This window comes from Schistocerca piceifrons, chromosome 3, assembly GCF_021461385.2.
Source record: "Schistocerca piceifrons isolate TAMUIC-IGC-003096 chromosome 3, iqSchPice1.1, whole genome shotgun sequence".
Classification (NCBI taxonomy): domain Eukaryota; kingdom Metazoa; phylum Arthropoda; class Insecta; order Orthoptera; family Acrididae; genus Schistocerca; species Schistocerca piceifrons.
This window is the reverse complement of record NC_060140.1, coordinates 512,977,360-513,121,538: the sequence shown is the minus strand read 5'-3', so window position 1 is coordinate 513,121,538 and position 144,179 is coordinate 512,977,360. Positions and strand designations below refer to the sequence as shown.

Genomic DNA, 144,179 nt, shown 5'->3' with positions numbered 1-144,179 from the left:
TTTGATACATTTTGCTGTTGGCACTGTGTGTCGATGTTGTATATGGCCCATTTCCCTTGTAATTTAAGTTATTTTCATTTTTTTTCTCTTGTTTATGTTTTATTGTTGAAGTATTATTCTGCAGTATGGGTATACAGTAATACCCTTTGGTAAAATATCAGTTCATACCAGTCAAATTTACAAAAATTTAACAGAAAACTACAGCAATGAAAAATTAACGGAATTATAAAAAATTCCTGGGTTTTTCCTGGTTTTCTCCCGGATGAAAAAATTCCCAGGTTTTTCCCAGATCTCCTGGTAGTCCCGGGTCATATACACCCTGTATCTGGATTGAAGGTGAGGACACCTTATTCACATTCCTCCAGAACCTCAACAACTTCTCCCCCATTTGCTTCACCTTGTCCTACTCAACACAACGAGCCACCTCCCTAGATGTTGACCTATACCTCAGAGATGGCTACATCAGTACCTCTGTTCATATCAGACCTACTAACCACCAGCAATACCTCCACTTTGACAGCTGCCACCAATTCCATACCAAGAAGTCCCTTCTGTACAGCCTAGCCACCTGTGGACGTCGCATCTGCAGTGATGAGCAGTCCCTCTCAGAATATACCGAGGGCCTCACTGAAGCCTTCACTGACCATAATTATCCTCCCATCCTTGTAAAAAAACAGATCTCCCATGCCTTATCTTTCCAGTCTCCCATCACCTCCCAAAGCCCCACAGTCCGGTCACAGAGGAGCATTCCCCTCGTAACTCAGTACCATCCGGGACTGGAGCAACTGAATTACATTCTCCACCAGGGTTTTGATTGCCTCTCGTCGTGCCCTGAAATGAGAAATGTCCTGCCCACTATCCTTCCCACCCCACCTACCATGGTATTCAGCCATCCACCAAAACTACACAATGTACTCGTCCATCCTTATACAACCCCTGCTCCCAATTCCCTACCTCATGGCTCATACCCCTGTAATAAACTTAGATGCAAGACCTGTCCCATACATCCTCCTACCACCACCTACTCCAGTCCAGTCACTATCATCACCTATCCCATCAAAGGCAGGGCTACCTGTGAAACCAGTCATGTGATTTACGAGCTAAGCTGCAACCACTGTGCTGCATTCTATGAAGGCATGACAACCAACAAGCTGTCTGTCCGTACGAATGGCCGCCGACAAACTGTGGCCAAAAAGTCAGTGGATCACCCTGTTGCTGAACATGCGGCCAAACATGATATCCCTCATCTCAATGACTGCTTCACAGCCTATGCCATATGGATCCTTCCCACCATCACCAGCATTTCTGAATTGCGCAGGTGGGAACTTTCCCTGCAATAAATACTATGTTCCCGTAACCCTCCTGGCCTCAACCTTCATTAGTCACTGTCCTCACCCATCCAGACCCCTCCTTGTTCCCATTCCAGCACTACACATCCGTCATTTTGCTGCCACACCCAGTCTTTTAATTTCTTTTTATTTCTCTCCTTTCCACTACTTACCTCCTCCCCCCTCCACACCTTCTCTCCTGCCCTCCATCTAAACTGCAACACTTCACTGTCTGCCACTCCCACCATACTATCCCTCCCCCTCCCTGCCCCAGCCTCCTCCTTACCCCCACCCAGTCACCACTCCCATCATGCACTGGTGCTGCTGCTCACAGTGTGGTTTCAGTTCTCTGAGACTGCAGACGTGTGTGCATGTTGCGTTTGCGTGAGTGTGTGAGTGCGCGCGTGTGTATGTGTGTCTACTGCTGACAAAGGCCTTTACGGCCAAAAGCTACAATTGTGTGATTCTTTTTGTTGTGCCTATCGTAACTCAGCATCTCCACTATAAGGTGAGTTGCAACTTTCCCTCTCTGATATTATTACATCCCATCCTGGATTTTCCAATGTTTGATTTTTGCCTGATTGCTTTCCTTCAATCCTAACCCTGTGCTGTTTTCCTTTATTACTACTTTTTTGCATCACTATACTCAATGTACATCCTTCTTTCTTTTCTTTCCTGTGTTTCTCTTGTTGCCTTACAAACCACACTGCACACTCTACTTATGAGCCACACTGTATCATCCATCTCAGCCGTGCAACACATGGCCTCAAGACCACGGTGATCGTTGGTGCAGCATCTTATTATGTCTCACATTACTCCCGCCAATATAATTTAGCCTATACCTTCAAACTGATTACTCTCCTTGTGTCAGTTCCCATATTTTTGCGTGTTATCTCCCGCACTTTTCTGGTGCCACATTATTTTACATCTCTATCTATGAACCCCTCCCCATTCCCCACATTTTCACCATTCTATACCAGTTCGCACCCGCTGAATCCACTTCATCCAGTCATAACTACCGTGCCCCTTCTTTACGCTTATCTGCCTTCAAACCTGCTACCCACAGTAATATAAATATATTTATTAAGGGTATTTTTGCGTGATTTTTGCCTAATCTTTTGGACGTAAATCTACTTTCTTACGTAATTTTTCGCACTTTTTGCACCACCATGGACCCTTGCTCCCTCCATCTGCATCAATACAGAAAAGTTTACATATCCCTAGGCAGATCCCAGTCCCACATACTGTTCCAGCGTTGTTGCTTGGCTCATGAAATCCCCCCTAATGGCCTTACCATCAAATTACCCATCTCTGGTTGCCCCCCTCCTTCCACAATGACCCTCACCAACATAGTCCTGCAAAACCATATCAACCAAACCCAATCCTCATTGCAGTGCCTTCTCTCCATCTGCAAAATTCTCCTGCTGTGCAGTCCCAGATTCCTGGAACTCATAACACACACTGAAACTCTTGCCCTGCAGGAACTTGAGCCACATGCACAATGCCACCTCAAGAAGCTCTCCATCCTGCTCACTTCCTATTCCCGCCATGGAGTACCACTGTCCACCACTTCTACAACAACCTCCAAACCTCTCCCATGCCCCCTCATAGCTGAAAAACCCTGTCTTGCAGACCTACTACACTTACCCCACCCTAAAACTCCCTCCCACCACCACACAGAACCCAGAGCCTAAATAGACCCACAACACAGCTTTGAACCTTTCCTCCAGAAGCCTTAGAACCCACAGAAATATCAGTCCTAAAGGCCACCTCCACCCACCTCCTACCACCAACAACTTTTGCCGCACTCCCAAATTCAACCATGCAGGACTAGTTAACAACCTTCTCTCCTTCACCAGGTCTCTACAGTGGAAACACTTTTTTGCCACCAACCTGACTGAGCAGACTCAACCAGAGACCAATATTGAACCTTGTCTAACTCAGTTCGCTCCTCTATCCAACTGTGATCCACTCACACTGACTCCAAACCACCCCCTGTTAACTTTCCAGAATTTATTAACCTCAGACATTGTCTCACCATCATTCCCCTAATCCCTCAACATGCAAACTAACCTTGCATCCACAGAAATAACTGCAGCCCACCATCTAAAAACTGATCCCAACCTTATAATCCTACCTGCAGACAAAGGCTCCACCACCGTTGTTTTGAACCGCAAGGATTACGTGGCAGAAGGACTCCGTCAGCTGTCAGATACTTCCACCTACAAACCATGCCACAATGATTCCATTCCAGTAATCCAGCAGGCTCTCCAGTGACTACTCAAATCCTTAGGCCCATCCCAGAACCTCTCCCCAGAGTCCATCTCTCTACTCACCCCTACCACTCCCTGCACTCCCACCTTCTACATGCTTACCCATAAACCCAAGCACCCAGGACACCCTATTGTGGCTGATTACTGTGCCCCCACTCAGAGAATCTCTGCTCTTGTAGACCAACACCTTCAACCTATTACCCAGAACCTATCCTACTATATAAAAGATACCAACCATTTGCTCGATCGACTCTCCACAGTTCTGTCCCATTACCACATGGTGCCCTGCTTGTCACTATTGATGCCACCTCCCTGCACACTAACATTCCTAATGCCCATGGCCTTACTGCTATCGAACACTGCCTTTCTAGATGCCCTATGGATTCCATACCAACAACCTCCTCCCTAGTCTCCATGATCAACTATTTCCTCACCCACAATTACTTCTCCTTTGAAAGCATTACCTACAAACAAATATTTGGTACAGCTATGGGCACCCACATGGCGCCATCCTATGCTAACCTATTTATGGGCCATCTAGAGGCATCCTTCCTAAAAACCCAGAATCTTAAACCCCTCACCTGGTGCAGATTCATTGATGACATCTTTGCTATCTGGGTTGAAGGTGAGGACACCTTAATCACATTCCTCCAGAACCTCAACAACTTCTCCCCCATTTGCTTCACCTGGTGCTACTCAACCCAACAAGTCACCTTCCTAGATGTTGACCTACACCTCAGAGATAGCTACATCAGTACCTCTGTTCATATCAAACCTACTAACCACCAGCAATACCTCCACTTTGACAGCCGCCACCAATTCCATACCAAGAAGTCCCTTCCATACAGCCTAGCCACTCGTGGTCGTCGCATCTGTAGTGACAAGCGGACCCTCTCAAAATATACCGAGGGTCTCACTGAAGCCTTCACTGACCGTACTTATCCTCCCATCCTTGTACAAAAACAGATCTCCCATGCCTTATCTTTCCAGTCTCCCATCACCTCCCAAAGGCCCACAGTCCGGCCACAGAGGAGCATTCCCCTCGTAACTCAGTACCACCCGTGCCCTGAAATGAGAAATGCCCTGCCCACTATCCTTTCCAACCCTCCTACCATGGTATTCCACCATCCACCAAACCTACACAATATACTTGGCATCCTTACAAAACCCCTGCTCCCAACCCCTTACCTCATGGCTCATACCCGAGTAATAGATCTAGATGCAAGACCTGTCCATACATCCTCCTACCACCACCTACTCCAGTCTGGTCACTAACATCACCTATCCCAACAAAGGCAGGGCAACTTGTGAAACCAGTCATGTGATTTACAAGCTAAGCTGCAACCACTGTGCTGCATTCTATGTAGGCATAACAACCAACAAGCTGTCTGTCCGTATGAATGGCCACCGACAAACTGTGGTCAAAAAGCCAGTGGACCACCATGTTGCTGAACATGGTGCCAAACATGATATTCCTCATCTCAATGACTGCTTCACAGCCTGTCCCATATGGATCCTTCCCACCAACACCAGCTTTTCTGAATTGCGCAGGTGGGAGCTTTCCCTGCAATATATCATACATTCCCGTAACCCTCCTGGCCTCAACCTTCGTTAGTCACTGTCCTCACCCATCCAGCCCCCTCCCTGTTCCCATTCCAGCACCACACAGCCGTCATTTCACTGCCACACTCAGTCTTTTAATTTCTTTTTATTTCTCTCCTTTCCACTACTTACCCCCCCCCCCCCCCCCACTCCACATCTTCTCTCTTGCCCCCCCCCCCCCACTCCACACCTTCTCTCTTGCTCCCCCCCCCCCCATCTAAACTGCAACACTTCACTGTCCGCCACTCCCACCATACTATCCCTCCTTACCCCCACCCAATCGCCACTCCCATAGGTGCTGCTGCTCGCATTGTGGTTTCAGGTCTCTGAGACAGCAGACATGTGTGCATGTTGCGTTTGCGTGAGTGTGTGTGTGTGTGTGTGTGTGTGTGTGTGTGTGTGTGTGTGTGTGTGAGCATGGTGTGTATGTATGTCTACTGTTGAAAAAGCGTTTTATGGATGAAAGCTACAATTGTGTGAATCTTTTTGTTGTACCTATTGCGACTCAGCATCTCCACTATATGGTGAGTTGCAGCTTTCCTTCTCTGGTATTGTTGCATAAGATAATTATCATTTTCATAAGCAACATGAAAATGAAAGAAATTTATTTTCCAAATATAATGGATAAAATATAAAACGTTAAATGAAATTTCAGGTGATAGTCACCAAATATCATAATGATTCCAAAAACTCCCGTAATGAAAATAAGTTTTGCAACTAAAAAGAAACATTGTCAGAATATGAGTGGCATTGAATGGTTCATTTTACATAGATGTATGATCACCTACTATTGATCAGACATCATAATGATTCCAAAAACTCCCATAATGAAAATTAGTTTTGCAACTAAAAAGAAACATTGTCAGAATATGAGTGGCATTGAATGGTTCATTTTACATAGATGTATGATCACCCACTACTGATCAGACATCATATAAATACAGATTCATTGCCATACTTCCCCCCCCCCCTCTCCCAATCCTTCCCACACACACAAAATACCAAGCATAATGATGTATGGGATTGTGTGTTCCTATGGGATATAAGTGTATAATAACATTAATTATCCCATGTTTTTTAATTTCTGTCCAGACACCAATTCTCTGAATTTTAAACAAGTTTTTGGTTTGCATTGAAAACTCCTTTTAACATCATGCTAGCACAAGAAAATCAAGTTTTAGTACGACTGAAACAAACTGACGATTTTTGACCATATAATCCTTGCATATTTTTGTATTTACCTTGAAAGTAGTCTTACACTGTCAGAAAAAAAATTAGTACATCCTTTTAGAGGTTTCCAATTCACTCAGGGTTTATTGTTGCAACAGTGCATGTGGAGTACATAAAAGGATTACATTTAAAGATCAATAGCACAAGTGGTTCTGAGGTGCCAGGCATTGACTCATGCTGCAGCACTCCTACTAGTACATGTTTTGTAGCTTCTACGGGCAGCAGTGCAGGCACTGACTCTGGCATCCAGTCAATTGTACAGGTGGTGAATGCTGTCATTGGGTATTTTTAGTCATGCATGATCAACCTAATAAGCAGTTTGCAGCAGTTCATGTTGACACGTCTGAGCTCACAATCTATCTTATCTATGTTGTGGCAGCTGTATTATCTGCCACTACTGCCGTTACAATATGACAATCCTGACATGTGTCTATGCTGCTTGGACATCCAGGATCTCTTCTATGAGTGCGAAAAAGTTCATGTGACCACTGATACTATTCAACTAATGCAGCACGTCCTACATGGGTGGCAATTTTCTGAAAGGCTCATCCTGCCATTCAGAAGGCCATAATTTGACCCCTTCTGAACTTGCATAGTGGGCTGTATGAAGCATAAGTGGGTCTCCATGATGTGGTTGCCTGTTTGCTTCACACATTTCCACCACAATGAGTCTTCTGGCTGGAGCCTTCCCTCTTAAAAGGTAGATACAGATGGCATTGCTAGCTGCACCACTACCATATCTGTTGACAGATGATGTTGAAACCATTATCAGTACTGTAGAGAGTTGCAGAACACCCCTTGATAGATAAGAGGCGAACTACACAAAGGAAGCAGACACACACATACAAGAGTACTTATGGAGTACACAGGGAGGTTTTTCGGGCTAGATGGTAGTCTGATGTCCTTTCATGAATACTCACCAGTCAGCTTGCAGAGAGCAAAATCACAGCACGTACAAAGTAAAGGCACTTTGACAGTCAAAATTTTAACAGTGAACTACAAAATAGGTATGGAAAGCTGGCTGAAGCCAGAGATAAATTCTGCCGAAATTTTTACAAAGGCACAGACAGTGTTTAGAAAGGATAGATTGCATGCAACCGATGGTGGCGTGTTTGTCGCTGTTAGTAGTAGTTTATCCTGTAGTGAAGTAGAAGTGGATAGTTCCTGTGAATTATTATGGGTGGAGGTTACACTCAACAACAGAGCTAGGTTAATAATTGGCTCCTTTTACCGACCTCCCAACTCAGCAACATTAGTGGCAGAACAACTGAGAGAAAATCTGGAATACATTTCACATAAATTTTCTCAACATGTTACAGTCTTAGGTAGAGATCTCAATTTACCAGATATAGACTGAGAGACTCAGATGTTTAGGACGGGTGGTAGGGACAGAGCATCGAGTGACATTATACTGAGTGCACTATCCGAAAATTACCTCGAGCAATTAAACAGAGAACCGACTCGTGGAGATAACATCTTGGACCTACTGATAACAAACAGACCCGAACTTTTCGACTCTGTAAGTGCAGAACAGGGAATCAGTGATGATAAGGCCGTTGCAGCATCCCTGAATATGGAAGTTAATAAGAATATAAAAAAAGGGAGGAAGGTTTATCTGTTTAGCAAGAGTAATAGAAGGCAGATTTCAGACTACCTAACAGATCAAAACGAAAATTTCTGTTCTGACACTGACAATGTTGAGTGTTTATGGAAAAAGTTCAAGGCAATCGTAAAATGCGTTTTAGACAGGTACGTGCCAAGTAAAACTGTGAGGGACGGGAGAAACCCACCGTGGTTCAACAGCAAAGTTAGGAAACTACTGCGAAAGCAAAGAGAGCTTCACTCCAAGTTTAAATGCAGCCAAAACCTCTCAGACAAACAGAAGCTAAACATTGTCAAAGTTAGCGTAAGGAGGGCTATGCGTGAAGCATTCAGTGAATTCGAAAGTAAAATTCTATGTACCGACTTGACAGAAAATCTTAGGAAGTTCTGGTCTTACGTTAAATCAGTAAGCGGCTCGAAACAGCATATCCCAGACACTCTGGAATGATGATGGCATTGAAACAGAGGATGACACGCTTCAATTGAAATACTAAACACCTTTTTCCAGAGTTGTTTCACTGAGGAAGACTGCACTGCGGTTCCTTCTCTAAATCCTCGCAGAAACGAAAAAATGGCTGACATCGAAATAAGTGTCCAAGGAATAGAATAGCAACTGGAATCACTCAACAGAGGAAAGTCCACTGGACCTGAAGGGATACTCTACACAGAGTATGTGAAAGAACTTGCCCCCCTTCTAACAGCCGTGTGCCACACTTCTCTAGAGGAACGGAAGGTTCCAAATGATTGGAAAATAGCACAGGTAGTCCCAGTCTTCAAGAAGGGTCGTCGAGCAGATGCGCAAAACTATAGACCTATATCTCTGATGTCGATCTGTTGTAGAATTTTAGAACATGTTTTTTGGTCACGTATCATGTCGTTTCTGGAAACCCAGAATCTACTCTGTAGGAATCAACATGGATTCAGGAAACAGCAATCGCGTGAGACCAAATTCACTTTATTTGTTCATGAGACCCAGAAAATATTAGATACAGGCTCCCAGGCAGATGCTATTTTCCTTGACTTCTGGAAGGCGTTCGATACAGTTCCGCACTGTCGCCTGATAAACAAAGTAAGAGCCTATGGAATATCAGACCAGTTGTGTGGCTGGATTGAAGAGTTTTTAGCAAACAGGACACAGCATGTTGTTCTCAATGGAGAGATGTCTACAGACGTTAAAGTAACCTCGGGCGTGCCACAGGGAAATATTATGGGACCATTGCTTTTCACAATGTATATAACTGACCTAGTAGATAGTGCCGGAAGTTCCATGCGGCTTTTCGCGGATGATGCTGTAGTATACAGAGAAGTTGCAGCATTAGAAAATTGTAGCGAAATGCAGGAAGATCTGTAGCGGATAGGCACTTGGTGCAGGGAGTGGCAACTGATCCTTAACATAGACAAATGTAATGTATTGCGAATACATAGAAAGAAGGATCCTTTATTGTATGATTATATGACAGTGGGAAAAACACTGGTAGCAATTACTTTGGTAAAATATCTGGGAGTACGCATGCAGAACGATTTGAAGTGGAATGATCATATAAAATTAATTGTTGGTAAGGCGGGTACCAGGTTGAGATTCATTGGGAAAGTCCTTAGAAAATGTGGTCCATCAACAAAGGAGGTGGCTTACAAAACACTCGTTCGACCTATACTGGAGTATTGCTCATCAGTGTGGGATCCGTACCAGGTCGGGTTGACAGAGAGAAGATCCAAAGAAGAGCGGCGCGTTTCGTCACAGGGTTACTTGGTAAGTGTGATGGTGTTACGGAGATGTTTAGCAAACTCAGGTGGCAGACTCTGCAAGACAGTTGCTCTGCATCATGGTGTAGCTTGCTGCCCAGGTTTCGAGAGGGTGCATTTCTGGATGAGGTATCGAATGTATTGCTTCCCCCTACTTATACCTCCTGAGGAGATCATGAATGTAAAATTCTGGCAGTCACTCTTCCCGCGAACCATACGCAACTGGAACAGAAAGGGGAGGTAATGACAGTGGCACGTAAAGTGCCCTCCGCCACACACCATTGGGTGGCTTGTGGAGTATAAATGTAGGTGTAGATGTAAAATATATGTAAAAAAGTTTCTGAGTTTGCCACCCTCCAGTCAAGTTATGAAATTAAAATTATTCTCAAAACCAAGAGGTGGCTGAGACCCAAAGTAAAAAGCTCCAAAAATAATACTTAGCAAGGCATGTAATATTGATCAAAAAGACAGATTAAATGCCATAGAGGGAGTAGGTGGGGCTGTTCAAAGTAACTGACAAAAACACTGTATCTATCGAGATGGAAATTGAGTCTAATTGTGAAGGTATCTAGATGCGAGTAACAGACCTAGATGAAACGATGTTACTCTTTTGCCAACCACCTGATCTGCCTTAACAGTTACAGAACTGTTCAGAGAATGCCTTCACTGTGCAGCGTGGAAATACTGAGATCATGTGATATTAGTTGGAAGAAATTTTAACCTACAGTGTATAGACTGGGATATCTATGGATTCACTGCATGTGCTGTGGACAGACAGTCCTGTGACATGAGTTTTAACATGTTGTCCAAAAACTGTCTTGAGCAGCTAGTTCAACAGTCCACATGCAACACTTTGTAACTACAAGCCTGCCTGACCTTATTGTCAGTATCAGTACAGAGACAGGGTTTACTTATCATGATGTCATCAGAGAAACAATGTTTACTGAAGTTAATGAATCCCTCAGGAATGCCAGGGGAGTAGTTTTGCTACAAAGACCAGTAAGCAAGTGTTAGCATCCCACTTGGACAATGAATTGACATCATTTAATTCCAGAAATGATGGGCATAGAGGAATTAAGGGCAAAGTTTAAACCGACTGTAAATTGTGCTCTGGAGAGTGCGTTCTGAGCAAGTAGATTAAGGACAAAAAAGACCCACTGTTGTTTAATAACAAAATTTTGAAAATGCAGAGACTGTTGCACTCTCAGTTGAAATAAATAAATAAATAAAAATAAAAATAAAATGAAAATGTCTGTCGACAGGCAAAAGTTGATAGAAACTTGCAAGGCTGTAGAAAGACCAGTGTGTGAAGCACATAACAACTTTCATCATCATATCTTAGTGACAGATCTTGCTGAGAGCCCAGCAAAATTCCATTTCTATGTAAAATCACTAAGAGGACTGAAGGCTTCTATCCAGTCACTCACCAACCAGTCTGACATGCCAATAGAAGACAACAAATGGAAAGCTGAAGTTTTAAATTTCATATTTAAGAAATCATTCATGCACCAGCATTGTACGAACATACAATCAATTGACAGTCACACAAACTGCTGTATGGAAGGCATAGTAATTGGTATCTCTGGCAAAGAGGAGTAACTGAAAGAGCTGAAAACAAATAAGACACCATGTCTGGATGGAATCACAGTTAGCTTCTACAGAGTCCTCTATGGCATTGGCCCTTCGGTTACCTTGCATTCAGCATGAACCTCTCACACAGCACAAAATCCCAAGCAACTGGAAAAAGTGAATGTGACTCTTGTATATGCTGTTGATGTTGTTGTCTTCAGTCCAATGACTGATTTGATGCAACTCTTCCTGCTACTCTTTCTTATACCAGTCTTTTCATCTCTGAATATTTATTGTAACCCACATCTAGTTGTATTTATATCAACAACTACATGATTACTCTGCAGTTCACAATTAAGCACCTGGCAGAGGGTTCATCGAACTATCTTCAAGCTGTTTTTCCACCATACCATTCCCAAAAAGCACATGCGGAAAATGAACTCTTAAATCTTTCTGTGCAACCTCTAATTTATTTTATTTGATGATCATTCCTCCCTATGCAGGTGGGAGCCAAAAAAATATTTTCACTTGCTGAGGGCAAAGTTGGCGATTGAAATTTCATGAGAAGATCCTGAAAATCACCTTTGCTTTAATGGTTGCCACCCCATGTATCATAACCATGGCATTCTTTCCATTATTTTGCCATTATACAAAACAAGCTGCCCTTCTCTGAACTATTTTGATCTCCTCCATTGGACCTATCTGATGCAGATCCCACACCCCACAGCAAGACTCAAGAAGAGGGCAGACAAGCTTAGTGTAAGCAGTCTCTTTAGCAGACTTGTTGCATGTTGCTAAGTGTTCTTTAATAAATCACACTCTTTGGTTTGCTTCCCCCACAACATTATTTATTTGATTGTTCCAATTTAAGTTATTTGTAACAGAAATTCCTAAGTATTTAGTTGAATTTACAACATTTAGATTTGTGTGTTTTATTCTATAACCAAAATTTAGTGGTTTTCTTTTACTACTCATGTTGATGACTTCACACTTTTCAGTATTTAAGTCAGTTCTCACTTTTTGCACCATACAGATATTTTGACTAAATCATTTTGCAATTTGTTTTTTCATCTGATTACTTTATAAGATGGTCAATAATAGCATTATTTCCCAACAATTTAAGAGAGGGCTGCTTAGATTGTCTCCTAAATTGTTGATGTGGATTAGGAACAGCAAAGGGCCTATAACACTTCCTTGGGGAATACCAGATATTAATTTTATTTTACTTAATGGCCTTCTGTCAATTGCTATGAACTGTGGTCTTTCTGACTAGAATCCAGTTGCACAACTGAGATGATACTCTATAGGCAGACAATTTGAGGAGAAGTCACTTGTGAGGAACGGTGTCAAAAGCCTTATGGAAATCTAAAAATGTGAAATCAATTTGACATCCCCTGTTGATAGCATTCATTACTTCATGAGCTTACTGTACTTGTGACCCCCTCTGCAATTTTGATCTCTCACACTTCCCTCCAATACTAAATTGACGGTTCCTTGATGACTCAAAATGTGTCCTAGCAACTGAGCCATTCTTTTAGTCAAATTATTCCACAGATTTCTTTTCTCCCCAATTCTATTCAGCATCTCCTCATTAGATACATGATCTGCTCATCTAATCTTCATCATTCTTCTGTAGCACCAATTTCAAAAGCTTCTATTCTCTTCTTGTCTGAACTGCTTATTATCCATGGTTCACTTCTGTACAAGGCTTCACTCCAGAGAAATGCCTTCAGAAAAGACTTCCTAACACACAAAATTGTACTTAAAGTTAACAAATTTCTGTTCTTCAAAACTTTTCTTGCCATTGTCATTCCACATTTTAATCCTCTCTGCTTTAGCCATCATAAGTTATTTTGCTGCCCAAATAGTAAAACTCACTTAATACTTTTAGTGTCTCACTTAATGATGTAATACCCTCAGTATCCCCTCATTTAAGTTGACTACATTCCATTAGTCTTGTTTTGCTTTTGTTGGTGTTCATTTATATCCTCCATTCAACACACTGTCCATTCTATTTAACTGCTCTTCCAAGTTCTTTGCTGTCTCTGACAGAATTACAATGTCATCAGCAAACCACAAATTTTTTATTACTTCACACTGAACTTTAATTCCTTTACAATTTTTTTCCTTTCCTGCATGCTCAATGTACAGATTCAGTAACATCAGGGACAATCTACAATTCTGTCTCCTCACTTCTTAACCACTACTTCCCTTTCATGCCTTTTGGTTCTTATAATAGCCATCTGGTTTCTGTACAGAATGTAAATAGCATTTTGCTTCCTGTATTTTATCCCTGCTACCTTCAGAATTTCAAAGAGTGTATTCCAGTCAACAGTGTCAAAAGCTTTCTCTAAGTTTACAGATGCTGTAAACATAGGTTTTCCTTTCCTTAATCTGTCTTCTAAGGTGAGTCTTAGGGTTAGTATTGGTTTGCAGGTTTCAACATTTCTCCAGAACTCAAACTGATCTTTGTTGAGATTGGCTTCTATCAGTTTTTCCATTCTTCTGTAATTAATTGATGTTAGTGTTTTGCAACAATGTCTTATTAAAATAAGAGTTTGGTGATATTCTTACCTGTCAACTCATGGTTTCTTTGGAATAGGAATTATTAGGTTCTTCTTGAAGTCTGTGAATGTTTCACTTGTGTCATACACCTTGCATTCCAGGTGGCATGGTAAGGGTATCAGTAGCTCTGATGGAAAGTCGTCTACTCCAGGGGCCTTGTTTTGATGTAGGTCATTCAGTGCCGTGTCCGATTCTTCTACTCCTGTATACAAAGAGTAAAGGAATGGACTTGGAATGTTACAGACCAATATTGCCAACACTGATTTGTTCAAATATAATAAATTGCATTGAGACAGAAAAGTTTCTATTCACAAAACAGCACAGATTTACTGTAGAAAGCATCTGAAACACTATTAAATAATATCATGTTAGAACTTAGTTTGATTTAGCCCCTTTTAGTGATAACTGGAATAAAATACTTCATTCTACATGGAGTGAATGAAACGTACAAAACCTAAACAGCACCTGACTATGAAACAAATTGTCTGAATCAGGAAGTGGTAGCCTAATAGTGGTACATGATCAGCTTAACAGACCTAACTGTTGGTACAGTGTTTTTAATGTCCATCTGCACAAACTATACCTTACCTACCCATATGTATAGTACAGTTGTTCATAAATTGTGCTCCACCACATGAACCCTGATGACAAATTGCTCTAACAGAACAGCACTCCCGGGTAACCAGCAAATGAAGACCAAACAAATCTGGTAAAATCTAAATATATTGTTGAGGCCCAGTGTCCTCCAATTTGGAAGCTATACATTTGTTATACCAATTACACAAAGTTACAAGTGCATTTATCAGGATTCACAGAGCTTATGTGACCACAACTACTTCTCATCAACATGGATGCCCCAAACAGAACAATTACTCACAAATGAATTTACAGTTCTAAGCTGTCACTCCTATGTTGTGTGGTATATTATTGATGTTCTCTGTGGCACATGGAACTTAATACCACAATACCAGGATAGTTTTGGATTTGCTGGCAATCCCTTAGCAATGGCTTCTCACTGCTGCTGCCAACCTTTCCAGGCTGCAGTGACATCAGACAATCCACTCTAGGAATATTAATCCTTCTCATATTAGAATGGCCCAACACCTTTGCTCCAGTTGGTAAGCTCTCAATATGATGTTGTTGTTGTTGGTCTTCAGTCCTGAGACTGGTATGATGCAGCTCTCCATGCTACTCTATCCTGTGCAAGTTTCTTCATCACCCAGTACCTACTGCAACATACATCCTTATGAATCTGCTTAGTGTATTAATCTCTTGGTCTCCCTCTATGATTTTTACACTCCACACTGCCCTCCAATACTAAATTGGTGATCCCTTGATGCCTCAGAACATGTCCTACCAACCGATCCCTTCTTCTGGTCAAGTTGTGCCACAAACTCTTCTTCTCCCCATTTCTGTTCAGTACCTCCTCATTAGTTATGTGATCTACCCATCTAATCTTCAGCATTCTTCTGTAGCACCACATTTCAAAAGCCTCTATTCTCTTCTTGTCCAAACTATTTATTGTCCATGTTTCACTTCCATACATGGCTACACTCCGTACAAATACTTTCAGAAATGACTTCCTGACGCTTAAATCTATACGCGATGTTAACAAATTTCTCTTCTTCAGAAACGCTTTCCTTGCCATTGCCAGTCTACATTTTATATCCTCTCTACTTTGACCATCATCAGTTATTTTGCTCCCCAAATAGCAAAACTCCTTTACTACTTTAAGTGTCTAATTTCCTAATATAATTCCCTCAGCATCACCAGACTTAATTTGACTAAATTCCATTATCCTAGTTTTGCTTTTGTTGATGTTAATCTTATATCCTCCTTTCAAGACACTGTCCATTCTGTTCAACTGCTCTTCCAAGTCCTTTGCTGTCTCTGAAAGAATTACAATTTCATTGGTGAACCTTAAAGTTTTTATTTCTTCTTCATGGATTTTAATACCTACTCCACATTTTTCTTTTGTTTCCTTTACTGCTTGTTCAATATACAGATTGAATGACATCGGGGATAGGCTATAGCCCTGTCTCACTCCCTTCCCAACCCAATGGTTCCCTTTCATGTCCCTCAACTCTTATAACTGCCATCTGCTTTCTGTACAAATTGTAAATAGCCTTGCGCTCCCTGTATTTTACCCCTGCCACCTTTAGAATTTGAAAGAGAGTATTCCAGTCAACATTGTCAAAAGCTTTCTCTAAGTCTACAAATGCTAGAAATATAGGTTTGTCTTTCCTTAATCTATCTTCTAAGATAAGTCGTAGGGTCAGTATTGCCTCACGTATTCCAATATTTCTACGGAATCCAAACTGATCTTCCCCGAGGTCAGCTTCTACCAGTTTTTCCATTTGTCTGTAAAGAATTTGCATTAGTATTTTGCAGCTGTGACTTATTAAACTGTTAGTTTGGTAACTTTCACATCTGTCAACACCTGCTTTCTTTGGGATTGGAATTATTATATTCTTCTTGATCTCTGTGGGTATTTCGTCTGTCACATATATCTTGCTCACCAGATGGCACAGTTTTGTCATGACTGGCCCTCCCAAGGCAGTTAGTAGTTCTAATGCAATGTTGTCTACTCCTGGGGCCTTGTTTCGACTCAGGTCTTTCAGTGATCTGTCAAACTCTTCACGCAGTATCATATCTCCAATTTCATCTTCATCTACATCCTCTTACATTTCCATAATATTGTCCAAAAGTACATCGCCCTTGTATAGACCCTCTATATACTCCTCCCACCTCTCTGCTTTCCCTTCTTTGCTTAGAACTGGGTTTCCATCTGAGCTTTTGATATTCATACAAGTGTTTCTCTTTTCTCCAAAGCTCTCTTTAATTTTCCTGTAGGCAGTATCTGTCTTACCCCTAGTGAGATAAGCCTCTACATCTTTACATTTGTCCTCTGGCCATCCCTGCTTAGCCATTTTGCACTTCCTGTCGATCTCATTTTTGAGACGTTTATATTCCTTTTCGCCTGCTTCATTTACTGCATTTTTATATTCTCTCCTTTCATCAATTAAGTTCAATATTTCTTCTGTTACCCAATGATTTCTACTAGCCCTCGTCTTTTTACCTGCTTGATCCTCTGCTGCCTTCACTACTTCATCCCTCAGAGCTACCTATTCTTCTTCTACAGTACTTCTTTCCCTCATTGTTGTCAATTGTTCCTTTATGCTCTCCCTGAAACTCTGTACAACCTCTGGTTTAGTCAGTTTATCCAGGTCCCATCTCCTTAAATTCTCACCTTTTTGCAGTTTCTTCAGTTTTAATCTACAGTCCATAACCAATAGATTGTGGTCAGAGTCCACATCTGCCCCTGCAAATGTCTTACAATTTAAAACCTGGTTCCTAAATCCCTGTCTTACCATTATATAATCTATCTGATACCTTCTAGTATGTCCAGGATTCTTCCATGTATACAACCTTCTTTCATGATTCTTGAACCAAGTGTTAGCTATGACTAAGTTATGCTCTGTGCAAAACTCTACCAGGCGGCTTCCTCTTTCATTTCTTACCCCCAATCCATATTCACCTACTATGTTTCCTTCTCTCCCTTTTCCTACTCTTGAATTCCAGTCACCCATGACTATTAAATTTTCATCTCCCTTCACTATCTGAATAATTTCTTTTATCTCATCATACATTTCATCAATTTATTCATCATCTGCAGAGCTAGTTGGCATATAAACTTGTACTACTGTAGTAGGCGTGGGCTTCGTGATTATCTTTGCCACAATAACGTGTTCACTATGCTGTTTGTAGTAGCTTACCCGCACTCCTATTTTTTTATTCATTATTAAACCTACTCCTGCATTACCCCTATTTGATTTTGTATTTATAACCCTGTATTCACCTGACCAGAAGTCTTGTTCCTCCTGCCACCGAACTTCACTAATTCCCACTATATTTAACTTTAACCTATCCATTTCCCTTTTTAAATTTTCTAACCTACCTGCCCGATTAAGGGATCTGACATTCCACGCTCTGATCCATAGAATGCCAGTTTTCTTTCTCCTGTAATTTCCCCTCCATCGTAACTCTGAAAATATGTAATTTTATGATGAACTGCAAGGTGTACAACTTTGCTTCTGCCTTTTTTCCCCAAATTTGAGGCTTTAATGAAACAAATTGGTTACACATGTATCATTCAAAGTATTTTCCATTGCCGGCCATTACTCCACCTTTTGGGCAGTGTGCGTACCCTGCATTGAAAAAATTGTTCATCTTTTGGAGCGATACACGAATCGATCCAATTTGTGACTTCTTTGTGAGATTGGAAGTACTGGTCAGCCAGGCCATGTGCCATTGATCTAAACAAGTGATACTCAGAGGGAGGAATGTCTGGAGAATATGGCGGGTGGGGCAGAACTTCCCATTTTAATGTTTCCAAGTACGTTTTTACCCCTTTTGCAACGTGGGGCTGAGCATTGTCGTGCTGAAAAATCACTCTATTGAGCCTCTCACCCTATTGCGGCTGTTTGTCTCTTAATGCTCTGCTCAAATGCATTAATTGCATTTGATAAGGACCACCTGTGATTGTTTCACTTGGTTTTAACACCTCATAGTATATGACACCGAGCTGGTCCCAGCAAATGCAGAGCAAGATCTTGGAGCCATGAATATTCAGTTTGGTCGTCGACATGGAAGCATGGCCGGGAAATTCCCATGATTTTTTGTGTTATGGGTTATCGTAATGAACACATTTTTCATTGCCAGTCACAATGTGATGCAGAAATCCCTTGCCTCTGAACCAACTGTTCACAAACACACAAACGCCGTTCAACGTCTCTTGGTTTCAGCTCACACGGGACCCAAGTTCCTTCTTTCTGAATCATGGCCATAGCTTTGAGACATTTTGAAATGGCTTGCTGTGTCACTCCCATGAATCATGCCAATTCTTCTTGAGTTTGATGTGAGTCTACATTCAGCAATGTCTCCAATTCTGCATCTTCGAAAACATTCTCTCTTCCACCACAATGCCAGTCTACGATGTTAAAATCACGGTTTTTGAAGCATTGAAACCACTCATGATATGTTCTTTCACTAATAGCATCCTTACCATACGTACTTGAGAGCATTTGATGAGACTCAGCCACTGTTTTCTTCATACTGAAACAAAATAGTAACACTTCTCGTAAATGATGAGAATTAGGCTCATAAACTGACATTTTCAGTCAAGAACAACTTTATGATGTAGACACAAATTGACTAATGTTTGAATGAGCTTTTTTTTTTACCAAGGTCCAAGCTAACTGCCTGATATTTGTGATCTGTTTCTTTTGACAGCTACTTACCGTTGTTGCCACCAATTGGCAAACGGCGGAAGCAAAGTTGTACACCATATGTATTTCCTATTCATTCTGTGCTGCCTTATACTGTTCCAGCAGGTCATAACTGAGGAGGTGTCTGCTCATGCAAACTGCAAAAGTATTTTTATTTTTGGCCCTATTAATGTTCTTAATCCAACCTTACAGACTTCCTGACGCTGCACTCAGAACTTCCTTCTTGCTGACTTGCATTTTTTTGTGTGTGCCTATGCACTCCTGCATCACACGGGATTCTCACAGCCCCTGCCAGCTGTTGTCAATTCTGATTATTATGCTCAACCAAAATTAAAACATCTCATAATTTCAAGCTTTGAATTTGATGTTGGTTTCTCAACTCTCACTTTAATAAAATTTCACACCTATCTTTCCACCTGATTCCTTATCTTAATCTTTATTTTACTCCATTAGCTCAGTAACTCTGAAATGAGCCTGCACAGTGTGATGACATAACACTGTTATGTCTCAAATTGCATGTGTAAGACTTGGCTTGCTCTTTTCTCACATGACATCCTGTGTACCACGGATCAAAGTAACAGGCAGAATCCGTATTCCTAGATTTCTGGAAATCATTTGACATAGTGTCCCTCCACAGATTGTAAATAAAGATTCAAGCACACGGACTAGGTTTTCAGATATTTGAGTGACTTGAGGACTTCTTAAGTAATAGAACCCACTATGTTTTCCTCGACAGTGAGTGTTCATCAAAGAGAGAAATATATCAGGAGTGCCCAAGGTAAGTGTGACGGCATAGCCCTTGTTCTATGTATACATGAATGATCTGATGAACAGGATGAACAGAAATTTGTAGCTATTCACTGATATACATTGATTTACAGGAATGAATTGTTGCTGAGTGACTGTAGGGGTATAAGATGACTTAGACAGGATTTATGATTGGTGTTATGAATGACAGCTTGATCTAAAAGTAGAAATATATCAATTAATGCTGATGATTAGGAAAAATACAGCATTGGTTGTGTGCTGGTTGAGGCAGTAACATTGATGGAATGTCAAGGTGTGACACTGTAAAGTGATACGAAATGGAATGAGCATGTAAGGACAGTAATAGGGATGGTAAATGGTAGACTTCAGTTTAGTGGGAAAATATTAGGACATCACATATTAAACACTAGTGTGTACTGCTTGAGTGTTTGGGATCTTCACCAAACTGGATTAAAGGAATACATCTGACCAATTCAGAGTCATGCTACTACATTTATTACCAGCAGGTTCAATCAACACACAATTGTTATGAAGATACTTCATGAAATCAAGTGGGAATCCCTGGAATGAAGACAATATTCATTTTATGAAATGCTACTGAGAAAATTTAAAGAAGCAGCATTTGTAGCTAACTGCACAATAGTTTTATGGGAGGGGAAGGAAAGACCAATTGTTCAACTATCAATCTTTTCTTCTCATTCTATCTGGTAAGTTTCCCCTGTCATGGGATTGTGAGTGACTTTTTCGAACTCTACCCCTTTTCCTAAGCTCTCCAGTTACCTTCTCTCCACACCTCTTCCTTTCCATTCAGCCCTTCTGCTAGAAGCAGAAGCCACTGACTCCAAAATGTGTGTTACACTGCCACCACTTGGTGGGTAGATTTTTTATCATCCAATTATATTTTATTTTCAAAAATTCATTATTTCTGTTGTTATAAAAAAGTAATCAGAATAATAGGCAATTTACCTTAAACTTTAACTTAAATAGCATAATGTTTAGTTATTACTGACACATTTGAAAACAGTAAATAAATAAATGATAAAGAGGAGACAGCCATATCCTTAGGTTTAAGTTTGTATGTTATTCTGATTACGTTTTTTATAACAAATGGACATTTGGAATTTAATTGTAAAAACTTCACTGTAAGAATCATTCTTAGCTGTTTATTTAATGTTCAAACCTATTCCCCTGTAGCTGGTTGGTGGAGAATAAACTGAATAATGAATACAAATATTGTGAGTTGCCTAATTTACAAATAAAGGCACTGCTGTTCTGTCAGAGCAATCCACCTTCCTTCCTTCTGCTGCAGTTCCACAAGTATGACAAGTCTGATAGCTATGGCACTGCAGTCATCTCATTTGCACTTACTGAAGTTTGCAGGAGTGTAACACAGTCATGACTTAAGAAGAAGAAGAAGAAGAAGAAGATGCATTGTATATGATTCAGAATGTATATCGTTACAAAAGGAGTGCTGTCTGGAGTAAATTCCATACTTTTAGACAAAAAGCATACAAATTTTCTCCAGAGTAAACATGTTAGTTGTATCCTTGTTTATTCTATGACCACCATGAGAAATCACATGTGCAGCATCAAACAAAGATAGGGCACAGATCTTCACTGGTATGACTCTGCAGCCAAAAAGTACATTATTTCTGTATTCTTTTGCTCATGGATATGGACTAACTGTGAGTTGTGTAGCATATCATTCATTTCTGTAACTTTTTTGAAGACTGTTGTAAGTTTATTTCTAAAATTAATCACCATTTATGGAATGATTTGCACTGTATGCACAGACTCAATAACACTTCAGACATGTATGTATGTCAACATAATGCTTGAACATTCTTTGAATATATAGTAAATATTAAAATAAATTTGCAGCAGTCTCTAAGTAAGTTTTATATGTACATGGTGTCCCAGGAGGAATGAGCAGTATCCAGGGATATGACAGGAATAATAATTTGAAGTAAAAAAAGTCTAGTAAACATGGGTTCTGGAATGCATAACTTTAGAGCTATAAGGACTTCTTTTATTTAATAAAATTGCAGCCAAATAGTCAGATACAGTTACTTTACTTTGCCTAAAGGACTAGTCCAAAACAAATTATGTACTCAAACAGCTTCAAGAACCAATGTAATAACAAATGCAGTACAGCTCACTCCTGTTGGAACAAGCACACAGAAGTCCGAAAGCAAGATCAATAATTCAGGGAAACACTCCACTATTCCAAGTAGTTGCAAGAATAATGGAAAAACAAGATCAGTGCAGCCTATAGTGACAACCGACACACCGAAGAATGGAAAAATGAGCTTAAGACCGAAACGACCTTCAAGAATGAAACAGAATTTTTTCTACCCCAGAACAGGAAAAGTTGCAGTATAGAACTTTCAACAAATGTGCAGACAACCAACTTCTCCATGACCAGTTCAATAAAACAAACTGTAAGTGTAACTAAATCTAGGCTCCCCTCAAATTCTTTTCAAGACTGCAAACTCACACAAAATAACGAGTTTAAAACTCTTCAATAAACTTCCAGCATCTGCTCGGTCACTGACCAGTAATATTTTCAAACGTAAGGTTTATGACTGGTTACTCAAACACCCATTTTATAAGATAACAGAATATTTTGAAATAATCATTGACATTAGTATATAAGAATATTCCTAAAAAGAAAAGGAATTAAATTGTAAAAACTTTACTGTAAAGTTATTGTTAATTGTATATTTAATGTTCAGACCTATTCTACCGTAAGTGGTCAATGGTGAATAAACTGAATACTGAATATGAATCTAAATATTCAGTCTCTAAGAAATAAATACCTTGAACTAGAAGTTGCTTTAGATGATTTTAGCACTCAGTGCTTGTGTCTTTCAGGGCATTGGTGTAGGGAATATTGAATTAAACAACATCATTATACACCCTTTTAGACTAGCTAGCTCTTACTGCAGGGAAAATGCCAGAAGTGGTCGTGTCTGTATGTATACAAAAACAGGGATAAAATTCAAAAGGAGATGTGATATTGAAAAGTTAAGTGTAGAAAAGAATTTTGAAGTAGCTGCTATTGAGTTGTATGGTAAGCAAAGGAAAATGATAGTAATGATTGTGTACAGGTCACCATGTGGAGATACAGATAAATTTTTTTCAAAACTAGAAATTACGTTGAACATTGGGTACAATGAAAAAGCTACTGTGCTTCTTTGTGGGGAATGTAACACAAATCTTATTTGCAAGACTATGGTTAAACATAAATTTCTGAATATTTTACAGAGTTTTAACATGTTACCCCATGTAACAGGTCCTACCCAAATAACACACACATCACAGACCCTCATAGATAATATACTCTCAAACATAGATTCCAATGAAGTGGGCGACTGCCACGGTCGCAGGTTCGAATCCTGCCTCGGGCATGGATGTGTGTGATGTCCTTAGGTTGGATAGGTTTAAGTAGTTCTAAGTTCTAGGGGACTGATAACCACAGCAGTTGAGTCCCATAGTGCTCAGAGCCATTTGAACCATTTTGAACCAATGAAGTGGAGGTCAATAACACTGACCTTGGTTTATCTGATCACAATGCTCTTGTGCTTACCGTTCCCCCAATGCCTGTGAAAAAAACAACTTGCCACACTTATAAAAGAATTTTTTCTAAAGAAAACAGCACACATTTTGTTAAATGTCTAACAAATGAAAGCTGGACATCAGAATCAAGAGCAAATAATGCACAAATACCTTTTCTTCTATATTCATGTCACATTTTGAAATGTGTTTCCCTAAGCATGCAGCTTTACTGTATGATTAAATGATGATGGCGTCCTCTTGGGTAAAACATTCCGGAGGTAAAACAGTCCCCCATTCGGATCTCCGGGCGGGGACTACTCAAGAGGCTGTTGTTATTAGGAGAAAGAAAACTGGCGTTCTACGGATCGGAGAGTGGAATGTCAAATCCCTTAATCGGCAGGTAGGTTAGAAAATTTAAAAAGGGAAATGGATAGCTTGAAGTTAGACATAGTGGGAATTAGTGTTCAGTGGCAGGAGGAACAAGACTTCTGGTCAGATGACTACAGGGTTATAAACACAAAATCAAATAGGGGTAATGCAGGAGTAGGTTTAATAATGAATAGGAAAAGAGGAATGCGTGTAAGCTACTACAAACAGCATAGTGAACGCATTATTGTGGCCAAGATAGATACGGAGCCCACACCTACAACACTAGTACAAGTTTATATGCCAACTAGCTCTGCAGATGACGAAGAAATTTAAGAAATGTATGATGAAATAAAAGAAATTATTCAGATTGTGAAGGGAGACGAAAATTTAATAGTCATGGGTGACTGGAATTCGAGTGTAGGAAAAGGGAGAGAAGGAAACATAGTAGGTGAATATGGATTGGGGGTAAGAAATGAAAGAGGAAGCCGCCTGGTAGAATTTTGCACAGAGCAGAATATAATCATAGCTAACACTTGGTTTAAGAATCATGAAAGAAGGTTGTATACATGGAAGAACCCTGGAGATACAAAAAGGTATCAGATAGATTATATAATGCTAAGACAGAGATTTAGGAACCAGGTTTTAAATTGTAAGACATTTGCAGGGGCAGATGTGGACTCTGACCACAATCTATTGGTTATGACCTGTAGATTAAAACTGAAGAAACTGCAAAAAGGTGGGAATTTAAGGAGATGGGACATAAACTGAAAGAACCAGAGGTTGTACAGAGTTTCAGGGAGAGCATAAAGGAACAATTGACAGAAATGGGGGAAAGAAATACAGTAGAAGAAGAATGGGTAGCTTTGAGGGGTGAAGTAGCGAAGGCAGCAGAGGATCAAGTAGGTAAAAAGACGAGGGCTAGTAGAAATCCTTGGGTATCAGAAGAAATATTGAATTTCATTGATGAAAGGAGAAAATATAAAAATGCAGTAAATGAAGCAGGCAAAAAGGAATACAAACGTCTCAAAAATGAGATCGACAGGAAGTGCAAAATGGCTAAGCAGGGATGGCTAGAGGACAAATGTAAGGATGTAGAGGCCTATCTCACTAGGGGTAAGATAGATACTGCCTACAGGAAAATTAAAGAGACCTTTGGAGATAAGAGAATGACTTGTATGAATATCAAGAGCTTAGATGAAAACCCAGTTCTAAGCAAAGAAGGGAAAGCAGAAAGGTGGAAGGAGTATATAGAGGGTCTATACAAGGGCGATGTACTTGAGGACAATATTATGGAAATGGAAGAGGATGTGGATGAAGATGAAATTAGAGATATGCTACTACGTGAAGAGTTTGACAGAGCACTGAAAGACCTGAGTCGAAACAAGGCCCCCGGAGTAGACAACATTCCATTGGAACTACTGACGGCCTTGGGAGAGCCAGTCCTGACAAAACTCTAACATCTGGTGAGCAAGATGTATGAAACAGGCGAAATACCCTTAGACTTCAAGAAGAATATAATAATTCCAATCCCAAAGAAAGCAGGTGTTGACAGATGTGAAAATTACCGAACTATCAGTTTAATAAGTCACAGCTGCAAAGTACTAACACGAATTCTTTACAGACGAATGGAAAAACTAGTAGAAGCCAACCTCGGGGAAGATCAGTTTGGATTCCGTAGAAATACTGGAACACGTGAGAAAATACTGACCTTATGACTTATCTTAGAAGAAAGGTTAAGGAAAGGCAAACCTACATTTCTAGCATTTGCAGACTTAGAGAAAGCTTTTGACAATGTTGACTGGAATACTCTCTTTCAAATTCTAAAGGTGGCAGGGGTAAAATACGGGGAGCGAAAGGCTATTTACAATTTGTACAGAAACCAGATGGCAGTTATAAGAGTCGAGGGATATGAAAGGGAGGCAGTGGTTGGGAAGGGAGTAAGACAGGGTTGTAGCCTCTCCCCGATGTTGTTCAATCTGTATATTGAGCAAGTAGTAATGGAAACAAAAGAAAAATTTGGAGTAGGTATTAAAATTCATGGAGAAGAAATAAAAACTTTGAGGTTCGCCGATGACATTGTAATTCTGTCAGAGACAGCAAAGGACTTGGAAGAGCAGTTGAATGGAATGGACAGTGTCTTGAAAGGAGGATATAAGATGAACATCAACAAAAACAAAACAAGGATAATGGAATGTAGTCTAATTAAGGCGGGTGATGCTGAGGGAATTAGATTAGGAAATGAGACACTTAAAGTAGTAAAGGAGGTTTGCTATTTGGGGAGCAAAATAACTGATGATGGTCGAAGTAGAGAGGATATAAAATGTAGACTGGCAATGGCAAGGAAAGCATTTCTGAAGAAGAGAAATTTGTTAACATCGAGTATAGATTTAAGTGTCAGGAAGTCATTTCTGAAAGTATTTGTATGGAGTGTAACCATGTATGGAAGTGAAACATGGACGATAAATAGTTTGGACAAGAAGAGAATAGAAGGTTTCAAAATGTGGTGCTACAGAAGAATGCTGAAGATTAGATGGGTAGATCACATAACTAATGAGGAAGTATTGAATAGGATTGGGGAGAAGAGAAGTTTGTGGCACAACTTGACCAGAAGAAGGGATCGGTTGGTAGGACATGTTCTGAGGCATCAAGGGATCACCAATTTAGTATTGGAGGGCAGCGTGAAGGGTAAAAATCATAGAGGGAGACCAAGAGATGAATACACTAAGCAGATTCAGAAGGATGTAGGTTGCAGTAGGTACTGGGAGATGAAAAAGCTTGCACAGGATAGAGTAGCATGGAGAGCTGCATCAAACCAGTCTCAGGACTGAAGACCACAACAACAACAAGAAGTTAGTGAGGTCAAAGTCTTCAGAACAAAAAGCACACAAACCTTGGATAACTACAGGCATTAGCATTTCCAGTGATACCATGAAAAGACTGAACCAAGAAATTCAAACTTGTTCAGATCCACAGTTTGTAGAATATGTAAAAACATACAGAAAAATATACTGAAAGGCAATAGCAAAGGCAAAGTTGCTATATAATGACAATTTAATCAGTAACTCAGACAACAAACCACAAACTATACAGGACATTGTGAGGAATGAAACTACTACCTTGGGAGAAGAGGAAGAAATAATACTCAAAAGCAGTGAAAATTGCAATATAGAAAATAAGGAAATGACAAACTATATTAATAACTATTTTTTAAATGTACCACATTCATTAAACATAAACTTCACAAAACGAAAAATAATACATGCTCCAAGGGTTGCCTGCAGCGTGAATATTCCTTCAACAAATGAACAGGAAGTAATTAAAGTGATTAGAAGCTCAAAACCAAAAATGGCAGAAGGTGTTGATGAAGTACCAGTTTCAATCATAATAAGGACTGCAGCGCAGGTTGCAAAATCTTTAGCACATATTGCAAATTTATCCTTTAGTGAAGGTGTGTTTCCTCAGTGACTGAAGATCTCAAAAGTGAGGCCACTATTTAAAAATGGAGATAAACATAAAATAGAAAACTACTGTCCCCTATCACTTCTTCCTGCTTACTCCAAAATATTAGAGAAACTAATGAAATTGAAAGTCACTAGTCATCTAGACAATAATAAACTTTGGAATAGTAATCAACATGGCTTTCATGCAAAATGAAGCACAGAAACTGCACTCATAGACTACACCCAAGAAATAATTAAAAATTTGGAGAAAAACAAAAGTGTAGTAGGAATCAATTTAGATCTATCGAAAGCTTTCGATATGGTCTGCCATGAAATCCTCCTTGATAAGCTGGAAGCAGTAGCAAGTTTGCTGCCATTTATTATAGACAATTTCATTTTGTACATCCTATACTTTAATTCCTGTGTATGACAAATCCAATTGTAGACAATTTCATTTTGTATATTCTATATTGTTAATTTCTGTATATGACAAGTCCAATATTGTTTGTACGATGACATGGATGCTAAATAAAATAAAATAAATAAATAATAAATTTTATATTTACCTTTACATTTTACATTTTTGCATATTCATTTATCGATTTCACTATGTGATATCATTCACAGGCTTCGTTACACAGTTCACATACACATGTTGTGGTTGGGTCATGATAAGTTTTGTTTTTGCAAATTAGATGATGAAAGCCGTGAATAGAAAGTCTAGTTACAACATGTTGCAGCTCAAAGTTTGGTGCTGTCCATGAGTGGTTCGTCATTGCTTCGGTGCCATAGAACTCCGACCATACTTTTTCTCGTTTGTCCTCCATGATCTTTAGTTGCTTTCTGGAAGCCCTGGTGTGTGGCATCATATATCGAAGTTTGATGTCTTCAATTAGCAATGTCTCTCTCGCTAGCAAGTACACTTGTCTAGATCTAGTTGTCTTTGAGAGACCTAGTGCTCTTTTTAGATAAGTGGATTTCACCTTTTCTAGTGTTTCTAGATTTTTTACAGTCAGGTGGTACCATATAACCTCCATCCCATAGGCCAGGATTGGCAAGATTTTTGCATTGAATAATTTCATGGCTATTTCTAGACTGAGTACGCAGATGTTTTTGATGTCCTGTATTGCTATTATTGCTTGGGCTGCACTTTCTGTTGTATGTTTTGTGAAGCATTTGGCTGTTGGTTGCAATGTCACCCCTAGGTATTTAAAATCTGATGAGATTTTTATTTTTTGTCCTCTGATGTTGATTTCCACATTCTTGGGTGTTTTGCCTCCTTTTCTGAAAATCACCATTTCCGAGGACTTCTTCTTCTTTGATAGTGTGAAACAAATCTCTTCTGTTCGAAGCTCTTTGCTTTCCATTTTCTGAGAGGTGATAGTATGGTCCAAAACAAGGAAAAATTTCCAGAGAACATGGGCTCTTAAATGCCTACCTTAAGAACTATGATAATTTGTTCATTTTTTCTACTGTGAAACACATCTCTCATACTGAACAAGCGCTCACAGCTCTTAACATATGCATTTTAGAGGGCATGTTTACTTGGTTTTGTCCATAATAGCTCCTCCCAAAATATGGAAGACAATGAACTTGCAGTATAAGAGATTTAGTTTGCTGTATTGAAGATGAAGAAGTGCCCGTAGCTCATACTCATATTCATTTTAGAAACTACATTTACTAGAATTTTTTGCTTCAGATGATTATTCCTGTCATATTCCTGAATGTTGACCATTCCTCCTGTGACACACACACACACACACACACACACACACACACACACACACACGTCCACACATGCAAATATATAGTGAGTGTCCCTCCTAGTAGTGAGGTGCATTTTCTGTGGTGTTTCAGCAGATATTTGCAATTTCATTTTTGAAATGTGTAGGCGAGTCTGTCCAAACGAATACTGCTCACTGCCTCTTTGATGTGATGGTCAGTGTTGATAGAAAGTGTCACTTTGTTTCCTATAACAAACAAAATGATTTTAACACAACATTTTACATGTGCATGCAACAGAGCTTTCCCATGTTAATCAAGTGTAATGTTCAGTTTAGGTGTACATACTAACAAGGACAGTTAAACACAAAGAATAATTAGTACTCCACCAGTGACTGAGCAGCACTGCTTCATGGCGGTAGCACTCAGTGTGGGCCTGGGTAATGCTGTCACTGCTGGAGTACTGGTTATTATTCCTGTTTTACTGCCCCTGTTAATACACCCTGATAAAACAAATGTCACACTAGACTAATTTTAGACCGCTATATCAAATTGGCATGTAAAATTATGTTTTAAAAACCATTTTTTTGTAATGGAAAAAACCAAGGGTTTTCGTCAATGCTGGGGGTAGCATGAAAGACAGGATGAAAATTATTTGTCTGAGCTGACTCAAGCTACACATTCCAAAAACCAAATTGTAAGTATCTGCCAAAATATGATGAAATATGTGCCTAATGACTCTTAGGTGGGACACCCTGTACACATATGCAGGGTGTTTCAAAACATTTTTACTAACTTTGGTGAAGGGTTCCTTACACCAAAACAAGAAAAAAGTTTAGATAAACGTATGTCCAAAAATTCTTCATTTTTGAATTATTAATGAAAGTGAAAATTTAGGTGACTGGTGATCATCAACATATCAACTCACAATAAATGCTCAAAATGTGTTTCTTTTGCTTCCAAACACACATGCACTTATCGAACCATGGACTGTTACACATTTTCAAATACTCCATGATGGTTCTGAATGGTTTCGCAGGCACCCTTGACACATCAACGAAGCTTTCCTGCATCCAGGTGGTTAGTTGCATAGACCAATTATTTAAGGTGCACCCAAAGATAATAATCCAAAGGACTGAGGTCAGGTGAATTTGAAGGTCATGGAACTGGTATATACACGCCAGTGCATGTTGAATACTGAGAATGAAAAGTGTTGGGAGCTTCATTGTGCCGGCCGTGGTGGCCGAGCGGTTCTAGGCGCTTCAGTCCGGAACTACGCGACTGCTACGGTCGCAGGTTCGAATCCTGCCTTGGGCATGGATGTGTGTGATGTCCTTAGGTTAGTTAGGTTTAAGTAGTTCTAAGTTATAGGGGACTGATGACCTCAGATGTTAACTCCCATAGTGCTCAGAGCCATTTGAACTTACTTTTTTTTTTTTTTTTTTTTTTTTTTTTTTTTTTTTTTTTTTTTTTTTAACAATTCCAGCCCACATATTAACCTTAAACTGATCCTGATGTCTAGCCTGTACTGTAGCATGAGGATTGTGATTGGCTCAAATGTGGTGGTTGTGGAAATTTGCTACACCATCTCTTCCAAACATTGCTTCATCTTTAAACAGCCACAGTAAGTTATCTTTTTACATTCAGAATGAAGTTTACTTATTTGTTTTACTTTACAATTACATTACAGTTTCATCACCCAAATGATTTCTCAACAAGAGTAATGTTAAAAATTTGTTTGTCATATTTGACCAATATTATTATGATGAAGATTCTTATCAACACTTTCTGTTTTTTATGAAATTGCCACACTTTTTACATTTGTCTGATTCTAACATTTTCTTTTATTCACTTTGGAGTTAAATATTTACTCATATGAACTGTAATATTAATTAGTACAATCATCTTTCAAATACGTATAACTCTTCATAATCTTAAATCTTCATAAGAAAACTACACGAATTATGTGATGTTAACAATCCATGTTTTATGTATCCTTATCATTATCTGAATTAGTTAACTGTTTCATTTCTAGAATAATGAATGCAAGTGAAAGCAAAAGATAACAGAAAAATTGGCATAATTGAGCAGTACTGATGAACATTATGAAACAATATCCAAACTGAAAGATTAATTATGAAAAATGAGATTGAAAAATTGAGATGTATATTAGTTATGTGTATCTTATTGCTCAATAGGCAAGTCTCAGTTGGTCGCATTACAAGGTGTAGATGTAGATATGTAAAAATACCTAAGTTAGATTGTTCTTAGTGTGTATGTACTTATTTCTGCAGCAGCATGAATTATGTCTAAAACTATACTTCTGGAGAATAAAGAAAATTCTACAGAAATGTGATAGAGGTAAGGCAAAGATAAATGGGAAAGTGTGAAAGATGAGGGAAATTACTTAATGGAAAAAAAAATGGATGTAGAAAGTTTGAGTACTGCTTTGTCTTCTTAATTAGGTCTATTAATTAGTTCCTGTCAAAAGATAAGATAACCTTCCCATGCTGTATAAATGTATGGGCAAAGTTGCAAGTAACATTAATATAAAAATAAAAATTATTGAACAGTTCTGAACACTTTATTGCACCATTCTTAGCGATATATGTGTTATCATAACATTAGTTTCTAAGTGAAAAGGGAATTGATTATAATTTTCTGAAACACTTTTATTGCACATCAGTTTTACTGGCATTTCCAGTCTGTATTACACAGTGAATTACTTAAGATTATGCAATAGCTGAGTGAAAGATAAAAAAAGTGAGTATTTCCTCCATACAAAGTTCATATTAAATTATTGTCTATTAATCTTGATTATATTAATGAACAGCATAAGGAAATATATAACACTACCAGTGAAATGTGTGTTACATCAATAGCAATTTTGTAGACAAAAGTAAAATTTTGACATATTATTTCTAATTATGCCCCTTATGCTGCATTTGGTAAAACATTTTACAGTTAGGGTGAAGTGATTTGTTATATAACTGTGAACAGTCTAGGTTGAGGTTCATACAATGTATAGACCAAAAGTGGGAAATGATAAGGTCTTTTGTAGAACTGAAACAATAAAAGAAAAGTTATATAGTCACATAACTGTGTAACTGAAGAGTTTCATCAAGGAATTCAGACATTATTTGTCATTTATGCTGTATGCACTGTCACTAGGACACGGAATGATTCATATGCTTGAAGTCACTTAAATCTTGTTTCAAATAACGTTTGTTATTTTCTCACACCCGCTTTTCATGTCATGGATGCCTTAGGCTCCTGAAAACTGTCACACATTTGATTCAGTTTATTGAAATGTTGAAAGCTCCAGCGGTACCTCTGGCATATGGTGGTTGTATATTAGTGAAGAGAAAATAGCTGCCTGATGCACTGGAAGAAAGATTATAAAATATTTGTGATCAAAATTGCTTAACATCTACATAATATTTTGATACGTACTACAAGGATTACAGGGATTTACAAGACCATTCAGGTGGCTATAACAGACACATACAATAACTTATCACAAGTACAGATCTTCATTTATTAAGTTCAAAATATGCTAGTCACTCTGAAAGTTTTGAGAATTCTGCAGTCACTGGTTCAGATCTTAGAAAGTCACATGAGAGCACCATTGAACCTAATTTCATGTTGTAGTTTTAAATGTAATATAATTAGAATATGTGGTGAAGGATTTCCATTAACTTGAAGTATTTTTAGGTGATGAATTACTGTGATTTGATGGGTGTTGGGCCGACAGTCTACTGAGCAACTGCACATGGCTTTCTTGAGCTCTTCTATTTTCATAGGCATAATCTTTCTTTGCTTCAATTGGTGTGGCCATTAGAGAAATTTTGTTGAAAATGGATGGAGGTTCAGGTGCTGAACAACAGTCACTATCAAAGGAAATGTGATTAATGATAAGTGACTTTTGAAAATGGTATACATTTTCAGTTCACTTTTGGGATTTTAATGGTGGCTGTTCCAATATATTACATGAGAATATTCATGTGTGTTGTGGGTTATTCATCAAATGATATATATTTGCAAACAAAATGGCTTGTATATGGGAAAGATGCCAGAAATTTAAACTATAATTAAAATAATTTTTGCACTAATAAAGAGTAAAACAGCATTAAAATGTTATTTCTTTGAAGAGAAATATATGTATTGTGATATGGAACAAGCTCAAATTCATTGACTGAGTAAGGGCATTTCTTTTCAGTGGCTTTCTTTGAACCTAACTGGATGTGAAATTAACTTGTTCTCTCTTAATTTACCATAATGTTCATCCTCATACAGTTTAAGTTGGAAGGTGGGAAGTATAAAATTTTCTTTGTTTCTTTTATCTCATCTACAAACAAAGTGATTTTCTTCAAATAATTTCTTCCTGGTGTACAAAAAGATAATAACTTGTTAAATAAAGAAAAAAATTGTAGTTTTCTAGGTAATGGGCAACTGTATTCTTTCTCATACACAGTGCACATTTTCTACCTGTTTATCTCTGTATCTTTGGTATCCAAACAATGCTAGCCAAGTATTTCTAAGAAAATAATACTGTACCTAAAAACAATTTCAAAGTAAATTGTATATGCCACTAATTGTGTGACTTCAGTTTCAGCTGATAATATTTGCATTTCAAACACTAAGCTGCTTAATTTGTTTCCTCATTACTCATGTGTGTGTGTGTGTGTGTGTGTGTGTGTGTGTGTGTGTGTATGCCAGTTTAAATTTGTGTTTCGAATTAATCCTAAGAATTCAACTGAGTTAGTTCTTTCTATGACTTGGTTTGATAATCTTAAACAAGTTGCATTTTGATTGTCTGGTTCTGAATTGACCCATATAATTTTTATATATGCTCAGATACAATCCATTTAGCTGAAACTGAGTTTCTAAGCTACTGAGAATACTGATCAACAAAACAGAATTTTTTTCTTTATTTGGTATATCATTCACATTGAACAGAAACAGAGTGTATATGTTATGCAATTGTATGGGACACCATGAGCTACTGTTTTTCGGACAGAACAATAATTTGCTCTATTTAAACTAATTATTGTTGTTTGTTTGCTGTTCCATAATTAGGACATAAGCCACTGCTGGGCATTGCTCCTAGTGGCATGCTGGTCAAGGTTGTAAATAAGTGAGAAATGGTTTATGGAATAAAAAACTTTTGTGATGTTACAGAACATTCCTGAAACTTGGTTACTCCCATCTAAATACGATTACTGCAAGTATAGTGCTTTTATGTTGCCGAAAGCCAAACCATTTGTTTAGTATTACAGCAGATTTGTGAGAGTGACCACATAATAAAATTTGTCAACATAGAAGTTCCACTTTGTACAAGAGCTACAGTGCCTGTTTCTTCAGGGAAGCCATAGAAACTGGAAAGCCTCAGGCTAAATGGATCCTGGATTTCCATGCTGTGGCAAATGACTGTTGTAGGTAGCAAGGAAAGAGCCCTCATATATTGGCAGGACAGGTACGTATAATGTATGGTCATGAGCTTGATTCCAGTCTGCCACCAGCAATGGAGGGCAATGCTTAAACATTGCCAGCAACTTATGCAAGTGAAAATTCAGAAATATTGTTACAGAAAAGTCAGCCAAAGGACCTGAGACAGAAGCCAACAAGTAATCTCTCAGTTCTTGTACAATTTCATAAAGGCTAATATGTGTAATGAAATCAGTATTTCTACTGTATTTTAATTCTTTGTGGAACTTCCTTTTTGTTAGATTAAGAATTTTTGTACCCTTTAATGCTCTTTTATGCACTGTACATGTACATCTACATCATAGTCCACAAGCCATCTAATGGCATGTGGTGGAGGGTACTTTCGGTACCAATACCTGATCCCTCCAACGCTGTTCCACTCAGGTATAGTGCATGGGAAGAATGATTGTCGGTAAGCCTCTGTATTGGCTCTAATTTCTCAAAGTTTCTCCTCGTGGTCAATGCATGTGATATATATGGGGGGAAGTAATATGTTGTCTGACTCCTTCTAAAAAGTGCTGACCCAAAATTTCAGTAGTAAATCTCTCCATGATGCACAACATCTCTCTTGTAATGTCTGCGGGTAGATTTTGTTTAGCGTCTCTGTAACGCTCACTCACTAGCTAAATGATCCCATGATGAAACACACCACTCTTTGTTGGATCTTCTCTGTCTCCTCTATCAGTCCTACCTGATACGGACCCCAGACAGATGAACAATACTCAAGAATCAGGTGAACAAGTGCCTTATAAGCTACTTCTTTCGTGGATGAGTTACATTTCCTTAAGATTCTTCTGATGAATCTGTGTCTTGTGCCTGCTTTTCCCACTATCTGTATTATATGGTCATTCCACTTAAGATTGCTCTGGATAGTTATGCCTAGATATTTTACAGCAGACACTGTCTCCAGCTGTTTGTCATCAGTAGTGTAGCTGTACAGTAGTGGATTTCTTTTCCTGTGTAAGCGCAATATGTTACATTTATTTACATTCAGGGTCCACTGCCAGGGTCTGCATCATTCATCAATTCTTTGCAGGTCATTCTGCAAATTCTTGCTATCTTCTGGCATTGCTACTTTGGTATAAAAATCTGCAGCATCTGTGAATAGCCTTAAAGAGCATCCGATGTTTTCTACTAGATCAGGGCCGGCCAAATGCTGCACAGTGTGCAGACATGCGGAAGTGCTGCATTTGTGCGCACGTGTGCGACAGGGAGCGACAGCGACATCTGTTATTTGACATGTGTCCTAAATGAACGGTGGCAGCTCCACTTCCCTGTTTATGTGGTACAAGCAAGAGAAAAATTGGTCATTAAACCGATTGTTTCAATGTATACTTACATTTAGGGTTTCTTTTTTAAATGTGTGAAGGGCTACGCTCAGTTGAAGTCGATAAAACATAACATTCATCTAATTGTCAGTTATTATGCAGATTTCAGATGGAACTGATGAAAGATATAGCAATAATGGTATTGAAATAACAGGTGATCATCGAGAGATCTGCGGTTAGCATTCTGTTCAGAGGTGAGTGAGACAGAAATTATGTGGGTGTAACTGAGGGTACCGAGAAATAGTTATAAGAAACCTTGCATTAGTTTAATGTTATTTGAAATCATGACTAAGGTTTGTTGGAAGTGGCTAAGTGCTCTCTTTCTTAAATACTAGCTCAAAAACATTACGCGTATTTACGTGCCGTCAGTCAAGCTGTCTTAATAAAAACCCACGGTTGTTAACTGTATTACATGTCTTACTGGGTTAAACTGTTAACATAAAAGTAGATGTCTCAATGAGTAGACTGTGACAGTATTTTAAGTGTTTAATATGCGAAATACCTTGCCTTGTTTGGCTTGCAAGCTGTGGAAAGAGCACTAGAATGTGCCAGTACAGAGTATCTCAGCAAGTGGATAAAGTGACATCTGTGCGTAGAAACATGCACTACATGAACACTGACGGCTGCGGTGTGCACGCTATGACCTGGAAGTTGCACATGTGCACGAGCACCGCACGCATGCAGAATTTCTGGCCAGCCCTGTACTAGATCATTTATGTATATTGTGAACAGCAACATTCTTATCACACTTCCCTGTCATACCTTTACATCTGTTGATTTAGTTCTGTTAAGAGTGACATGTTGAGTTCTATTTTGAGGAACTTCCTTTTTGTTGGATTTAGAATTTTTGTGCCCTTTAGTGCTCAATTATGCACTGTAGATCTACAGCTACATCATATTCCACAAGCCACCTAATAGTGTGTGGCAGAGGGTACTTTTGGTACCACTATCTGTCCCTCCAACCCTGTTCCACTCGCAAATAGTGCTTGGAAAGAATGATTGTCAGTAAACCTCTGTATTGGTGCTAATTTCTCGAATTTTCTCCTCATGGTCAATATGCGAAATATGTGTGTCCTGGGTGGGGGGAGGGGGGGGGGGGGAGGGCGAAGTAATATGTTGTCTGACTCCTTCTAAAATGTGCTGTCCCAAAATTTCAGTAGTAAATCTCTCCGTGATGCACAACATCTCTCTTGTAACGTCTGCTGGTGGAGTTTGTTACACAGATGAACAATGCTCAAGAATTGGGGAAACAAGCACCTTATAAGCCACTTCTTTCTTGGATGAGTTACATTTCCTTAAAATTCTTGTGGAGAATCTGAGTCTTGTGTCTGCTTTTCCCACTATTTGTTTTATATGGTCATTCCACTTAAGGTCACTCTGGACAGTTACGCCTAGATATTTTATGGCGGATGCTGTCTCTATATGTTTATCATCAATAGTGTAGCTGTAGAGTAGTGGATTCTTTTCTGATGTATGTGCAATATGTTACATTTATTTGTGTTCAGGGTCAACTGCTAAACTCTGCACCATTCATCAATTCTCTGCAGGTCGTTCTGCAAAGTCTTACTATCTTCTGGTATTGCTACTTTGGTATAAAAAACTGCATCATCTGCAAATAGCCTTAAAGAACACCCAGCATTTTCTACTAGATCATTTATGTATATTGTGAACAGCAACAATTCTATCACACTTCCCTGTGGTACTCCGGATATTACCTTTACATCTGTCAATTTAGTTCCATTAAGAGTGACGTGTTGAGTTCTATCTGAAAGAAAGTCTTGAATCCAATCACGGATCTGTTCCAATACTCCATAAGCTCATATTTTTTTCATTAAATGGCAATGCGGGACTGAAATCAAGGAACATGGCATCAGCCTGAGCACCATTGTCCACTGTGGCGTGGATCTCATGGAAGAACAGAACAAGCTGAGTTTCGCAGGATCTCTGTTTGTAGAATCCATGTTGATTTTTATAGAGGAGCTGTTCATTTTCCAAGAACGTCATAATTCGTGAGCATAAAACTTGTTCCATAATTCTACAACAGACTGACGTTAAAAATATAGGACTATAATTCTGTGGATCTGTCTTATGGTCTTTCATAAAAACGGCAATGACCTGTGCTTTTTTCCAGTCGTTAGGTACCTTTAGTTGCTGAAGCAATATACGATAAAGTACTGCTAGAAGGGGAGCAAGTTCTTTTGCATAATCTTTATAAAATCTTATAGGTGTCTCATCTGGTCCTGAGTGATTGTAGCTGCTTTTCAATTTTGCAGTTTTTTATCTCAATATCTGCCATTTTGACATTGAAAGGACAGATAGTGTTACGATCTTTCACAGTGAAACAACTTCGAAAGACCTAATTCAGTATTTTGCCCTTTTCTCTGTCATCTTCCATTTCAGTGCCAGTGTGGTTGCTGAGAGAATGAATAGATTATTTTGACCCAATTACTGATTTTACATATAACCGGAATCTCTTAGGGTTTATACTCAGGTCAGTTGACAATGCCTTACTTTTGAAATCATTGAATGCTTCTCTCATTGCTCTCCTTACACTCATTTTCGCTTTGTTCAGCTTTTGTTTTTCAGCTAGGTTTTTATGTCTCTTGAGTCTCAGATGAAGTGCTCTTTGTTTATGTAGCACTTTTTTAACATGGCTATTAAACCATGGTGGATCTTTAACATCCCTCAAAACCTTACTCAGAACGTAGTTGTCTAGAGCATATTGAATGACGCATTTGAATTTTTGCCATTTGTTCTCCACATCTTCATTCTTATCACCAAATATTTGATGCTGACTACTGAGATATTCTGTAATTTGTATCCTGTCACCCTTGCTGAGCAAATATACCTTCCTACCTTTCTTAACATTCCTTGTAGGACTCGTCGTCATAGATGCTGTCACAGCCTTATGATCACTCATACCTTCCTTTATGTTAACTGATTCAATAAGTTCATGTCTGTTTGTTGCCAGGAGGTCTAAGACATTACCCTCATGAATTGGTTCTCTAACTATCTGGTAAAGGTAATTTTCGGACAAGACATCCAGAACAATGCCACACAATTCCCTGTCTCTGACACCAGTTTTGGTGGCATACTCAATACCTGTCTGAAGCACTCTACAACTACAGATCCTGATCCAGGTAGTCTATAAAAGCATCCAATCACCATTTTTGACCGTTCTTTGATATTCAGTTTCTCCCAGATTAATTCACATTCAGAAACTGTAATAATCTCGCTAGATTTTATCAAATTTTTTACTGCAATAAACACCCCACCACCACTGGTGACTGACCTACCCTTAAGATAAACATTCCAGTCTGAACTTAGGATTTTGTTGTCATTGATGTCTGGATTCAACCAGCTTTCTGTTCCCAATACTATCTGTGCATTATAACCTTCAATAAGCAATACTAATTCTGGGACCTTTCCTTGGGTGCTCATGCAGTTTACTAAAATTGTGTTAATCTTTTCTATTTCTGATTTGTGAGGACCAAGATTCTCTCAGTTTGTTGTAGCTGATTTAACAGGCAAATCATGTTTGTTCCCAAGGGAGAGGTTCTCTAACCTAAAAAAAGCCCCATGTGCGTGCCACACGTACTCCGCTACCCTAGTAACCACTTCTTGCATGTAGTGCATGCCTGACCTATCAAGGGGAACCCTACAGTTCTGCACCCAATAATGGAAGTCAAGAATTCACATCTGACACCACCACAGAGCCATCTGAGCCTCTGGTTTAGACCTTCCACTCTGCTACAAACCAGAGGACCATTATCAACCCTGGCTAGGATGCTACAAATAGACAGCTTAGCCTGCACCCTGTGCGCATTGCTAGTTGCCTTACCCAAATCAGCTAGCTGCTGAAAGGAGCTGAGGATGGCCTCAGAACCCAAGCGGCAAGCGTCATTCATGCTGACATGTGCCACTACATATAGCCGGTTGCATCCAGTGTGCTCGATAGCTGCTGGCAGGGCTTCCTCCACATCATGGATGAGACCTTCCAGCAAACATACCAAATGCACACTGGAATTCTTTCTCACCTTGCCTGCTATCTCCCTGAGGGGCTCCATCACCCGACTAACATTGGGGCTCCCAATGACTAGCATACCCACCCTCTGTACTTGTCTGGAGTGAGCAGGAAAATCGGCCACTGGCCCAACAGGAGAGGCATCCAGTGGTGACTCAGAGTTATCATTAACACTAGGAAGCACTTCGTACCTGTTGCCCAGTGACACGCAAACCCACCACTGTCTGCCATCCACTCTGGAGTGAGGATGGACTGGTCAGACGTTGTGTATCAGAAGCCGCAGTGATGTCTGGGCCACCAGGGGATTCCAGTGACACCAAAAGTGTCACAGGTCTCATCACTGGCACCTCAATGTCACTGCAACTTTAAGCATTAGCTAGAAGCTTGTCGATGGTAGCCAATGCAGCTTCCAGCTGTTTACGGACAGCAGCCAACTCTCCTTTTGTCCGCTCACAACAAGCACAGTCCCTAGCCACATTGTACTATGTATAAAATAGATATGAGGTCTCAAATGGCGCAACTGAGTTTGAAAATGTACCAAAGGAGGATAAAGTAACACTAAAAGTTAGCGTACTGATTTCTCACTGAACTCTGAGAGCGCAAGATATTAAACAGAAATAAATTTCTCTACACAGAAAATTTACACTAGGAAGCCACCCTACACAAGGATATTCACAATACTTATGCAAAAACAATTATTAATTTTCTAACCACTAGTGTACACAGCTCTGTTGAGTGTCCTCTTGGCTTGGCAGCTGCCACTACACTCTAATTTATCTGTCACTTTATTGTTCCAGATTGTATAAGGAAATGTTTCATTGAAGACATCTAGACAACAGTTCAGGAATTTGTCAAAATTTGCGTCACTTGATATACTGCCCATTCTATCTCATTTAGATTATTACTAAAAGTGAAGAAGTTTTCTTTGCCAAAATTCCTTTTCACGTGGTTTTCTATCCTGAAATATACCTACTTGTGGTGCTCAATGTCAGGGGTGGGGGAAGGGGGAGGGGCAGGGGCAGATAAAATTTCTGCCCCTTCCCCACTCCAAATTCACTTAGACATGTACATAATCTACCAGCAGAGCCAGTGATAAAAATTACGATGTGCATTAGAAGACTAGCAATTAGTATTTTAGGTGGTAGCATTTTGGTTGACACCAAGTTTTCCTTATGATTGCATCAAACTATCAACCCTTGAAGCTACTGTTTTCAGTCAATGATGTTTTCAAGTGCATGCTGTCCTGTTCCCTCCTCCCCCCCTCCCCCCCTCTCAGTCTCTCTCTTTGTCCCAGTTTTCAGTCTGTGCACTTAAATTCCATCAAAGGAACCTGATAATAGGAGACAAGCACTGCCAGAATACATACCAAGTCTGAAAAACATTTTTTGTAACACATGAACAGAGGATGAAACTAGATGAGATGATAGGGCTGATTCTTTCATTATGTTTACAGAATTTTGGGGAAAAAGTTCCAAACTGAATGCAAAAACCCAGCCAGATACTTTCCTTTTTCATTTTTAACAGTTATTCTCCAGATCTGAAAAGTAGTATTGCGTTAAAAAGAAGTTTTGCACTACTTTCATGACTTCCATATCTTTTTTTAGATAGCAGCTTGAAAAGTTTTAGACTTTTTTAATATGAGAACAACAGACCAGATCTCAATATAATCCAAATTTTCATGCAGCCAGAGTGAAAATATTAGGACTCCAGAAACTTCTTTTTTTGGATGGGGAGGGGGCGATTATGAGTTTTCTGATTGATTTGATGTGGCCCACCATGAATTGCTCTCCAGTGTCAACCTTTACAACTCAAAGTAGCACTTAAACCCAATGTGCTCAATTATTTCTTTGATGTATTCCAACCTCTGTCTTCCTCTATAATTTTTAACCTCCAAATTTACTTGAAATACCATGGAAATTATTTGTTGGTGTCTTAACATATGTCTTACCAGCCTGTCCTTCTTGTAAGTGTTTTCACATGTTTCTCTCTTCAGCAATTCTGTAGAGAACCTCCTCATTCTTATCTTATCAGTCCACCTAATTTTCAACAACCATCTTTTGCACCACTTCTTAAATGCTTTGGTTATCTCATTTTATGGATATTCACAGTCAATGATTAATTTCCATGTGATTCTGTGCACCAATTGGACACCCTTAGACATCTCTGCCTCAAATTAAGGCTGATGTTTGACACTAAGAGATTTCTTTTAACTAGATATGTCCTCTTCACCTGTGCTAATCTGCTTTTTATGTCCTTCTTGCTTCAGCTGACATTATATTTTGCTTCCAAGGTTGCAAAAATCTTTCACTTCATTTATTTTGTAGTGTCTAATTTTAACATTAAGTTTATATCTAATCTCATATCTGCTATTCCTAATTACTTTTGTCTTTCTTCATACTTAAAGATCCCAGAAATTTAGAATTGCTTAAATTTATGTTGTACCATGAATGTGTTCAGTGAGGGTGAAATTAATAAGAAGGCAAAAATATTTCTTGACACTGCAGCCCCTTATTTTAATGCTGCTTTCTCCCTTAGAAGACTAGTACCTCATCATGCAAATTAACCAGTACAAGGGGTGGACAACAAAGAGAATAATCACCTTCTGTGCTACAACAAGAAAATATATGCTGAAAGTATAGCAGGCAATGGTGCCAATTTTCATATATTTTTTAAAATACTAAAAAAAAGTACTTGGGCAAGTAATAAGTGAGGCTAAGAAAATCACAAATAATAATTATAAAAAAAACTGACAATTGAAGGAAGGCAATTCGGGATGTTGTTAGAGGTACCCTTGGAACTGGAGGTTTTAAGGAAGGTCCAGATCATATAATTCATAATGAAGCTGAAATATGAGGTGCCCATAGATAAGTGAAGCTTTTAACAAGCATTTTTCAGGTATTGCTTGTAATCTTCCATCCTAGGTTACTTCACACTGTATTTTCTCATTGAATTTCTCAAATTAGGCACGTCATTGTTTCTAATGCCAGTAACTCAAGAAGTCCTAAAAATTGTCAGAAAAAGTAGCAACTCATATTCATCTGTTATTGGTGAGATACCTGATTTTTCATTAAAAATATTGCACTAGAAATCATTATTCCACTTTGTGAAGTAGTAAACAGTTTTCTAATTACTGGCTTTTTTCCCAGATTTTTTAAAATTACTAAAGTTATCTTTCTGCTAAAAAAAAGGAGATACAAACAATGTCAACAAATATCAATCAATTTCCATTCTTTCTTCCATACTAAAGATTATAGAAAAGTTAATGTATTGCCTTGTAATTTCACTCCTTGATAAATGTTGCCTACTCACAAAATATCAGTCTGGTTTCCTTAAAAGCAGATCCATTAATTGAGTTTTATTTTCTTTTAATGATCAGGTTCTGAGTACATTTAATGATGAACATTCTGCCTCTGGTCTTCTCACAGACCTGACTGTGGTTGTGTGTGTCTGTGTGTGAGTTGCACTTGCCTGGTGAGACAGTCTTTTTGTTGCGCCTATCTGTGACTCAGTATCTCCACCCATTTCATAATATTGTTACATTCCATCCTGGATTGTCCATTGTTTAATTAGACTTGACTAAAGCCTTGACTTGGTCAGTCATATTCTGCTGCTTGAAAAACTACAGTTAATTCATAGTAGAGGTTCTTACAATATGTGGTTTCAATCATACCTCACCAGCAGGAGTATGTTGTTGAATTCTCAAACAAAGACTGTATTACAATTCGATCCAGTGAAACAGTGATCAGTCATGGTGTCCCTGAAGGTTCAGTTGTAGGGATCTTACTTTCCCTCCTATTTATCAATGACCAATCTGAATCTGCTTAATGCCTCACCTCTAAAGGTTCAGTTCTAGGGACCTTACCTCAACTATTATTTATCAAGGACCAGCGTCTGAATCTGCCTAACGCCTCACCTCTATTGTTTGCAGGTTTGTTTTTCCAAAATCCGTTCCTTGTGGTTATTAAGGATGTAATAACAGACTATCAACAAGATACTTTTCTGGATACACAAAAATGATCTATTATCTGACAAAAACAAAACTGCTCATATTCTTTTCAGTGCCTCCAAAAGTTGCCCTATCTACATTAAGCCCACACAAATTAATGATGGAACAATACTGCAAGCCAATGAGATTAAATTGCTTGAGGTGTTGACAAACAATAACTTACAGTTGAATATTTACAGAGAAAGTCTGCTGAAGAAACTGAGCAGTCTGTTCTGTGCTTTTTGGATTCTTAGTCAGTCCTGTGTTATCTCAACTCTAAAATCAGTTTCTTTTACTTTAGTACATGCAATGCTCTCTTATGGACTCTAATTTTGGTGGTCAGTGTTTGGTAAAATTTTTGTGATGCAAAAAAGGCTCTTAAAGATAATGAAGCAGATGTCTCTGCAGACCTATTTTCAGGGAATTGAAAATACTACCTGTTCCTGGCATTTATATTTTCGAAACTGTGTCTTTTGTTGATAAGAAATTTGCATTTGTTTGAGACCAATAAATCTATTCACAATCATAATACTTATTCCAGTGCAGACATCCACCTCAATACCCAAAAACTGATGAATAGTTTACTTAGTTAAGAAATACTGGCAATGTGCTTTACAATAAGTTGCCTCTATCAGCTATAGAGAAATAGTAATGCATTTAGAATAGAGCAGAAAATATATTACTCATTCATTCGTTTTTCTGTTGATGACTGCCTAAATATGTTCCAACTTTTAGCCTACAGTGTGACTGTACTATAGTATGCCTACATGTATAAGCTTAATGGAATACTGTACAATGTACCAGAAAGAAGCATCAAGTTTGGCATGTCTATATTTATGAAACTAATAAACACATACAATGAATTTTGTTTTTTGATGAATGGTAAACTCAAAAAGTTTTTTTCATACCTTTTCATCACTGGGGTGGCTTGTGTGCTTCAGTGATACAAATAGTTAACCACAGGTGCACCTGCAATGGAGGGCTATCTATGGAGAGGTCAGACAAAAGTGTGATTCCTGAAGAGGGGCAGCAGCCTTTTCAGTAGTTGCAGAGGCAACAGCCTGGATGATTGACTGATCTGGTCTTGTAACATCAACCAAAACGGCTTTGCTGTGCCGGTACTGTGAATGGTTAGAAGTAAGGGGAAACTACAGCTGTAATTTTTCCTGAGGACATGGAGCTCTGCTGTATGGTTAAATGTTGATGATGACCTCTTGGGTAAAACATTCCAGAGGTAAAATAGCACCCAGTTCAGATCTCCAGGTGGGGACTAATCAGGAGGATGTCATCATAAGGAGAAACAAGACTGGCCTTTTACAGACTGGAGCATGGAATGTTAGGTCCCCTAATTGGGCAGGTAGATTAGATAATTTAAAAAGGGAAATGGGTAAGTTGAATATAAATATAGTGGGTATTACTGAAATATGATGGCAGGAAGAGCAGGACTTCTGCACAGGTGAATACATGGTTATAAATACAGGTCAAATAGGGGTACTGCAGGAGTGAGTTTAATAATGAATAAGATAATAGGAACATGGGTAAGCTGCTATGAACAGCATAGTGACTGCATTATCATAGCTGAGGTACAGATGAAGCACACACCTACCACAGTAGTAAGAGTATGCATGACAACTAGCTCGGCAAATGATTAAGAGATAATAAATTATTCAGATAGTTAAAGGAGATGAAAATTTAATTGTGATGGGGTACCAAAGTTCAATGGTAGGAAAAGGAAGAGAAGGAAAAATAGTAAGTGAATATGGACTGGGGGAAAGGAATGAAAGAGGAAGATACCTGGCAGAATTTTATGCAGAACATAATTTAATAATTGTACCACTTGGTTCAAGAATCGTGAAAGAACGTTGTATACATGGAAGAGAACTGGAGACATCAGATGGTTTCAGAGTGATTATATAATGGTTAGACAGAGAGTTAGGAACCAGGTATTAAATTGTAAGACCTTTCAGGGGGCATATGTGGATTCTGACCAGAATTTATTGATTATGAACTGAAGAAATTGGGAAAAGGTAAAAAATTAAGGAGATAAGACGTGCATCATTTGAAAGAACCAGATGTTGTTGAGAATTTCAGAGCAAACACTGGGCAATGGTTGACTAGAAAAGGCGAAAGGAATACAGTGGAAGATGGATGGGTAGCTTTAAGAGATGAAATAGTGAAGGCAGCAGCAGATCAAATAGGAAATAAGACAAAGCCTCATAAAAATCCTTGGATAACACAAGGGATGTTGAATTTAATTAATAAAGGAGAAAATATAAAAATACAGCAGATGAAGGTGGTGAAAGGAATACAAACGTTTAAAAAATGAGATTGACGGGAAGTGCAAAATGGCTAATCAAGAATGGCTAGAGGACAAATGTAAGGATTTAGAAACATATTTCACCAGGGGAAAGATATATACAGGATACAGATAAATTAAAGGGGCCTTTGTGGAAATGAGAAGTAGCTGTATGCGTATCAAGAGTTCAGGCGGTAAACCATCCCTAGGCAAAGAAGGGAAAGCTGAAAGGTGGAAGGAATACATAGAGGGTCATTTCCAGGTTGAAAACATTGACAGGAAGATATGATACTGCAAGAAGAATTTGAAAAAATAAATAAATAAATAAAATAAATAAATCAGGAGTACACCATATTCTGTCAGAACTACTGACGGCTTTGGGAGAGCCAGCCATGATAAAACTCTTCCAAGGTAAGCAAAATACCCTCAGATTTGAAGAAGAATAAAGTAATTCCAATATCTAAGAAAGCAGCTGCTGACAGGTGAGAAAATTACAGAACTATCAGTTTAATACATCTACATCTACATATATGCTCCGCTAGCCACTGAGTGGCATGTGGTGGAGGGCCCTACTCACGCCAAAGTCATATTACCCCCCTTCTGTTCCCCTCACAGATCACATGAAGGAAAAACGACTGTCTGACTGACTCAGTACAAGCTCTAATTTCCATTATCTTTGAATAGTGATAAATGCATGATTTGAAAGTTGGTGGTAATAATATATGCTCTACATCCTCAGCGAAGATCGGATTTTGGAATTTAGTGAGCAGCCCCTTCTGTTTAGCATGTCATCTATCTGCAAATGTGTCCCACTCCAAACTTTCCATGAGATTTGTAAATCTCTCGCGATGGCTAAATGTACCAATAATGAATCTTGCTGCCCTTGTTTGGACATTCTCAATCTCTTGAGTCAGACCCAACTGGTACAGGTCCCATACAAACGAAAAATATTCTAAGACTGGATGAACTAAAGTATTGAGTAAGCAATTTCCTCTGTTGTAGGACTGCATCACTTCAGGATTCTACCAATAAACTGCAATCTAGAGTTCACCTTACCTGTTACTTGAATAATCTGATCATTCCATTTGAGATCATTTCGTATAGTCACACCCAGATACTTGACAGATGTTACCGCTTCCAAAGACTGGGCATTTATTTTGTACTTGGACATTAATGGGGATTTTTGCTTTGTTATACACAGTAGCTTACACTTACTAATACTGAGAGATAACTGTCAGCCATTGCACCACGCATTTATTTTCTGCAAATTCTCATTGATTTGTTCACAACTTTCGTGTGATACTACTTTCCTGTAGGCTACAGCATCATCAGCAAACAGTCTAATGCCACTGTCAATACCATCAACCAGATCATATATGTAAATTATAAAAAGCAGCAGACCAATTATGCCACACAGGGGCACACCTGACGTTACACTTGTTTTGTTGAAGTCTCCCCACTCAGGATGACATACTGCTCTCTGTCTGTTAGAAAACTCTCTATCCACCCACATATGTCATTGGATAGACTGTAAGCACACACTTTTTGGGGCAAGCGACAGTGCAGAACTGAGTCAAATGCCTTTCAAAAGTCAAGGAATATGGCCTCAATCTGGGAGCTCATATCTAAAGCCTGTTGTATATAATGCAAAAAGAGGGCCAGCTGTGTCTCACATGACTGCTGTTTCCTAAAACGGTGCTGGTTTCTGCAGATGAGCTTCTCAGAGTCTAGAAAGCTCATTATGTCTGAACACAAAATATGTTCCATGATTCTAGAACAAATTGATGTCAGTGAAATTGGCCAGTAATTATGTGCATCCAATTTTCTAGCCTTTTTATAGATTTCTATGACCTGGGCCTTCTTCCAGTCCCATGGAACTTTCCACTGTTCCAATGATCTCTGATAGATGATGGATGAGAATGGTGCTATACTTCTAGCATAGTCAACATTAAATCTTACGGGGATAGCATCTGAGCCAGATGCTTTCCTGGCGTCTAAGGATCTTAACTGTTTTACAATCCCAGATACACTAAATACTATGTCAGTCATCCTTGTGATTGTTTGATAATTGAAAGGGGTAATGGTGCTGCAGTCCTGTACTGTAAATGAGTTTTTGAAAGCTAGGTTTAGAATTTTGTCTTCTGTTTATCATCATCTGTTACATTACCCATACTGTCAGCAAGAGAAGGTACTGAATTATTTGTAGTGTTCACAGATTTTATGTGCAACCAAAATTTTTTGGGGTTATTTTTAGAATCTGCAGATAAAGTATTGCTTTCAAATCCGTTAAAAGAATCTCTCTTTGACTTTTTGACAGCTGCTTTCATTTTGCATAATTTATGTTTGCCAGTGGGGCAGTGACTACATTTAAAACGAATCTGAAAAGCTCTCTGCTTTCTCAGAAACTTCCTAATATGTTTGTTGAACCAAGGTGGATCCCTTCCCTCCCCTATATTTTTGCTAGACACTTATTTCTCTAGCACGTGGTGGACAATATCTTCAAATTCTGACCAAAGATGCTCGATATCTTTGTATCCTATGATAAATGCTTGGAGCTGACTATGAAGATATTCATTAATGACACTTTTATTTGCTTTCCCAAACAAGAAAACTTTTTTTTTTTTTTTTTTTTTGTTTTTTTTTTTTTTTTTTTTTTTTTGCAACTTCTACTGACACAGAAGCCACAACAACATTTTTGGTCGGTAATACCTTCTTCTAGATTAACTTCCTCAAAACGATCAGGTCTGTTCGTCACCAAGATATCTAATATGTTCCCATCTCGAGTTGGTTTTCTAACCAATTGCTCAAGGTTGTATATTGAGAGTGCTCCTAGAATAACTTCACATGAGTCTTTGCTTCTACCCCCTGTGATAATTTTCCCAGTCAATGGACACCAGATTAAAGTCTCCATCTATAACAAATGAATAATTTGGATATTTATTTCCTATGTACTCAAGACTTTTCCTGAAACATTCTGCAATATTTGTTGCAGATGCTGGTGGTATATAAAAACATCCTAATACAATGGCCACTCCTTGTCTGATTGACAGCTTTATCAGACAATTTCACAGTCCATCCCAGTATCAATCTCAACTGCATTTAAACAGCTTTTAACTGCAAGGAACACACCACCTCAATTAGCATCAGTCTTATCCTTCCTAAATATTGTGCAATCCAACTTCAAAATTTCTCTGCTATTTATGTCTGGTTTCAATCACCTTTCAGTACCTAATACAATATTGGCATTACTACTGTTAATTTCGAAAAGTAACTCAGGGATCTTGCTACAGATGCTTTGACAATGTACTAACATGAGATTTAGCATATTTAAATCCTTTGGAATGACCTGTTTAGGCAAACTATCAGTTTTTATAGTTGGCACATCCACATCAGTGTCATTAACTGGTAATTTTTCAGGCCAATGGTTTATTTCCCCAGGGGAGTAGCCTAATCTAAAAAAAATACTATGTGCACACTACAAGTACTGTGCTACTAATGTAGCTGCTTCCTGTGTGTAGTGCACCCCCGATCTATTGAGGGGTGTCCTACAACCTCCCATCCCATAGCGTAGGTCAAGAAATCTGCAAATAAGTCATGGTTGCAAAATTTTACCATAAATCTTCTTTACAGAAGAATGGAAAACTGGTGGAACCCACCTTAGGGAAGATCAGTTTTGATTCTAGAGAAATGTAGGAATACATGAGCCAATATTGACTCTACAACTTACCTCAGCAGACAGATTAAGGAAAGCAAAACCTATATTTATAGTATTAGTATAGTATTAGTATAGTATAGTATAGTATTAGTATAGTATATTTAGTATTGGAGGGCAGCGTGGAGGGTAAAAATCGTAGAGGGAGACCAAGAGATGAATACACTAAGCAGATTCAAAAGGATGTAGGTTGCAGTAGGTACTGGGAGATGAAAAAGCTTGCACAGGATAGAGTAGCATGGAGAGCTGCATCAAACCAGTCTCAGGACTGAAGACCACAACAACAACATAGACTCAGAGAAAGCTTTTGACATTGTTAACTGGAATATTCTCTTTGAAATTCTGAAGGTAGCAGTGGTAAAATACAGTGAGCAACAGGGTATTTACATCTTGTACAGAAACCAGATGGCAGTTATAAGAGTCGAGGGGCATGAAAGGGAAGCAGTGGTTGAAAATGGAGTGAGAAAGGGTTGTAGCCTATCTCTGATGTTATTCAATGTGTGCATTGCACATGCAGTAAAGGAAGCCAAAGAAAAATTTGGAGTAGGAATTAAAATCCATGGAGAAGAAATAAAAACTTTGACACTTGCTGAAGACATTGTAATTCTGTCAGAGACAGCAATGGACCTGGAAGAGCAGTTGAATAGAATGGACAGTGTCTTGAAAGGAGGATATAAGATGAACATCAACAAAAGCAAAATGAGGATAAACGAATGTAATCTAATTATAATTAAATCATGTGATGATGAGGAAATGAGACATTTAAATTAGTTGATGAGCTTTGCTATTTGGGTAGCAAAGTAACTGATGATGGCCGAAGTAGTGATGATATAAAATGCAGACTGGTAATGGCAAGAAAAGCATTTCTGAAGAAGAGAAATTTGCTAACATCATATAGATGTAAGTGTTTGGAAGTCTTTTCTGAAGATATTTTTCTGGAGTGTAGCCATGTATGGAAAGGGAACATGGATGATAAACAGTTTAGATAAGAGAACAGAAACTTTCAAAATGTGGTGCTACAGAAGAATGCTGAAGATTAGATAAGTCACTCACATAACTAATGATGATGTACTGAATAGAATTGGATGGAATTGGAGAGACAAGAAATTTAGGACACAAGATGACCAAAAGAAGGTTAATCAAGGGATCACCAGTTTAGTTCTGGAGGGATGTGGATGTGTAAAAATCGTAGAGGGAGACCAAGAGATGAATACAGTAAGCAGATTCTGAAAGATGTAGGTTGCAGTAGTTATTTGGAGATAAAGGGGCTCACACAGGATAAAATAACCTGGACAGCTGTATCAAACCAGTATTTGGACTAAAGAACACAAGATCAACAATACATCGCACATAAACTAATCTGTTTAGCATTGTTGCACAATTTATAATTTGAAATTTGTATCTCATATTGTAAATTGAATTTTGTTCTAAAAATTTAAGTTCATCCAATATCCTTATATATCTTGTACATGTAGGATTTGACAGACCAAATAAACATGTTTACACTCAGTCCATAGTGTTTGCAATTAGGTTGTTCATTCCATACAAGATGTTCTATAATTCTTCCTCAATTTCACTGAGGATCGAAATTTCATTAGCAAATTTTATCAGTGATATCCCTTCAGAATTAATTTTAATCCCATTCCAAGACAACATCCCTATGTTATCCCTTTCATAATTAAAGCACTCCATTCTTGGCCTTCCATTTTTATTCTTCCCTCTTGGTTCTTGTATGTACTGTTTATTACCTAGCCTTCCTTACAGCTTATTCATATTTTCCTGAGAATTTCAAACATCTTGCACCATTTTACATTGTTAAATACTTTTTCTAGGTCAAAAAATTCTATGAACATATTTTGAGTTTTCTTGAGTCTTGCTGTTATTATCATGCAATGTCATGTCTACCTCTCTGGTGCCTTTACCTTTCCTAAAGTCAAGCTGACCATCATCTATATGATATGAAGTTTTTTTTTCCATTCTTCTGGGTATTATCTTGGCAGAAACTTGGACATATGAGCTATTAAGTTGATTGTGCAATAGTTCTCACACTTATTTGCCCTTACTATCACAGGTATTGTCTAGAGGCTATTTTTCTGAAAGTCTGATGCTATTTGCCCCGATGCAAAGATTCTACAAACCAAACTGAATAGTGATATGTTTCCCACTTCTCCTAGTAGTTTTAGAAACTCTGAAGGAATGTTACTAAGGCCTCATAAGATATACACAATGAGTACTAAAACCAGGAAACAGTATTGCAAGCAGGAACATCACACATCTCAGACTTTTTGTGCCAACAATGAAATCAAGATGGAAAGGACGATGCGTAGAAGTAAAATGGAGTTGTTGTCAATAACATCAATTTATAACTCATGGGAAGTCTAATCATTTCCCATTATTTGCTGCTGAGGTGTGACAAAATACACTGCAAACAAAATCAAAGAAAATATTTGTGACGTTTGGTAATTAACATAATTTTAGTAAATCATAATTTTTGACTTGGTGAAATAAGAGGTTGCTATCTTTTCCTGGTGATTTCTGTCCTTTCTTCTTCCATTAATCAAGTGAAATTTCTTCTGTAACCTAAGGTTTCTTTGCAGTTACCTTCTTTGTACCTACATCTTGTGTGTCCAAATTTTGTGATTGCCCATTCTAGAGATGTCCATTCCTTTTCACTGCCTACTTCAGTGTTCATTATCCTAGTATCTACAATCATAGAGGAGAAAAATTATAGACGGAGACCAAGAAATGAATACACTAAGCAGATTCAGAAGGATGTAGGTTTGTACATTTCTCCTGTGTGAACAATTCCCTGCCTTCCAATACTAAATTGGTGATCCCTTGATGCCTCAGAACATGTCCTACCAACCAAGGCCTTCTTCTAAGTTGTGCCACAAAATTCTCTTCTCTCCAATTCTATTCAGTACCTCCTCATTAGTTCTGTGATCTACCCATTTAATCTTCAGCATTGTTCTGTAGCACCACATGTGCTTCTGTTATCGCCTTGTACAAACTGTTTTTTGTCCATGTTTCACTTCCATACATGGCTACACTCCATACAAATACTTTCAGGAATGACTTCCTGACACTTAAATCTATACTCGATGTTAACAATTTTCTCTTCTTCAGAAACGCTTTCCTTGGCACTGACAGTCTACATTTTATATCCTCTCTATTTCGAGACTCATCAGTTATTTTGCTCCCCAAATAGCAAAGCTCATCAACTACTTTCAGTGTCTCATTTCCTAATCTAATTCCCTCAGCATCACCCAATTTAATTCCACTACATTCCATTATACTCATCTTGCTTTCATTGATTTCATCTTATACTCCACTTTCAAGACACTGTCCATTCCATTCAACTGCTCTTATAAGTCCTTTGCTGTCTCTGACAGAATTACAATATCATCGGCAAACCACAAAGTTTTTATTTATCCCCCATGGATTTTAATTCCTACTCTGAATTTTTCTTTTGTTTCCTTTACCGCTTGTTCAATATACAGGTTGAATAACATTGGGGATAGGTTACAACCCAGTCTCACTCCCTCCCCAACCAATGCTTCCCTTTCTTGCCCCTCCACTCTTATAACTGCCATCTGGTTTCTGTACAAACTGTAAATAGCCTTTCGCTCCCTGTATTTGACCCCTGTCACTTTCAGAATTTGAAAGAGAGTATTCCAGTCAACATTGTGAAAAGCTTTCTCTAAGTCCACAAATGCTAGAAATGTAGGTTTGCCTTTCCTTAATTTATCATCTAAGATAAGTCACAGGGTCAGTATTGCCTCACGTGTTCCAACATTTCTATGGAATCCAAACTGATCTTCCCTAAGGTAATCTTCTACCGGTTTTTCCATTCATCTGTAAAGAATCTGTGTTAGTATTTTGCAGCTGTGACTTATTAAACTGTTGGTTTGGTAATTTTCATATCTGTCAACAGCTGCTTTCTTTGGGATTGGAATTACTATATTCTTCTTGAAGTCTGAGGGTATATTGCCTGTCTCATACATCTTGCTCACCAGATGGTAGAGTTTTGCCAGGACTGGCTCTCCCAAGGCTATCAGTAGTTCTAATGGAATGTTGTCTACTTCCAGGGCCTTGTTTCGACATAGGTCTTCCAGTGCTCTGTCAAATTCTTCACGCATTATCATATATCTCATTTCATCTTCACTTATGTCCTCTTCCATTTCCATAATATTGCCCTGAAGTACATTGCCTTGTACAGACCATCTATATACTCCTTTCACCTTTCTGCTTTCACTTCTTTGCTTAGAACTGGTTTTCCATCTGAGCTCTTGATATTCATACAAGTAGTACCCTTTTCTCTAATGGTCTCTTTAACTTTCCTGTAGGCAATATCTATCTTACCCCTAGTGATATATGCCTCTACATCCTTATATTTGTCCCCTAGCCATTCCTGCTTAGCCATTTTGCACTTCCTGTCGATCTCATTTTTGAGACATTTGTATTCCTTTTTGCCTGCTTCATTTACTGCATTTTTATATTTTCTCCTTTCATCAATTAAATTCAATATTCCTTCTGTTACCCAAGGATTTCTATTAGCCCTGTTCTTTTTACCTACTTGATCTTCTGCTACCTTCAACATTTCATCCCTCAAAGCTACCCATTCTTGTTCTACTGTACTTCTTTCCCCCATTCTTGTCAATCATTCGCTAATGCTCTCCCTGAAGCTCTCTACAACCTCTGGGTCTTTCAGTTTATCTCGGCATTTACATTAAGGTTGGCGATTATGACTGAAACAACCATTTTCAGTTATATAGACTCTTTTCCAAATCAGTTTAACCTAATTTTTTAAACTCCTCAAAATAACCTGTTTCTGAAATAAACAATAGTCATTCCTATTATTTCCTGTAATAAATTTGGAAATGGAACAAATATTGAAATGTTTTGACTCTCTCAGTTTCAAGGCACATAGAATCAAAACATCAAACTGAATAGGCAAATAAAAGAAAACTTCATCCATCCGCTATTCGCTGCTATTCTCAAAATGTGGTAAGTTGTTAAATGCTAGAAAAAATTACCAATATTGTTGTACTGATTCTAATATTTTGAAACTGCTCAAAAATCATGTTGTAATCATGGATCATATCAGTATTTAGTCCTTTAGAATAGTCAATGCTAAAGTGTGAAAACTGAGGTTGAAGAAGTCTGTTTCCATTTTCAAGAGCTGCAAGCAGATAAAGGCATATTATGTAGACACTGGCAACAGATCAGCTATCTTCAATTTTTATTGTGTATTATGAATGAACAGTTGTTAGGTTTTAATTTGTTACTACTACCATAATCACAGTCCTCTTTTACTATTTCACAGAAATGGCAGCCAAATAGTTAAACTTTTAAAGCACATTGTACTTCATTGTTATGTCACTTCAAAAAAATATTTCCAGACTAGGGTTAGTGCCATTCTGCAATAAAACAGATGTCAGCTGACAACAGTAAGAAACTACCATATAGACCAGATGGGAACAAGTCTTACACACTGCACGTACATGTGTATCATGACACACACAACAGGGACATTATTGTCTCAGCAATGCTCAACCAATCCTTATGCATGTGCTTGTTGCTCATTTCTATTGGCATTGTCATTAAAATAGCACTGATTGCTTTTCTCATTTTCTGTAATAACACAATGCTTCAAAATAAGGCAAAAAATATAAAATATATAAAAATTACTAATTTAAAAAAAAGGCTTATTTAAAACCAAGCTAATTGGCTAATTGATATTTTGGTTCCTTTTCTTGGTTATTAGTAAAAAATTAAAAAAAACACCTGTTATAACTGAGACCAAACAAATACTAAAAAATTCTGGTTATTCAGAAATAAAATACATATGTCAATTTTAACCTTTTAAGTGGGCATGATGGATATATCTGTCCATGCTCTGCTATTGCACAGTGGATGGATATATCTGTCCACTGCGTTCTGTGGCTAGTAGCTAGTGGGAATGATGAGTTATCGGGCTGCTGTTGACACTGTGGTATTAGTTGAGCTTCGTCCACTAGATGGAAGCTCTTGTCATGCAACACAGCGTGTTCTAGGCTAGTTATAACATTGTCCACCCGAGCGTGCGTTGAGAAAATGCGTCCTGTGAAGCAGCCACAAAAGCGCACCTTTGTCGTATGTGTTTACCGCAGTGTTAGTGAGTAATCTTTTGCAATGGTGAAAAGAAGTCGTTTATCAGATTTGGAGATTGAGAAGCTGCTTTTAGAAAGTGACAATAATTTCAGTGATAGTTCTGAAAGTTTTCAAGATACAGATGTTGAGAATAGTGAAAATGACTTCGATTCAGAAACATCTGACGATGAGACACTACTGCAGCAGACGGTACCTAGTGAATTTGTGCATGCTAGTTCAGTTCGTATTCAATATTTGTTCAGTGGTGATAGTGGTACAGTTATGCCTCTAAAACAAAACGATGTGATGAGTTGTTTTATGTGTTTTGTGGATGATGCTTTGTGCACAATGATAGTTGAACAGAACAGTTCATAACTTCTCATCCCAATTTAGCCGCACGCTCCAGGGTTCACAGTTGGCAGAATACTACACGTGATGAGGTAAAAACACTTATTGGAATGCTTGTACTTCAAGGAATTCTTCACAAACCAGACCACAAAATGTACTTTTCAAAGAGGGAATAAGTTGACACACCTTTCTTCAGGAAAGTGATGAGTGAAAAGTGGTTTCATCTTCTATTGAAATTCCTCCACTTTGCTGACAATGCCTCATATGATCCACTAGGCACTATCAGCAGAAAACTATTCAAAATTCACTCCATTATGGAGCAGCTGCGGCATAAATTCAGATCAGTGTACATGCCAGAAAGGAACATCACCGTTGATGAATCATTGTTGCTCTGGAAAGGACGGCTTGGATGGCAGAAATATATTCCATCAAAGCGTAGCAGATTTGGCATCAAATTGTACGAAAGCAGTTCCAGGTATGTATGGGACTTTACTGTTTACACTGGAAAGGACACTAATTATGTAGCCACTATCCAGACGAAAAAATAACCTCTCGTTTGCACATGATCTACTCGGAAAAGGGCTCTGTATTTATCTTCACAACTGGCACACCAGTAGAGATTTGGTGGACAAACTAACCAGCAGTAACACCGATGTTGTCGGCACAATGCGGCAAGACAGGAAGGGGTTCCCTGACTTCGTAAAAAAGGAAATACTGAAGAAAGGGGAGTACATAACAGGGTACAAAGGCAAGCAGATGGTAATGAAATGGAAAGACAAAAGAGATGTTGTTATAGTCAGCACCTTCCATGACGATACATTTGTAAATGTAAACTCGAAGAAGGGAATCGTTCAAAAGCCACAAGTTGTCGTTGACTACAACAAGAATATGAGGTGCAATCCTCAGTTACCAAGCTACCAGAAGGCCAGAAGCAGGCTGAAAAAATACTATCAGAAGCTTTTCCGCAACTTGTTGGACATTGCATGCTACAATGCATACTTTCTGTACAAGAAGCATGGTGGTGAACAAAGTAGAATGAGCTTCCTGATTAGTCTTGGTGAACAGTTGACCATATCTTCACCACATCAAGGGACATCAGTAGGACGCCCACCTTGTACACCAAAAGCAACACGCCTTACAGCCAGCCAGGAATTTTCCAGACCTTCTGCCACCCACAATGAAGAAAAGACCAACAAGGAGGTGTGTGGTGTGTATGACAAAAGGCCTTCGCAAAGAGACTTCATACTGGTGCGCAGAATGCAAATTTTCCTTGTGTGCAGCACCTTGTTTTAAAATGTTTCACACTGAAAACGATATGTAATATTGTGAAAATACAGTTTTGTTAACTTCTGCAATATATTTTATTCATTCCACCCAATATCAATTTAAATTCAACAATGAAAACGCGAAGGAAAACGTGAGAACAGTGCACAGCACCACCGCAAGCGGGCACGCTGGTGTATATTACCCACTGTGGAAGAGCCACGCGTGTCCAAACTACCCACTTAAAAGGTTAACCAGTCGGTTTTTGCCACCCCTAAATTACATCCCTTGTGCTACTCGATTACATTAAATCAGAATATGACCGTACATCACTAACACATTGAACTGCAACTCAGCAGTAGGAGTCTTTCTTACTACAGCCAGGAAATCTGAAGCAACAGTGCTCATGCTACCCAGAAAAAAAGCATACATTGTATGAGGGCACACTGAAAACTAATGCCTCTAAATTTGTTACGTGAAAACTATTTAAAAGATTTTCAAGTAAAACAAACTTTATTAATATTCTACATCTTTATTCATCATGTCTATATATTTATTTTTCAACTAGTCACCCTGGTGATGAGCACATATCTCCCAACAAGAGACCAGTTTCTTGATACCATCACTGTAGAATGTTTGACTTTGTTGATGGAGCCGCAAACTCATCTCATCTTGCACTGCTTCATTACTATCAAAGAGAACCCTTGAAGATGTTCCTTCATTTTTGGAAACAGAGAAAAACTGGATGGGTCCAAGTTGGTACTCTTTGGAGGATGGCTGGTGAACGCAAGATCTCAGATTGTTGCAGATGTCACAGTGCTCATATGCTGTCCAGCACTGACATGTTGAAGAACAGGGTGCTCCATGTGTGGATGAATTCTTCAAATTCTAGCTTTCAGTTTTCTGAGGGTCTGCTTCCCACATAACAGTACATTTATTTTACACACTGCCATATTACATGTTACAATTAAGTGCCCTCTAGCTGCAGAGGATTGCAACTAGCGACGGTGAAGTAGGAACGTCGGCCAAGTAATATGCAACTAATATTGGCAACAGAGTAAAAAATTAGGAGGTATTAATATTCAGCATGCCCTCATATGTCACCAAGTGTCTGTGTAAACTGTTTGAGGAATCACACTGTGTGGGCAGAGAAAGTTCTGTTAACCTTGATGAATGAAAAATACAAGAAACACAAACAATGGGATGAATCTCATATGCAGTTACAGATAGACCCTCCTGGAATCAGTTCCAACACTTGTTCTTGCTAGTGCACCTACGAATGTACACTCACTGAGGAACTCGGTTCCCCTTTTATGGAAACAGACCAAATAGTCTGGTAACAAAGTGCAAGCAAATTATGAACCTCCCAGCAAAACGAAAATAAATAATACATTTATTGATAAAACTATGTCTAAAGATAGAAAGTAAGGTGGGCATATACCAACGGATAGCAAAACTTACATACTGTCAGGCTGCTGACTCTTAATTAGAACTACTGAGAATGGAACTTGGCTGGGAAGAATGTCAAGAATAACCAGAAAATCTTACACCTCTCCATAATTATCAAAGTAAGACATAAGAACTTGAGTTTATTAGTTAGTTTCATGTCCAATGGATCATATGTGCAATTAATTGTAATGATGTGGACTGACAAGGGGAACGCCTCATACATGGCCAACCAATCCTGCTCAAATTTGGCAGGTCACTTGTGTACAACCTAAAATGAAGGACTCTTAAGATATTTTGGCTCAACACCCTCCCGTTTTTGAGAAAATCACCACTAAAGGTTATGATGAGCAATCGACTCAAAATTATCAATAGATAATTGTAAATATAACATTTTTTGTCATCAGGTATGAGGTCCAAAAATGCATACTTTTCCAGAAATTGAGGAAAGAAACTTTTACAACTGCCACAAGTGTGGCCACATGTGAAACGCTTTTCACCAAGAGCATGCTGGTGTGATAGCTCAGCGTGTTTGGTCAGAGAGTTAACTGCCCTCTGTACTAAAAAAATGAGTGAACAGATCAACAATGAACTTGACCAGGTGTCATGGGATGTCCACCCCAGACAAATGCAACAAATATTAATGAACAAAATGAGATCAGAAAAAAAGGGTGCCAATAGTGCAATGGCCAAGGTAACTGGCTGGGAAGCGGAGAACTCAGGTTCGAATCTCGAGGAAACTGTGTGGTTTTCATTTTTTTAAATTGTAGTTTTTTTGTATCAGAATGTGTAGAGATAGGAGGGTTAATAAGGTACACAACTTAATATGGAATAATAATAGTAATAAGGTAGGCAAGCTAATTTCCAAAACGATGTGAATTAGTAAGGAATTAAACTTTTATCCCTTGTCACATGAAAACAACTCTGAGTAAGAGTGCTGTGAATTTCTCATGAGGGAACATAGATAGCCAACCTCATGATGCTTATTTACAGTGAGGCATGGGACGAAATGCACATGGGGAGAGTTATGTTGTCCCAGTTGTCTGTTCATCATATAGTAGTGAATCTTACAGTGGTCAGTCAGAAAGTGTTGTTTTCTGTCACTAGGATGCAGCAAACCTTGAGGATACATGTAATGATTTTTCATCATTAATCCACCAAATAAAATATGTTTTGTGAAAGAATACAGTGATCTTCTGCAATTAACATATAACTTCCACTGTATGTAGTTTGTAGTAATTAGTTTTTCTGTTTATGCCATAGTAACTAGTTATTGTATGTTGTGTCATATCTTTCAGTTGCATAATCTGAATAATGGAGGACCAGCACTGAAATGTATACTTAGGAGCCTGTTATAGATGACGGCATGAGGGAAGTTACTGATGCTGTGTTTTGGTTTGTAAAAGTGTTGCAACACAGATGTATTATCAATGCACTACTGGAAGCAGGCAGTTATGTTTCTTGGTGTTCCAGATTGATAGGAGCGGCTATCATTGAGTGATTTTTGGAGCTGACAAATGAAATGACTTTTGTTGATACTAAAGAACTATACCATGAAGGCGAATCAGAAGGTGATTCAGTGGAATATATCGCAACTAGTGAATCACAAAATGGTCATAACACTTTGGAAATGTGCATGTCACAGGCAATCTGTGCTTCATCTGTTCCAGAAAAGTATTACGGACCAATTATTCAGTGACTGAACTATGGTGCTATACCTCTTTAAGTAAAAGTAAAGGCAGTAGCGCTAGCCATGAACCATCCAAATTGCAAGAAATAAACACTGCAAAAGCATGGAGCAACAACAGCCCTGAAAAGGAAGAAGGGCCTAAAATTGTGGGAGAATGATATTGTTAAAGGAGGTACAAGATATGACAAATATCAACTCATTGAAAAATGTTTACATTACTTACTCCAGATCTGGGAAATTGACAAATGCATTTTACAGAATGTTCCTTGAGAATGTGTTAAAATCATACATTGGTGATAACAAGTTTTGTCTAATATTGGATTCCTGGGGTGGACAAAGTAATATTCTAATGTATGACAACATGTTTATAGATGATGAGGAAAAACTGATGTGCACAGTAAAAGTAATACTGCCAAACTGCACACTGTGTGCCAGCCATGTGATGTTTATTTCTATCACCAGGTTAAAAACTTTATTTTGAGGCTTCAGAATTACAGTGTGCTTCTGGGAACCTAGTGGAAATTGGACTACCATATGGATGCAATAACTATTCACAGCATAATTCATAAGTAACTTTCAGCACCGATTTTTCAGGCAATGATATTGTATGCATGGCATGCAACAAACTTAATTCCCGAAAAAGACATATTTTAAAATGTAAACCAAGTTCTTTTTCTGCCGACTCTTCAAAAGGAACAGTGTAACTGTCAAAAGAATGCATTCATTAGATGTCCTTGGTGCCATGAGTATATTTGTTTTGAATGTTTATATGACAAGTACCATCCATCTAGCAGTTCAAAGAAAAGTGAGGACACGTAACAGTGACTAGAAGAGCCATTGTAAAGTGACCAGGAGTAACATTTTAGTTGTTTACTATCCCAAGAGGTTTGAGTAGTTTATTTGCCTATCTTTTTATCATTATTTATTGATCTACTTACCTTATTAACCCTCCTATCCATATCAATTGAGATATGAAAAAATAGAAATGAGAAGAATAACATCTGCTAGGTTTCCTTGAGATTCAAACCCGAATTCTCCACTTCCCAGCCAATTACCTTGGCCATTGCATTTTTTTTTTAAATCTCATTTTGTTCATTATTGGTCATTGTATTTGTTTGGAGCAGACGTCTAATGATGCTTGTTCAAGTTTGTCATTGATCCATTAACTCAGTTGTTTTTATTACAAAGGGCAGCCACTCCTCAGGCCAAACACGCTGAGCTACATGCCGGCAGCTATCGGTGCTCTCAGCGAAAAGCGTTTACCATGCGAGTACATAAGTGGTGATTGTAAAAGTTTCTTTCCTTGATTTCTGGAAAGGTATGCATTTGTGGACCCCATAACTGAAGATGAAAAATGCTCTACATACAATTATCTATTGATTCTGCCAATTTTGAGTCAATTGCTCACCATAACCTTTAGCGGTGATTTTCTCAAAAACGGGAGGGTGTTGAGAAAAAATATTTTATAGTCTTTCATTTTAGATTGTACACAAGCAACTTTCGAAATCTGAGCCGAATTGGTTGGCTGTGTCTGAGGCCTTCGCCTTGTGAGTCATTTTGCATGCACATTAAACATTCATATTTAAATACACTGATGTGACAGGAGTGCTGGGACAGTGATGCACATACGAGGGCGGTTCAGAAAGTAACCTCTTATTGGTCACAGTGCGGGTTGTGGGGGGAGTAGCGACGCCATCTGTGCGTTCACGCAGTCAACAGGTCAGTCGGCATCAAGCCGTGGTCGAGTGAACATCGTACCTGCGCTAGTTTAGTTTTTGTGGCAGTTTGAAATGTGTGCTGCAGTAGAAAACCCCGCCAAATGTGAAGTGCGTGCTGTCATAAGGTTTTTTACAGCCAAAGGATATTCTGCAGCAGCTATTCATCGTGAGCTTTGTGCCGTGTACGGACCAAGAGTTATGAGTGAAGGAGTTGTCCGTGAATGGGTACGTTTATTTAAAAGTGGACGAGAAAACGTTCATGATGAAGAGAGGAGTGGTAGACCATCATTGGTGACTGACGAACTCGTTCAGACAGTTGATGCAAAAGTTCGTGAAAATCGACGTTTCTCAATGTCGGAGTTGTCTACTGGTTTTCCACAGATTTCTAAGACTCTCTTGTACGAGATAGTGACAGCAAGATTGGGTTACCGTAAGTTCTGTGCACGATGGGTGCCCAAAATTTTTACCGACCACCACAAAACTCAAAGAATGGCCTCTGCGTTATGAGGACGAAGGAGAACCATTGTTAAACAGAATCGTGACCGGTGACGAAACCTGGATTAAGTACGTAAACCCTGAGACAAAAGAACAATCAAAGATGTGGGCACATTCAAATTCGCCTACCAAACCAAGAAAAGCCTCGCAAGATTTTTCTGCCAGAAAACTGATGGCAATGGTGTTTTGGGATGCCAAAGGAGTGTTGTTGGTTGAATTCATGGAACGTGGTACGACCATTAATCAAGACGTGTACTGTGAAACAATAAAAAAGTTACGATGGCCTATACAGAACAAACGCCGTGATATGCTGACTTCCGGTATCGTTTTTTTGCACGATAATGCCCGTCCTCACTCTGCTCGCAGAACAACGGCCCATCTTGAGTCCTTCAAGTGGGACGTTATCAACCATCCACCTTACAGCCCAGACCTGGCGCCAAGTGATTATCACCTCTTCATGCATTTGAAGAAATGGCTCGGGTCACAGCGATTTGATGACGACGAAGAGCTCAAAGATGCGGTCACAGGCTGGCTCCAGGCACAAGCGGGTGATTTTTATGCAGAAGGAATTTCAAAGCTTGTGAAGAGATACGATAAGTGCCTCAATCGCTATGGAGACCATGTAGAAAAATAGTGCATAGATGTAGTTGTAAGATGTATATATTAAAATATTTTTATTTAATTTGGTGTATTTTTTTAAATCAACCGGAGGTTACTTTCTGAACGGCCCTCGTATGTAGATGGCAGTAGTATCATGTACACAATGGATAAAAGGACAGTGCAATGGCAGAGCTGTCATTTGCACTCTGGTGGTTCACATGAAAAGGTTTCTGAAGTAAATATTGCTGCAAAATGGGAATCAACAGACCATGAATGTGGAATGGTAGTTGGAGCTAGATGCATGGTACATTCTGTTTTGTAAATTGTTAGGGAATTCAGTATTCTGAGACCCAAAGTGTCAAGAGCATGCCGAGAATACCAAATTTCAGCCATCACCTCTCACCATGGACAAAAGAGTGGCTGTAGGTCTTCACTTAACAACAGAGAGCAGCTGCATTGCCTAGAGTTGTCAGTGCCAATAGACAAAGAACACTGCTTGAAATAACTACAGAAATTAATTTGGTTCATGTGACAAATGTGTCCATTAAGACAGTGTGTTATTGGGCTACAGCAGCAGACAATTGATGTTAGAGCCTTTGCTAATGGCTCAACACCATCTGCAGTGCTTCTCATGGGCTTGTGACCATGCAGTTTGGACCCTAGATGACTGGAAAACTATTGCCTGGTTAGATGAATCTGAGTTTCAGTTGGTAAGAGCTGTGGTAAGGTTCCAGTATGGTGCAGAACCCATGAAGCCATGGACACAAGTTGTCAACAAGGCACTGTGCAAGCGGTGGTGGCTCCATAATCATGTGGGCTGTGTTCACATGGAATGAACTGAGTCCTCTGGTCAAAATGAACTTATCATTGACTGGAAATGGTTATAAGCAGCTTCTTGGAGACCATTTGCAGCCATTTGTGGTCTTGATGTTCCCAAACAACAATGGAATTTTTATGGATGACAATGCGTCGTGTTACCAGGGCACAATTGTTCACAACTGGTTTTGAAGAAAATCTTGGGGTATTTGAGTGAATGATCTGGCCAGCTATATCATCCGGCCTGAATCCAGTCAAACATTTATGGGACACAATTGAGAGGTCAGTACATGCACAATATCCGACACCCACAACACCTCCACAGTTATGGATGGGTATAGAGGCAGCATGGATCAAAATTTTTGCAGGGGCTTTCAGTGACTCATTGTGTCCAAGCCATGTCGAGATGCTGCACTACACCAGGTAAAAAGGGGTCAGACACGATATTAGGATGCATCTCATGACTTTTGCCACCTCAGTGTAGAGTTACATGTTGACCATTTACAAGTACTGTTATGAGTTAGTAATTCCTATCCACCATTTTACACATTATCAAAGTAGAAATTCTTATATGGAATAGAAAGTGGTGTCAAGGAGAAATTTTTCAGTTTGTTTTCAAGTTTAACTTTTCTGTCTGTCAGACATTTTGTATCACTGGTAAGTGATCAAATATTTTGGTGACAGCATTGCGCATCCCTTTTTGTGCTAAAAACAACCTTAATATGGAATAATCAAACAATGGAAAATCCAGAATGGAATGAGAAGGAAAGTTGCTTCTCACCACATAGTGGAGATGCTGAGTCACAGATAGGCACAACAAAAAGATACTCACTTATAGTTTTCAGCCATTAAGGCCTTCGTCAACAAAAGACAGACATATGCACACGTGTGAGTGAATTGCATTTGCATGAGTTTGTGTGTGTGTGTGTGTGTGTGTGTGTGTGTGTGTGTGTGTGTGTGTGTGTGTGTGTGTGTGTGTTTGTGCGTGCGTGTGGCTGTTTTTGTTGATGAAGGCGTTAACGGTTGAAAGCTATAATTGTGAGAATCTTTTTGTTGTGCCTGTCTGTGACTCAGCATCTCTGCTATATGGTGAGTAGCAACTTTCCTTCTCATAATATTAATATGGAGTAATGAATATAATTTTTTTTTCTAAACTGTATTCATGTACATCATAGTTCCTGAGGTAAAAATGTACCACACTCCTACTATGGTGTCTCAGACAATGATAATTCAATGAGCCTGTAAGAAACATAATCAGCACTTAGTTAAGATTGGCAACTGGTCATAGATTTTCCTACAGTCTTCATTGTACCATATTGGATGCAATTTTCAGAAGATCACCATGCATCCTTTATAAACCTCATTGCATACTGTAAAACAGGTGAATGCCAACAGAAGATCCAGAGGGGTCTGAATGTTCATACCCATAGGAGTTCTTTAGTGAATAAGTCCTGCTAAACTCTCTCCTGAAAGGTGTTGCAGTCCACATGTCACTGACAGTCAAAATAACTGTCTACATCATCTGTCTCCTGCTGAATCATGAAGCAAAGCAGAGCAGCAACTAGCCCCACATCACCTTCCTCACCTGCCACTCTAGGATTTTAGTAATTACTATCCACTATGGGTTTGTATAATCCAGTTCCACAGAAGACAAAAAATTTTCAGATTGTTTAGTGACCTAAATATTTGCCCTCTTAACACTGGAAAGCCAACACATTTCAACATAGCTCTTGGCCTATACTACATCATAGACATTGCAGACTGTAACTAAATCTGATCTCTCTATGTCAATGGAACATGCATGGCACCCTCTGTAGCAACCAAATATCTCAACTGTGGTCTCACTCCTTAGTCTGCAACTTATAGAAAATTCTCCATGCTGGGTACTCAGAAGATCCAATTAGCCAGCCTTTGACTCAAAATCTGTGATAGGTACCAGACTGAAAATGATGACAGCATAAGAGGCATCCCTGAAAATACAGTCCGAGGGGTGGGACTAGTGGCCCAAGAATATTGTTGCAGCCATCCAGCAATGATGAGTGGCACTTCAACACTACAAGCAATACCTCTTCATGATCAGTCTTACAGAATTTCAGCTATCAACATTAAGTCAACGTATTGATCAAAAATAACAAATAAAGTCTCCTGGAAGGATGAAATCTATACAGCATTTTGTGTGAGTGAATAAAAGAGTAAAGAATCTGTTGAGTTATGCAATGAACTCAGCCTTGGGGTATGCTTCCTCCCCTGGAGACCCTCTGGACTACACATTAAACATATTTCCAGAAAAGCATTTCATTCACCTGCTTTAGAATTGTAAGTATATTGGCTACTTGACTGCTTCATTTTCATGTTATTCACGTAGATTTTGTGTTACTCTTACATTATTAAATGAAGTTTGACCTAGGGACAACCATGATCACTACTGAAGAACTGTTAAAAAGATAAAAGGACTAATGACCTCAACAGTTAGGCACTTAAAAACCAATATCAATACTCTATACATCCCTCCCCATCATTCTCGTAACCCATTAACATAATATGCTTCCTCAGTTATTGTTAGATCATTCCTGGCCAGACTGCTTTTTATGTTTACACATATTTGTTGTTTCAAATTTTTTCTTCATAGGAAAGTACAAAATATTTGGTGTTGACACGTTTCACAGCATATAACGTGATGCTAGCCATATGAAAAATAAAACAAATAAATAACAAAAACAAAATAAGATAAACAATAAAATAAAATAAGACACACACTTACTTCAGAGGCACATGTTCTCCCATTTCTATTTTTGGCCCTGAATTATTACAAAGATTTAAAAGGTATTGTGTCCAGCTGTCACAAGGGGTTCCCCAAAACCCCTCATCAGATGATATTGATTCTGCAAAATATTCTGGTGCTCTAGCATGAGCGCAGCTATCTGAACCTTTAAAAAAGAATGGCCAGTCTATTTACAAACCCATATTTTTATTGCTTACACATACTTTTACAACAATGTTTTCCAGTACTTTGATTTTGTATCTTAGTTTAAATTAATCAGTTTCCAGCTCATTGACCATACATCAATATTTTAAAATATACGAGTACCTACAGAGGAGTTTATTTATTGTGTTAAATATATTTTCAAATACAATTATTTGATAGCCCAGTTGACAAAGATAAAAAGAAAGATTGATTAGTGGAAAAATTTCATGTAGTCACAGATTTTTGTACAGTGGTAGGAGAGAGTTCCATGAAACATACTAAAAATTCTTACCAATGGGTATGAGTGTTGGGGTGGGGGTGGTTTAAAGATCATTTTGCTATGTTTTTCTTGAATATCTCAGAAACCATGGCTTGGTGGGAAATTGTTTTCAGTACAAAATTAAACTACCTTAAATTACCAACAAGAATGGTCCTATTATTTTTGATCTAGGGCTAACAGTTTTCACATTACATGGGTGGAAAAACTTCAGGTTATTAAAAATAATGTTTTGATAGTATAAAATCAATTTTTATTTTTAAATTAAGTGAGTTTGAAACTAATATTAAATGTGTACCACATTTAAGTGCAGCAGAATCATATGAAGGGAGAAATTTTGTTCTGCGGATGTATCAGGATAAGCAGGGTTGGGGAGGGGGGCAGTGGAAGGGGCAGATGGGCAACAGACGATAGGTTGCCAGATTGTGGTCGTGCATTTCTCTCCTCCATTCATCTGCAAACTGAAGAGCATGCAGGTGATTTGCCACTCCATTTATCGCACTACATCACAAGAAGCAACTACAAGGTGTTGCACAAATTTATACTGACACACCGCACCACACCTTATGGATCACTGGCAACACAATGATCAGACATACCTGGAGAATGTTTATTTCCCACAAAGTGCATTACCAGTAACACCATGTGGAATGTAATTATGTGTTACTAATAATACAAGGAAAGGATGTGGACAGAATCTACATAAATATCTGCACATAATTATTTGACACACCTATTGTAGCAAGTGTGTCTACTACATACCAGTAGAAGGCCTTAGGATGATACTGTGTACCTAAACCAGTAGCTAGTAGGCAGACTTGGGGCTATAGGCTAAAACATATGTTATTTCTTAAGGGTAATGGTCAGGGTAATGGTCACTGTTCCAACTGACAGCATGTTGAGAAAATGTAACTGCAAATAAGTAATCATTTTATAAACTGAAAATAATTCCACCATATAAACATGTTCTCAGTCAAGTTATTTTGTGTATTCACATAAGAGAAATGAACAAGAAATGCTGTCAAGATATAGTCTGTAAACTGAAAAGCAAGCAGTGCTTGAGATGGAGGAAGTTGCCTTTGCTGGAAGCAAACTACAGCTGCCAAACTGGATGACTAAGAAGCAATATCCCCTCTAGCAGTATAGAACAGTGTGCAGAGATTCGTGTATACTTTGCTCACATACATTTATTTCATTACTATTGTTGGTAACTCATATCTGCATCACATGTAGTGTTCATGCACTTTGTTGAAAATAAACATCACTCATAAACATTCCGCAGGCGAGCCAGCACAATGTGTCACCTCATTTCATAAGGTGTGTATAACTTTACGAAGGACCCAGTATTTACTTCTTGTGACATAGTGGGATAGGTGCAGTGGGGAATCATCTGCTCACTCTTCAGTTACCAATTGTTTGAAGGAGGAAAATTCATGACCACAATCTGATTTCCCTTGTGCTTCTGCCCTCCACTCCCATCTGCCCTGTAACACCCTCCCCCCTCCCCCTAGGAGACAATTTTTTCCTTAACATGGCCTCCTGCACTTAGACACTGTGCATACATTTAATATTTGTATTTAACCCAGTTAATTTAAAAATAAACATTTATTTTATTCTGTTAAGACAATATTTTTTAATAATCTGTGATTTTTCCACCCCTGCAATGCGGAAGCTCTTAGCTCTAGAGAAAAAATTAATAGAATCTCTTATGTTGGAAATTTAATGTTGTTTAATTTTGTGCTGAGAAACATTCTTGCTAGAAGCTGTGGTTTTTGAGTTATTCAAGAAAAACTTCAAAAAGTGATCTTTAAATGCCTCCCACCCCAACTCTCGCAACCGATCGCTCAGGACTTTTTATATGTTATTCAAGACACTCCCTTCTACCACTGTACAAAAATTTGTGACTACATGGTTTTTCCCCTAATTTTGCTTTGCTGGCTAGACTATAAATGCATTAGGCCTACGATGGTGGTTAGTTAAGTCTGAAAAATTTCCAAGAAAGAATGAAACATTTTTGTTGTGACTTCATGGTTGGTAAGCTGAATTATTTCATGGATTGTATAAAGCATTTCAACAATGTCCAGCATACAGTTCATTATTGTCTTCCATCTGAATTGGTCAGTGTGTCAACTGTGACTGAAACTGGAGGAAACCAAGTTTCGTGTTATTATTAAACATTTTCATTCAAACAGTTGAACTACCACACAAATCAAAACAGAACTAAATGAAGTTCATGCAGACTCAGCACTGTCACTGAAGACCATTTACTTTTAGATTAATGATTTTAAACAAGGCCAGACCAGGACTGTAGTTGAAGCATGCAACAGCCAACCAACTGAGATCACCACAAAGGAAACCAGTGACAAAATCCATGATATGATAATGCAAGACCACTGAATAAACTTTTGTGAGATTGCTGAGACTGTAGGCATCTCAACTGAGTGAGAGCATTATAGCCCACACAGAAATTGACTATGAAGAAGCTTTGTGTGAGGTGGATGGTGCAATTGCTCACAGTCAACCATAAGCACATCTTTCACAACATTTCAACGTAGTATTTGGTGGTGTTTAATTGCAATTTGCAAGATTTTTTGTGTCAATTTATGTCTGTTGATGAAACCTGGATCCATCATTATAGTGCACATTAGAGTCAGCACAACAGTCAAAACAATGGAAAATGGCTAGTGAAAGCGCACTGAAGAAGGCAAAGACCATTTTGTCAGTTGGTAAGGTGATGGCCACTGTTTTTTGGGATTGCCAAGGAATAATCCTCATAGATTACTTGGAAAAATGCAAGATCATAACTGGACACTATTATCCTTCATGTAAGGTCATCTGAAACTTGAGTTGGCTGAAAAAAGAGCAAATTGGCATGCAAAAAACTGTTCTTTCAGCGGGATAATGCACCAGCCCACTCCTCAGCAATGACAATGGTGAAAGTGGATAAATTGGGCTTTTAATTGGTTCCTCATTGACTCTATACAACAGACTTGGCCTGAAGTGACTTCTTCCCATTTTATACTTTGATACAGGGAAGAAATTTTCATCAAATGGGGAATGGTTAGTTGCAGTCAATGAGTATTTTGGAGAGTTTGATAGAACCTGTTTTTGGAATGGGATAAAAAGCTGGAAGATTACTGGACTAAGTGTTTATCCCTCAATGGAGACTATGTCAAGAAGTAAGGTGAGTTGTTTATAAAAAAACCCAGTTTTTCTTGCTTTTTTACCAGACTTATAACACCACTCTTATACACAGATAAGTTCACAGTGCTCCATTTAACCACACACTTCAGAAGAGTACTCCATTTAACTACACACACTGGGAGAGCGCTCCATTTGCTTATTTTAATTTAGTTTTATGTTCCCTGAAGCTTTTGGCATACTATGAATGTCAGCATCTCGTAACAGACCAAATATGCATTCATTCATTCATAATGTTCCCCATATCCCATCATTGATAAGAACATACAGAGATCTGAAATGATTCTATTTCCACACTAACAAATAGAAGCAATTGTTATAAATAACATTAATTATTAATTATCATTAAATTACTGTAAACTATTTGTGTTCACACAGATTAAATTTAATGCAGGAATTTTTTCAAGGAAGTTGGTACTTTGATAAAAGCTACTACTCATTCAGTTTTAAATGTTAAATAGCTGTGTTTCATTGCCACCTGCTCATATTGTTACGACAATTTGTAAGTGAGTGCTCCACTTCTTTCTCATTGAATTTCTAATCTTTGCTTCTCATTTTTTTTTAGTAATGAAGACTTGGAGGTTATTTTTTTCACATAATCAGTATTGCCTACCCTTGAATGGAAAAACTGCGTAATCTTTAATGTGTGTGATACATAATATTCTGATAAGTTCTGTTAAGTTTTCATTTGAAGATGCCCAAAAAGATTTTTGTGTCACTTTAATGACTTGTGCAGTCTGTGATTTTTGATCAAGGACCTGTGTTTCAGTACTGCTTCGATCACAACAAACAACTACACATAGCTGTCTGCGTAATGGAGTAAAACTTAATTTCCATTGTCAGCACATTCCAACGGAATGTGCTGTGCCTCTGATTGTGAATGGATCAGTGTGGATTTTGTACACAGCTCAGTCTGTCAAGACACCTTAAAGGGCATTTTAAAAAGTAGACCATACGCATATTGTCACTTTACAGCAAGAAGGTCTGTCACCAAATTTCCCATTGAATTAACACACACACCAGCATGTGTCATTCAGACATTTAACCATTGTCATGAAATGCAATACACTGAAGATCACTCTACCTTGTAGTACTTGTGTAATGGTCAACAATACCAGTGAATGGCTCCTCTCTACAAATTTTGGCTCATAGATACCCAGGGGAGAAAGCAAGAGAACTGCATGTTGACTTGTTAGAGACAACTGGATATCAGTGTTAATCAACACTGTAGGCAAATGTGTCTACATGGTCAATTCAGGAGTCCATCACAAACAACAGTACAGAAGCCCTGGCAGGGAGGAGGGTCAGTAATGTTTTGGACTGGTGTATGTGTGAATGCTGGATACCTCTCACCACTATTAAGGGTGCTTCGAGGGCTCTACATTAGCAGGACAGGATCCTCAAATATACTCCATACTTCAGCAATGGATTTGTCTTTCAAGATGATGATAATGCATGAGAAAACAGCACCTATCTCATGAACAACTTCCTCTTAGAGGCTGGGATCAACTGAATGGAATAGCGTGCTGTATCTTGTCTGCTACCAATTGAGCATGCTTTGGACCAGTTGAAAACTACAGTGTGTCATCACTGGAACTGCCTTTACTCACTGTATGAGCTCAGGAGTGGTACTGTCAAAGAGTGGTGTCAATGTGAGCAGGAATGTCTAGACTACCTTGTGTACAGCATGGTGAGGAGGATCCAGTCATGTTAAATAGATGGATGAAGCAACACAATACTGAAAGTTACTCAGCAGCAGATTTTGATTTCACAGATGTACACTTTTGAACTAATTTCCTTTATTTTATAGAATGAGTCTTCACTCTGCAGAGGAGTGTGTGCTGATTTGAAAATTCTGAACAGATTCAGACTGCGTGCCAGGCCAGGGCTCAAACCTGGGACCTTGACAGCACATGCTCCACTGCAGAGAGAAAAGTCATTCTGGAATCAATCCCACAGGCTGTGAAATAGGTCATTTCTTCACAGTACGTTTTCTTCCAGGAGTGCTAGCACCACAAAGGATGCAGGAGAATGTCTGATAAGCTTGGGAGGTAGGGTACGAAGGTACTGGCAGAAGTGACACTATAAGAGTGGGTCATGGGTTGTGCTTGGATAGCTCAGTTGGTAGAGCACTTGTCAGTGGCGGGCAAAGGTCCCAGGTTCAATGTATGGTCTGGCAGCTTAAATCTTCCAGGAAGTTTCCTTTATTTTTATTATTGTTTTAACTGGATTTTACAGTAAATTTATATACAAGACTTATTCATTCATTGTTCGCCTCCATAGCTTAGTGAGTGGTCAGCATGTCAGAATGCCATATGAGGGGCCAAGATTCAATTCCCTGCTGAGTCAGAGATTTTTTCCACTTGGGGACTGGGCATTGTGTTGTCTTCATCATCGTATCATCCTCATCAATATGCAAGTCATCGACATGGTGACAACTAAAAAAACTTGCACCTTGCGACCAATCTACCTGATGGGAGGCCCTAGCTACATGACATTTCATTTCATTAACTGCTCCCCTCAAATCTAAGATCACACACATCCACTGCTATGCAGGTGGTGCAAAATGTCTATCAATACAGTTTATTTTGAAGGCCAACCTGCTCACCTACAATCAAGTTCACAGACATGGAATGAGTTGACAGAAATTCTTGGTGTGACTGCTGGTGAGAACTCAAGGCAGGATGAACTACATCAAACCAATATGTCTGAAATACTCAAAGCAGGCTACATTCAGCAATGCCTACCGAAGAAGAAGTGAGAGGGGAGAGTTGAAGGTACTACATCTGTACCCCTGCCAACAATTAACATGTGAAGTTTGTACCCATGTGAACCTGCGATATAATGAACACTTCTTGTGCTGGAAAGCTTTCAACATTTTGTGTCGGGTCAAATCATGTACAGAAATTTGCTGTGGGTAGGTTTAATAATGAATGGCAAATAATGGCACCCTATGGGGAACTGATGGCAGGGGATGGAAAGATTATTGTAACTCAGTGTATTTGCCCAGGGGTTCATTCAGCAATTAAATACACATGTTGCGAGTAGTTTGTGGGATACATTGTAAGATATGAAACCTGTTACCTTGAGTCTGAGCTGTGGAGCTTTGGTTTTGAGGTAGGTGGATGACATGAACCAGAAACTTTAGAAATTCTGTGACAACCTAGACTGTGACTCCCTGGACTTGTGCTATAGGACTGAAAGATGCAGGGTGACCATAATGGCTCAAAGGTGCATTACACACCAGAGCCAGCTACAAATGAGAGTGAACTATAAAGGGCACAAAGACTTCTTTGGATTATTTGACTCTTTGGCAATTTAGAAAATTTAATATTACCAATTATTTAAATGACTTTGTATCATAAATGTAATAAAAAGAATAAGTAAGGGCATATCTCCTCAAAGACAAAGGTCAAAATATGAGTCTCAGTCTGGAACACAGTTTTACTCCGTCAGGAAGTTTTTCACACATGTTTCTTTTACTTTTTGTATGGGGATAATATTTTGATGTTGGCACATTAAAGGAACAGTCACAGTCATGCATGACGTTTTAGCATTCCATTCATGCAAATTATAGCAATGATTTACTACTCTTTGAATTATATCATCAATAAATGTGTCTGCTGTTTCAGTATAAGTAGTTATTTCCATATCTGGTGCATCGAACCACTTGAATGGATATTAAAAAAAAAAATGTTTTCTTTTATCTGAGATTTTTTTTCTGTTTCTGTGGGATTCACTGTCCTCAGCTGTGTGATGATATTCACTGTGATATTCACTTCATGGAGTATAGTAAGATAGTAGAAATTTGCCATGTTTTCCTTGGCAGTCACATATATACATTTAGATGACTGGTGTCCTAATAATGGTGAGTGCTAAGTAAAATACTTAGTGCACTATCGTTGGACGTTGGTTAGAAGCATGAGAAGAGACTCAGCCCAGAATAAAAAAACCTAAAATGAAAAACGAATGCACACGATTGAGTGGACTAAACTGGAAAGGGCTATAACAGTAAGAATGAACAAGGGAAATAGGATAGAAAATTTATAATTTCGAGTTCCACAAATGACATAAATATATGATTATTTTGTCAGTCCTAATAGTTGTTGGCCTGGTGGGTAGCTGCACAGTCTCAGACTCCTTGTCACGGTTCGTTTGGCTCCCCCCGGTGGAGGTTCGAAACCTCCCTTGGGCATGGGTGTGTGTGTTGTACTTAGCATAAGTTAGTTTAAGTTAGATTAAGTAGTGTGTAAGCTTAGGGACTGATGACCTCAGCAGTTTGGTCCCATAGAGCTTACCACACATTTCCAATTTTAATAGTTGTTGTTGTTGTGGTCTTCAGTCCACAGACTGGTATGATACAGCTCTCCATGCTACTCTATCCTGTGCAAGCTTCTTCATTTCCAAGTAACTACTGCACACTACACTGTTCTGAATCTGCTTAGTGTATTCATCTGTTGGTCTCCCTCCACATTGCCCTCCAATACTAAATTGGCGATCCCTTGATGCCTCAGAACATCTAGACAAGTCGAGCCACAAATTGCTCTACTTCCCAATTCTGTTCACTACCTCCTCATTAGTTACATGATCTACCCATCTAATCTTCAGCATTCTTCTGTAGCACCACATTTTGAAAGATTCTATTCTTTGTCTAAACTATTTATTGTTCATGTTTCACGTCCATACATGGCTACACTACATACAAATACTTTGAGAAAAGATTTCCTGAAACTTAAATCTATAATTGATGTTAACAAATTTCTCTTCTTCAGAAATGCTTTCTTGCCATTGCCAGTCTACATTTTATATCCTCCCTACTTTGACCATGATCAGTTATTTTTCTCTCCAAAAAGCGATACTCATCTACTACCTTAAGTGTCTCATTTCCTAATCCACTTACCTCAGCATCACCTGATTTAATTAGATTACATTCCATTATTCTCTTTTTGCTTTCATTGATTTCATCTTATACCTCCTTTCAAGACACTGTACATTCCGTTCAACACCTCTTCCAGGTCTGACAGAATCACAATGTCATCAGCAAACCTCAAAGTTTTCTTCTCCTTGGATTTTAATTCCTACTCTGAATTTTTCTTTTGTTTCCTTTACTGCTTACCCAATGTATAGATTGAATAACATCGGGGATAAGCTACATCCATATCTCACTTCCTTCCCAACTACTGCTTCCCTTTCTTGCCCTTCCACTCTCATAACTGCCATCTGGTTTTGGTACAAATTGTAAATAGCCTTTCCCTCCCTGTATTTAATCTCTGCCACCTTCAGAATTTCAAAGAGAGTATTCCAGTCAAAAGATTTATCTAAGTCTAGAAATGTAGGTTTGCCTTTTCTTAATTTATCTTCTAAGATAAGTCATAGGGCCAGTATTGCCTCACATGCACCAACATTTCTATGGAATCCAACCTGATCTTCCCTAAGGTCATCTTCTACCAGTTTTTCCACTCATCGGTAAAGAATTCATGTCAGTGTTTTGCAGCCATGACTTATTAAACTGATATTTCAGTAATTTTCACACCTATCAGCACGTGGTCTCTATGGGATTGGAATTATTATATTCTTCTTCATGTATGAGGGTATTTTGCCTGTCTCAAACATCTTGCTCACCAGATGGTAGAGTTTTGACAGGGCTGCCTCTGCCAAGGCTATCAGTAGTTCTAATGGAAATTTGTCTACTCCTGGGGCCTTGTTTCGACTTAGGTCTTCCCGTGCTCTGTCAAATTCTTCACGTATTACCATATCTTCCATTTCATCTTCACTTATGTCCCCTTCCATTTCCATAATATTGCCCTCAAGTACATTGCCTTGTACAGACCATCTATATACTCCTTCCATCTTTCTGCTTTCCCTTCTTTGCTTAGAACTGGTTTTCCATCTGAGCTCTTGATATTCATACAAGTGGTTCTCTTTTCTCCAAAGGTCTCTTTAATTTTCCTATAGGCAATACCCATCTTACCCCTAGTGATACATGCCTCTACATCCTTACATTTGTCCTCTAGCCATCTCTGCTTATCTATTTTGCACTTACTGTCGATCTCATTTTTGAGATGTTTGTATTCATTTTTGCCTGCTTCATTTCCTGTATTTTATATTTTCTTCTTTTATCAGTTAAATTCAATATTTCTTCTGTTACCCAAGGATTTCTACTAGCCCTAATCTTTTCACTTACTTGAACCTCTGCTGCCTTCACTATTTAATTTCATCTCTCAAAGCTACCCATTCTTCTTCTAATATGTTTCTTTCCCCTGTTCTTGTGAATTGTTCCCTAATGCTCTCTCCGAAACTCTCTACAATCTGTGGTTCTTTCAGTTTATCCAGGTCCCATCTCCTTAAATTCCCACCTTTTTGCAGTTTCTTCAGTTTTAATCTACTGTTCATAGCCAATAGATTATGGTCAGAATCCACATCTGCACCTGGAAATGTCTTACAATTTAAAACCTGATTCCTAAATCTCTGTCTTACTTATATATATTCTATCTGAAACCTTCCAGTGTCTCTAGGCCTCTTCCATGTATACAACCTTCTTTCATGATTCTTAAACCAAGTGTTAGCTAATAGTAAGTAGAGAGTTATTAGTCTTCATAGGGAATGGCTACAACAGTAGACCAGTAAATGTTAAGAATTGGAGACATGCAGTTTGAAAAAGTGAACACATTTAAGTATTTAGGCGTGGACATCACTTCGAGAAATGAGATTCAATCTGAACTGAAGAAGAGATTACGGGCAGGAAATGCGTGCTACTTCTCACTAAATAGATTACTTTCATCACGGATATTGTCTAGAAATTTAAAGATTAGAATATACAATACTATTATTCTACCAGTTATGGTGTATGGGTGTGAGATTTGGTCTCTCACTGTGAAAATGAAAAGCCGTTTCGAGTATTTGAAAAAAAAAAATTCAGGAAAATTTTCAGAGAGAAAAGGGATGACATTAGTGGAGAGTGGCGAAAACTGCATAACAAAGAGGTTCACGAACTCTATTCAAGCCCTGACATAATCAGTATTATTAAATCATGTAGACTGCGATGGGCAGGTCACGTAGCTCGAATCGATGAGGGCAGGGCTGTGCGCAGAGTACTGGTAGGGCACCTAGAAGGAAAACGTCCTGTGGGGAGACCGAGGCGTAGATGAGAGGACAATGTGAAGGCTGATTTGAGGAGCCTAGGTATTGAAGGTGAATGGAAGGAAATAGCCCAAGACAGGGACAGATGTCGAAAATACATTGCTGCGGTAATGGAGTTTTGAGTCTGGTATGACCAGTGAGTTGTTGTTGTTGTTGTTTATAGAGAATGGCTACAGGATGGAGTAGCACGAAGAGCTGCATCAAACCAGCCTCTGGACTGAAGACCGCAACAACAGAGAATGGTGTCTTATATAAAGAAATTGTTGGGTAATTAATGTACATGTATCTTAAGCTGTGAATTAAATAAAAACAAAACACAGAAGAGAAATTATGTCATTCACCAACCATGCAAACAAACAATGTAGTGCATTCATCCACACACAGAACAATTTGCCCAAGAAAAAGGAATATTTAGGGTCTGCCACCACCAAAGAGGCAAGTAGAGCAGAATTAGTACTACAACCAATAAGCATAGGGTGTAGATCACCATCTGTGGCAAGTGTATCATATAAGATAGAATCAACATTTTTAGATTGCTCTCAGAGTTAAACTGATGATAATGGAAATGACGTCTGGTCTACAATACTTGATACACATTTTGTGTATTCAAAGAATTATATGACAGGGGTCCATGATTAAATAATGGTACAGAAACCAGAATTACCTAAGTATAATGGCATCATGCAATACAGTAGTGTAAAATGAGCAGACACCATCACAGATGTCATCTTAGTAGTAAAGATTAGACAGGTCAGTTGCTCTCCCTGTACTGGTGTGGGCATAAGATGGCAGATGGTGGGGTGAAGAACAGTTGCAAGGGGGAAAGTACTGTGTGATTCTTTGGGCATCTGTCTGTTGCAGGCAGTTTAGAGTGTGTTTAGAGCATTTAGCATTGCTTTCCATGTTAGTTTATGTGTCGTGAAGGCACTTGCCCACCATAGTGTTCATTATGGTCAGCATAAAGCAAAAATGTCAAATATCAAAGTAAGTAGCAGATGAAATTGATAGTTTTCTGAGTGTATAAATTCTACTAAATTTAGAAGTAGGAACAGTGACTGAATGTGACACCCCAGCATTTCCATGGGCAATGGCTGGAACATTTAGTGTGGGACAAAGACAGACAGCTCAACAGTTATCCTGCACAGTATTCTCTCTCTCTGTGCAGAATGCCTTCTTACCTGTACATGGCATATAGTAGTCAATGATGTACGCAACAACTCTACAGAAATTCTCCATGACTGTTACCAAACAATCCTCATGACATTTTTTATGAATTTGTTACTCTTTCTGTTGCTTTTGCAAGTTGCACATCTATCTTCCTTAAATCAAATCTCCTATATTGTCCCTGACTGTTCAGAAAGTGATACTGAAGACATACAAACATGTTTAGATATTTCCATTCACCATAGCCCAGCCCAGTGTCTTTGTAAAATTAGACAAAGATTTGGCAGACAGCCTGCAGATAGTGCTGTCACATAGGGCATGCCAGACCATTGCTTCAGTGTTTTGCACTACCAGGGGCATGTGACATGGCTGTCCCACTGTAAGTGGTCAGCCATAAGGGAGTAGTCTCCACCAGCTAGCACCAGTTTGGTGTAATCAGCTTTATTCGTGCATCATGGCCTACTGTGACTTGGCATAGAAATACTGCTGTTCAGATCGCGTTTTGGACTCTGATTTGCTTTCTTTTTATTGGATTCACACTCTAGAATCAGTGTTGAACAGATTATGAGCATGTCAGAGGTTACTTTTATTATTGTCACATCTCCCTCTCAGAATTTGTTCTATAGACATTCGAAATTTAGCACAGGACATTTGTGTATAGTTTAGTAAGGCACACTATCACTTCTCCTTCCCTTATGAGTCACATGTTGATGATGAAAATGTCTTCCATTACCTGGATTTCAACCAGGAACTTTCACAGTCAAGAGCAACAGCACTAGCACGTGTTCAGAATTTTAGCTACAGAAGCTTTCCAAAACGTGTATTGATGAATATGAAGAAGAGTATGAAGTTCCACTGGAAAGAACATACACTTTGTTTGTATCTTTTCCTTTATGACTCTGTAGTTAGAATGTGTCCATTACTTCCATAATGTATATATTTTGTATACTGTACATGAAATAATAATAAATAACTACAAGAAGAAAGTATAGTCAATAAAATGGTAAGCTGCTTAACTGGATTTGCAATGTGTCGAGGTACACCAGCTTGCATAAAAATGATCCCATCCACACATCCACAATGTTGGAAAGCTGGAATGATGTGGTTGCACAAGACACTCATAGCACTTACCAGTGACGGTAGAGGTAACAAGACTGGAAGCATGTGTCTCTTTGAAAAAATATGGCCTTATGATACATGATGCCGTAACTCTGTATCACACATTGGCATTTCCAGGATGAAGTGGTACTGGTTGATTTGCGTATGGATTTTCCATTGCCCATATTTGACAATTCTGTTTATTGACATACCGTGTCAGATGGAAATGGGCTTTGTCTGTCCACAAAATCTTCCACGGCCAATCATTGTCCACTTCCATGTGACAAGAAATTCTAAAGCAAAGTTGGGTCTCTCTTGCTGGCAGGTCAACAGGAAGCAACTTGTGCATATGGTTGATTTTGAATGGATTGTGGCACCATACACAATCATTAACCCAGCTCCCAATCCCTCCACTGGGGTAATTCCTGTCTGGCGCATCCACATCGCGGGGGTAGGCATCCTACACTTCAGTAGGCCAGAGTGCTAGAATGGCGGAGTTCAGGCAGGGACCCACTCCCGTGGGGTATAACAAGGAACCCATGCCCAAGGTTACAGGTGAAGACCTTAATGGCAGCGACGATGAAGAAGGAAGACTTCGAAATGGCGTAACTGGCAGATGGGGCAACCCTCCTCTCTGGGAATTAATGAGAAGGGAACCACTACCTTGTGGTGGAGGAGAAACTCCAAAGGCTAAGGGAGACAACCCCAACAGAAAATCTTTTCTTGCATCAGGCCTAGCAAGCCAGTAGGAAAGTCTTCACATATTGCTTTCAAAACACAGATGAGCCTTGGAATGAACCACTCAGGATTTGACCCCACTGCTGTTTCAAGTACTGGTGCAAATGATGGGAAACCTGATGATATTCATCAGTACAAGAAGATGAAACCAAATGGACTAAAAAATAACCTAAATATTGGCACCCTTAATATATTAACCCTCAATGGAAAAATGGAAAAAATGACAGATCTACTAACAGAGAGAAAGTTAGATATATTGGGATTAAGAGAAACAAAGTGGAAGGGAAAAGGTGAGAAGAATTTGAGAGGAGGAGGAAAACTACTGCAGTAGGAATAACAGGTTTGGAAGAAATGGTATGGCAGTGATGGTGAATAAGAATGACAAAGCTGTATTGAAAGTGTGAGATATATATCAGACAGGATCATAATCTTAAACCTGAGATTCCAAAAAGAAACACTAAAAATAATCCAGATTTATGCATCTCAAGTGGGATGTAGCAAAGAAGAGAAGCTGGACTTTGAAAATGAGTTAGAAAACCATAAAGAGAATGCTAATATAGTGATGGGAGATTTTTATGCACAGGTAGGCAAAGACAGAAAGGGATTTGAGCAAGTGTTGGGATGTTTTGGATATGGAGGCAGAAATGAAGAAGGGGAAAGACTCCTGGATTTGTGCCAGAGAAATGGAATGAAAATAGCAAACAGCCAGCTTATGAAGAGAGAAAGTCATGTTATCACCAGATACAGTTGGGATGGAAGAACCAAGAGTGTAATTGATTGTATTCTAGAAGATAGGGAATGGGGAGAGAAAGTAACAAATGTGAGGACCCAAGTGTGAGTACAGATGGAGACCATAGATTACTTGTGGGGCAATGGAAAATGAATCAGTGTGTGAAAAATAGAAAAGAGAAGAAAGTGATGAGTATACAGGATTGGAAACTGAAGGAGAGTGAAAGTGCTGAGAAGTATAGAGAATTAATCACACAAAAATTTCCAAAAGAAGTTTTCTGCGATGTAGAAAAAGAATGGAGTTTATTCAAAGACACTTTAGTCGAAGCAGCACAAAAAGTATGTGGTAGAACATCTGGAAAGGAAAAAGTAAGACAGACAAGTTGTTAGAAGAAAAAAATGGAGCATGGAGAAAGTGGCGGAAAACTAAAAATGACTAAGACCATAAAAGATATATAGAAGAAAAGAAGAAGTGCAAAGAAATAATGGAAACAGCAAGGAAAAAGTCATGGGAAGAGTTTACAACAAAAAAAAAAAAAAAAAAAAAAAAAAAAAAAAGACAACTTGAAGATGTGAAGAGCAATAAGAAAATGTTCTATAAAATGATGAAAAATAAAAGGAAGGCTTCTGAAGTACCAGTAAAGATGGAAACAGAGGATTGTACCGTGATTGAAGACCCAGAGAATATAAAAGATCTCTGGAAAGAACATTTTAAGAAACTGTTAAATGCTGAGGAGCAGGTACACGAGGAAACAACAAATAATGGAGAAATTGAGAGAAGTTGGGAAGCAGAATTAGGACAAATTACACTGGAAGAAATGGAAATAGCTATGAAGAAGATGAATGGGGGGGAAAGCCCCGGGGACCTGATGAAGTATCAGTGGACATGATAAGAGCAGCACATCCAGTGAGAATGCAGTGGCTGTATAGAGTACTATCAAGTGTGTGGAGAAGTAGTACAATACCTGGTGATTGGAGAAGAGGAGACATTGTTCTCATCTTCAAAGAAGGCAATAAAAGACTTTTAAAAACTACAGAAGAATAACCCTTTGAGTCATACAGCCAAGATGTTTGAAAGAATTTTACTAAATCAAATAAGTAAAAAGATAGAAAAGGAACTGAGTGAAGAACAGCTTGCGTTTAGGAAAGGAAGAAGCATGATCGACCTGATATTTTCTATCCATCAACTAATGGAAAAAAGTTGGGAGTTTAACAAAAGGGTGATATGGTTTTTATAGACATAGAAAAGGCATATGACTCAGTCAACAGGGAAAGACACTGGGAAGAAATGAACAAGACAGATATAGAAGATGGATACATTAATGTAATAGAGACAATATACAGAGAACACCATTGGGAAACTCTGATTACTTTGAAATAATTCAAGGACTTAAGCAAGGACGTATTCTATCTCCAGCACTTCTTAATGTTGTGATAGAGGGAATGAGTAGGGCACTTAAAGATATAGTAAAAGAAAAAGACAAAAAGATGATTTTTGCAGATGATATGGTAATATGGGGTGATAAAGAGGTAGATGTACAGTTACAACCTGATGCGTGAAAGGAAATAATGAAAAGGTATGGATTAAAAATAAATAAAGATAAGAGTGAAGTAATGGTATTTGGAAGGCAGATAGGGATCAATGGAAATATTACCTTGAATGGAGAACCCCTCAAAGTGGTAGAAAGTTTCACTTATTTAGGGAGTGAAATATCTAAGGATGCAAGAATAACCAATGAAAATAAATAGGAGGTTACAGAAGGGAAATGAAATTTCTCAGAGCAGTTCAGGGAAAAACAAGAATGGACAGAGTAAGGAATGAAGAGATTAGAAAGGACCTTAAACAAGAAAGTATGAGAGAAGAAATCGAAAAAAAAGAGATTAAGATGGTATGGACATATTAAGAGGATGCATGGGCAGAGACTCGCCAAAATTATGGAAGAACTAAAGATGGACGGAAAAGACCTAGATGGCGCCCAAGAACATGGTGGAAAATGGGAGTGAGAATATCTGTGGAAAGGAGAGGTGTGACCAGGCAGCTAGTGGAGGAAGAAAAGTGGTGGGAGGGCCGAGCCAAATCGAGAGGACTCGTCAGCACCCAGACCCGGCAGCATCTGGAGCAGGATCCAGATATAGATATAGTGAAGAAGGATGTTTCGTAGGATTTTATGCAATGTGCTCACGGGTATGTCCAATGTTTGGGCAATTTTCCGTGCACTACATGTTCGCACACCACCACCCATCTACTCCTACAGTGCTGTGGCCACTGCTTCTCCGACATCAAATCAATTCTTTTCCTCCTTCTACAAGGTTGCACATCAAAAGAATCCATCTTTTCGAAATTCCGAATCACTTTCTCCAGATCCATGGCAGTCATCAGACCAATGCCTTTTTTCAAACCCTTCAGTGTCCAGAACTTCTGCAGAGTGACGTGCGCACAGTCAGCATTCTTGTATACCAGCTTTACAAGCGGAGTGCAATCCTGCATTGAGACCATCATGGTGAATGTCGCAGATGCAAAAGGAGGAAAAGCCATGTACCCAGCTGGTTATGTCAACTTCACTGGGTCAAGCACATGACAGATGTTTTCATTTACATATTCTGACACATACAGTGCCATCTATTGATCAATTTTCACACTGAAACTTCTTGGCAGATTAAAAGTGTGTGCTGGACTCGAGTCTCGGTCCGGCACACAGTTTTAATATGCCAGGAAGTTTCACATTAGTGCACACTCTGCCGCAGGGTTAAAACATCTCATTCTGGAATTTTCACACTATTTTTTTTCTTCTGCCATATGTTTTACCCCTTCTCCGATAATAATCCATTGCAATTAGATGTCAATCTTACCAGTGGTGTTATTTCTAGAGCGTTTTGAAAGTTTAACTTTAATTATAATCACCCTGTATAAAAGTAATGATCCAGTGTCATCTGCTTTCCGATCTGACATTACGAAAATAATAAACTCTCTCATAAACAAAAGTTCATACAGAGATAATGGTCTTTCCAATACAATTCTAGGAGCAGATATCATAGAATAACCAACACCTTCTCTGAAACATGTGAAATCATCATTAATTTGATGCATTTTTTCAGAGAAATTAAAGTGTGAAATTAGCAAACCCCTTTATGAGATGAAAAAAGTAACGTCAATAATAATCAACTGCTTTCATTGCTGACATTATTAACCAAAATTTTTAAGTTTGAGATGTGGTAGAGACCAGTATCCCATCCCGAATAGGTGTCTGCAAGAGAGAAAATACATCTACCCACCGTCCCCCTCCACTCTGGAATCTGGAATAGAGTTTTTATTCATTATAGAATTCTCATATACTTCTAAAAGTGAGTGCATAGCCATCAGTTCTCTTGGATATGGTAAGTATTTTGTACTAACCATTAAACTGAGTTCTTCTGGCCTGACATATCTCAAAACTAATCAACTTATTTATATAAAAATGATAATTTTAGAGCCTTGTTGCTAACCTCTCGCCCCTCCCCAACACTGATAAATTTCTGCTGATGCTCATATCATTATACTAATAAGAAATTAGTAAATCACAGTTTGGATATCAGAGCTATAAATGGAGGGAAGACAAAAGTTTAAAGTCCTGTTGAGTTGAGGTCATTAGAGGTGTATCATATTCTCAGAATGTTTCATGGCTAGGGAAGAAAACTGGCTGTGTTCTTTCAGAATAATCATACTGGCATTCACCTAGAGCAATTTAGGGACATCACTTCAGGACCACTATGATTAAACAGCAAGACAAAATGCGACCTAACCAAGGCATTTAACTGTGAAAACACAACATTTTGCAACAAAAGCTGAGGGTCTATGACCTTAAACAGTACAGCTGACATATGTCTCACATCATACTTAAAGGTACGAATGCTGGCAGGTGTATATCGGAGGCCATCAGCTGTAGACAGGAGATATTTTTCTCATTGAGGCGAAATCGTTAATGAGGTTCCACAAGCTTCAGTATTGGGTTGTTTGTTGTTTCTCGTGTATGCTTATGACCATCCATTTAACACATATCAAGTGCAATTAGTTGCTGTATGCAGATGACACAAATATTACAATCAGTTCCAAAAAACATACAGCAACAGAGGAAGTTGCAAACCGTGTGCTCGGAAGGTTTATTGACTTGATTCCTGCAAATGGTCTGTCTCTTTAAGTTAAAGAAAACACAGAACATCCAGTTCTGCTCATCAGTGGTTACAACAACAATGACAAATTCAAAGCATGAGCAGGATTTAGCATGCGAGGTAGAGTCTTAAAATGTTTGTATGTAGACATCGGCGAGAATCTAAATTGGAAAAACGACGTTTTAGAGCGTTTATGCACGTAAGTTCAACAACTTTTTGCTCTTGATGTTACTGCATTGCAGGTCTCCACCTCCGGCTCGCCTCCTGCACGCCCATCCCATTCCCAACGCAACAAAACGTTGCTCACGTGTCGTTTCTCACCACTTTAGCATATTGAGACCAAAAAATTTGTAGATGATATCACCTATTTCGAAATATAGAACTGCTTTTTTAATTAGCCTCTGCCGTACCTTTAAAGACTAGATTCAAATAGTGACTCAATTCTTTTTTGTATTACATTGTATACGTATACGCCATTCACGATAGCCTTGGTCAAAACATTTGCCCACATCTCGTCCCTTCCTTTTACAGATTCAGTTTTTTGATGTTAGAAATTGATCTTTGACCTGGCTGAACGAGGTAAATTATTCACATACCTAATACTCGGAATGATTTTCAGAACAACCTTTGATTACTTTGACATAGCGGAAGACTTGTCTTGAAAAATCGATTACGTTAATTTTTCCATTTTTCCTTACCATTAAAATTTTTCTATATTTCTTTCCTTCGCACGCTAGGAGCATCATCGGGGCACTGTCCCGGCCGCCACAGTCGATTTATGTCCCTTCCATTATCACTGGATAGTTTCCTTAATTGTGCGATGATTATATTCCTTTCATCCTTTTAGAGTGAACAACATTGATCTTGCCGTGACACAGTTCTCAACAATACCGGGGTCAGTCCAACGGCCCACGCCGTTTCTTAGCATTGGTTTGAGACGAGTCGAATGGCGAGCAATACGAATGTTTCTGTCCCCAGTCAGTAAAATCTTAAGGAAACCGTGAAATGCAATATGAGCTCAGAACGGCGATAGCAGTCAGAAGGTAAGCAGTCAACCAGCATCCGATTTCTGCCAGTCCTTGACATGCATAACGTAAATTCTCACAAACATGCATGTTAGATGAATTTGGACTTCGACACAGCAGTTATATTCAGTGTAATTTGATTCTACAAACCAGTCATTCTGAGTGTTTATCGCGGTTTGGCTAAGACGGTATGTATTGTAAAAATATAAATGTTACAAACGATATAACACTAGCAAAATCGGGATACTAAAAATTCAGTAGCATTTTTCCTAAACCCGATAAATGCAACAGATACAGTTTTCTATAAATGAGTTTCTCTGTTTCCATTTAGACGTGTTTGCACATTTGAATTTTTGCATGACTGCTAGATGTCACTGACATTAATAAAGTGTTGTAATGAAATATATTGAAACTTGATTTTCATAATAATATATTAAGGTGTGATTTTTTCAGTTTTTTCAAAAGTCAATAAATACTTAAATTTATTGCTGGTATCAGTTATGTTGCCGTTTTTAATTCCGTGTAATTTTTTCCACAGTTAATTTTTGCATGTGTTGTAGTGTTTATTATATGTCTGCATTGTTAAAAAATGCGTATTTTTGACACACACACACACACACGCACGCACGCACTAAAGCGCCAAAGAAACTGGTCTAGGCATGCTTAATGAAACACAGAGATATATAAACAGGCAGAATCCGACGCTGCGGTCGGCAACACCTATATAAGACAAGTGTCTGGTCCAGTTGTTAGCTCGGTTAGAGCTGCAACAATGGCAGGTTTTCAAGATTTAGGTGAGTTTGAACGAGCAGTGAGACTCAGCATTTCCGAGGTAGCGATGAAATGGGGATTTTCCCGTATAACCATTTCACGAGTGCACCGTGAATATCAGCAATCCGGTAAAACATCAAATATCTGACATCGCTGTGGCCTGAAAAAGATCCTGCAAGAAAAGGAACCAACGATGACTGAAGAGAATCGTTCAATGCGACAGAAGTGTAAACCTTCCGCAAGTTGCTCCAGATTTCAATACTGGGCCATCAAGAAGTGTCAGTGTGTGAACCAGTCAACGAAACACGGGCTTTTTGAGCCAAAGGCCCACTCGTGTACTCCTCATGATTGCACGACACAAAGCTTTATGCCTCGCCTGAGCCTGTCAAGACCAACACTGGTATGTATTGGAAACATGTTGCCTGGTCTCGTTTCAGATTGTATCGAGCGGATGGACGAATACGAGTGTGGAGACAACCTCATGAATCCATGGACCCTGCAGGTCAGCAGGGGACTCTTCAGAGTGGTCGAGGCCCTGTAATCGTGTGAGGCTTGTGCAGTTGGAGTGATATGGGACCCCTGATACGCCTAATTACGACTCTGACAGGCGACATTTCTGTAAGCATCCTGTGTGATCACCTGCTTCCATTCGTGTACATTGTTCATTCCGACGGACTTGGGCAATTCCAGCAGGACATGCAACACCCCACACGTCCTAAATTGCTGCAGAGTGGCTCCAGGAACACTATTGTGAGTTTAAACACTTCCGCCCGCCGCCAAACTCCCCAGACGTGAACAGTATTGAGCATATCTGAGTTGCCTTGCAATATGCTTTTCAGGAAAGTTCTCCACCCCCTTGTACTCTTATGCATTTATGGACAGCCCTGCAGGATTCATGGTGCCAATTCCCTCCAGCACTACTTCAGACATTAGTCAAGTCCATCCCAAGTCGTGCTGCGATAGTTCTGCGCACTCGTGGGAGCCGTACTCGATATTAGGCAGGTGTATCAGTTTCTTTGGCTATTCAGTGTATATACTCAGTCATAGGTATCTTATTAATGGTATGAAATGCGATTTGAAATTGTTGTTTTTGCTTATGAATGCTATCATTAAATTAATGTGGGCCATCTTTATCACCTTTGTACCAGCGCAGTTCGTATCGGTCAGTATTGTGCGGCCAAATTTTCTGGGCTTCTAGTCTCTATTGAATTGAATCGGTAGAGCTCGCTCAAATTAGAGGATAGAGGCTTTGCCAGCCTAAACGAGAACTAAAAAATGACAAACCGTGTTTTTTGCTACCGGCAAACGCGCTGATATCCTTCCCCCTCCACCATCACCAACATCTAGCAGCACAAGAATGCAAATCTCCTATCTAAATAATGTGACAGTCCTCAATTTCCATGCTTTGTCCTTAGTTCTTTTAAAACTCATTGAGCCTAACAGTTTAATTTTTGTCCTCGATTTTTGAAATTTCTCAAAATAACTGAAATATGAAGAAAATGCTGAACATTCTAAACAAGAACTCAACTGAATATACGAGTGCAACCAAATTTGGCATCGATTACTTATTTTATTGCAAAAAAATCCATACTTCCATACTAATATTTAAATGCGAAGTAACTCTGTCTGTTAGACGTTCACGACTAAACTACTGAGGCAATTTTGATAAAATTTGGTATGGAGATAACTTGAACGCTGAGGGACAACATAGGCTACTTTAGAAAGTATGTAGTACAACATATTTACTGATTTGAAGAATAGAACGCTTAAAATGGGACAATAATTGCTCTTTGAAGAAGATATTTACTCTTTGACATTTGAGCTTTATTATATTCGTGAAAATGTTGTTATTATTTGATATGTTCTACATAATACGATTCAACGTAATGAATACAGTGTTTACAATCCTCTATGTGTTTAATCCAAGCTTCCACACTAGTGTCAGTCACAAGCCTGTCACATTTTAGCCGCTGATCGTTATGTGTCTTTATAACTTCTTTGCTACATACTAATTTGAATTAATAAGTGTGGTCATGCAGTTAGCTTTGAGGTTTTAATTCCAGCTTGGTTCAGTTTTCTTTTTCTGCTTGCGTCTGGATGTGTTCATTTCCCTCATCATCATATTGTCATCAACGACGTGCAAGTCACCAAAGTCGAGTCAAATAAAAAGACCAAGTTCCTGAACATCTCAAGCAGGGTTTTCTGGCCGATAAAACCGTATGCGTATTTCATTTCGTTTTACTGATACGCTAGTGCAGCAGTGGCTATCGGCTAGAATACAATGCTTACACAAACCCCAACATGTTTAATCCACGCTAATTCATACTTCTAAACCAACAATAGAAATGTGAAAGTAACTTGGACCGCTACGTTTTCACGACTAACTGTTGAACCGACATCCATGAAATTAGGCAGGACATAACTTGAACGCTGATGAAGTAGGTAGGCTACTTTGTAAAGTGTGTAGCACAAGATATTTACTGATTTGAAGAATATTATGCAAATTGATGAAAAGTAATTATTCTTTGAAAAATATACCTAGTCTTTCCATTTGGAACTTTATCACACTTGTGAAAATGTTTTATTCGTTGATATGTTCTACATAATGACTCAGTTTGAACAGTACAATAGTAGTTGGGCAACAAGCGCCATCAGGGCTTTTTGTTAGTGAAGGTTGCCTTCACCAGGGCAAGTATGCACGCAGGGACAAACCTATTGTTCTCTTTTGACTGGCAGGTAATGACACTTTGGGGATAATACTTCCTTTTGATTGACAGGTCTTTAGCCTATTGTTCCCCCATCCGTCACTCTCCCCAACCACTTCCCCTTCCCCACCCCTCAGAAAACCTTCAAACAACCTCCCACCCGCTTACTTATACAGGTACACTTTCAGGCCTTGGTTATTCGAATAGTCCCCTCTTATCAATTTTATTGACTACTTAATTAAATTGATCAGTTAATGAACCCCTTCATATCTATTAAACCCCATCCCCTCTCCCCCTACCATTCCCTATCTGGAAATTGACGGTTGTGTGCTCGACAGGAAGGATCTCACAACAGGAAATTCAATTACATAGCACAGGGTATATTATCTATTTATAAGAAATTCAGTTTGCAGGGGTTGGACTTCTCTTGCTCATCATTCTCTGCTGTTTGGGAAGATGCAGGCCTTGCACGAAGTAATTACGGCAGTCGCTTTTTTTATTCTGATTGTGCAAGGAATACCATCATGAAACACACACCACAGCCGTCTTCAGGCTGCTGCCTCGGAGTGTAGCGGCAGTGGGGAGTCTGGTGCGTCGCATGGTACACCCCAGGTGTTACATGCTTCACCCACTGTCCCTGCTGTCGAGACATCTTCGCGGGTACCGGGCGCGGTTGGGCCACCCTCTCCCCAAGGGGAGTGGCGGGTTCAGCGGCGTTCACGGCGCACGAGGCGGAGGGTCAATGTGGAGGCTGGCCGTGTGGCATCGCCCGCTCTGCCTGTGAGTGGACATGTGGCCGCTCCTTCAGCAAGGTCCGAGCAGGCACACGGGGGGAGGGATTTATTAGTTATTGGGAGCTCCAACGTTAGGCGGGTGATGGAGCCCCTTAGGGAAATAGCGGAAAGGTCGGGGAAGAAGGCCAGTGTTCACTCTGTCTGCTTGCCGGGAGGTCTCATCCGAGATGTGGAGGAGGCCTTGCCGGTGGTGATAGAGAGCACTGGGTGCACCCGACTGCAAATTGTTGCTCGTGTCGGCACCAATGACTCCTGCCGTCTGGGTTCAGAGGTCATCCTCAGTTCGTACAGGCGGTTGGCGGAATTGGTGAAGGCGGAAAGCCTCGCTCGCGGGGTGGAATCAGAGCTAACTATTTGTAGTATCGTTCCCAGAACCGATCGCGGTCCTCTGGTTTGGAGCCGAGTGGAAGGCTTAAACCAGCGACTCAGACGATTCTGCGGAGATCTGGGGTGCAAATTTCTCGACCTCCACTATCGGGTGGAGAAATGTCGTGTCCCCCTCAATAGGTCAGGCGTGCACTACACGCCGGAAGCGGCTACAAGGGTAGCGGAGTACGTGTGGAGAGCACATGTGGGTTTTTTAGGTTAGAGAATTCCCTCCCTAGGCCCAACACGACGCCTCCTGAGACGCAGCAAGGTAGGAGTAGGCAAAATGCAACAGGGAATAACAATATTAATGTGCTAACAGTAAACTGCAGGAGCGTCTATAGAAAGGTCCCAGAACTGCTCTCATTAATAAACGGTCACAACGCCCATATAGTACTAGGGACAGAAAGTTGGCTGAAACCAAACGTAAACAGTAATGAAATCCTAAACTCAGATTGGAATGTATACCGCAGAGACAGGCTGGACAGTGAATGGGGAGGCGTGTTTATAGCGATAAGAAGTGCAATAGTATCGAAGGAAATTGACAGAGATTCGAAATGTGAAATAATTTGGGTGAAGGTCACGGTTAAAGCAGGCCCAGACTGGTAATGGATGTCTCTATAGGCCCCCTGGCTCAGCAGCTGTTGTGGCTGAGCACCTGAAGGATAATTTGGATAATATTTCGAATAGATTTCCCCACCATGTTATAGTTCTGGGTGGAGATTTTAATTTGCCAGATATAGACTGGGAGACTCAAACGTTCATAACGGGTGGCAGGGACAAAGAATCCAGCTTTATCTGAAAACTACCTTGAGCAGTTAAACAGAGAACCGACTCATGGCGATAACAAACAGACCCGAACTATTTGAAACAGTTAACGCAGAACAGGGAATCAGCGATCATAAAGCGGTTACTGCATCGATGATTTCAGCCGTAAATAGAAATATTAAAAAAGGTAGGAGGATTTTTCTGTTTAGCAAAAGTGACAAAAGGCAGATTACAGAGTACCTGACGGCTCAACACAAAACTTTTGTCTCAAGTACAGATAGTGTTGAGGATCAGTGGACAAAGTTCAAAACCATCGTACAATATGCGTTAGATGAGTATTTATTTACCAAGCAAGATCGTAAGAGATGGAAAAGAGCCACCGTGGTACAACAACCGAGTTAGGAAACTGCTGCAGAAGCAAAGGGAACTTCACAGCAAACATAAAACATCGCCAAAGCTTTGCAGACAAACAAAAATTACGCGAAGCGAAATGTAGTGTGAGGAGGGCTATGCGAGAGGCGTTCAATGAATTCGAAAGTAAAGTTCTATGTACTGACTTGGCAGAAAATCCTAAGAAATTCTGGTCTTATGTCAAAGCGGTAGGTGGCACAAAACAAAATGTCCAGACACTCTGTGAGCAAAATGGTGCTGAAACAGAGGATGACAGACTAAAGGCCAAAATACTAAATGTCTTTTTCCAAAACTGTTTCACAGAGGAAGAGTGCACTGTAGTTCCTTCTCTAGATTGTCGCACAGATGACAAAATGGTAGATGTCGAAATAGACGACAGAGGGATAGAGAAACAATTAAAATCGCTCAAAAGAGGAAAGGCCGCTGGACCTGATGGGATACCAGTTCGATTTTACACAAAGTACACGAAGGAACTTGCCCCTCTTCTTGCAGCGGTGTACCGTAGGTCTCTAGAAGAGCGTAGCGTTCCAAGGGATTGGAAAAGGGCACAGGTCATCCCCGTTTTCAAGAAGGGACGTCGAAAAGATGTGCAGAACTATAGACCTATATCTCTAACGTCGATCAGTTGTAGAAATTTGGAACACGTATTATGTTCGAGTATAATGACTTTTCTGGAGACTAGAAATCTACTCTGTAGGAATCAGCATGGGTTTCGAAAAAGACGGTCGTGTGAAACCCAGCTCGCGCTATTCGTCCACGAGACTCAGAGGGCCATAGACACGGGTTCACAGGTAGATGCCGTGTTTCTTGACTTCCGCAAGGCGTTCGATACAGTTCCCCACAGTCGTTTAATGAACAAAGTAAGAGCATAGGGACTATCAGACCAATTGTGTGATTGGATTGAAGAGTTCCTAGATAACAGAACGCAGCATGTTATTCTCAATGGAGAGAAGTCTTCCGAAGTAAGAGTGATTTCAGGCGTGCCGCAGGGGAGTGTCATAGGACCGTTGCTATTCACAATATACATAAATGACCTTGTGGATGACATCGGAAGTTCACTGAGGCTTTTTGCAGATGATGCTGTGGTGTATCGAGAGGTTGTAACAATGGAAAATTGTACTGAAATGCAGAAGGATCTGCAGCGAATAGACGCATGGCGCAGGGAGTGGCAATTGAGTCTCAATGTAGACAAGTGTAATGTGCTGCGAATACATAGAAAGATAGTTCCCTTATCATTTAACTACAAAATAGCAGGTCAGCAACTGGAAGCAGGTAAGTCCATAAATTATCTGGGAGTACGCATTAGGAGTGATTTAAAATGGAATGATCATGTAAAGTTGATCGTCGGTAAAGCGGATGCCAGACTAAGATTCATTGGAAGAATCCTAAGGAAATGCAATCCAAAAACAAAGGAAATAGGTTACAGTACGCTTGTTCGCCCACTGCTTGAATACTGCTCTACAGTGTGGGATCCGTACCAGATAGGATTGATAGAAGAGATAGAGAAGATCCAACGGAGAGCAGCGCGCTTCGTTACAGGATCATTTAATAATCGCGAAAGCGTTTCGGAGATGATAGATAAACTCCAGTGGAAGACTCTGCAGGAGAGACGCTCAGTAGCTCGGTACGGGCTTTTGTTAAAGTTTCGAGAACATACCTTCACCGAAGAGTCAAGCAGTATATTGCTCCCTCCTACGTATATCTCGCGAAGAGACCATGAGGATAAAATCAGAGAGATTAGAGCCCACACAGAAGCATACCGACAATCCTTCTTTCCACGAACAATACGAGACTGGAATAGAAGGGAGAACCGATAGAGGTACTCAGGGTACCCTCCGCCACACACCGTCAGGTGGCTTGCGGAGTATGGATGTAGATGTAGATGTAGACATTGTAAAAAATCGTTCAATCGCAAAGGACGCGCCATCCTCTAGGCAGCACAGAATGCCACCCACGCAGGCCACAAACCACGCCACACCGGCGAGAGTCTGAGAAGTGGCCATCACGTGCAGGTGTCCGCTCGGGTCCCACAACTGACAGAGCGGATGTCACACTAATCCTCGAGCGAAAGCATCCGAGAAATTCATGTCGAAACGCGAGGTCTTTCTCTGTTTCTCCTCCTGTCCTGCCAGGCCTGCACACGCCGTCGTCAATCACAGTCAGACCGCACTGCAAACTAAGCAGTGTTTACCTGGTAAATGCCTGTGGAATACCAACACACGCGAGAAGTCTGTCCTTCCAAGGAAGTTACTGATTGGGAATGGATTCCGCCAAGGGCTCTAAGCTACCATTTCTGCTGGAGAGAAAGGATCTCAGGACAAGAAATTCAATTATACAGCGTAGGATATACTGATTGTTTATAAAATTCAATGTGCAGAGGCTGGATCTCATTTTTATTTGGTGGGAAAGGCTCACATCTAGCACCTACATGTCCTAATTACATCATTACACTGTGGCAGATTGAAGATGTCGTCTTACTGAAAAATTTTCCTGTGCACACTTACCTTGACGTCCAACGATCGACTGAGCTAGTGCACAGTGCCATAACCAGAGGATATTCCACGCCTCGTAGCCGTCGCCCCCTCCCTCCCCACCCCTCCCAGGATAAATTGACAGGAAAAGGACTCTCTCTGTGCTGGAGAAGAAGGATCTCATGACACGAAATTCAGATCAAAGTCAATGACATCTTGATACATATTCTTTATTTAATCACTTTGCGGGAGACAGGATTCTCCCACTTGGGCAGGCATGCAACCCCCCCCCCCCCCCCAATCCACGACATAACAAATGTAATCACAAGGGAATGGAATGAAGTGCGATATAACAGCCACGGTTTGGGTTCATCCATGTGTATGTCTATCGTCAGGGTGCCACCATGAAAGTGAAAACAGTCCAATATCCTTATTACAGATCACGTTACTAAATGCCACAGAGCACGGACCGGATATCAGCCTCCTTTGATCTCGCGGCTCCAAACAAGGCATCAAGTGGCGACATTCTGCTGAATGGCAAATTCCAGACTCACTTCCTGTCTCTGTCGTTCCCAAGAATCCACTCCATGCTTGTCTGCGTGAACCAACGTCTCCTAACGCGAGGATGGACGTTTTCATCTCTCCTCAGAATACTGTATTCCTTAGTGGCTAATGCTGAAGACAAAGGGCAAGCTGACGCAATTTCGATGTCAAATATAGAATAAAATAATCCATTTGCAGTACCCTGTCAAATTAATTGGTCAACAATTTACTGGAGTCAAAGAGATCGCTTAAAACACTCATTTTCACTTCGCAAAGATCCTTCTTTGTAATAAAACTTATTTTCAATTTTCGAGTGTCACGCAAACATTATGTAAATCTAGCAATGAAATTTCCGTCCCAAATTGATCGCAGCGCTAAATATATCCGAGGTCTTGTATGCACTGTCCTCTACCACAACGTTTCCACTAAACATATCTGGTCAAAACAAATCCTGACGATCACACAATCTCTCTATCACGAAGCACACGCCACTTGCTGTCTGGCACCGCCACGGCGCGCCGACCATGCCTGTCCACACCAAATGCTTGCTTGCACGCAGCACAACTATTGTAAACAATAAATTGATCAATCAGGAATTTAACGTCGCGAATCGCGATTGTCTTTTTGAAAGTACTTCAGTCTTCATAATTTGATTTTCTCGGCCACATTCGAAAGGAGAGAGGAAGGTTCTACTGCGTGATAGAATAGAGATAACAGCAAATACCATTGCAAGACAGAGTCCACTGTGTTGTATTGAGAAACACTAAACATGACACATTTAAACCACAATCCAGTCCGTAACAATAAGCTGTTAGGGTTAGACGTCAGAGACAGCTGGAAACATTGTTTAGCGCTGACCTTACATATCGTACACGGTTGGCGGAGCTGCGACAGCACGTTCCCATTTCCACCGAGTGGCCAAAAGACTGTCCTTTTGCATTAACTCAGCTCAACCTGTTTCTACACGGGTGGCAGAAGGTGGTGGGTATAGCGCCCTCCGACTTCCGTTCAGTTCCGACTTACATCGGAACGATCACATGCACGAAGCTGCAGGGAGGCCAGAGCAGAGAGCGAGGAACAGTTACAAGATGCAAAGGAATTGTCTAAAATCACGTTGGAGTTTTGCTGTAGCAGGTAGGATCGAAAATGGTGACTTGTTGCGATGTATGAGAGTGACACGAATATTATTCGCCATTGGCTGAAATCATTGAAAGACGTCTCCATAGGATCCAACGCAAGTATGAGGCTGAATGTAGAGACTTGATACCAAATCACTGACAGCATTTCTACCGGAAAGCGTTACACTATCAGCGACTCTTGAGCGTGCCTGTAGAACCGAGGCCGCATTTTATGCAGGGTGACTGTAACATAGTCGTTGTGATCGTGTTTTTAATAGAGCCGTCCTTAAGTGTAATGTGTGTTCCCGGTGGCAGAATCCTTCTGTGGTCAGCTTCAAATGTCTGTTCTCAATAGTATTTCTCGAAAAGAACATCGTCTTTCCTCAGGGATTTACATTTTTAACTGCCTGATGAGTGTAATCTGACTTCTGGAAAATAAAAATTACTGGCCATGCAAAGTGACTCTCATGATCAATTTATTTAATTAGCCTATCAATTTGGTATCAGTGCGATGCCACCTGGCGGGTGTAGGCGATGGCTAGGGCACCACGGATATGATTCTTCACTTGGTGTTTTTTTTTTTTTTTTTTTTTCGTTGCGGAGATACCTTTAACGATATTTCAGTCGTCCACCTATACAGGGAGAGACAACCATCATAATAAAATCAGATGTGTTCACGAATTTATAAAGTGATACGTAGTATGAAACTTACATTTACAACTTCTTTGTGCTGTTAACCTTAAGAGACTGTGGCGAGACATTTGGTTACTTTAAGAGAGAGTTCGAAACTGAGAGGGCTTCCTATAATAGTGGTAGATCTTAGCACTCCGTCAAGAGCCAAAAATGAGTTTAATATTCTAGTCCTGTGATGCCTAACGTGACAGATAAGGAAAGATATTTTTCTGCTTGATGAAAGAATACTTGGAGGTAAAGTTGCCTATGCCAAATTCCTGTACTTTAGCGACGTGTAAACGCGTGAACTGTCTGATTTCTAGTATCTTCGAAAATAACTCGTATAAATGGGATGAATCTACATTTCGTGTGAGAAATTCAAGGTGTATGGTCAACAGTGCTGCCTCCAACTGTGTAAAGTAGATTTTTTAAACTGGCGTGTCTATGTGGGGGCGCGATTGTTCAGAAATACAGTATACGTAGAAGCTGCAGCTGCTTGTTTCACAGTGCACCGCGGCTGCCTGCAAGGGTGGTCACGGGGAGTCGTCAGCCGGAAATACCGGATTAGCTCAGCCTTTGACGTGTACAAAGGATGCTCCTATCTGTCTGATCTTGCCCGCGGCAGCGAGGGCTGGCGAAGTGAACTATGTGCTGAGTGAGTGCGACAGAAGTGGACGTGTGTTACGTGAGAGAAGATTCAAAATGATGGACGTTTGCGCTGGACGGATTGATAACATCCAAATTCTTACCACTGAGTGGTCAGCGCGACAGAACGTCAATCCTAAGGGCCCGGGTTCGATTCCCGGCAGGGTCGGAGATTTTCTCCGCTCAGCGACTGGGTGTTGTGTTGTCCTAATCATCATCATTTCATTCCCATCGACGCGCAAGTTGCCGAAGTGGCGTCAAATCGAAAGAATTGCACCCGGCGAACGGTCTACCCGACGGCAATCAATCGTCATCAGCACTGGACACCCTCCATGGGCCGACCGTTGTGGCCGAGCGGTTCTAGGCGCTTCAGTCTGGAACCGCGCGACCGCTAATGTCGCAGGTTCGAATTCTGCCTCGGACATGAATGTGTGTGATGTCCTTAGGTTAGTTAGGTTTAAGTAGTTCTAAGTTCTAGGGGACTGATGACCTCAGATGTTAAGTCCCATAGTGCATTCGGCTTACGTCACGCTTGTGACGGTGGCTGTGGTAGAAATTTTCACAGACCTCTTTACATCGGCCTTGGCGGTGTACATGGGCACGGGGGGATCTGCGTGTGGACATCGGCACAGGAGCCCTGACATCTTATTGTTACGGGCTGGATGGTGGTTTAAGTATGTCGTAGTTAGTGCTTCTCAACACAAGGCAGTGGACTCTGTCTTGCAGTGGTATTTGCTGTTGTCTCTATTCTGTCACACAGTAGAACCTTCCTCCCTGCTTCCGAATACAGCAGAGAGAATAAATTTAGGAAGTCTATAGAATTTTTGAAAGCCCAATAGCTACGTTCAATTCCTGATTGATCAATTTATCGTTTCCGATACTTATATTGCACGGAAGCATGCATTCGGTGCGGATAGACATTGTCGGCGCGCCTCGGCGACCGAGAGCGTTGCCTGACAAGAAGTGGCGCGTGCTTCGTGATCGAGAGTTTTTGTGATCGTCAGGATTTTTCTTTTCACCGAATATGTTTGGTGGAAACGTTGTGGTGGAGGAGGGTGCTTACAAGACCTCGGATATATTAGAGCTGCGATATATTTGGAATGGAAATTTCAATACTAGATTTACATAATGTTTTCGTGTGACACTCGAACATTGAAAATATGTTTTATTACGAAGAAGGATCATTGTAAGGTGGAAGCGAGTGTATTAAGCTATCTATTTGACTCCTGTAAACTGTTGAACAATTAATTTGAGAGGATAGTGCAAATGGATTATTTCGCTCTGTTTTTGATATCGAAATTGCATCAGCTTTCCCTTTGTCTCCAACATTTACCAATAGGAATACAGTATTCTGAGGAGAGATGAAAACATTCATCTTCGTGTTTGGAGACATTGATTCACACAGACAAGCATGAAGTGGATTCTTGGGAGCGACAGAGACAGGAAGCGAGTCTGGAATTTGCTGATCAACAGAGTGCTGCCACTTGATGCTTTGTTTGTGGGTCGCGAGATCAAAGGAAGCTGATATCCGGTATATGGTCGGTGGTATCTTGTAACGTGATCTGTAATTAGGACATTGGACTGTTTTCACTTTCATGGCGGCGCCCTGACGATAAACATACACGTGTGATAGCCCAAACGGTGGCTACTATATCGGACTTCATTCCATTCCTTGTGATTACATTTATTATGTCATTGGGAGCGATGGCGGGGGGTTGCAGTCACGATGTCTGCCCAAGTGGGGGAATCCCGTCTCCCATAAAGTGATTAAATAAAGAATATCTATCCATATGTTATTGACTTTGATTTGAATTTTATGTCATGAGATCCTTCTTCTCTAGCATATAGTGAACCTTTCCCCTATAACTTTTTTCTGGGAGGGTGGGGAGGGAAGGGGGAATGGGAAGAGGGGTGGAACGTCCTCTGCTGGTGGCACTGTGCATTAGATCAGTCGATCCCTGCATGTCAAGGTGAGCACACACAGGAAAATTTTTCAATGAGACGACATCTTCAATCTTCCACAGTGTCATTACGTAATTAGGACATATACACTCCTGGAAATTGAAATAAGAACACCGTGAATTCATTGTCCCAGGAAGGGGAAACTTTATTGACACATTCCTGGGGTCAGATACATCACATGATCACACTGACAGAACCACAGGCACATAGACACAGGCAACAGAGCATGCACAATGTCGGCACTAGTACAGTGTACATCCACCTTTCGCAGCAATGCAGGCTGCTATTCTCCCATGGAGACGATCGTAGAGATGCTGGATGTAGTCCTGTGGAACGGCTTGCCATGCCATTTCCACCTGGCGCCTCAGTTGGACCAGCGTTCATGCTGGACGTGCAGACCGCGTGACACGACGCTTCATCCAGTCCCAAACATGCTCAATGGGGGACAGATCCGGAGATCTTGCTGGCCAGGGTAGTTGACTTACACCTTCTAGAGCACGTTGGGTGGCACGGGATACATGCGGACGTGCATTGTCCTGTTGGAACAGCAAGTTCCCTTGCCGGTCTAGGAATGGTAGAACGATGGGTTCGATGACGGTTTGGATGTACCGTGCACTATTCAGTGTCCCCTCGACGATCAGCAGTGGTGTACGGCCAGTGTAGGAGATCGCTCCCCACACCATGATGCCGGGTGTTGGCCCTGTGTACCTCGGTCGTATGCAGTCCTGATTGTGGCGCTCACCTGCACGGCGCCAAACACGCATACGACCATCATTGGCACCAAGGCAGAAGCGACTCTCATCGCTGAAGACGACACGTCTCCATTCGTCCCTCCATTCACGCCTGTCGCGACACCACTGGAGGCGGGCTGCACGATGTTGGGGAGTGAGCGGAAGACGGCCTAACGGTGTGCGGGACCGTAGCCCAGCCTCATGGAGACGGTTGCGAATGGTCCTCGCCGATACCCCAGGAGCAACAGTGTCCCTAATTTGCTGGGAAGTGGTGGTGCGGTCCCCTACGGCACTGCGTAGGATCCTACGGTCTTGGCGTGCATCCGTGCGTCGCTGCGGTCCGGTCCCAGGTCGACGGGCACGTGCACCTTCCGCCGACCACTGGCGTCAACATCGATGTACTGTGGAGACCTCACGCCCCACGTGTTGAGCAATTCGGCGGTACGTCCACCCGGCCTCCCGCATGCCCACTATACGCCCTCGCTCAAAGTCCGTCAACTGCACATACGGTTCACGTCCACGCTGTCGCGGCATGCTACCAGTGTTAAAGACTGCGATGGAGCTCCGTATGCCACGGCAAACTGGCTGACACTGACGGCGGCGGTGCACAAATGCTGCGCAGCTAGCGCCATTCGACGGCCAACACCGCGGTTCCTGGTGTGTACGCTGTGCCGTGCGTGTGATCATTGCTTGTACAGCCCTCTCGCAGTGTCCGGAGCAAGTATGGTGGGTCTGACACACCGGTGTCAATGTGTTCTATTTTCCATTTCCAGGAGTGTAGTTGCTGGATGTGATCTTTCCCTGCCAAATAAAAATGAGATCCAGCCCCTGCAAATTGAATTTTGTAAATAAACAGTATACCCTATGCTGTATAATTCAATTTCTTGTCGTGAGATCCTTTTTCTCCAGCACAGACGGCAGCTTAAAGCCCATGGCGGATTCCACTCCCGATCAGCCATTTGCCTTGGAAGGACAGCCTTCTCGCGTGCGTCGGTTTTCGCAGACATTTACTGAGTGAATGCTACTCAGTTTGCAGTGCACTCTGACCGCGACTGACGGCGTGTGCAGGCCCGGCAGGACAGGAGAAGGAACAGAGAAAGACCACCACGTGTTTCGACAGGAATTTCTCGGATGCTTTCATTCGAGGATATCTGGTCCATCAGACGCACGGTCCTGGTGGACACCTGCGTGTGGCGGCCGCTTCTTAGGCTCTGACCAGTGTGGCGTGGTCGGCGGCCTGCGTGGGTGAGGCTCTTTGCAGTCCAGTGGATGGCGCATGCATTACGATCGAACAATTTTTAACAGTGTAATTATATGTGATGGATATTTCATGACGCTATTTCGTGTGCCATCGGAATAAAAAAAAGCGACAGATGTAATTACTTCTTACAAGTCCTGCATCTTCCCAAATAGCAGAGAATGATGAACAAGAGAAATCCAACCCCTGCTATCTGAATTTTTTATAAATAAACAATATACCCTTTGCTATGTAATTGAATTTCCTGTCCCTCCTCTCCAGCACAGAGCCACCAAATTGTAGGTGGGGGAGGAGAGGGGAAGAGGGGAGGGTGAGGACTTAGGGTTTACCAGAGGGGGAGGGGTTAATTAACTGATCAATTTAATTAAGTAGTCAATAAAAGTGATGAGAGTGAGAGGGCACTATTCGAATAGCTCAGGCCTGAAAGTGTACCTGCATCAGTAAGTGGGAGGGGTGTGGGTTGGAGGTTTCCTGGGAGATTTTGAAGGGGAGAGGATGGGAAGAGTGAGGGGTGGGGGATCAGTATTTTAAGGACTTGTCAATCTAGAGGAAGTATTAACCATAGGGGGCCATTACCTCTCAATCAAAAGAGGACAACAGGTTTGCTCCTGAGTGCATACTTGCTCCTGATGCAGGCAACCAGCACTAACAAAACGTCCTGATGGCGCTGTTGCCCTACTACTTACAACGATTATTCAATTCTCAACGCGTTAATCGTTACTTCCACACTAATACCAGTATCATTAATTGGGAAAGTAGCTGGATGTGTTACGTTTTCATGACTCTATCGCTAAACCGTTTCCGATGATATTTAGTACAGAGATACTAGAACCATGAGGGAGACCACTGGCTACTTTTCAAAATTGTATCTTTTTGGGCATTATTAGCATTTTAAAACATGATATGCGTGAGTATCATGCAGACAGCGTTGGCGCGATGGTCGGAGACTCTAAGTGTCCATGAATTATTCCATTACGGTGCAAATCCAATGTTAACGTGCATGTAGTTTATGACAGTGGCTTTCTACACTACCCGTCATAAGCTGCAGAGTTCTGGTGGAGATATAACAATAAAATGTGACGGTAAAGCCGAGAACCGTATTTCAAAATGTTTCTATAACCCTCGCGAAATGTTCAAATGTGTGTGAATTGCTGAGGGACCAAACTGCTGAGGTCATCGGTCCCTAGATTTACACACTACTTAAACTAACTTACGCTAAGGACAACACACACACCAAATCCCGAGGGAGGATTCGAACCTACAGCGGGAGAGGCCGCGCAATCCGTGATGCGCCTCAAACCGCGCTGTCACTCCGTGCGGGGGGACTGATGAACTCAGATGTTAAGTCCCATAGTGCTCAGAGCTATTTGAACCATTTGAACTCCGCGCGGCCTCACAAACGTAAGTCTCATTTGGCGCACAGTTCTAAGACAGCACAAGTTGCGAAAGTTACTCGAATCCAACAAACGCCAGAACAGTCTTATGTCCAACAGAACTTGGATGCTGAATGTCAGGCGGCTTCAGAGGTTCAGGAACATGAGAACAGTCACAAGACCGTCACGTTTTAGACATTGAGCGTTCAGCACTGCCTACGCCCTACAGCTTCCAAGATGCTTAAAGACTCACAAAGACAGCGTCGTTTAAAGGCTGTATGACAGCGAGCCATACCTTTACACGTTGAACATGGGAGGCTTTTGGTGAGGCTGCATTTGATTATGATCTATTAATCGACCATGTTAATCGTAAATTAGAATACATAAGGGGATGGATAAAAAATGTAGCCATCATAACACATTAACATGGAGCAGTGAAGTGGTTGGTATGTGTCGCTCTGGTGTCAAAACCTCACACCCCGTACTAGGTGAAGCAGAGAACTCCTAAAAACTACTTCTTCACAAATGTAGCGAATTCAGGCATTTTTAAATACAATTAGTAAAAACACTATGTGATCAAAAGTATCCGGACACCCAGCTGAAAATGACTTACAGGTTCGTGGCACCCTCCATCAGTAATGCTGGAATTGAATATGGTGTTGACCCACCCTTAGCCTTGAAGACAGCTTTCATTCTCGCAGGCATACGTTCAATCAGGTGCTGGATGGTTTCTTGGGGAATTGCAGCCCATTCTTCACGGAGTCCTGCACTGAGGAGAGGTATCGATGTCGGTCGGTGTGGCCTGGCAGGAAGTCGGCGTTCCAAAACACTCCAAAGGTGTTGTATAGGATTCAGGTCAGGACTCTGTGCAGGCCAGTCCATTACAGGGATGTTACTGTCGTGTAACCACTCCGCCACTATCCATGCATTATGAACAGGTGCTCGATCGTGTTGAAAGATGCAAACGTCATCCCCGTATTGCTCTTCAACAGTGGGAAGCAAGGAAGTGCTTAAAACATCAATGTAGGCCTGTGCTGTGATAGTACCACGCAAAACAACAAGGGATGGAAGCCCCCTCCATGAAAAACACGACCATACCGTAACACCACTGCCTCCAAATTTTATAGTTGGCACTACACACGCTGGCAGATGACTCTCACCGGGCATTCGCCGTACCCACACCATGCCATCGGATCGCCACATTGTGTACCGTGATTCGTCACTCGACACAACGTTTTTCCACTCTTCAATCGTCGAATGTTCATGCTCCTTACACCAAGCGAGGCGTCGTTTGGCATTTACCGCCCATGAAATACAAGTTTTCTCACCTCCAGCCTAACTGTCGTAGTACTTGTAGTGGATCCTGCTGCAGTTTGGAATTCCTGTGTGATGGTCTGTTTAGATGTCTGCCTATTACACAGTACGGCCCTCTTCGACTGTCGGCGGCCTCTGTCAGTCAACAGACGAGGTCGGGCTGTACGATTTTGTGCTGTACGTGTCCCTTCACGTCTCTACTTCAGTATCACATCGGAGAAACTGGAGATAGGGATGTTCGGGAGTGTAAAATCTCGCGAAAAGATGTATGACACAAGTGACACCCAATCACCTGACCACGTTTGAAGTCCGTGAGTTCTGCGGAGCGCCCTTTTGCTCTCTCACGATGTCTAACGACTGCTGAGGTCGCTGATATGGAGTACCTGGTAGTAGGTGGCAGCACAATGCACCTAATATGAAAAACGTATGTTTTTGAGGGTTTATGGATGCTTTCAAATTCTGCGTACAGCGAAATACACTCCTGGAAATTGAAATAAGAACACCGTGAATTCATTGTCCCAGGAAGGGGAAACTTTATTGACACATTCCTGGGGTCAGATACATCACATGATCACACTGACAGAACCACAGGCACATAGGCACAGGCAACAGAGCATGCACAATGTCGGCACTAGTACAGTGTATATCCACCTTTCGCAGCAATGCAGGCTGCTATTCTCCCATGGAGACGATCGTAGAGATGCTGGATGTAGTCCTGTGGAACGGCTTGGCATGCCATTTCCACCTGGCGCCTCAGCTGGACCAGCGTTCGTGCTGGACGTGCAGACCGCGTGAGACGACGCTTCATCCAGTCCCAAACATGCTCAATGGGGGACAGATCCGGAGATCTTGCTGGCCAGGGTAGTTGACTTACACCTTCTAGAGCACGTTGGGTGGCACGGGATACATGCGGACGTGCATTGTCCTGTTGGAACAGCAAGTTCCCTTGCCGGTCTAGCAATGGTAGAACGATGGGTTCGATGACGGTTTGGATGTACCGTGCACTATTCAGTGTCCCCTCGACGATCACCAGTGGTGTACGGCCAGTGTAGGAGATCGCTCCCCACACCATGATGCCGGGTGTTGGCCCTGTGTGCCTCGGTCGTATGCAGTTCTGATTGTGACGCTCACCTGCACGGCGCCAAACACGCATACGACCATCATTGGCACCAAGGCAGAAGCGACTCTCATCGCTGAAGACGACACGTCTCCATTCGTCCCTCCATTCACGCCTGTCGCGACACCACTGGAGGCGGGCTGCACGATGTTGGGGCGTGAGCGGAAGACGGCCTAACGGTGTGCGGGACCGTAGCCCAGCTTCATGGAGACGGTTGCGAATGGTCCTCGCCGATACCCCAGGAGCAACAGTGTCCCTAATTTGCTGGGAAGTAGCGGTACGGTCCCCTACGGCACTACGTAGGATCCTACGGTCTTGGCGTGCATCCGTGTGTCGCTGCGGTCCGGTCCCAGGTCGACGGGCACGTGCACCTTCCGCCGACCACTGGCGACAACATTGATGTACTGTGGAGACCTCACGCCCCACGTGTTGAGCAATTCGGCGGTACGTCCACCCGGCCTCCCGCATGCCCACTATACGCCCTCGCTCAAAGTCCGTCAACTGCACATACGGTTCACATCCACACTGTCGCGGCATGCTACCAGTGTTAAAGACTGCGATGGAGCTCCGTATGCCACGGCAAACTGGCTGACACTGACGGCGGCGGTGCACAAATACTGCGCAGCTAGCGCCATTCGACGGCCAACACCGCGGTTCCTGGTGTGTCCGCTGTGCCGTGCGTGTGATCATTGCTTGTACAGCCCTCTCGCAGTGTCCGGAGCAAGTATGGTGGGTCTGACACACCGGTGTCAATGTGTTCTTTTTTCCATTTCCAGGAGTGTAAAACACACATTCATTACGTACCTACACACCAGCACTGCATACATTTTTACACATATGTCTGTACGCCGTTATATATACATATTGTAAAATTACTAGCTTGCTTACTCTTCATCACTCTTAACAAAACTGCTGATATGCAAGCGAAGCATCCGGTAACAGTGGACTAACTAGGGTGTGAAACTACTTTCTGGTGTGAATGAATTTTTCCTTGAGATTAGAAAATTTTTCGGGCACTACTTACCCATATGCAACCGTCAGCAAAGTGAAACATGCAACATAGAGATTGCAGTATGCACTAACTTGTAAATTACTGAGACAACAGCTTGCAAAAACAAGGCACACAATCTCTGCAATTATGTCCCATCGATAAACAAATGCCGGCCGCTGTGGCCGAGCGGTTCTAGGCGCTTCAGTCCGGAACCGTACTGCTGCTACGGTCGCAGGTTCGAATCCTGCCTCGGGCATGGATGTGTGTGATGTCCTTGGGTTAGTTAGGTTTAGGTAGTTCTAAGTCTCGGGGGCTGATGACCTCAGATGTTAAGTCCCATAGTGCTCAGAGCCATTTCAACCATTTTTGAATAGCCTACTGTTTTTGCCATCTAAGGACTGCAAATATACGTCAGCTAAAAATTGCCTCATCGAGCACCTCTCCCAGCCTCCTAAGGAGGCCATGCGCCACATTATTCAAGACAAATTATTAGGTGAGTGCACACCACCCCACCTCTTGTGGCACCTCCGCTCCCAAGTCAACAGTGAAGTTATACCCGATGTCACTCTCTGGACCCTTTGGCTTATCAGACTTGCTCACAAGCCACACTTGCAATTGCTTTTGCACGTCAGGGCCCCTCTGGAGTCACAACTCAGTTTCGCTGACCAAGCATTCCTATTATTCACCATTGCCAGCACATGCCTTGAGTGCGACCACTGACTACAGTGATGGGGGCAGCATCCTCCCTGCTAACCCCTCACACACATGGCTGCAGCCTCATCTACCCACTCACCACTGCTATGCCACTGCCCCCTGCTGGCCTCCAGCCTGCACTTCCAGTGCCAACAAGCTGATGCACACTGACTTCAGCCAAAGCTGCCCATCTGCTGACACCGCCTCCCCTCCCTACCTGTCCACACTGTTGGTTTCACGCAGTGTTTGGCTGTGCTGCTCACAACAGTAGGCCTCTGTGCAGTCATCCAAAAGCCAACGATGAGCACCTAAGGTGCCACATCATGCCTTGACGGTACACGGCGCCTACCAGCCCAGGTCGCACAACATCCACCTAAGTAACATGCTCACCCCCTCTATGTGTGTGACATCGCGTGCAGCCTCCGCTTCCTCGTGGACACTGGAGTGAATGTCAGCTTTATCCCTGCCAATGTGATACCTATTGATCCTCCCCATACCTCTCACCACTGCAAACAGTTCACATATCGCCATTCACAGTTCCGTCAGGTTATCACTCTGTCTTTCCCCCAATAAGCTTTTTCCATGGACTTTTTACATGGCAGACAGTTCACATATCACCATTCACGGTTCCGTCAGGTTATGACTCTATCTTTCCACCGATAAGCTTTTTCCATGAACCTATCATAGGGTTAGATTTCCTCCACTACTATGACCTCTTGCCTGGTCTCCAAGCCCTTGTACTTCACTACTCTTCCTGTGATGACAGCCATGAGCAACACCCACTGCCTGTTCCTTCAGCCCTGCAGCTGGCAATCCTCACAGAATGCACTTCACTGCCATCTCAGATTGCGACCATGCTCTCCAAGCTCTCTCAGACAGCAGCCCTCCATGCACAAAACATGGAGCTGCTCTCACACATCACACAATGTACAATGAACTGTCATGTGTACTGGCGGATTTTTGTCGCCTCTCTATTAACACCTGGTCTTCTGAGTATGATCTCGACCCGACAGTTGTGACATGGGCTAACACACCTCTCCCCACGTCCATAGCAACTCCACAGAAACCAACAAACGAGTCCCAGCAACCATATCCGCTTCCATGTGATGTGCATAGCGATAGCACCATCATCCTTGCTGATAGGACACACTCACACTCACCACCTGCCATCCCAGTGCGTCTCATCCAGGGTCTGCTGACATCAGCTGACACATCACTCACACAGCTGGCGGACCCACCCCCACCTCCCATGCACCAACAATTGGTCTCCCATCAATGTGTGTTTCATCAGCTACCAGTGACCCACAGCTCATGACATCCGACCCCTCCCCCACCCACTTCACCTGCTGCTTAGGCACCATCACCAGTGGCACCTTTCATAATGGGGACTGTGGTTTGACACAAGGTTCAGTTCCTTAACACATTCAAGCTATGCTGCACTAAAGACACTGTGAAAAACTTACTCGATACAGGTATCCTATGGCCCTCAGACAGCAACTGGTCCTTGCCAATACACCTCATGTTAACGAAAGATTGTATGTTCCATCTGTGTGGTGATTACGGAACACTAAATTTTCTCACAATCCTCGATAACTATCCTGTTCCTCACATCCAGGACTTCACACAGTTGCTACATAGTGCCAAGTGTTTATAGTTCTCAACTGCTGTAAGGCATATCACCAAATTCCCATGCACCCACCCAACATTTCTTTGGCTGCTATCATTTGGCATTTGCGCTCTTTGAGTACCAATTCACGCCTTTCGGCCATCAAAACTACATCCAAACGTGGCGACGTTTTATCGAGTCAGAGTTGTTTAACTTTCCCTTTGCCTATGCATACCTCAACGATATTCTCATGTTCTCATCATCTGTGAGCGAGCATCAGTAGCATCTTGAACAAGTTCGTGCAGCCTTGGAATTTACTGGCGTCGAGATAAATCACGAAAAGTTGTAACTTAGTAGCACCAGCATCACTTTTCTGGGTCATACCGGTTCATCTGATGGCATATGCCCCCCTTTGGACCAGGTCGACCTCATTCTCAGCCTACCTCTCCCTGAAGATTATGCTGAACGAAGATGCTTTCTGGGCGTGGTTAGTTTTTACGACTGACACCTCCCCAATGCAATTTCCGTGTGGATACCTTTGACTGATGCATTGGCCGGGAAGAACACGTCAGGCAAATGGCGTCTTCCTTGGGCAAAAGACATTATTGACATGTTCAACAATCTGAGGGCCGCGCTTTCGAAGGTCGTTACTCTTTCCCACCCCATCCCGTCGCTCATGGCACACACCAGCGACATGGCCATTGGCACCATGCTACAACAGCACATAGGTGACACTATGGAACCACTCCACTTAGCCTTGAAAGAAGTGAAAAGCTCTCAGTGCAAGCGGGTAGTGTTTGATCGAGAACATTTAGCAGTTTATGAGACCATCAAATACTTCTGTAACGATACAAAATGGCATCACTTCATTATATACTACATGAACCATAAACCTCTTGCTGACGCCATTTGCAACCCGTCTTAGGGTCTCGCAGGTTTTGCCAACTTTATCTCATCTGCCAGCCTTCCACAGACGCGTGATACATATGTGAGGCAGAGAACTTAGCACAGACTATCTCTCACAGATCAATATCATTGCTGCGCCTTTTGATTTCAAAGACGTCACTTACCGACTTGCTGTCAACACACCAGTCCAACAGCTATGCACCGAACAATAGAGTTGAAATACACCACCTTCCTAAAGCAATGACACTGGTGCTCTGCAACATATTAACTGATAGGGTGTGACCAGTTGTCCCAACCGAAGTGTGATGTGACATCTTTGATGCCTTACACAACTTGGCCCACCTGGGTGTAAGAACAACCACCACACTGGTAACCGATGTTACGTCTGGCTGGGAGTCAAGCATGACTGCTGGATGTGGACAAGGGCGTGCAACCTGTGCCGACATATCAAGGTTGGTAAGCACACCTTGCCCTCCTCGGCACCTTCACCTACCCTCTGTCAGGCTGAAATACATACACATCAATCTCGTGGATCCACTCCCTATGTCTGAGGGTTTCAAATACGTACTGTCTGCGGTTGACTGGGGCACCCATTGTGTTGAGGTGATTCCTCTGGAGGACATCACGGCTGATACTGTTGGACACACGTTCATCAACATATGGATCTCGCAATTTGGCTCCCCTTTGTCACTAACGATGAAATAGGGCCACCAGTTCGAGTCTAACCCGTTCAACCAGCTGTGTGCTCTGTGTGGTGTGTCGAAGTTCCACATCACGACCTACCACACACAGAACAACAGCCTGGTGGAACGCTGGCACAGGACACTCAAGGCTGCACTCATGTGCAATGGTGGGGTTAGTCCGAGACACTTCCCTGTTTACTTCTATGCATGCATGCAGTGCGCAAGGAGGACCTGGACACATCACTCGCAGAAATCCTGTACGGCGAGCCACTAATCCTGCCCACCGAATTTGTGGATAATGTATCACCTCCAACTCAAGATTCACTAAATGCAGTGGTCGAGCATGTCCATGTACACGTCTCTAACCTTTGGACACCACCACCTAAGCCTCACACCACTCCATGTATGTTCCTCCAAAAGGACTTAGAAACATGCTACTTCATTATGTTATGGGGCACTTCTGTAGGTGCCGCTCTTAAACCCCGCTACTTGGTGACACAAAAAGTGCTCGTACATGGCCTCATTACTACGTGCATCATGCTCAATGGCAAACATCAACAATATCAATGCACTGCGTAAAACCTGCTTGGACCCTGGAAGACTCCTCTGAGACACTGGCTTCCCCATTGCTCCAAGACGATGCCCTCTCAGGCTTCCCCTTGGAGCATTAACACGATGACAATGCTCCCATTGAACCGACGTAGGCTGATGCAGCTCCAGTCTCCAGAGCCGGACTCATTATTGAACTGCCTTGCTGGCATGAAGACTACTACGTCTCGTTGCACCCAGTCTCTTGTGCACCATCACAGGGCCTCTGGACAACTTCTCTACCGCGCTCCGCACTTCCATGAAAGGGGGGGGGGATGATGGGAGACTCTGTGGCGACTATCAATAAGTGCTAAGTGTGTTTTATCCGTGACTTTCTTTGGACCAGTCCGATGCCGGCTTTCTCATGTACTGTAGAGCTCATGTTTTCTGCTGTATTGCGTCTAGTTATTCAGTGTTTAACAAATGTATTTCCATCGAAACGTGTGTTATTGATGACGTACGTTACCTTAATTGCATTAATAACCGTAGCCAGAGGACAGTATGTTGATTCCTTTCGCTGCCAGTTTTAGCTATCAAGTCGTACTGCTCGCCATAGGGCTCTCAACTTAGTTCGTCATTGCTTAATGCTTTGTTTTATTTCGGTGATACATAATTTACAGCAGTGAGTATCATTTGCACATGATTGTTGTGTAACTCCTGACCGACACAACAAGTATAAGGGGCAGTCAGATGAAAACGAGACGCACGAGGAAGAAAGTAAACTGTTTGTTGTTTCAAAAGTAATCACCATAAACGTTAATACATTTATCACACTTACTTCATGGAAAAATGTTTGTGGTTTCCTTCAGAACCATGATTGTACACAGGCATGTACCTCTTCGTCTGAAGAAAATCAACAGCCATGAATGTCTTTCTTCAGGGCTCCAAAAATTTGGAAATTGCATGGGGAGAGATCGAGACAGTAAGGATGATGTGTAATGGATTCCCAGCGAAATGTCTGCAGTGTTCTCGAAACAACCTTGGCAACATAATTCACTTGACTGATAAATTTTTACTAATTTTTCCATTTTAATTATTCCTTACCTTCCTCCGTTTCATTTTCGGGCGCTAGGGGCCCCTTATTACTATCTGTAGCCCTGGGGCAACGGCCCAGCCTCGTTACGTACCTGAATTTACCTTCTTAAATAAATAAAGCCTCCTTTGCACGAAACATGCCACAAGAATAATACACTGATTGCCATTAAAATTGCAGCATCAGGAAGGATTGCAAATAACAAAATTTTACTTGTTGTGAGTATATACTGTAACAGCAAAAAAAAAAAACGTAATATTAAATGTGTGAATGATTTGTTGGTACAAAGGACACGAAATTTAGTGCACAGTGCAGCCATTCTGGCAGCAAAAATGTCTCTAATCCAACTAGGTATCGAGTTGGACTAAGCTTAGATGACAGATATGGGCACGCCAGTCCATGCTGCTTCAACTCTGTTTTGAATTCATTAACTGTAGTAACGGGCGAGCGTTGGCGTGCCAGTTTCTCGGCAGTCCCCGACATGTTTTCAGTGGGTGACAGAGCAGCTGAGCAACCTTTGTACCGACGAAGTCAGGACAGCACGAGCAACATGCATTATCTTGTTGAGAGATAATATCATGGAGATCTCGAAGATAGACACGCTCACTAGCCTTACCACATGATAAATACACTGAAGCTCCAACGAAACTGGTATAGGCATGCTTATTCAAATACAGAGATATTAAAAACAGGCAGAATATGGCGTTGTGGTCGGCAACACCTATATAAGTGTCTGCCGCAGTTGTTAGATCGGTTACTGCTGCTACAATGGCAGGTTATCAAGATTTAAGTGAGTCTGAACATGGTGTTATAGTCTGTGCACGAGTGGTGGGACACAGCATCTCCGAGGTAGTGATGAGGTGGGGATTTTCCTGTATGACAATTTCACGCGTGTATCATGAATATCTGCAATCCGATAAAACATCAAATCTCCGACATCGCCGCGCCCGGAAGAAGATCCTGCAAGAACGAGACTAACGACGATGGAAGAGAATAATCCATTGTGACAGAAGTACAACCCTTCCGCAAATTGCTGCAGATTTCAATGCGGGGCCATCAATCGGTGTCAGCGTGTGAACCATTCAACGAAACATAGGATTTTGGAGCCGAAGGCCCACTTGTGTACCCTTGATGGCTGCACGACACAAAGCTTTATGCCTCGCCTGGACCCATCAACACCGACATTGGGCTGTTGATGACTGGAAACATGTTAACCCGTCGGACGAGTCTCGATTAAAATTCCATCGAGTGGATAGACGTGTACGGGTATGGAGACAACATTATGAATCCATGGGCCCTACATGTCAACAGGGGACTGTTCAAGCTGGTGGAGGCTCTCGAATTGTGTGGGGCGCATGCAAGCCCGCTAAATGCCCAACGTTTGAAAAAAAAAAATGAAAAAAAAGGCAACTTCAATTGGCATGACGGTTAGTGTGCCATGTCCGGATGCAAAACACGCCAAATGACATCAGGCTTACCAATGTAGACACACAAAGCTACCTTTCAATTTGTTACGATTAGAATGTATATTTTTCTTATTCAGAGTTAGGTTGAGTGTGCTGTACGCAGCAACGAAGCTATCGCTGCCGATGCATTGCCGAAATATACGCTGGTAAGCACAGTTCATCAGGGTGTTTGTTAGCGTATTTGTGTGTTTTGAAGAAAATGAGTGATTTTGTGGACGGTGTAAATTCAGGAGATGATACAAATGAAGTGGAATTTATTGAAATAGCAGGAATTCTGCAAGAAGTCGAACCCATGGTAGTGGTTGCAAAAGACCAGAACGACAGTCCCTCCCAGAAACAGAAGTGTCCTGATCAGCGGGAGAGAAACGTTTCCAAAACAGAAAGGTAAGAATATGAAAAGTATTATTAAAGCAATGTTATGCAATGAAAACTGTGTTGACACTAACTGTTATGACATAACCTTAACAAATTCGTGGCACGATTTGTGCTGTTCTCTACACAGTGGCATAGTTAGATCAGTTTAATGGATAATTCCGACAAACTGAAAATGGTAGTGTCTGACAAAAAAGTAAGAGTCTAGTGCATAGACAAACTAAAGAAATTTGTGTTAAATGCAGTAGATCTCGCAGGGAGCAGTAAATAGTGCGAGCGATCGCGCGTAGTTGTGCTGTGCAGTACGATTACACTGTTGCCAGATTGCTTCCAGTTTCAGTTTCGCAGGAATCATCCATTGAGGAGGGTTTTAAACAAAGCAACCACTGAGCGAGAGGGTGTTTGCAGTAAAAAGTTAAATTTTCCACCAATCACGTAGTTTAATCATGCCTCTTTATATTACACTACTTGATTGCTTAACTCATCCTGCTTACTATCCCTTTTATTTTATCTGCGTGTACAGACTTCTGCCTACCGTGATTTGGGTCCGCCCCCCCCCCCCCCCCCCCCTCGTCCTGTTTAGTGCTCCTACGTACTTAAACATGGGACTTTGTACTTAAACATGGGACTTTGTTTCAGATACTAATCCAGTGCCTGCTTGTAAACATCCCTGTGGAATACTAAGATGTAACGAATTTTCCATGCAAGATGCACGAGAAATTCACCTAACGTTTTCCCAGAAAAGAACCCGAAAGTGACAAAACAACTACAAGGTCAATATGTCTGTATCATATCCACTGAAAGAAGATCTTGCAAGTGTGGAAAAAGGAAACGAACCATCACTGTCCACTTTTCTTTACCTATAAAGAGGAGCGAAGAGATCGAAAATATTGCTGTTTGCAAACCGGCATTTTGTCACTTTTACAAATCAAGAAAGATATGGTTACCTGGTTGTGCCACAAAATTTTAGACGAAGATGCAATTCCCACTTAGACAAGGGGAGGTGACAGAAGAATCAAGTTGTATGCAACGAGAAAACAGATGTGTGAAAAATCACATTAATAAGTTCATCGCCGTAGAACATTACTACTCGCGAGGAACCGACACCCAAACAGACTATTTACGAGGGACGTTTGAAAAGTCCGTGCAAAGTCCGAGAGATGGTACTACCGGCGCATATTGAGCTCATGTTAAGTTAGTAACATCTTTGAAAAGAACGCACACCAAGTTTCAGCCATATCGGTCTATTTCTTTGTGTTTGGCATTTGTGTGAATCGAGGAAGTCGAGTGATCGTCAAAAAATGGACGAAGAATAACTTCGTGTGGTGATTAAACATTGCTTTATGAAAGGCAAAACGCCTCAGGAGACCAAAGAGAAGCTTGATAAATATTATGGTGACACTGGACGTTCGATTAGAACAGTTTATAAGTGGTTTCAAAATTTTCGGACTGGCCATATGGACACAAGTGATGCTGAACGTTCTGGACGCCCTGTGGAGATTACGACTCGAGAAATCATTGATAAAATCCATGATATGGTGACGGATGACAGAAGAGTTAAGGTGCGTGAGATTGCTAGTGCTGTGGGCATTTCTAATGAACGGGTACATAATATTTTGCATTAACATTTGGACATGAGAAAGCTATCCGCAAGATGGGTTCCGCGATTGCTCACGCTTGACCAAAAACGGAATCGTGTGAAGTGCTGCAAGGATGGTTTGCAGCTGTTCAGGAAGAATCCGCAGGAATTTAAACGTCATTTCGTCACTGTGGATGAAATATGGATACATTACTATACTCCTGAGACCAAACAACAATGTAAACAATGGGTTGCCAAGGTAGAATCTGCACCAAAAAAGGCGAAGACCAGTTCTTCGGCCGGAAAGGTTATGGCGAATGTCTTTTGGGATTCACAAGGGATAATCCTCATCGACTATCTGAAAAATGGTATAACTATTACAGGGGCATATTATTCATCGTTATTGGACCGTTTGAAAACCGAGCTACAAGAAAAAACGCCGGCGATTGGACCGAAAAAAGTCCTTTTCCATCACGACAATGCACCAGAACACACCTCAGCAGTTGTGGTCGCAAAATTAATGGAAATAGGATTCCAACTCGTTCCACATCCCCCCTATTCTCCAGACTTGGCTCCATCGGACTACTATTTGTCCTCCAATTTGAAGAAATGGCTAGCGGGACAAAGATTTTATTCAAACGAGGATGTGATTGCAGCAACTAATAGCTATTTTGCAGACTTTGACAATTCCTATTATTCGTAAGGGATCAACAAATTAGAGTAGCGTTGGACAAAGTGCTAAGTCTAAAAGGAGACTATGTCGAAAAATAAAAAAAAGGTTTACCCCAAACACGTAAGTAGTTTTTATTTTTGCACGGACTTTTCAAACGCCCCTCGTAAGTAGCGAACTGAGCATAACGACGATGTGGACCATGTTGTGTGATCATTTTCCGCCAAGATTTTATTACTGGCTGCGGTGCCTTATATGTTGATACCTGCTCGATATCTGCAAACACAGCTCAAAATCCACAAAATGAGAGCTGCTATGACCTACACAAAGCCGAGAGAGAATAACGAGGGTGAAATAACTCTCGGCTACGATTGTCAAAAGAATTGAGTACTATGAAAGGTGCCAGACCAAGCAGCCTATTATTCCCATCAAATGTACCTTTAAAATTTTACTGTTTGAGGGATGCTCAGATTCCCCCCAGAACACCGTCACTATGTTTTCGTACATTTGATTGGAACATGAATGTAGCAAAGAATAAAACCAAATTGCGTCAATGCTTCACCACAGATTAACTCACTTCGAAGGAGCGAAAAAACTTCTGTGGTTTTCCGATGGATGTGGGGGTCAGAATGAAAACAGGGCGATGATTAACATGTTATGTCACTGGTTTCTTCTCGAAGCTCCTAACAAGCTGGAACTAATAGAACTGCGATTCGCAATAGTGAGCCACTCGTTCATCCCTCCTGACAGAATTTCTGGTAACATCAAAAGACAACTTCGCAAGTTGAGCGTCATTGAAAAACCAATCTTTATACGTTCAGTACACTGGAAAATTTGCGATGGTAGTGCGTCTAGCACAAAAAAGAATACCCTGTTCAAAACTGAAAAGAGTACGCAGAAGACTCAAAAAGACAAAAAAACCGCGTTCATGGAAACCAAAAGCAAGAAAATTTTCCTAGTTCGTGGAGAGTTCTTCCACAATTTTAAAGCTGGAGAGGGGAAGAGCATCCTGAAGAGGGGAAAAAAAGGAAACGGTCCATCACCAGTCACAGCAGGTGTACAACATTCAGAAGCCATACTCTGAGACGTTAAAAAGCTTTTCGAGCTCCACTTTGGTGAAGACTGGGCGACCATCGACAACATCAAATTCTACCGAGGTGTTCGACGAGTAGGAAGGCACTCCTAGAGTTGCTCCTGCTGCCGTCAAACCTCAGAACGAGAAAGAAGCCGCAGGCGATTTTTAGTTGGTGGACAGAGCTGACGTTGAGGTCACTTAAAAGGAAGAATTTTTTGTCGCTATTTAAAACAAAGATGCAACTTTCCACCAGATTCTTCATTTTGTAATATTTTGTCAATGTTTTACTAAGATACAATTAGGAGTTTATTTTATTTGTGATGTCGAAAGCACGATTGTGTATTTTTTAAACCCAATGTTGAACATTCATTTTTCTCCTCTTTTTGACGTTAAGTAAGTCAGTTTTTTCAGTTAAAATAATGTCACTTTCATATGTTTGTTTAGTAGTTTTGCAGATTTTTCAGACTTCCCTTCAAAATAGAATGTATTCTGTTCATATTCGCAATAATTAAATTTCATCCCTTTGTCATTCCTAACATATCACCGAATAGCGGGTTTTGCAACCGAATGTTTGTTTTGCAGTTGTGTAGATACGTTTGCAAAACCTGCTTTCTGTATAAAATTGGTTCAAATGGCTCTGAGAACTATATGACTTAACTTCTAAGGTCATGGATGTGTTAAAAAATGGTTAAAATGGCTCTGAGCACTATGGGACTTAACTTCTGAGGTCATCAGTCCCCTAGAACTTAGAACTACTTAAACTTAACTAACCTAAGGACATCACAGACACCAGTGACCGAGGCAGGATTCGAACCTGCGACCGTAGCGGTCGCGCGGTTCCAGACATTAGCGCCTAGAACCGCTCGGCCACTCCGGCCGGCCCTTTCTGTATAAATCGGGTGCGAAATCCACCAAGTCAATATTACACTTAAGATTTTAATGTATAAAACAAAACGACAACTTTCATCCATTAATACCGAGTAATTAATTGTTTTTTACTTATTTTTAAAAAAGAAATGAGTTTTTAATATTTTGGATGGGACGAGTTTTTCGCGATTCTCTCAGTTTCGCTTATCATGCAGTTAGCCGTTTTTGCAGCCAAGCTACCCACATAGAACCCGCACGATTTCGGACATGTGTCCCATCGCAGGACTAAATTTAAGATATGCCTGTGGTATAATTCGTCCGGACGACTGTGGAACCACTGTAGGACTGCTGTCTTGGCTTGTCGTTGCAAGTGAACAGCTCTGCTGCATGGAACTTCTTTAGCAGACCGAAAACTTGGCAATAAGAATAGGCGAGGTCCGGACTGGATGGTCGGTGGTTTACACTCGTCCACTGAAATTACCAGAGCTTGGCGGTTCTGATTGCAACATGTGACTTCGCATTGTCGTGTAGGATAACCACATTGTCCACACGGCGAAAACCTAGAGGCATATTCCTGATGGAGGCGTGCAGGCATGAAAGTGTGACCCGGTGGCAGTGGTCGTGCGGTTCTAGGCGCTGCAGTCCGGAACCGCGGGACTGCTACGGTCGCAGGTTCGAATCCTGCCTCGGGCATGGATGTGTGTGATGTCCCTAGGTTAGTTAGGTTTAAGTAGTTCTAAGTTCTAGGGGACTGATGACCTTAGATGTTAAGTCCCATAGTGCTCAGAACCATTTGAGCCATGAAAGTGTGGAACATTAACGACTGGCATTGATGGGTGCACCTAGCGGCGATTCCAGAAGACCGTTTAACACCACTTTCCCATCAGATGGTACTGAACGCAATTTTTTGTCACAGGTGAGCCTGGATGTTTTCCACACAATGCTCTGGTGCGTCGATTCTGGCATGAAATGCGATATCAACGTTTCATCGCCAGTAGCAATGCGGCCCTTGAAACTGTAACCTCCTGAGATACTGTCGCAGGTAATTGAGTGAAGCAATCATTCGCTTGCCTTTCGTCGTGTCATCCAGCTGTTTAGCCACCCACTGACAGGAAACCTTCCGTTACTCTAATGACTCATGAACGATGTGATAAACGCCCTCATACAAAATGCCAATCCCCTGGGAAGTGTCCTTGAGCTGCACAAGCCGATCTGCTTTCAGCATTACATCCATGTGGGAAATGTTGTCAGTCAGCGACGAACACGGCCAACCCGAACGCTAATTGTCATGCAAGTCTTCACGGCCTTATTCGAACTCACACCACCACCACCGCTGCTTCACACTTCTCAAAGCGAGACACTTTTTCCCAAAAGTGGGCTGTGTGTCTGTTTCGATGGGCGTTCGTCCCTTGTTCCATAGAAAATGAATCACGCTTCGTTGCTCGTACGACGTGGACGTGTGAAGCGCAACTGCCTTGCTCAAAAACTGACAGCAGCACCAGCCATGGAGTTACCTGCAGATAATGTCGAGCCAGTCGTATGTACACTTTCAAAAAAAGTAGGTTCAAACATATTCTGATTCGTGTGTACCATCATGTCAGGTCCCAGCACCTTATGATAAAGATAAATACTATTTAGCAACGATCGTTGTCCTCAGAACCTTGAAACACGGGTAAGTCTATCATGATGCGGTACGAAGAAGGCAGACACGTCCAAAAGGATGATATGGGTTGCTCCTGGGTCCAATGTTGCCCTTGTATGGTCCACCACTGTTGCAATGCCTCTCTCTGCTGGCGTGTCAAGGGAAGCCCCATTGATGACTGTCGTGTTTATAGTTCATAGGGCTCCAGACGTCGTCACATTGACTGTGTTGACTGCGTGGGAACTTGTGTTGTTGCAAACGAAATACATGACGAGGTTGTATGATTCCACATGACCGACTGAACAACATGTCTGTCCTCTCTGAGACTGGTTGTCTGGGGCCATTCTGATTCCATAGCGTATTTATTTGACAGTTGTCTGATACCTACCAATAAGAGCAGCAATATTGTGGAGCGATGAACTGCAGTTTCCGTAGACTACGTCACTGCCGCTGTCGAATTCAGACGTGTGGAAATAGACATTTGTCCTTATTACGTGATGTATAAGAGATTATCCCACAAAAAAAACATCTTTGGAATGAAGCTGTTGGTTAATGTTTCCTTATGTACAGATTGTAAATGGCGTTACTCCCATCACTTTCTGCGGTTGCACTGAAACATTAATCATTTGCATATCCGAACACTTCATGCGAATTTGACGTATGTTGCAGGCTGCCTTCGTGGTGCTGCAATTTTAATCGCCAGAATTGTAGCTCTCACCTTTGATCGTCGTGTAAACAACTATTTAGAACTTAGATGCTTCAACTAGAGCATCAAAGTAACACTACATATGATCTCTTGTGAAATTTGTTGTAAATAATTTATTATACTTCATAAAGAATAATGATATCCTTAACACTTTCAGCTCTGACGTACTAAATAAAGTGGGTCACTTAACAAATAAATATTTCTTTGTTCAGTACCCTGGGAGACTTGAGCACTGGGGTGCTCTGAATATAGTAACATTTCCACTTGACAAACTGGCAGTGAGTGTAACAACAGCTGCCTGTCTTGAACACACCAACAGAAATCAATATGGTGTACAGAATCGTAGCTCCCCCCGGTAAGCTTATAGTTTTTATTGCATATTTAAGTACATGTAGCGTTTATCGGCGATATTTTTATTCAAAAATTGGAGTGAAATAGCGTTAATTAAGTCATAGCATAGTTATGTCAGAAAAGCCCTGTAAGAGTAGCGCCTATTTATGTTCATATCAAACAGGATGTATTTAATGTAGGATAACAGGTCTCAGGAGTTAAAATTTGTGAATATATATTGTTCACAGTACTTAACGAATCTACTTTATATAAAACATTATTTGTGATTAACAGCTGAGTGTTTGCTCTGTTTTCGTAATATCTGGCGTTTATGGAGCAATTTTTCTGGAAATACTGAGTGAAAACCAAGAGCGTGTCAAGTTTCTGAGTGAATACCATCAAAGAAATAACAGCTGATTCCATTATTATTTTCAAGTGTGGAAACTAGTGACTACTGTTTCATATTTCCAATTCTACCCTTTATGTGGTGTGTAGGCTGTCCAGTGGATCCAAGTCGAATAAAACACATTGACAAGTACGCACCATTATCCGGTGCTTAACTAGAAGTTCGCTGCAGCAATTGCAAAATACTGATATTTGATCTGGACTGTGTCTCCGATGGAGAAGAATGAGGAAAACCAATTTGAAACAATAAGGTCTGTAGTGGCGGTCGCATGGGGTGGGGGGGGGGGGGGAGGAGGGAATAAGGGGCATAGTTGTTTCCAGCTGTGTTTCGTGCTGTTTTTGGCGAAATAACGATATAATAAACTTTTGGAAACGTTCGCCCGCTGTGTTTTTTAGAGTTTTCTGTGCTTTGAAGTCGTTTAGTAAATTTTGTGCTTTAGTTTTCAGTTTCTAGTGAAATAGTTCAGTAAAATTTTCATTCAATGTTTTAACTTCATTGAGTGTTCCAGTGGCAGCTTGAATTTTTGGTTTTAGCCAATAATTTTGTGAATTTCTGTTGGTATTGGTATTAGCTGTGGCGTAGTAGTATTAATACAAGTAGCTGCTTTCTTAGTAGACAGAGAATTTCGAGACCACTATTGTTAGTTCTTTAAATATTTCTACTGGTGTAATCGAACTTAGGTAACGTAGACGTATAGTTTTTTCAGTAACTGTGAAATTTTACCGTGAGTGAGAAGTGCGGGCTCTGTCGTAGGTTTGTGAGTAGTGGGTTACGATGTAGGATTTGTTCAAAGTATTTTCATTGGAGTGAAAGGGAGGGGATGCAGTGGGGAAGCCAATGGGCATTCTAGCGAGATCCTCTCCTGGGAATGCTGAATCTGTTGTAGAAATAAGTTGATAGAGGAGCAGGAGCGTAAGATCTGTATCCTTCAGGTGCAGTTACAAAGAGCAAAGGAGAAACTAGATAGGTTGAGGAGGGTGAAGGATGGTGGGGGATGGGAACTGGCAGTTGGCAAGACGGCAGCTAGGAGGAGGAGGTATTCAAACAGTTATACTTTGCGTTTATACAATAGATTTGACCAACTGTCAGAGTGGAGAGGAGCCTCTCGTAGCTGCAGATGTAGGGAACATGCAGCACCCCTCAGCAATTAGGAGGCCTAGGTTAGTTGCAAAGTCAAACAGAAAGGTGAAGATTCTGTTGCGAGGTAGTTCATACAGTAGAGGTGTGGGCCAGCAGTTGCAGGAAGTGTTGGGGAGTGAGTACCAGGTCACCAGCATTGTGAAGCCTAGTGTAGGGTTGGCTCAGGTGATATATAGCATAGGGGAGCTATGTAGGAATTTTACGAAGGAGGATCAGACAGTGATAGTGGGTGGAGCAGGGAACAGTCTTGATAGGATCGGGGAATATGATGTAGGTGGTGATCTGGCAAAGATAGCTACTCAAACTGGTGGCATTGATGTGCATTTCGTGCAACTGTTCCAGCGTCATGATCGGCCTCATCTTAATGCGTCTGTTAGACGCGTTAAAATTGGGCTGGGAAGGGCGCTGATGATAGAGGGCATGGGTCATATTTCAGTGATGCCAGTTGGGTTTATCGGTAGATCGTGTTTCACTAGGCATGACCTGCACCTCAATGGGTATGGGAAGCTTATAGGTGACAGAGAAGTGGGTGGTGGTGGGATCACTCATGGAAAAATTCCTGTAGTAGTTGGTGTTAGAGCCGCACCTTTTTTAGATTTAAGTCAGCTGATAGGTGTACCTGCTTAAAGGAAGACCCTCTAACTAAGGGCTCACCTTCAGAGGACGTCATGTTTCCAAATAGAGAAGGAATTAACATATTTCATCAGAATATAAGAGGTATTAGAGATAAAGTTAGTGAACTGCTTATAGATGTTAACTCTGAAATTACTGGTACGTCGGAACACCGTTTAAATAATTTGACAATTCAGAGGCTTCCTTTACCAGGATACAGATTAGCTGGCTATTTTTCAAGGAGTTTCTTGCTGGGTGGGGGAGCGGGCATGTGCGTAAAAAACAGTATTCCATTTGAGTCCAAAGACGTATCACGGCACTGCAGTGAACAATTATTTGAATGTTATCCACGGGCAGTTGAATTTAGTGGAGCCAGACTTTTGATTGTTGTTGTTTATAGGTCCCCTAACTCTGACTTCAGAGCATTTCTGCTCAAGCTAGAGAGGGTTCTTGATTAACATTGTAGGAAGTACCAGAAATTAGTTATATGTGGTGACTTCAATAGAAATTTTGTGCATGATAGTGCAAAAAAAAGGATGTTGGTAGATCTCCTAAATTCATATGATCTGATGCAGACTGTGGTTTTTCCAATTAGGGTGCAGGGCAACAGTAGCACAGCCACAGACAATTTTTTTATTCATTCTTCATTACTAGATCGGCATTCCGTTAGTAAAGAGGTGAATAGCCTTTCACACCATGATGCACAAATTTTAACACTAAAAGGATTTTTACTCAAACAAATGTCACATACAATTACAAACTAGGTAGGAAAGTTAATCCAACAGCAATAGAGAATTTTTTAAACCTCGTCAAGGAACAAGAGTGTCAAGATGTTTATAGTGCCGATAACACAGATGATAAATATATTGCTTTCCTTAACACATTTCTCATGATCTTTGAGATTTGCTTTCCATTAGAACGTACTAAATGTGGTACTAGCAGTAATAGGAAGCCCGGGTGGCTGACAGTTGGGATAAAGATATCAAGTAGAACAAAGCGGGAATTATATCAAAATGTTAGAGGTATTCACAATCAAGCTACAGTGGCCCATTACAAACAGTATTGTAAGGTGCTTAAAAATATGATTAGGAAGGCAAAGAGTATGTGGTATGCAAATAGAATAGCTAATTCACAGGACAAAATTAAAACCATATGGTCAATTGTGAATGAAGTGTCTGGTCAGCAGCACAAGATGGAAGATATAAAGTAATTTCGTACTAAAAATATTTCTGTTACTGATAAATCAGATATATGTACAGTATTTAACAAACATTTTCTGGGCATTGCTGATGAATTAAATAAAAATTTAGTTTCTACACGGAATCATATAACATTCTTGGCAAATGCCTTTCCTAGATTGATGTCTGAAATACTCATCTGTGATATAGACATGGAGGGGTGGGGGGTGGGATTGAGTCAATAATTAAATCACTGAAGACTAACGACTCTCATGGTTATGACGAAGTGCCTAGCAAAATATTAAAGTACTGCTCGTGTTAACCCTGTATTTAACCATATTTATAATTTTTCGTTTAGGAATGGTCAGTTTCCTTAACGATTAAAGAACTCAGTAGTAAAGCGCTCTTTATAAAAAGGCAGTTCATGACGTAAGTTCATGGCTTGTAGAAAATAAACTAACGCTAAATCACAGTAAGACTCAGTTTTTACATTTCCTAACACACAATTCAACAATAATGTAGATAATTTTAGACCTATTTCTATACCTTCAGTGTTTGCTAAAGTTATTGAAAAGGCTGTGTATGTAAGAATAGTTGATCTTTTTATGCCATACAATTTGCTATCAAATGTACAGTTCGGGTTTAGAAGTCGTTTCACAACTGAAAATGCTTTATTCTCTTTTCTCTGTGAAGTACTGGATGTGTTGAGCAAAAGGTTTCGGACACTAGGAATATTTTTTTTGATTTAACTAAGGCGTTTGATTGTGTTGATCACAAAATATTGCTCCAGAAGTTAGACCATTATGGAATATGGGGAGTAGCTCACAATTGGTTCATCTCGTACTTTAACAACTGACAGTAATAGATCATTATTCACAGTGCTGAGAATGGCTGTGATGATTTTTGATGCCGTAGTAAATCAGTGGCCTAATGACGTTGATGCATCACCAGAGACTTTCTTCGAAGAAACGAAGGTGGGAGACGAAATTCCCTTAATCAGAAAGATATTCACTTACTGACCTTCTATTACATCTTTAAATATATGTAATGAAATTATTTTTTCCTGCACTCATAAGAAGCTAGAACTTTTCTGCACAGTGCTGGTAACTACAGCAACATCAGGACATTTGTTCTCAACATCGTGGTATTTCAAGACTTACTTAAGGAGCACAAAGGGGTATACAGATTAAATGGACTGGTCTTGATATATATTCACTAAAATATAGAAATAATAACTGATGAAGTGCTGTGTGAAATGTCTAAGAAGCCTCTTCACCTTCTTCTATAAGAGCCATTTTGTCATTGTTTATGTGTTAAAGTCGTTATAATGCTTGTGAATATATTACTTTAGTTCTGATTATTACGTTTTACGATTTCGTCAAATTCTCCACCCTCTCCCTAAATACAAAAAAGGAAAAAGAAAACACCTGGATCCCCTCCTGAAGGTCTACTGTTTTCCAGCTGTGGGAGCTGATGATATTACACCTACTGCAGCTTCCCTGAGACAGAAGAAATTGCTAGGGGTGTCAGTATTGACGACAAAACGTCACAATGGAGTAATCATGTGAAGCATGTACCTGTGCATGAGAAATCGGAAGTAAAAGACATTGAGAACTGACGTAACAATGTTTGCCCTTAGAACACCATAGCGAGACAATGAGAAGGATGTTTACACACCGTATGAATATTTTAGAAGATATAATCCAGAGGATCTCTACAAAACTAATGCTTTTCGTACAAACAACTACTATGTTAGAAACATGGGCAACAGCATTTTAAATGATGATTTAGAAATTCATTGTCACACACGCCATCGGTTACTGACCAGATGCCAGCTAACTGATTGGAAAGCCTGTATTTAGCACCTGACAAACCAGGCAACAATAACGATAGACTACGGAATGTTAGACCTATCATTGATTGCTTAAAGTCAAGATGCCATGATTTCCATCTTGAAAAGAATGTGTGTATTGATGAGCAAATTACTCCTTTCAGAGGATCTTTGAACGTGGAGAATTATGCAAATGGTAAGACACATTCTTGGCGGGGAGGGGGTGGAATGTCACATTCTGTGTGGTGAGAGTGGACTGATTTATGATTTCATTGTCTGCCAAGAAAAGCTGCATCTCTCAAATCTGAACTGACTGGAGCTTTTGCTGTAACTGGAGACACCACAGTTGTGTATTATTACTGTGCGGGGGGTACAGATGGTATCTGATCTGACAATGTGGGACACTGGCCAAAAGCAGTGAACAATCAAGGAAGTGGGAGCAAGAAATGTGTAGCCTGAAGGTAAAACTCAAGTGTGAAAAGTGTGATATCTTTTATGTTTACTGAGCAAGTGCTTCAAGTCCTTCTGTAATCACTAGAAACAGTACCTGAACAATGAAAGAAATTAGTGATAACATAAATAATTTCCATATTTTGCCCTGATTAGTGATAAAGACATTTGAACAATGACTTTCTTGTGTGAAACAGTGTACAAAGGAAAACGAGACAACAAAAGAATAAGTGCTTGTATGTAAAAATTTACTCCACTTGAAACCTTATGTACTACTTGTAGTACATCCTATGATTTGCATATTGTGAGTAAAGCAATATATTTTTGAACCTTATAGTGTAAATAAATGTTTTCTAATGAATAAAGCAAGTTACTAAACTTTTGTGGGAAAAAAGTCAGGGCTTAAAAGGTTCATTATAATACTAGAAGGAAAAATGACTTTAACTACTCTCCAACGAAACTGACTTTACTTCGGAAAGCGATGAGTAAAGCTACTACCAAAATTTTTTGATAACATACCCAAGAGTAGGGATTAAATTCCTGAGAGACGGTAAAGATATTTCCACGGTAGGATTTTCATTTATAAACGTGTAGCTTATTTCGGGGAAAATGTTACATATGTACTTGTGCTACAAAAATAAATATCGTTCCTGTTACGTGATATCATCTGTAAAAGACCATGACACAGCCATATTCAAATACTCAGTAAACTGACTCTTTCCACGTTATTACGATGTGTCATGCAAGGCGATCAGTGAAACATGTAGCTAAATAACTAAAAAGCTAACATATCATATCGTATCTGAGAAAATACGGCAGACTGCACGCTCACCTCCAGTTGAGATGGCGTTTATAAATGTATGGAGCTGCCTGAATGTAAGTTTTCCATTTGCAGACCTGTTCCTTTCTACACAACAACAGTTAGGGGTCATACGGAGAAAAATATTGAAACACCAAAATCACACTTTTAAATTCCTAATACAGCGTAGGAAACCTGTTGACAGTCAGAACAGCCCCCAATCGTCTCAAAACTGGCGAATATAGGTCCCGTACGGTTTTCAAAGGAATCTTATGCTGTTCTTCCTGCAAAACGGTGGAAAGCTCAGGTAACGATGATGGGGATGGAAAGCGATCACTCTCCTTCACTGCAAAACAGACTACATAGGCTCAATATCTTACATAGGCCTAATATATTGAGATTTGGTGACTGCGGTGGCAGGGTAGAAGCGACAGTTCATCCTCGTGTACACAATATCAGTCCTAGCGATGCGAACTGTGTGAACAGGGACCCTGCCATATTGGAATAGAGCGTCACCATTGGGGAATAAACGTTGTACCATCAACCAAAATGGCCATATAGCCCTTAACGGTAAAGTGACCTTGCAGAGTAACCATTGGGCACTTGGAATACCATGATATGGCTGCTTAAATCATCCTCATGTTTCACTCCTGCGACGTAAACTTGACCGGAAGGTGAAACAAGGCTCACCCGACCAAATGAATTTTTCTCGCTGTACTATAGTCCAGGTTCTATGGCTTCGGCACAACGTTTCCCTGTTACGAGCATTTGCACCAGTGACGAGTGATTTTACGATTCCAGCTCACTCTGCATTTCCCTGCTTATGCAGCTACCTTCGTATTGTTTTGGCGCTGACAGGGCTCGCGAGTGCGACATTCAGTTCTGCAGTGATTTGCAGCTGTCGTGTCCTCTTACATTCGTCACAATCCTCTCCATCCAAGCATACGCAGATGACATAGCGCTCATTGGAAACAGTGAAATAGAGATTAGACAATTATTTGTGGAGCAACAGAAGCATCAAGACTTGGCCTGAAAGTAAATGACGAAAAAACGAAATACACGATAGTTCAAAGATGTAGAGATCAGTGGGATAACCAATCACATCTAATATTGGCTGAACACAAATTCGAGCGTGTCGAACAGTTCAAATTTCTGGTATCAATGATAGATGAACAAAGTCAGAGACAGGTAGAAATAAAAGCGAGACTGCAAAATGCTAACTGAGCCTATTATGCAATACAAAATCTCTTAGGGTCCAAACTGCTGACTAGGAAAACTAAAATAAAGTTACATAATACATTCATCATACCAGTTCTAATCTATGGGCAGAAACATGAAGCCTATTGAAAACAGAACACCACCATTTACAAGTGTTTGAGAATAAAATTCATAGAAAAATCTTTGGTCCATATTATGACAATGAATCACAATGCTAGAAGAGAAGACAACGTAGAAATTCGCGAGCTATCACAACAACCAACGATAGTAAACATAATAAATGCATCTGATGAAAATGAAAGAAGAACAAATTGTGTTAAGAATATTCAGGAAGAAGCCACCTGACAAAAGATCAAGGGGGAGACCCAGGAGTACTTGGCAAAGGGAAACTGATTGCATATCCGAAAGATTGGGAATAAATAACTGCCAAGAGGCTACAGAAGACAGGAGCATCTGGAGGAATCATGTGAGATACGCACTGGAGCTTCGAGTCCCTTAGAACCCTACTACTACTACTACTACCTAAAGTTCATAGCTTCTCGGAACTTCAGAAAAAAACTCGCATATGCTGCTACAACGATAAGCAGCTTTTCCTGTATCTTTGGTGAGATGCACTGTCAGAATATTTCACTTGCGATTTAGAAGAGCAAATTTCGTGTGAACACAGTATAAAATGCCCAGCTTTACATATTGAAAAAGCTGGAGTACTTACTAGGAATTCCTGGTGCGTCACATCCTGGTTGCTGGAATCCACCGTTCGTATAAAAGTCCACATCGCCACTTGCATCAATCTTTCCTTTAGAGCCTGCATTCGTGTGTATAACGTCAACAAAGACAGCGTCTGTGGAATCCAGCTTATTGGATTTCCAAGGAGTTGCAAATAATGGCATTGCTGGGTCAAGACCTGTTATGATAACGCATTTATGTATTAATAGAGTCTTTAAAAGATTCACTGGAATGTTCGTAGAAGGGTATTTACCTGTAAGACGAGGGAGTTTTCCTGATTTCAAGTATTGTCCAACTTGCCCGGCCACTTGTGCTCCTAAACTGAAGCCAATGACGTGTACATCTGACAGTGGTACTATACCGTCATCGATGAGTTTATCAAGTAACTGCGCTGTACACTTCCCAACCAACGGCGTATTGTAAGCAGCTTGTATGTAGCATGGCTCTTGTGCGAGAGGGCCGTAATCAACTGAGATTACGTTGTATTCCCCATTCTGCAGGTATGCTGCAATCCCCGTGTTAAAATACTGAATGAGAAACTTTCGGAAATAATACGAGTGACAGTAGAAATGTGACATACGAACGATATCTTGGATGCTTCCACCGTGAGACTGTTACTAACGTACTTACCCGGACGTATTTCTGTATTTGGAGAAAAGTCACGATGACCAGTGTATCCATGTATGAGAATCTTAAGAGGTTTTCCTTTCACAAATCCAGCAGACTTAAATGAGGATGGATCATTTACATCAAGTAAGTGAGGCGAATCTTGTGTTTCTCTGGAAAAAGAAAGATATTTCATTGGTAATTCTAGGTAAGTTTAATGTGATCAGTGTATGTACAAGAAGGAATGCGAGTTACCTCGTGTACAAGAAAAATTTTATATCCTCGTTCGGACATTCCATGGGCGGACTCAAACAGTTTTCAAATAATCTACCAAACAGCCCTGACGGTAACCACCACTGTGCCTCCGCAACTGGAACATATTTATTACAATACACTCGTTGTACGTTAAAATTGGGCGAATGTGATTCTATAAGTAAGATATTGCCATGAAGAAATATTTCTTCTAGTACGAATAAATTTCTGAGAATACTTACATTTGCTTTTGTTTGAGTACATAAACTACTTTTAAATGCATCCAGTACATTAATTTAAATTGTGCTATGCGAGTAAGTGTACTTACTTGCGACTAAGGCCAGTACAAAAGCGAAAGAGCAGAAGGTCCACATTGTGCCCCCACACAGGCCGCTGTGAGTGATGAACTGGTTTGTGAACCGTTCCCAATCTGTGCAGAACGTATTAGCTACTGTTTACGCACTTATCAAATAGAGATAAGCGCAAATGTATGTATCTTTTCTGCATGCCTAATTAAGGGGTATGCCTACTTGCATACATAGCGGAACCGAAGAAACTATGAGTTAGTATTCTATCAGTTGTTGCCTGTTATCATTTTGCAAATCCTGTGTCCCAGCAGTTAGCTTTGAGATACTGTACACGTAAGTAAAGGAACAACATTTCGTCTCGCCTAGTACTAATTAGATAATTGTAGTGTCAGAGCCTGTAAATTGTTTTGTTCTATTATACGTTGTGAAACCTATTATTTTCTGTCCGTCTCGCAATATAAACAGAGTGCAGGAGTTATGTTCCTATGAGTAACTAGGAGAGATCAAAGAGCACGAGAAGTGGCATAAGATAAACCGACAGCTTACGTAATGAGCTGCATCTGTACTCTGCAAACCACTGTGACCTGCAGGGCAGACGGTTCTTACTATTGCACTACTTGTTAGTACCGCTTCCCGTTCCATTCACGTATGGATCGCGGAAAGAACGATCGCTTAAACGAGTCTGTCCGCGCTGTAAATGGCTTCAACCGTTGCGGCGATCCCTACGGAGTGCTTCAGGAGTTGTAGTACAGGAGGTTTATAATTAAACTTTCACCACTGGAGGCAATGCAGACGAAAACCTATTTACGGTATGGATACCCAACTTTATAGGAATGATTTTCAGACAGTGGGCTGCAGGATTTGCGTTTTTAGTAGTGATTGTGTCCCGATTTGCCGTTAGAAGCCGGTACTGGTACGGCGACATAGGATTGAAACACGAGCATCAGTGTGAACTACAGTTGCAGACAGTCAGCGTGAGTCTGGACAAGGTGATCAGGACTTCACTCGTAAAGTTGTTTTATCAAAACAATAGTAATAGTTCTGCTGTTCTTCGAGAGTACCGGCGCGTTAAAGGAATACAGAGAGGTCCTCTTTCCGCATCGCGGTTGAAGAATATGATTCGGAAGTTCTAAGTAACTGGCGATTTGGGAATTGCTAACGGGAGAGGCCGACGGCCAATGGCGCCACAAAATTATTGAAGAAATTAGTGTTGCCATGGTTGAGAGTGCTGGACCCATTGAGGGATGTCCAAGCAGTGTACGAGTTGTGTCACGAAAGCTGAACATTCCATGGTCTACCGTTCGAGAAGTGCCGCGAACAATTGCGAAATGGTACTTCTAATGTGGTTCCAAGCTGTCGTGGATGCAGATAGTCGTCAAATTCCGCAACTTCTATTCAAAATGGTTCAAATGGCTCTGAGCACTATGGGACTTAACTTCTGAGGTCATCAGTCCCCTAGAACTTAGAACTACTTAAACCTAACTAACCTAAGGACATCACACACATCCATGCCCGAGGCAGGATTCCAACCTGCGACCGCAGCTGTCGCGCGGTTCCAGGCTGTAGCGCCTAGAATCGCTCGGTCACCCTGGCCGGCCAACTTCTGTAACCTGGAAAGTATACATGGTATGCAGTTAATAAATATTATGCTCTCATGGAAATTAAAATACGTCTCTTTCAATGGTTATGTCTCTTCCACATGTCCTCACAAATGTCTCCATAAAGTTTCATTGGCCCAAGATCTCTCGTTTTTCATGGGGGCCCTCTCAGGTAACGAAGGTTTGCTTATAACCACCCTGTATGTCCTAGATTCCTCATTTAAGCGACCACATCCTGCATATCTAACCCATGTTAATTTAGGCAAGTATTGACCCATTTCTGAAAAATGACTATTTGATGCAGTTCCTTAATATTTTTACTGTATGTTACATGACGCTAGAGTCAACTGTACTAAAATTTACTTTATCCATTTTATAGTTTTTAAGAAATACTTTTTTAAATTTATCAACCAAAAATATTAAGTTTTTTTCTGCAGAAAATATTTTTTTGTGAACTTCCTAATGGGGTAATATTAATGAATGTTATGCAGAGTCTCTGAAATTTCATTCATTTATCTATGATAGTTTCTGATATAATGGGGCATATGTACCGAAAATTTTAGTTTGTGGGAAATTGACTTTAAAGAAAAAACTTTTGAAATTTGTTACTTACAGTTAATTAAAACTGTCCTGCTGCATATGACGGCCCTTCTTTGACCTCTAGCAGGTCTTGCAGCTTCTTTTTCACCTTCCTGGGTATCTGTTTTGCTTTCTTAGCCATATTAGATGCGGACCTGTCTGCATCGGCTATCCTCATTTTATCGCAATGTTGCAGCCCAGTGAACATATTTTCACCAGGATTAATTTCCAGCTTTTTCAGTACCCACCTCTTTCCAACATTACCACAATTGAATGTAATAACAGCATCATAAACTCCTAGTTTCATTGTATGCATACCTACAACTACAGTTTTAGGAAGGCGGTTCCAAATTATGCTTTTCAAACATTCATTTGGGTTCTGTGTCTGCCCATGCAGACATTTCCTTAGAAGGTCAGGATGAGCCAAGTCTCCGAAAATAGGTTTAATTGCTGTAATAACAGCAGCAGGAGGAGAATGCTGGTGAGAATAAGATTCTCCAGTTGCCTGAGCCCTATTGTATTTGCACCACGAATTTTCTCCTGATGGACAAAATCCATGACATGGTTTATCATCAGCGAGGACTTATAGAAGAATATGGCCCAAAGATCTCTCTTCATTGCTCTTCTTCTTCCACTGCTTCCCTAGCAGCCAGTTTCATGCTTTTCTCACTGACATCACATACAGGTTTCTCTAATATTGCAGTCAGTTTTTCAAATTTGTTTGGTGGTTGATGTAAGTTGATCACTGAACAAAATGTTCTCCCTGCAGCCAAGCCCTTGCCAGATATTCTTAATTTCTCCTAATTGCCTGCCCGTAGTATACCTGTAAGTTTTCTATTTTAGTTTTAGTTAACCGACCCTGTCCTGTCAACAGTTTTCTATCTTCTAATATTTTTCTCTCATATCAATAGTTAGTTTTCTCAGCATTGTTCCTACACGTTTTTAAACATGGCCTACACATCCTATTTTGCTAATAATGGCACCTCCATATGGCTTAGAGTTCACCACATTGTTGTATGCCTTACTGTCACCATCGCCCAAATGTTTGGTGTATCGTACGCCACTTGTTTCTATGGAGTGATGAAATATTAGTTGTACTCCATGAACTTCCATACCACTGCTTGTTCCTCCAAAATTAGCCACACAGTTGTGTTCTTTATTTTCATTGACTTTACAACATTTGCAATATTTAGACATTATCTCCACATCTAACACTTTACCGATGTCTACACTCATGGCAGTAACTATTCCATTCGGAGATGTATGTCCTCTTTTCTACCAACTTCCATCAAGTGCAACTGCAATATCCGAACATACATCATTTTCTTCCACTACTTCCCTAGCAGCCAGTTTCATGCTTTTCTCACTGACATCACATACAGCTTTCTCTAATATTGCAGTCAGTTTTTCAGATTTGTTTGGTGGTTGATGTAAGTTGATCACTGAACAAAATGTTCTCCCTGGAGCCATGCCCTTGCCAATGGATCGTAAGGCATAAACCAATCTAGTATTGATTTCATACGGGCCACTTGCATCTAGTTTTGAAGAACTCATAAATGAAATCACAGCTGAGCATTTAGTGCAAATTAAATTGAAAACAATTGCTAGGCCTTTTCTCCCACTGGCACTCCCACAAATTTTCACACTCTGTGACTCACTACACTGTCTACATTGTACAAATTTAGAAATTACATCTGATGATATTGTCAAGTTTATAATAATGTTGCTGCACCCCTTGTCACTTAAAGTAAATTCGTTGTAATTCTCTTGAAATGGTGAGAGCTTCTTTGATGATGCACTTGTTGAAGAATTACGATTAGAAACATCGTGGCCAGGCGACATAACCTCTTGTACAGAAAGCTCTCTAAACCTCTTTCCTCTTAATTGACGTTTCTTGAAAATGCCTTTACGTTTCGTCATCTTCAATAAACACAACAAAACACACGTACACAAGCACTGCAAACGTAAGTATAACAACTACTCGCAATCACACTTGAACAAAACTAACCACGTGTTTGAAAGTGTGTTGTTTAGAAACAGCAGAAACAAAAGAATACCGACCGTTGCAATCCAAGGACAGCCAAGACACTCGGGAGTAAAAGAAAAAATCCTTAACGTGCAATGTAGGAGATATAAAGATCTAAAATATATGCAGAAAAGTGGCTGTCAGAAAAGTGGGCGTGGGACATATGCACACGTGGTAGGAAAATGCTCTTTAAATGCTAGAAAAAAAAATTTTCAGCAAAACCTTCTCAGAGTACTTAAATAAAACCTTAATCTATCGGAGTATGATGAAAACCAAAAAACGATTTCCTTCGACCTGAACCAGTTGAAGTGGTGTGAACATACAAAGGTACTTGCAAACAGAATGTCATCAGCATGTTACGCCCTTGGAATCCTATTACCAGCATCTAACATGCAGTGTCTTTTAATTACATGTTATTCATATGTACACTCAGTTCTTAGCTATGGCATTCTTTTTTGGCTAACAAATGCACAAAATATGAAGACAATTTTCAAACTCCAGAAAAAAGCCATAAGAATAATAACCAAAAATACAAGTGAAGCTCATTGTAAAGATCTGTTCAGAACACTGGGGATTTTAATTGCTCCATGTGAATACATTTACCAATCAATTGTACGCATCAAAAATAACATTGGTAATTACTGCACAAACAGTTCTGTCCATGACCATGCAACAAGAGATAGACTCAACTTACATTTACCAAGAAAAAATATACATAAAACTCAAAACAGCATGTTCTCCAAGGAATAAAACTGTACAATAAATTACCAAAAGAGATTAAAGAAACTGCAAAAATACACTTGTCTATAAAGGCAGCTAAATAGTACCTGTTATGCAATACATTTTATACATTGAAGGATTACTTAGCTGAAACAGAGTAAAAATGTTATACAAATAAATAATAATAATAATAATAATGATTATAAAATATCCAACATTCCACAAACACCTTCACTTTACATTTTTTCCTTCTTTTTTTCCTTTCTAGAAGTACTTACCCCCAAACTATGCATAGCACAATACTAACACCTCTTCCTCTTTCTAAGCTCAACATCTCACTCGTTATGGAGGGATACTGACTCAGTTTTTCAGGATAGCAAATGGGAAGTTTCAGTACAGAAAATGGGCTAGATACCATCAGTGTGTGTGTGTGTGTGTGTGTGTGTGTGTGTGTGTGTGTGTGTGTGTATGTGTGTGTGTGTGTGTGTGTGTGTATGTGTGTGTGTGTGTGTGTGTGTGTGTGTGGGTGGGTGGGTGTGTGGGTAGTGAGTGAAGTGTTATGAAACAATGTGTGTACAGTGTGTGCAGTGACTGATAGTGAGATATGAGTGAACAATGTGGCATTACAATTTAATAAGTTACTTGTAAAAAAGTATTGTATACCAGGAGTAAATCTAACAATTGTCTCTAACTAGAAGTCTGTAAATATATGTGTATACGAATTAGCTTATTTTAAATTGATCTAAATTTGTAAATACTTTGAAATGTCCTATATCCTTGCAAAAAGAGATTAAAGATGAATAAAGCTAATACTACTACTATTAATCTCGTCAAGATCTGACGAAATATTTGTGAAGATTTTTTTTAGATTATACTTGGTTATAAGTAACTGCATCATCTACGGAAAGTCTGAGTTTACTTTTAATATTTCCTGCAAGATCATTGATAAACAACACGAATAGCAAGGGTGCCAATACATTTCTCTGGGGCATATCTGAAGTTACTTCTGCATCTGTTGATGATTCTCCATCCAAGCTAACATGCTACAGCCTCCTGATGGCATGGAGAAATGGAATGTGTTTTGGGATTTAGACAGGTTAAAACGACAGCTTATATAGTGAGTGTATTCAGAAATGAATGTGTCAGAATAATGCTGCTGAAAGATACGCAGAGGTAACAAGCTGAGAGATCCGTCCGGGATTTATGGACTGTACTACTAAATGCGCATGTCGGTTATGTTTGTATTTAATATTTTAGTGAGGAGACTTTCTACAGCCGTCAGATACTTAGAGAAATGGATTTTTAACAATATTTAACCATCAGCTATATATAATGTTTGGTTTATGTTTCAATGAATATGTTAAGCAATATAATGAGGATACATATTAAAGGCAAAGAATTTTCGTCGTTGTGTAAAACCAAAACTTTGCTTGCCTTTGGAAATATTAATAAATCGTTCTCTCTTGCGGAACTACGCTGCACACTAAAAATTTTCTGTATGTTAGTAACTGCACAAAAAAGGCTCGTTTCTGCATAGTAACGAAAAGATACACAAAAAAGCAAGGAAGACACTTTTGGCTGGGAAACCCCGAGTTATTATTCAGTCTTCTAGTAAGAAATGACATCTTTCTCCGCACATATTTCTGTCTTTCGTTCGCTTTTTTTTTCTGAGTCATCAGTCCTTTGACTGGTTTGATGCTGACCGTCACGAATACCTCCCCTGTGCCAACATCTTCATCTCAGAGTAGCACTTGCAACCTGCTGTCTGAGTTATTTTCTGTACGCATTCCAATCTCTGTTTCTACACACTACAGCTCCCTCTAGTACCATAGAAGTTATTGTGTGATGTGTTAACAGATGTCCTACAATCCTGTCTCTTCTTGTCTGTGTTTCATATATATTTCTCTCCTCGCCGATTCCCCTGGAAAACCTCTTCATTTCTTACCTTATCAGGCCATCTAATTTTCAACATTCTTCTGCAGCACAACATCTCAAATGCTTCTATTCCCTTCTCTTCCGGTTTTCCAAAAGTTAATGTTTCACAACCATACAATGCTGTGCTCCAAACGTACATTCGCAGAAATTTCTTCTTCTAATTAAGGCCTGTGTTTGATACCAGTAGACTTCACTTAGCCAAGAAAGCCCTTTCCGCCAATGCTAGGCTGTTTTTATGTCCTGCTTGCTCCGTTCGTCATTGGTTATTTCGCTGCCTAAGTAGAAAAATTCCTTAACTTCGTCTGCTTTGTGATCACCAATCCTGATGTTAAGTTTTTCGCTGTTCTCACTTCTCCTACTTCTCATTACTTTCGTCTTCCTTCGATTTACCCTTAGTCGCAATTCTGTATTCATTAGTCTGTTCATTCCATTCAGTAGATCCCGTAATTCTGCTTCACTTCCACAGGGATAGCACTGTCATCAGTGGCGTACATTGATATCCTTTCACCTTGAATTTTAATTCCACCCTTCAACCAATCTTTTATTTCCGTCATTGCTTCTTCGAAATATCGGTTGAGCAGCACGGGCGAAAGACTACATCCCCGCCTTACACCCTTTTTAATCAGAGCACTTCGTCCTTGGTCCTGCACTCTTATTGTTCCCTCTTAGCTGTTGTACATACTGCATATTACCCGTCTTTTCCTATAGCCTACCACTGTTTTCCACAGAATTTCTAACATCTTGCACCATTTGACACTGTCGGACACTTTTTTCAGGTCGACAAACCCTAAGAATGTGTCTTGATTTTTCTTTAGTCTTGCTTTTATTATCAACCTCAGAATTGCATCTCTGTCGCCTCTAACTTTCCTAAAGCAAATTTATCTTCATTTAGCTGAGCCTCAATTTTCTTTTCCATTTTTCCGTGTATTATTCTTCTCAGCAATTTGGAAGCGTAAGCTGTTAAGCTGATTGTACGATAATTCTCGCACCTGTCGGCTCTTGCAGTTTTCGTAATTATATGGATGATGTTTTTCCGAAAGTCCGATGGTATATCGCCAGTCTTATACATTCTACACACCAACGTGAATAATTGTTTTGTTGCCACTTTCCCCAATGATTTTAGAAATTCCGATTTAGTATTATTAATCCCTTCTGCCTTATTTGAGTTTAAGCCTTTCAAAGCTCTTCTAAATTCTGATTCTAATACTGGATCCCTGTCTCTTCCCTGTCGATTCCTCTTTCTTCTTTTATCACGTCATCAGACAAGTCTTCCCCCTCATAGAGACGGTCAGCTCTCGGCCTTTGACAGTGGAATTCCCACTGTAGTGTTAATGTTACTGCACTTGCTTTTAATTTCATCGAAGACTGTTTTAACTTTTCTATATGCTGAGTCAACTCTTCCGACAACCATTTCTTTTTCGATTTCTTCACGGTTTTCATGCAGCCATTTCGCCTTGCCTCCTTTTCACTTCCTATTTATTTCATTCCTCAACGACTTGTATTTATGGATTCCTGAATTTCCGTGAACATTTCTGTACTTCCTTTTATCATAGATCAGCTGAAGTGTTTCTTCTGTTACACCTGGTTTCGTCGCGGTTACCTTCTTTGTACCTAACAGAGTTATCCGTGCTTCTTCAACTGAACTGTCTAATGAGCTCTTTTTTAACACAGTGTCTATAGACTCAGAGAACTTCAAGCGTATCTCTTCATTCCGTAGTATTTCCGTATCCCTCTTCTTTGCGCATTGATTCTTCCTGACCAGACTCTTAAACTTCAACGCGCTCTTCATCACTACTAAATTTTGATCTGAGTCTATATCTGCTCCTGTGTACGCCTTAACATCCAGTATCTGATTTCAGAATCTCCGCCCCACCATGACGTAATGTAACTGAAATATTCCCATATCTCCCAACCTTTTCCAAGTGTACATCTTCCTTTCGTGGTTCTTGAACATAGTATTCGCTAATACTAGCTGAAATTTATTACATAACTCAATTAGTCTTTCTTCTGTCTCATTCGTAGTAACAAACCCTTACTCTCCCTTAATCCTTTCTTCTACTCTTACTCCTACAACCATATTCCAGTCCCCCATGACTATTAGATTTTCATCTCCCTCTACATACTGAATTACCCATTCAGTATCCTCATATACTTTCTCTCTCTTCCCGTCTTCGGCTTGCGACGTCGGCACGTACACTGTTACCTAGCTATTGTTGTCGATGTCGGCTTGCTGCCGATTCGGATGAGAACAACTCTATCACTGAACTGTCCACAGTAACTCACTCTCTGCCCTATCTTCCTATTCATAACGAATGATAATTCCGTTATATCAATTTCTGCTGCTGCTGTTGATATTACCTTACACTCGTCTTACCAGAAATCCTTGTCTTCTTTCCATTTCACTTCACTGACTCGCACTATATCTGGATTGAGCCTTAGCATTTCCATTTCCAGATTTTCTAGTTTCCCTATCACGTTCAAACTACTGACATTCCACTCCCCGACTCGTAGAACGGTATCCTTCCGTTGGTTATTTATGTTTTTTTCTCACGGTCATGTCCGCCTTGGTAGTCCCTTCCCGGAGATCCGAATAGTGGACTAGTCTGGAATGTTTTGCCAATGGAGAGATCATCGTGACACTTTTTCAATTACATGCCACGTGTCCTGTTTTATATTAAATTACGTGTTTAGTGTTGGTGTGACTGAGTGTGGTGTATAGAGCTACATGCCTGTTGTTGATAACGAAGGGAGGAAGTAACACTGATGCCAGCACGTAAGCCTACGCCACTCGAATAGCACGAACCGCCCAGACTAACCAAGCGAAGTGGCGCAGTGGGAAACCACTGGATTCGCATTCGAGAGAACGGTGGTTCAAAACCCCGTTCGCACCCCGTGATTCACTTCTTTCATGATTCCCTTAACTAGCTTAAGGCTTACGTCAGGATGATTCGTTCCTTTTAAAAAGACAATCAATCAACCTTATCGTCTCTCGATAGGAGCCTTCAGCCGAAGAGGGACATATAGCCAACACAACCAGCGTGGCTGCGACCGTTCGGACCCCTGTGCAGTGGCCACGGCTCAGTGCTCTTACTGTGGCGGAAACTCCGCAGAATCGGCGGATCCTCATGTGTCCTTCCGCGGCGAGTAGTCTTGGCCTGAATTTGAAGCTAACGGTTGGGTAGCCTCTGCCAATTTTCGCCACCTTACGTTACTGTAGAATTTATTGAATTCGGACCCTGAAAATTCGCCCGCCCCCAAGAGCCTGTCCGCTGGTTAGGCAAGCCAACGGTGGTCTCAAATCGTCTGGTGAAATTAATTTGATATCGCATAATTAACTATTAATTATAACGATTTTTGTGATAATTACTTTATCAGCTTCAAAGACGTACCAAAAGAAAGGCAATTTAACGAACAACCCGAATCTGAAGTCAAAATTATGGATTTAATATAATCTGTGGAGTCTCCCACTGTCATTGAGTTCGACCAAGCTAGCGACAGGCCTTGTGGCCAGTCCACGAAAATCACAAATGTGTGCTCTGTTGTGCTGCGCAGGGACGGAAGCTACTACATAACTGAGATGTTTTGCAACTGTAATAGCCTGTTCAAACAAAAACAAAGAACTGTTGTAACGATATATGAATGGAACATAGACGAATGGAAATCATTATAGCGTCGATACAGGCCGCAAAAGAGGGAATCCACTGACATGAGTGACTTGCACGAAGGGCAGATTGTTATGGTCCAGCACCAGGTCAGCTGTTTGTGTACTCATGCTGTGCGCATGTACGAGGGTAAGTGCCTTAAGGTCGGTGAAACGACGAGTAGGTTACGTGTTGGACATTTACGCTTCATCACAGAACGTAGAGGTTGGAACCTTGCCTGATCTGTAATGCAGGATAGGCAGCGATCTGTGGCATATCTGACGACGGAATACAATGGTGATGTAGACGAAAGTGTTTTGGAACACGCCATTTAGTGTACATTGTTGAAAATGAGGCTCCGCAGCAGACAACTGCTACGTGTTCCCATGTTGATCCAACGATGTCAGTTACGATTGCAGTAGGCAGAGGATCAACGAGATTGGACTGCGAATCAGTGGTAACGTGTTGCCTGGTCGGATGAAATGTTTTTCTTATTACACCAGGTCGATGGTCATGCTCGGATATGCCGGCATCCAGGCGAAAGGCTCCTCGAAAAATGCACTGCGCCATCTAGGCAGACCGGTTGAGGCAGTGTTATGCTATGGGGGCCATTCACCTTCCATGGGACTTGTGGTAGTAATCGAAGGTACAATGGCAGCTGTGGACTACGTCAACATTATTGCGTACCAGCTACATCCCTTCACCCTTGATGTCTTCCCCGAAGTCTATGACATCTTCCAGCAGATAACTGGCCGTCTTACAGGGACAGAAATGAGCTAAATTGATTTGAGGAGCGTGATAGTGTACTGCTTCTGACGTCTTGGCCACCAAATTCGCCTGATATGAACCCGCTGGACCTCATCTGGGTCGATACCCGGCTCCAGCGGCACAATTAAAAACCACCAGCCCGTAATTTACAGGAATTACGAGACTTGTGCGCAGACATCTGGTGAAACATACCTCCAGAAACGTGTTAAGTACTTTTTTAATCAGTGCCACGGATGATAGCTGATATATTACGTTCCAGTGGTGGATCAACACGCCATTAAGTAAGCAGATACAATTTTTTGGCTTATTAGGGTAAGTAACCAAATGACGTAGTATTGTGAAGTGTACAGGGTGGTTCATTGATCGTGACCGGGAAAAATATCTCATGAAATAGGCGTCAAACGAAAAAAATTCAAAGAACGAAACTTGTCTAGCTTGAAGGGGGAAACCAGATGGCGCTATGGTTGGCCCGCTAGATGGCGCTGCCATAGGCCAAAAGGATATCAACTGCGTTTCTTTTTAAATAGGAATCCCTATTTTTATTACATATTCGTGGAGTACGTAAAGAAATATGAATGTTTTAGTTGGACCAATTTTTTCGCTTTGTGATGGATGGCGCTGTAATAGTCAATCACATATGGTTCACAATTTTAGACGAACAGTTGGTAACAGGTAGGTTTTTTAAATTAAAATACAGAACGTAGGTACGTTTGAACATTTTATTTCGGTTGTTCCAATTTGATACATGTTCCTTTGTGAACTTATCATTTCTGAGAACGCATGCTGTTACAGCGTGATTACCCGTAAACACCACAGTTATGCAATAAATGCTCAAAATGATGTCCGTCATCCTCAATGCATTTGGCAATACGTGTAACGACATTCCTCTCAACAGCGAGTAGTTCGCCTGTTGTCAGGCGTTGTCGGTGGATCACCATAGCAAATATCCTTTAACTTTCTCCACAGAAAGAAATCCGGGGACGTCAGATCCGGTGAACGTGCGCGCCATGGTATGGTGCTTCGACCATCAATCCACCTGTCATGAAATATGCTACTCAATAGCGCTTCAACCGCTCGCGAGCTATTGGCTGAACATCCATCATGTTGGAAGTCCTTCGCCATTCTATCACGCAGTGAAACATCTTGTAGTAACATCGGTAGAACATTACGAAGGAAATCAGCATACATTGTACCATTTAGATTGTCATCGATAAAATGAGGGCGAATTATCCTTCCTCCCATAATGCCGCACCACACATTAACCCGCCAAGGTCGCTGATGTTTCATTTGTCGCAGCCAGCGTGGATTTTCCGTTGCCCAGTAGTGCATATTATGCCGGTTTACGTTACCGCTGTTGGCGAATGACGCTTCGTCGCTAAACAGAACGCTTGCAAAAAATGTGTCATCGTCCCGTAATTTCTCTTGTGCCCAGTGGCAGAACTGTACACGACGTTCAAAGTCGTCGCCATGCAATTCCTGGTGCATAGAAATATGGTACGGGTGCAATCGATGTTGATGTAGCATTCTCAACACCGACGTTTTTGAGATTCCCGATTCTCGCGCAATTTGTCTGCTACCGATGTGCGGATTACCCACGACAGCAGCTAAAAGACCTACTTGGGCATCATCATTTGTTGCAGGTCGTGGTTGACGTTTCACATGTGGCTGAACACTTCCTGTTTCCTTAAATAACGTAACTATACGGGGAACGGTCCGGACACTTGGATGATGTCGTCCAGGATAGCAAGCAGCATACATAGCACACGCCCGTTGGGCATTTTCATCACAATAGCCATACGTCAACAAGATATCGACCTTTTCCGCAATTGGTAAACGGTCCATTTTAACACGGGTAATGTATCACGAAGCACTGGAGAAAGTTACATGATACCACGTACTTATAAAATTTTTACTATTAAGCGCCATCTATCACAAAGCCAAAAAGGTGGTCCAACTAAAACATTCATATTTCTTTACGTACTACACGAATATGCAATAAAAATAGTGGTTCCTATTTTTAAAAAACGCAGTTGATATCCGTTTGACCTATGGCAGCGCCAGCTAGCGGGCCAACCATTGCGCCATCTGGTTTCCCCATTCAAGCTAGACGAGTTTCTTTCTTTGTAGTTTTTTCGTTTGATGTTTATTTCGTGAGATATTTGGCCCGGTCACTATCAATGGACCACACTGTACATGAAGAATGAAGTCTATGGTAAACTATCAATAAAAGATGGAATAGTTGGTGGCATCAAGTTCTAATAAGACGGTGATAGGAGAAGT

At 40.6% G+C, this 144,179-nt stretch overlaps 1 protein-coding gene across 1 annotated transcript; it reads right to left on the bottom strand.

The window, feature by feature from the left end:
* Positions 1-66,784: 66,784 nt before the first annotated feature.
* LOC124788788 (inactive pancreatic lipase-related protein 1-like) lies at positions 66,785-130,720 on the bottom strand. The gene is made up of 7 exons (XM_047256070.1): positions 130,653-130,720; positions 130,328-130,442; positions 130,097-130,245; positions 129,720-129,971; positions 129,453-129,644; positions 67,159-67,324; positions 66,785-66,830 (listed from the first exon to the last, which is right to left on the bottom strand). The coding sequence occupies exons 1-7, from the start codon at positions 130,696-130,698 to the stop codon at positions 66,785-66,787; spliced, it is 966 nt and encodes a 321-aa protein (XP_047112026.1). The 5' UTR covers positions 130,699-130,720.
* Between the last annotated feature and the right edge of the window lie 13,459 nt (positions 130,721-144,179).

What these genes read in the sequence shown, in the direction of transcription:
- LOC124788788 (XM_047256070.1), bottom strand. Translation starts at nt 130,698, where the DNA reads ATGTGGACCTTCTGCTCTTTCGCTTTTGTACTGGCCTTAGTCGCAA. An exon ending in AAATACAGAAATACGTCCGG is followed by an intron (nt 129,972 to 130,096) that starts GTAAGTACGTTA and finishes CGGGGATTGCAG; the next exon opens with CATACCTGCAGAATGGGGAA. An exon ending in AAAACTCCCTCGTCTTACAG is followed by an intron (nt 129,645 to 129,719) that starts GTAAATACCCTT and finishes TTATCATAACAG; the next exon opens with GTCTTGACCCAGCAATGCCA.